Source organism: Aptenodytes patagonicus, chromosome 9 (genome assembly GCF_965638725.1).
Source record: "Aptenodytes patagonicus chromosome 9, bAptPat1.pri.cur, whole genome shotgun sequence".
NCBI lineage: Eukaryota > Metazoa > Chordata > Aves > Sphenisciformes > Spheniscidae > Aptenodytes > Aptenodytes patagonicus.
In genome coordinates, this window is record NC_134957.1 from 12733340 (window position 1) to 12876574 (window position 143235).

The 143235-nt window shown below is 47.1% G+C and overlaps 1 protein-coding gene across 2 annotated transcripts; it reads left to right on the forward strand.

The window, feature by feature from the left end:
• Nucleotides 1–589: 589 nt before the first annotated feature.
• LOC143164525 (gamma-aminobutyric acid receptor subunit beta-4) lies at nt 590–80327 on the forward strand. Of its 2 annotated transcripts, none has more exons than XM_076347209.1 (9): nt 590–1472; nt 5546–5634; nt 28818–28885; nt 55560–55780; nt 69470–69552; nt 73838–73975; nt 75583–75735; nt 78473–78717; nt 79221–80327. In XM_076347209.1, the coding sequence occupies exons 1-9, from the start codon at nt 1393–1395 to the stop codon at nt 79596–79598; spliced, it is 1455 nt and encodes a 484-aa protein (XP_076203324.1). In that variant the 5' UTR covers nt 590–1392; the 3' UTR covers nt 79599–80327. The 2 variants fall into 2 exon arrangements, with proteins under 2 accessions (XP_076203324.1, XP_076203323.1); XM_076347208.1 differs by having other exon boundaries at nt 591–1472; nt 78473–78729.
• The last annotated feature ends 62908 nt before the right edge of the window (nt 80328–143235 follow it).

Sequence of the window (143235 nt, forward strand, 5' to 3'; positions counted from 1 at the left end):
ATAACACAGCACCCTCCAGGGAAAGCTGAGCATCCCTGCTGAGCTGGGCTTCCCTGGCCTGGGAAATTCTCCAGTCTCACCAGAGGCTTCAGATCTTCCCCAGCGCCCCAGGAGGAGGCCACCAGGCCACTCTACCCCGTGGCATGGAGACAGCCTCAGTAAATCATCTTCTTTTTTATCTCTGTGGCTGAAGGAAGAAGCTCAGTGTTTGCTGATCACACTATTTCAGGCAACCACAGCACCCATCAGCTCTTGCAGCTGAGCCAGTCTTGTCCAGGCGCATCCCCCCGCTTGCCAAACTGCCATCATCTTTTCCATCCTTTCCCCTGCTCCCACCTCCCTGGGGAAAAAAAAAAAAAACAAACCCAAAAATACCCTCTGCAAGCCAGCAGGGGTTAATGTTGTCAGCCATGACGTCAGGATCCCAATTTGCCCGGAGAGTACCCCTCCCCATCCACAAACTCCCTCTCTCCTCCCCTCCTCTTGTGACTTTGCAATGAGCAGCAAAACTCCACAGGAGCTGCGGCAACAGCACTAGGGAGACATCCAGTCCTCCCTCGGAGAGCAGCTCTTTCTGCAGACAGGGATTTATTTTTTTTCTACACATGCATATATGTATTTATTTATTTACTGGGTTGCATTTGTTTTTCCTTTTTTTAACCCTTTCAGAAAAGCCCCAAACCATCCAAATGACGAGCCTGAGATTTCCCTAAAATAAAATAACAGCACAGTGGGGTTGGGTTGCTTCCCCTTCCCCCTCAGAAAATAAAGAGGGAGGGGGGAGCAAGTAGGTAAAATCCAGAATAAAATCATATTGCTAGATAACTCACACCTCCCCCCTCACTCTCTCTCTCTCACACACTCTCTCTCTCTCTCTCTCTCTCTTTCTCCTCCTCCTCTTCTCTGAAGGTGGGTAGCAGGAGCCATGCAACATCTGCAGAACCGGATGGCAAAAGAGCAGGAGGAAAAATAATCCAAGTGGAGTGCTCAGGGGACACTGAGTTCTTTTTTTCTTTTTCTTTTTTTGTTTTTTCTTCTTCTCCTTCTTCTGCATACCTGTGAGATTCGATTTCACATTTTGCTGAGCCCATTTTGGGGCATTTTATTTTTCTTTCTCGGGATTTTCTCCATTGCCAGAGGATGTCTCTTGTTGAGAGGATGCTGAAAGGAAGAAGAAACGAATTCTTTGACTGGCACTGAAGGAGGGGGGGGATATTTTTCCCCCACATTTTTTAGTTTTTTTCATTATTCTTTTTCTCTAGGAAATCGTTAACTGTGGGGGGTTGGTTTCTTTTTTCCCTCCCCCCCTTTTTTTGGAGGGGGATTTCAGAAGACCCATCCTTCTTTCCCCTCCCCTCCAAAGATTTTTTTTCATCCTTCGTCTTTGTGGAAATGTGGACATTTCAGGCAGACAGATTGAGTGGAATTGTCTCTGCTTTAGCAGCTCTTTGTCTCGCCTGCTGTGCGCAAAGGTAAGGATTGCGATCCCAGGCTGCAGGGACAGGGGGGCTAATACAGGATTTGTTTGTTTTGTTTGGGGTTTTCTCCATCGATCTGTATGTGGGAAAGGGGAGGGGGTTCTTTCCCCAAATTTCTTCCCCTGCTGCCTGCTGTTATTTCCCAGTCCGTGTCATTTTAGGGGGAGGAGGGATGCTCATACATGAGATGTGGAGCAGGCGCTCTGCAGACGGAGCCCACCTCGCAGCCCACTTGCAGCGCGTCCCCCCTCCCCTGTACGCGACCTGGGGGAAAATGGCAAAATGAAGCATTTTGCTGGGGAACATGGTGTCCATAGGAGCCGACGGAGTGCATAGCACCGAGCTGTGTGCATACGCACCCCGGCACAGGGCTGCCTTGGCCATGCCTGTGTCTGCACACACACAGTACACACTCAGCCACACTCACATCCAAGCGTGCTGCGCCTGTACCAAAGCCCTGGGTCTGCGGTGTATGGGAGGCAATGCCTACGTCTGTGCCTCCACGCAGATTTATGGCATGCAACATAATCATCTGTGGGTGCGATCCATTCAGATACATCCCTGCATGTGCGCATTCACCCATGCCCATCCGGGTGCACACACGTGTATCACAACACACCTACAGAGCACAGCACGCTTTACCTGCTCTGCGTGTAGCCATGTCAATGTTTGCACTAATACCCTGCATACTCAAGCTGCAGCTATTCCTGGTATATGCCTTGAGCACTCAAAGTGATCCAAGCAACCAGAGGTGCAGGCACCCATCCAGCCTGGACAAGGTGTACAGAGCACACCTGTTTGCTCCAACACAGGCATTTATCCACTGCCTTCACACACAGGAGTAGCGCTGCCTACTCCTCCTTGCCCTCCCTTCTCACACATGCGGGCAGGTGGGTTTGTACCTCTGTGCTGACGGTGTGCATAAAGTCTGCTGGGGAGAGAGCTGTGGCATTTCCTTGCTCAGGCATGCACACTGAGCAGTGCGTTCCCGACGCACACATGCAGGTCCCTGCACAGGCTTGCAGATCTGCATATACAAAGATTTATGTTCCCATAGTTATAAACATGCACATACGCAGATTCATGCCCACCTTACCCACACCATTCATGCATGGTTCCACTGTGTATGGACACATACACAGGCATGCTTAGAGGCAGCGTCCAAGCAAATGCATAAAGAGCAATGCCCACATCAAAAGCCTTTTCTTAGATGTGCCCTTGCATGTGTGTTTATATCTGCTTATGTCCAGGACTGATATTCACCTATAGTCTGCATGTATATCTGTGCACACCTTGGCGACAAAACACTCTTCCATGTGCACATGCCTTCAGCTACTCCCACACATCCCAGCCAGCAGCATGGTGCGCATATATGTAGATGTTTGGCTGCAAGTGTACGGGTATATGCAAAACACATGCGCACCCACACAGAGTCAGGGACACAGTATTCAAAAATTCAGTTCACAGGCTGGATGTACGTGCTCCCTAAGCAGATGCAGACCCACATTTGCCAGGAATAACACGTACATGCAGCTGCTCGCCCACAGCTGGGCAAATGCACACATTGCCTGTTCAGCAGGAGGGACGTGGCTTTTTGGATCAATAGGAACACTGAGAGGCAAGAGACCTTGCCTTTAATCATGATGCCAGTTTATGCCCTCACTGGGCCAACTTGTAGCTGATGAGGAGGAAAGAGCCCCTATATCCCTCTTCCCACTCTACCACTTTCTGCAGGGCCCCAGGCACATTGGTTACTGTCTCTGCCTCAATTTCCTTGCCTATATTAAGGACGTAACACTGCTTCCTGAGTTTATGTCCTGTGTGAAGCTAAACAAGAGTGTCTAAATCCCTTGAGAAATACATAGTGTCTCTATTACAAATATGGAAATCTATGAATATGGAAATCTATGTACCTAGGAATGACTGCCTAGAGATGAACAAATGCTGATGCACACTATCAATCCACAGAGAGCATATATACATAAGCATGTTGCAAAACCTCACATACCTGCGTAGAAATTCACAGGTGCAAGTGGACTTTGCAAGCCTAGGCACAGTGTTGTGAAAATGTCCACCTGTGCGCACCTCTCTGGCCTTTTTACAGTGAATAAAGCAATGCAATGAAGAGCTGTACCCTTGTAAGGTGCATGCTCAGGAATGCAGCTCAGACACTTACCCTCGCAGCACAAGTGCTGAACAGTTTGTCCATGCACCAAAGCTGGGCCTGGGAAGTATGCTGTCTCACATTCACACATCCCTGTTCAGTTAAGAAATCCCTGCACATACACAGCCTGTAAATCCAGAGCCTTAACGCATGCCCAGACTCCCCAGTGGTCCCACATGCCCCCACCCACACCTATACAGAGAGTCTGGGCACCTGGGAACCCAGTCTCAGGCACCCACAAATGCCTGTTTCTGTGCTCCTGGATAAAATGTGTCCACAGCCCAGTGTCTTGTCATAACCCGATGGAGCAAGATCTGCACCCACAGTCACCTCCACACAGACTTGGATGTGGTCACACACATGCACACACATGTTTGGGCATGTTTCACAGCTGTACCCTTGAGCTCCAGTGCTTTCATGTGTCTGCATGTCTGTGTGCACAGGCAGGGAGTCCATACATCCCCCATACAGTCAGGACAGCATGCATGTCTCTCTGTGTGTATGTGTGTGTAGACACACGGACATGTCAGCACAAACCCCGGTGTCCAGTGAGGCACGGGGCTGGCTGGCAGAGGTAGTGCTATGGTGCTGCTTTCCAGCTTGACTTGGATGGATGTGGGAGGCAGTGTTGACAGGGAGACATGCTGGTGTGGTGGGTGACTGCAAAGAGCAGCAGTTGTCACCGGCAGGGTGTCTATTCTCATGCAAAGCAGGGTACGAGGGTGGCACAGAGGCTGGGTTTTCAGGCAGAAAACCTATATACCCCGCAGCACTGAATAGGTTCAATATTTTTAGCATCCTCTGCTTTCTGGTTTCCCACCTTCAGTTTTGCTTTGGCTCTTGGGCTGTTATTAGAGGGAATAATTTCAGCCCTTCTTGCTGAAATGGCTGGAGGAGCTGGATCAGTGTTAGGGAGGATGGCTGTCCCCGCTGCATGCAAGTCAGAGGGTTGAGAGGGAAAGGATTGCTGCCCTGGCACAGAGAGCAAAAGATGGACTCTCCTTCCCTGTCTCTGTCTCTTGATTTGCGTTGCTAAGAAGTCACGGTGATGCTGAGTGACAGAAAATTAATTTTTACATGCCAAAGATCACCCATATGTTGAGGCCATAGGACAAAAGGAGCCTTGTTTTTTCCTTTACTCAATAATATGAAGAAATACCTGGGTGCACTGAGGAGCAGAGGTTGCACTGGGATGTGTGACAGTGCAGGGCGCCAGCTGGGGGGGGGGCTTGTGTAGGGTGGACCTGAGTGTGTGACAAGTCCGTGCTGTGCGGTGTGAGACTGGGAGCAAGTGCCCAGTGTGGCAGGGGAAGGGGAGCGAGCCCTGCAAGAGAGAGGCTGCAGCCGCCCCGTGCATGCCTTGGTGGAACAGAAAGGATAATTTCTGCCTGTGTGCGTGTGGGTGTGCACCCACCTATGGGCAGGGCACAGCAAGGCACCCTGAGTGTGCACGTCGGTGGCCAGGGAGAGGGTGTGCATGGTGAGCGGTGCCCGTGTTGAGGGGGGGTATCAGCCCGACAGGACCGCTGGGATGGAGGCACGCACCAGGCAGGAGTGTGGGCTGATGGAGTTTTAAGTACCCAGGAGTCAGGGTGAGCTGCAGAAGAGGAGCCAAAATACCCGCTGAGACTCCTGTGCCACCCCCAAGGATGACTTAGGACCCCTGGCAGCCCCGTGGGGCTCATGTGCAGGCTGGGGGCCAAGAGCTGTGCCAGGGACAGAAAATATGAGTGAGAAAGGAAATGGGGAGGCTCTGCCCATGGCTGGAGTGTCTGTAGCACACACAGGCGCTTTGGTGCTGTGGGACATGAGGGATGCTTTGACAGCGCTGCCCAGCTGGGACACCCTACCACGGGGTCGGTGACACACGGGATGACGAGGACTCTCTTCTTTTGTCTTTCAGCCCATCCACTGGGAATATTTCTGTGGTGAAAGAGATTGTGGACAAACTGCTGAAGGGCTATGACGTCCGCCTCAGGCCTGACTTTGGAGGTATGGTGATGGCCGGTTGCGGGGAGCAGAACACGGGGGCCATTGCGTGTCTGTGCTGCCGGCTCGGCTGCTCGCAACACGCACTGACCACGTGAAATGCTCCCATCTGACTTCTCCTCCCCCCACTGTTTGCTAGCCCCAACTCCTTCTTCCCTTCTCCCTCACGCTTCTTTCTTGCCTCCTGGTTTCCTCCTCCTCTCACCAGCTCCTCTCCTCCTGCCATAACCAATTTCTGCAGACAGCTGGGGGTTGTCCATGGTGTGATGTTTCTGGGGACATTTTGCTGGGGCAGACACACTCTGCTTTTCCTCTACTCCAAACTTTCCTCCATCGCAGACAACAGGTCACCCTCCTCCACTTCTGTTCCCAATGCCAGATTTTTTAGCTCTTTTCCCTGCAGAGGGTTGGGGTGTCTGTTGGCAGGGCTGTTGGTTGGTCTGCCAGGCTGCCCTCTCAGCAACAATATGGGATAAAATATTCCGTGGGGAGCTGGTGGCCTCATTGCTTATTGAGTAGGAGATGCAAGGATCTGCAATTCCTCTCTTGTGTCCTGTGAGCAAAAAGGAGAACAGGAAGAGCCTTCTCTTTGTCATCCTGGTGGAGATGAAACATGAAACAATCCTTGGGTACTGTTGTACTCCAGGGTACAGTTGAGATCCATTTGTTGGAGAGGAGCAGGCAGTGGAGAACCACAGCTGACCACACGGGGGGGGGCGGAATTTGGAGGACTTCTGGCTTCAGCCTGCCGAGCATGGCTGGTTTTGGTCTTTTCTGGGCAATGCTATTTCCTCCTCACAAGATGTGTGGGATTGAGGGATCTTCAGCCTGCAGGAGGATGGGAACCGCATTGAGATGTCCTCCTCCAGCTGGGAAGGCAGATTCATGCTTGTGCTCTTGAGGGCGAGAGATGCCAGGGCCAAGTCCATGGTAATACAAGGGAGGAGTTTTCTCCCAAAGGGCCTGATCCAGAGTTCCTTGAAGCTGGGGGTGATGGAATATCTCCACTGGTTTCATCAGGTTTTGAAGTTGTCTCAGTGTATTTCAGTTTCCCATGACCCCATGAACAAACCCATCTCTCCCTGAAACCCCTGGTTTCCCTGCACCTCACCCAAACCTGCCCCCATCCACTCACTGTCCCTTACCCTTTGGCAGAGACTGCCTTCCCTCCCCACGCACACCGTCCCCACTGCCCTCACCACCATGTTCTCCCCCAGGGTGGAGCAGGGGCTTTCAGGCAGCAGCACCAAGTGCCTCATGGAGGACTGTGGGGTGGGGGAGATGCTCATCCCTCCATAGTGCACAGGGGGCATCTGGGAGGTCACTTCAGTGCAGTGGGGAATGCTTTGGGGAGGCTTGCAGCGCTCTGCAAGGGAATAGGGGTTCCTCCTCTCCCTTCTCTACTTTGGACATGGGATTTGATTTAAAGGCTCTGTCTGGAAAACATAAGATGTCCCTATTAGCTGACCAGCCACAATCACAGGAATTGGTGCAGTCACATTTTATGAGGAGGAGAACTGCAGATATGACATAAAAACTGCAAGAAAACCATCTTGTAAGCCATTGAGATGATTATGATACAGTAAAACAGTAGGTGATCTGGCTCCACGGAGGCACAGAGCAGAGGGGTGCAGGGGGAAGCTGTGGGGCTGGAGGTCCAGCAGTCCAGGTCCATTTCACAGCCTGTGTACTCTAATGCCAGGTCCGCAGGGCATCCTACCTGCACCCTCCCAGGACACAGACCACCCCTTCCTTCAGCCTGGGCAAGGCAGCATGGGGTTTGGTGCAGGCGGTGCTGCTGACCCTGCCAGGTCTGTATGGTGCACAGGCTGGGCTCAGCAGGCACTGAATCCTTCCTGGCTGTAAAATGGATGTTTTTGGGCAACCATTGCATTGCATTTGATTTTACTCTGAATTCCCAAAGTACAAACTGCATTTTCCCTCACTTAAGCAGAGAAATAGAAAGACGACGGTAACTCTCTTTCCTGCAATCTCACTGTTGCCTTTCACCCTTTCTTGTCCTTCCCTCTGCTCGTGAGTGCAATGTCCTGGCTGGCAGCACCAGTGATGGTGCCTTTGGTGCTCAGTGTGCAGGGATGCCCTAACTCTCAGCATGTCTGGCCCCCTCCCCCTGAGGATAAGCTTATCTGGACAAAATTTCCCCTGCAGCATTTACAGATGAGGGAAGGGTAGGCTGAGAGGTGAGTCTGAAAGCTGGAGATCATTAGCATTACAAGCCCAGGGGAAAGGGGTGGAAATTTCCTCGCACCACTGCTGTCCCCAGAGCTCACCAGTTCTCTGAGATTTTGGGCCAAATCCATTCCTAGGAGAAATCCAGTGGGATCACACCAGGATGCATCTATCCCTTTGTGGCTTCTAGTTCATTCACAGCCCTGCTGTGGAAAGGGCGAAGTTCCCCCCAATAAATTGTGTACAGCTGGAAAAGGCACACTTTGGGCAAAGTCCTGGAAGCTGTGTGTATGCAGACCTGCTATCTCTCAGGAATGCGTGGGACTGGACTGAACCCCAGTCCCAGCACCCTGAGGACTGGGCTGTTCTCCAGGAGACTGCCCCACAACCCCCCTCATGCTCTACTTGGACCATCCTGCCACTCCTCGGCTGCCTTCCAGCTGGGCAAGATGGGTGTAAGCCATCTCTGCTGCAGAAGGCGATCACCCTTCTCCCACTTGTGCTCTTGCCCCGGGAAGACCAGTCAGGGTGCGTTGCAAATGGCTGAGACAGCATCTCGGAGGGGTGGCAGGTCCTGTTTAGAGCCATCTGCCCTGGAGAAACAGCATGGGGCTGTCTCAGGGCTAGCCCAGCAGTGACCGAGCGGCCTGGCTGTACAGACAGCTGCCTGCAGGAGGAGTGGACAGGACTGGAGCAAAGCAGCCACCACTCAGTTTCCTGTGAGCCAGGCTGAGCTGCTCCAGAGAGCACCTCTACAAGCCAGAGCCCTCAGTCCTCTGCAGCTCAAAGATGAGGGCATTGGGGGCAGGAAGATCAGAGCAGCAGGTGCTGAGCACCCTGGAGGTGCAGACAGAGAAAGACCCTACCTAGACAGATTCCCATGTGAGAAATGCAATGCACAAAAGTGATAAACCAGGCTGCCCTCCCTTTCTCCCTTCTCTGCTCTTTCCCTGCTCACTTTCCCCATCTCTTCCTCCTACAGGACCGTCGTTTTCTTGCCATCCTCCCCCCACATCAGTGCCTGCTGGCAATCACCCCTGCACTGTCCCCCACCCGCTCAGCCCTGTGGGCATGGTACCACCTCTGCATCCTGGGATTCCTCTGTGCACCCACAGTTGCTGTCCACAGAACAGGAGGGAACTGGGGACCTTTGGGTGTAGAGGCACTGGAAGACTGTGTTCCTATGTACCATTTGCGCTCCTTGCCATCATGAGGCAGATCTTGCACTTCTCAACCTTTCTAAGAAAGCCAGTGCTTCCATGGCACAGCAGCCCCAGGCTGCCCTCTTCATCCCAGCACCCCCACCGTCCCCGGGATGTGGTGCTTCAATGGCTCCAAACGCAACTCACGGCTCCCTAGTCCTCTTTTTTGAGAGAGAAAGAGAACTCCGACTAATGCCAAAAGGAGGACAGGCCTGCTGGGGATTGCAGTTCACTTTTTAATTTTGAGATGCCTCGTTAGCTCTGGGCCAAGCTGAGTGGCTGAGAAGCGTCAGCCACTCACTCTCCTCCCGTCTCCCCCACCCCCTTGGAAACCCATTAGGCTGATGAGCAGGTCGGCTCTCAGGGGTGGTGCTGTAGCAATGAGTGTGATGTGCTGATCTGGGGAGCTGGGCTGAACGGGGGGACACACGGGAGAAAGGTAGAAAGTTGGAGCCATGTAGGAATGATGGAAAAATGTGGGAGCAGCTCCTCCAGAAAGCCATTCTGGCTCAGTGGGGGCAGCCCAAGGGGGTCAGGCACCAGGTGAGGTAGAGTGGAGGGGGTGGCGTTGAAGGGCCAGCAGGTACATCAGTCCTTGGGGCGCAGGTGATAAAACCTTCCAGCCTGGGGAGCCCTGGACAGTCCCTTCTTACTTCTCAGCCACAGTCCCCCAAGCCCCAGCATAGCATACCAGGTTGGAGAGATGTGGGACAGTGGAGGGTGGGACATGTAGGGACCATAAACCCAATTTTCATGGGCTGAGCAAGGAGATGGCCTGGGACTGAAAGGGCAGGGGGTCACTGCAAAGCAGGTCTAAGGGGTTTGGCCAGGATTGTGGCAGGGAACTGGAACAGCCTTGGAGGAGGGATCTGCAGGGTAGGAGGAAAATCCAGCCAGGGCTCTTGGTCTGCTGAAGAGAAAGATCTCTGTCCTGGTACTGGAAGATCAGCAACGATGCAGAGTGGAGTCTTTTGGCAGGGTGTGCTGGGGAGCCTGCTCAGCTTTTGGGGAGGAGGGCAGCGTATCTCACAGGGAGATCAAATCGCAGGTGGGTATCATCCAGCTGGCCCTGGCCTGGGGGATGGACAGTATGGGGGGCAATATTCGGTGGGTATGTTGCAAGCCAGACCACAGTAAGGCAAGCAGGATGCTCATGATTTAGGACTGGATGAGCAGGGGATGCTGCAGATCAGGTTTGGGAAGCATTGCAGGGCCACGGGTGGGGGAGAGAGGGAGCTTTCAGAGCAGCACCCTGGTTCTTGTAAGTGCTCGTAGGCACTCACTTTCAGAAGCATTAGTTCTATAGGAGAAAAAAAAAAGAAAGAAAAAAAAGAAAGCAAAGGAAGACTGTATCGCCCCAGGGTAGAGAAGGCAATGAAGGAATGGCAGGAGGATCCCACTTGTGCTCAGTGACTCAGCTTCTCTCTGTTGGTGCAACATTTCCAGCCCAAAACTTTGCAAGAGTTTCAAGCACATGGCTCTGCTTCCCAGGAGCAGGTGGAAAGGGGACCCTTTATGGTTTCCCAGTGTCATTTACAGATCTTGTTAGCCAAAAGCAAGGTGAGGGCATTCTCTGCTCCTTGCCCCCAGCCCACCTAGAGTGCAGGGTTCCTAGTGTTTCTCCTGGGTGGTATGTACAGTGTCTGAAAATGCCTGGTGAAAAAGGAATGACTGGGAAACCCTCAGGATTACACAGTAAATCCTATGTTTCCATGCCTGTGGATCCAGCAGCTTTCTCTGCCCCATTTTTAATTCAAATTTCCCTAAGGAGAATTAGCACTTAGGGGGTCTTGGATCGAAACAAGCAGCTCCTCATCTGCTCTGTGGCATGGACCTGGCTTTCCAGCTCTTGTCACCCTCGACCCCTCTCCTTTGACATCCAAACCCCTCCTTAGCTGCAATATCTTGGCCTCCCTCCTTTCTCTCCCCTGCCCCTCCTGCCTTGAGCCCCTCTCTGCTCCGTCACACCTGCACCCCCTTGGGGACTCAGCCTGCCCCCATGTCTTGCTTGTTCCCTAGCGTTTCTTCTTCAAAGGCCACTCCAAATTCAGTGGACCTGGGGATGAAATCCTCAGCCCTTCCCTGTGTAACAGCATCACTTGAAACCCAGAATTGTAAAAATAAATGATTGCTGATGCATAAAGTGTTGCAGTGAAGCATCGTCAGTAGTTCAGGGCTCTGAAACTGGAGGGGCTGGCAGGCTGAGCGGCTGCGTTGGCTGGCACGAATGCGGCAGGAGGCGGAGGGGGGGCCAAGCCCTGGCCCACCGGCCCTGTGTGGCTGGGAAACAGATGGTCTTAGTGGTCCTGTACTGGAAGGAATGGGAATTTTGTTTCTTACATAGTCAAGGCTGGTGGTATTGCACATTGTTAAGACTTCCTGAAAATGTTCCTGTTTTCCACTGCGTATAAGATTCAGCCACAGTGGATTTGTTTTTTCCATGCAGCTAGCTTGCTTTGACTTTTCGAAAAGGAGGGGGGAAATTTTAGGCGAAATCATTTAGACATTTCTGAGAACAAGCAGAGGCATATACGTGCTGGGTTTTTTTCTTCTCCTAAAATGTTGGGGGGTAAAGCTGGCAGCACCTCCAGCAGGGATGGCCCAGGTGCATGTGTAGCAGGCGGGTGCCCGGGGCCGCCAGCAACCTGGCTGGCACAAGCACCGTGGCCCCACCACCTCCTGTGCCGGTGCAGCATCCCAGAGTGGTGGTGCTGCTGCAGGAGGGCCAGGGTATGGGGCTAGGAAGGGGGCAGCCCAGCAGGGGGGCGGGCGCTGGTCCTGGGCTGCCTGTCCCAGGGGCAGTAGGAGCTGCAAACCTGCCTTTCTAGGGTTCAGTCCTCAGCTCTCCAGCTCTCTTCCCCTCCACATCTGTAGCAAAAATGTTTAAATCTCAGAGCAGCCAGATTCAATTTTCCCTACGCTTCTGAGATGCCTTGAGCCAACTCTTTTGCACACTTTGGGGCAGGGAATTGAGACTTAGCAGGAAGGCACTCCTCCCACCAGGGCCATCTCCTTCACTGTCTGCAGGAGAAATTGCCCAAAGCTGGACACAGGGTTAATCTGAAATACTGCACTTCACAGAGCCTTACTACAGCAGGAAATATCACTCTTCCTTCCCTATACCCCAGCAGGACAGAGGAGCAGCTCTGGATTTGAAAGCAGAGGGGTGAATATGGATCAGATTGGAGAAAGGAGTAAATTGAGGAAGGAGAGGCAGGAGCTGTCTGGAGGTCTGCAAACCCCAGTGTCACCCGGGGCCAAAGAAAAGGTGGATAGGCCACCGGGACTGCCAGTAGTCCCACTTTCCTTCCTGAGAAAAGGGTGTTAAGAAAAGGATGTTCTTGGTCAGTAAAACTGGCTGCAGCTGTGCAGCCCTCACTTCCTCCCCCATTTAAGTGACTTCTGGCTCCAGACCATGGGTCACATCCTCTCTAGGGCTAATCCAGAAGGAGGATGACAACCTCCTGCTGTTGTGTCTTATTTCATTAACTGAAGTGGCAGGAAATGAAAGGATCCAGTCCTTCTTGGGACATATGTGGATGTTAACACATTGCCACATGATGGAATTTCTATTTTTTTTACTTTGCTCTTTTTATAGGAAATACATGTTGTGAAAAGGACTTTGAGGCTGAAAAGTCAGACACTCAGAACTTCAGAAAAGCCAGAACTGGGCTTTCTCCCTGGATCTATATTTGGTCCCCTTGTGAGGGTGCATCAGGAGGCAAGGTTCAACAGTTGCTTTCTCCTGAACACCTCTACAGAGCACACAAGAGATGCCATTTACACATGGAGCTGATCTTTCTTGTTCCCTTCATTCAAGAGGGGGACAGGCTTGGAGCATGACAGTGGGGACTAGCTGAGGTGGTCACAGCAGGTGATTAGGACAGGTTGAGCCAGACTGGAGTGAGGTGCATGTCTGATGCAAAGCCTGGGACTGAGCAGGCAAAGACTGTCTTGGACTCATGCTTTCTTGGCTGCTCTGTATTCAGACCTGCTCACAACACAGAATTAGTTGTTTTTATAACTGTTGTTAAGCACACCAGTACAGCATGAACCTGCTCACACCTGCCCTCCGAGGAGTCAAAGGTATCCCCTGCTGTGGGGTGCCCAGCCAAAACACCTGATTTTCCAGAATACTTAGCAGCATTGTAGTCAGCACACTGAATGTTCGAAGCACAGCTCCTATTGATTTCAGCCACAGCTGTGAGTGCTCAGCCCCAGTGCCCCAAGAGAGAGACACACAGAGTTCATAAAAACCTGTGAGGTTTAGGTGACTGACTTACATAGGAAGGAGCATGTAGGAACCCCTGTGACACATCCAGTCCTGGACAACAGGACTCAGCTACACAAACATCTTCTTTCCTTTCCTGGAGGCCTCCCCCTCGCTCACTGCATGGCTATCAGCTTCTTCAGCAAATCAGGCAGGGACCCCACTGTCAGCATTATCCTCGGGTATATAATCCTGCGTCATCCTCAGAGCAAATCCATCCTCTATCAAACAAGAAAAAGGAATGAACAAGGATCCTGTGGACTGTTTAATTAAGAACTGGCTCTGTAACATCCATTCAGCAGTGGGCATCCTTCCACCTAACTTTCATCCATTTTGATTTCTCATGCATTTTTTTTGAAAGCAATGATATTTTAGACTATTAGAGACCAGTTCCTTCCTCCAGTGTGATAGAGCTGTGAACTTCTTGCTGCATGTTGAACATACTTGTGCATTCACCTATGGCCCCACAAGATCCTTATTATCTTCCTTCAGAGACAGGAAGCTCTGACACAGAGCGGTGGAGGGAGCTTTGGGTGGTGTGATGAAGACAGCAATGAAGATGAGTTCCGCCCAGTGTCAGCCCAGAGTCAAATTGGATTTGGGTTTCTGAGCAATCTGTGTACCTGCCTTATAGCTGTGCTTGATAGCACTGTTTTCTGGATTTGGTATCCGGTAGAGGACATGAAGTCCTGCTGTCATCCATTAAGCCAGTATACTTTCACAGGAACTGGAGGAGATGTTGATTCTCATGTTTGTGCCAAAGCCCATGTTGGATAATTGCATCCGGTTGCCCTCCTCCTTCCTTTTCACCCTTGGCTGGTGCAGTCTTTCCCTGACACAGCCACTTTCCAACGCTGCTGGAGCTAGTCCACCGTAGTGCACCGTGGCTAGCGAGGGGCTCCGAGATATCTCTCTAAAAGAAAGATATCATCATTTTAACAAAGCATTTATTCCATGAATTCCATTCTATTGATTAGTAGAATAATTCCAATACTTCTTAATTAATTGACTGATTAAAAGCAGATTGTTGTTTATAGCCAGTCTGGAAGATGTTTGCCATCTCACCTGGACCCATCTTCCTCCTTGACTAACATCTACATAACACTCACCATTTCTGAGATTATTCCTGCCGGTAAACTTGCCTTCGAGGGACTGCCACTGAAAGCAAAATGTAAGAAGAGTGTAAAACCCATTAGTAGAAGTCCTTTTGATTACTCAAAACATATTCCCACAGCCCTAGAGCTGTTCATCAGAGCAGCTTTACATATCTGCATTGTTCATCTCCTAAGACTCCCAATATCCCAGTTAGGCAGAAAAACGTTTTTAACCCACATAGCACAAAATATAAAAGCCAAGGAATATGCTGTAGTTTTACTGCTACATGAAAGACAGACTGTGTGTGCATGTCACTTTTCTCACCTCTGTCTGGTTCAAATAAAAAAGTTGGAGGCTACTGAAGTGTCAGGCTGAACTGATGTAAGATGGTTCTTCAGTGGTAGTGACAGCATTTGGTGTGGAAAGTCTGTAAGATCCATTCTTGCAGATAGCCCTTGGTGGGGTTTGTTTAGTGTCTATATATATCTTGATATTTCATGTCAAATATCATGCACTTGTTAAAACATGACTAGAAACATGGACAAGACAAATGATGTACTTAATGATGGCATAAAGCCCAATAAAGGAATTCACATCACATATGTGAGAAAGAAATGTTGGATGGTGGAGCCCTATAGCACAAACAGATCGGTCAAATAAACAGGTATTCTGGAGATCCAGTGATTGATCCTGTTCCCATTAAATGGAAAGAAGCAGAGCTCTTCTCTGTCAGCCCTTCCTCCCAGAGTGTAGGAACGCTGCTGTTTGCTTTGAGCAGGGTATGAATTTCAGGATGGTTTGGGGAACACTGATCATGCAGTTCCTATAGGCTGTTCTGGTTTTGGCATTTATCCTTGGTTCTGTGTCAGAGCTAAAAACTCATTTTCTTCTCTGTTCGTTCCCCCCTCCCCTTCTGGATTCTCCTGCTCTTTGCAGTCCTGCAGGAATAGTGCTGTCAGGGGTGAGCCTCATCCAAACCTACCATGGCTTGAATTTCCCTCCCCAGACCTCAGGACCTCTTAGTTCAAGTCTGGGATGGCTCCGAGTACAGTTATAGTTGGAAAAAAGCCTCTGCAAAAATTACATCTTGTTGTTCCATATTTATTCTCCCTCAGTGGTTTCCATGTCAAATTTGCTCAGTTTACCAGTCAAAACAAGATATTTCTACCTGCCAGCTCTGCCAGCTCAGCCTGGGCTCTGGAAATCAAGCTGTGCTCTCTCTGCTCTGGACATCATCACCAGCCAAAAAGGATTCTCGAATCAGGGCTGAGCTGGATGTGATTTTGATTATGCACGAATGTAATTTGTTCTCAGGTAGTATTACAGGCTCTGTGTGACAGATAGCAGCAAGGTTCCTGTGCCGTACAAACATTTACTAACAAATCTTCCCCACTACCTGTGGGATGATGGGCCACCACCAGGTCCATTTTACATCTAGGGGACACCAAGAGGGGGCAGCTTGTTGGGGATGACACAGAAAACCTGTGGCAGCACAAGGAATAGCACTGGGAAGTTCTGCTTCCTGCTATTGCTCTTTATTCATGAGAACAGACCTGAGCACCTTCAGTGCTCTGGTCCACTGCTTGGTCACCAAACTGTGATCTTTCCTTTGACTGCGGTAGCCTGTGAAATCCCCAAAGGGAACAGGCAGGTGAGTCCACTTGTTGCTGCAGAGAAATGGAAGGGGTATAGCCATAGGAAAGGCTCTCACATGCAATGGGCATTAATTTTGTTCACAAATAGTTCCCCTTCTGGTGGATGGAGCAGGAGGGCATTACCCACCGTCCTTTTCAGAAAAACTGAAATTTTGAAAATTTGATCATTGGCTGAATATTTAAAAAAATTATATGTGGCAGATAATATATTCACTGTGTATGATCATGTCATATAGTAGAAAAAGTGGGAAGGGTGTCCTGGCTATTGCACTAGTTCCAACCTTCAGTCTTTTTGTGCTTCTGTAATGAATCTCACTAAGAAAGGATACCAGAGCCTTCCCTGTCCTAGTGCGAGACTCTGCTCTCTGAGCCTGCAGGGTCATTTCAGCCACTAAAAGCCATGGTAGGGTTTTATCTACTATGCAAACCAACCCCTACCAAGAGCAATGACCCAGAAGTAGTATGCCTTACTTGGTTCCTATGACAGTTTATCATCCTGTGCTTGCATTTGGGACCAAGGGTCATCAGTCAGCTGAGAAATGAGAACACCAAACTGCCCCTTCCTCTTCCACAGGTTGTAACAGCAGCTGTGCCGCAGAACCAGGACAGGTTTTCTGATCAGGAGATCTTTCCAAACACATCTTCTCAGCTACCAGGCAGCTTCCTGGTGTTCTTCTTGCTCTTTTCTTACACATTGCCCACAGCAAGACAATCCACCTGCAGCCTTCTTTAAGGAGCTTTGTGTTAGTGACACCACAGCAGGTGACTCCTCCAGGTTGGGGAAAATGTGTGTCATGGGAAAGGCCAGGTTTGGGGGCTGCACCAGGCAGTTCAACAAGGAATGCATAAAGAAGGGGGCTCCTCATTGCAGGTAGCAAAGTTCTGGGTGTAACATCAGAGGCTGTCACACCAGGAGAGGAGGCCACCCAGGTTACGGGTGGGAGCTTACTGGTTGGACATTGTCACCTGAAGAAGGAAACCTCCCCCAGCTGGGGAGAAGGTCTGCAGGAAAGCCCAGTCTGCTGGCCTCTGGGGAAGGGTCTCAGCTTGGTAGGAAATTTTTGGAAGTGAGGGAGAGGGTAGGTTATGAGCTGAATTTTTCTTCTTATCCTCCTTTCACAGCAAAAATAGAACATTCATCACAAGTTCCCCTACATGTTTTTCTTCCCTATTGCACACTAGCTCCTTGCTAGTATTTGAAGCTAGAGAAAAAAAATTGATGAGTACTCAAGTTAATAATGCGTGATTATTATGTTGATGAATTGCTGGAGATGAATATATATGTAAAAGCTCTGCAAGATTCGCTCATCCATGCATCCTGAGTGAAAGCAATTATTTTGGTGAACAAATGGCAGTTAGTACTATTTCTTAATAAGAGGTGCTGGGGTAAAAGATAACTTGGTAACTTTTGTCCTGCTGAATTTCCAGGACACTTTTGCAAATCTATCATTACTGAAATGATGGAAACCCCAGCACAGGGGTCAGTCTTTCAAAAGTGACCAACTTACAAAACTTGAATTCTTCTTCCTACAAAACTCTTGCAATTCTCAGTCACCACTGAATTTTGTAAGATTTTATCTGTCTTGTGACTGTGGAGAAAAAGCAGAACAACCTGAACAAGGCACATCCAAGAGACTCAGAAACTGGGAGATGAAAACGTATAATCCCGTGTATAACATTTGGAAAGGGGGAGGCTTGTCTGTGTGTGCTTTGCTTCTCATGATTTCTAACTCAGACTCATGATTTTAATGTGAATATCATGATATTTTCAGGCCTGATTCACTCCCTTTTTTCAATACTTGCACTGTAAATTGTCCTGACTGTCGCTGAGCGTAAGCCTTGGGCACCATGAGACTCTGTCATTGTTTAACCCCAGCCGGCAACTAAGCCCCACACAGCTGCTCATTCACTCCCCCCTGGTGGGATGGGGGAGAGAATCAGAAGGGTAAAAGTGAGAAAACTCGTGGGTTGAGATAAAGACAGTTTCATAAGTAAAGCAAAAGCCGCGCACGCAAGCAAAACAAAACAAGGAATTTGTTCGCTACTTCCCATGGGCAGGCAGGTGTTCAGCCATCTCCAGGAAAGCAGGGCTCCATCACACGTAATGGTGACTTGGGAAGACAAACATCATCACTCCGAACATCCCCCCCTTCCTTCTTCTTCCCCCAGCTTTATATGCTGAGCATGACATCACATGGTGTGGGATATCCCTTTGGTCAGTTGGGGTCAGCTGTCCTGGCTGTGTCCCCTCCCAACTTCTCATGCACCCCCAGCCTGCTCGCTGGTGGGACGATGTGAGGAGCAGAAAAGGCCTTGACTCTGTGTAAGCACTGCTCAGCAGTAATTAAAACACCCCTGTATTATCAACACTGTTTCCAGCACAAATGCAAAACACAGCCCCATAGTAGCTACTATGAAGAAAATTAACTCTGTCCCAGCCAAAACCAGCACAGACTCCAAACCTCTGCCTCCAAGCTGAGCCAAAGGGCCACATGCCCTTCGTAGGGTAAGGAAAGGACTGGGTGTGTGGTATGGGGAGGTGGTGGTGGTAGGCATCTGAACTCAGCATTAACAAAAGCCCTAATAGCAGGCTCTATCGGGAAGGATAAGGTGGGCACCGGGAAAGGGCTATATCTCCATAAAGGACTTGACAGATGTAACAAGAAAGGAGTGACCTTCTCTCCCTTGAAGACCCCAGCCATTGACTTTGCACTGTGTTGGGGGATGAAGGACCATTCCAGCACCGTCAAAAAATCATCTCATGGAGGTATGGCAAGGGGGCCACAGCAGGGCTGTCCCCTGCTGCTCCTGGATGTCCCAGCCCTGATTTCTCTATCTGTGCAAGTTTAGCATGTCCTAACCTGGCCATCTGGTTTCTTTTCTTTTTTCCCCGCATGCTGCGCATATTTGACCGGATTCAATCCAGGAGTTAGATGCTGTGGTATCCTTTAAAGACAAGAGTACTTAAACAGTGATGAGGAGGTGTGGCTAACTCATTAAAAATTGAAAACGGGGACAAAAAGGAAAACACCTTCTTGTTGTCACTTTGATAAAAATGACAAGTCCAGATATTTCGTTGTTGTTACAAATACTTCCAAGACGAAGTAATGGATTTGATATGAACAGAGAAGCTTGTGTTAACCCATTTAAATTAATTTGGTTTGGCTCATTTTCAGCTAAGGGGATTAGATGGCTCAGGATTTGGTAATGTGTGAGAGTGTTTTCCCAGACGGGTCACATACCCAAGTACAGGCCAGGTCTGCAGTTGTTTGGGGGTGATATTTCCAGTGCACTTAAGAGAGAGGCTTCTCCTTGTAGCAGATGTTTATTGGTAATATGCCAGAAAAGCCCAGCACTGAAAAGGTGGGTCAGGACCTTTGTGCCCTGAGTGGGCAGATGAGAAGGGAGACAGGCTGATGGGCAACATGGGAGAAATTTCCACAGCTGCCAGCTGGTATGCAGGAAAAATTGCTAAATGGCCTCAGCTGTGTGCCACCCTGGCAGCCCCACCTAAGGTGGGTGGAGGGTCCTGTGGAGGGAGGGAGCTGGGTGGTTGGATCCTGTGTCAGTCCCCAGCAAGTGCTGGGATGGGATGAGGTGGGATGGGATGTCCCAAATATAGCTCCACCTCTGCTACTGAGAGGTGTTTGTCTGTGGGTAGGGGGATGGTGCTGTGGTTTCCATGAGTAGTTTGTTGCACTCCTACCTGCTGGGCTGCTGCAGGAGGGTCATGGTGCTGTGGGGGTCCTGGCACGAGGGTTTCAGCCCTAATCCTGCTTAAAAATTGGTGTGTGTTTGTGGACCTTGTGGCACCAGAGTTTGTGCAGGAATCCAGCATTTTGTGTTGTAAAGAGTGTTTTCCAGGCTGTAAGGGAACCCTGGGTGTGGGTCTGCTCTGAGACTAACCTGGTGAGCTGGAGATGAGGCAGGAGGGGGCAGCTGTCTGTGCTGAGGCTTGTGGTGAGTCTGCTCTGGTGGAAAGCTGTAAATACCCTGCTCCCTTTTGCACATTCACCTATGGGGTTCAAAATACTCAGTGTCTGTGTGCAATCCTTTTTGAAGATCTGCCCTCTTCTGTGTGCCTTAAAAAGCAGGGTAACAGGCAGTGGGCTAGGAAATGAGAAGCAGCAGGATGCTAAAAGCTTCTGAGCCTGCCTGAGCTGGGGGAGTGGTGGCTCTGGGACCAGGAGGGTGCTGATGGCTCTGGGAGAGCAGAGAAGTGCCCAGGATGGCTGTGAGGACATGGAGCAAATGTGAGCTCTGAGGGCCTGAGTAAAATCAAAAGGGCTGGACTCCTCCTGAGTTTCATAGACGTGCCCCCCTCTGCAGGGAGGGATGTAAAAGGAAACACAAAGTGTGCGCCCTGAAGACTGCAAAGCCAGGGAGCTGATCTGTGTGGGTGCCCTAAAGAACATGGGGAGGAATGTCCCTGGAAGGGGAGGACAGGTGACCAATCATTGCTCTAGCAGCACAGTGCACCAGGAGGTCAGGGCATTACCTTCATCTCCTGATGGCCAGATCTGGATCTGCCTTCTGCAACCACCCTGCTCTGACAACCGATGGCTGTGGCAGCCCTGCAAAGTAAACTGTCTGTGGTCTGAGCTGGGTGTTGCATACTTCAAGGGATGGATGGTAGTGGGGAATTGGTGTTCCTGGTGAAGTCACTCTTAAAGGGTTGATTGGTTGGGACCCACTGGTGGTGCCAGGTTGGTGATGATCAGGTGTGGTAAGGTGATGCAGTTGAGTATGTCTGCAAATGAAAGCAAATATGCAGTTTGACAAACCTGGGAACTTATTTTCCTCTCATTTTGCTGTAACCTTACCAAGTGTGCATCATCCAGGAAAGAGAGATGCATACGGAAGACTTTGGAAGACTATCTTCATCACTGAGGATGAAACAGATTTAAAAATATGTCTCCTGAATATTGACCTAGGCCTCTCCCAAGAACAGATGGTATTCTGAGTAGTTAGTGATTTTTCTTAATGCTGAAAGCCCTGTGTGTGTGTAAAGGTGCTTTGCTGAACTGAGTCTACCAGTAGTACAGGTGCTGTAAGGGTTGGTGTCTACTCTCTTGTTCCATTTTTAAGCTTGTACATTTGAGACCTTGTTTTTATTCAGCTTGGGTAGCTGTCTACCAACATCTTTTAAAATCAACCTTGATTTAGCTTCCTCTGTAATCCTTCAATACCTCTGGGACAACCTTTACACTGTTTTTGCAGCCAGTTGATTGCTCTCTCTCACTTCCAAATTTCCATGGGATATTTGCAATAACCCACTCTAATACCTACTAATCCATTAAAAATACCCATGAGATAGATTAGGTAATCCACTGTGCCTCACAGATTGTGCTTCTTAGCGTTCTGCTTTCCCTAAAACAGTCACAGAATGAGTGCTACATCTGCATTGGGAAAGCATTGTTCCTCCAAAAGGATCCCTCAGCACTGGCTCACAAGCAGGCACAGCTTGCTTGAGAAAATCCTCTTTATCTGTTCAGATCTACAGGGACAGCTTCATTTGACAACATGCTGGAAACGTGGCTGCCATTATCGAGGTTAACCTGTGTGTTTGCAAAGAGCATCACAGGATAGCAGTACTTGAGTGGTCAGTTCTGCCTGCTCTGCAAGTGCTGTGTCTCTTGGCTCCTTGCTGAAGAATTGACCTCATCGCTTGCTTGGAGGAAAAGCTGTCTCTTACTGAAGCTCTTCACTTGTTCAGTGTTTGGATATTCCAAAGGGCTGTTCAAGAGCTATGTTATGGTTGTACCCTCCCTTAGATGTTCCATCAAACCTGTGTGCTGTCCTTGATATCACCATCTTGGTGAGACCTTGCTCTAACTTTCCATTTCTGTTGGGAAGTCACTAGTATTCCCCCTTCTTAAATGAATAGTGCAAACTCAGTCGTCTGGATGAGGTGAAAAGCCAGGCTGCCAGGAGAGCAGAATGGTACAGGCTGGAAATCCTCATTAGCCTCCTTGTACAGGGTATTGCTGTGTCTGGTCTGATGTGGATGGATGGGAAGCCTAGCAAGGTTAGGCACAATCTTGTTCTGTGCACAGGTTCAGTGGCTTGAAAAGTGCCAAGCACTCCCTAAAGAAGTATGGCAAAATGCAGGAAACCTGTCAGGCAAAAGAGACTGTTTTCTGCCAGGCCTACTTGGAGACTAGCTTCAATCTCCATGAGAATCAATGGTGGTAAATATCCCTCCTGCCCCTGCAGAACAATGAATCTGTGGGGAAGTAGTAGCCATTGACAGCCCTAGATGCTCTGGAGACCAGGGCCTTGTCTTTCAGCTCAAAAATACCATGCTTGCTTCATGTGGAGGAGATTCCTTAGCAAGTCTCTCATACTCCCTGTTCCCCCACAGACAAGAAGGCAATGTTGTATTTGCTGACTTGCCATGAGACCATCTCTCTTTCTCGTAACGTATGACAGTGGCCAAAAGTGAAAGGTCATGGTATGCTTTGGTCTTTTAAATCGCGATGTCATGGAGTGACCTGCTAAGAGTAGGGGGAAAGCTTTGATAACAGCCTCTGAATGTGTTTGTTCCTGGCTGTTGTGCCGAGCCTGGCAAGCTTAGTGCACAGCATTGGCTGTGGGTGGGGGAGAGGTCATGGAAATAAGTGTAAAAAAAAAAAAGTGGAAAAAGGGTTGGAGGGTGTTTAATGCATATTTAAACCTAGATTTTGTTGGAAAAGTTTAAGTAGGTTCTTAAGAGACCCTGCTGAACTCGGCAATTCTAGATGTCACTGCAAATCAGAGATGCTGGGTGAAAGCAGTTCCCAAAACATTTTTGCTTTCATGATACACCGTCAACTTTTCTTGCTCCTGAAGCAATGTTAACACTTACTGAGTTTGAACTAAGCTAAAAAAAGGAAAGGAATGGGAAAATTAGTGTTGGGAAACTTCTTTGTTATTTGGCTTGTGTAGCCTGCTGGGATGGCATCTTTTAGACGTTATCCTATTAACTGCTGTAGCAGAGTCTCAGTCTTGATCTGTGAGCACAGCTATTATGCAGATAGCAATTTGTGAACTCCTCTTACAATCCTCCTATATGGTGAAAACCCAGAAGCATTTCCATTCTCCCTGTCCTGGGGGTTAGGTATAGACTCCACAGTGAATTTGAGTGTCCTGATAGTAAGCTGGCCTCTGAGTTATCTTTTGGGTGGGTTTAAAAAACTATGGCCCAGGACTAATTAGTCCATCAGCTGAAAATTATTCAAGCATATCTGTTTTGGGAGGGACAGAGTGGGATTTCTTGAGATTGTATGTTTGCATCCAGGCAGCAGCTCCTCAGCTAGTGACAGGCCTTGTGCTGAATGTGCTGCCTTCTGCACCTGTGATTACCTGGGAGCTCTTGCCTCCTAACTAACCATGTCTGTCAGCCCTTGTATAACCAACTCGTTGTACGTAGCAGTGGCGTGGGTCGTGGTTTTAAGTTGTAAACATAAAGCCAGGGTGCCCTGAGGTTCAGTGCTGTGAACAAAGCAGAGGCAGGCAGCTTAGGCAAACCATTTTCTGCAGAAAGAGCAGGTAGATACTAAACAGTTTTCCCTTGTTCAGGAAAGCGGGGATAAGACTGAGGGAAAAAGTCCTGGGAGTAAAATTATAGTCTGTGTGCTGGTCATGCCTTTGGCAAGCCTGAGAATATCCTAACTGCTGATCCTGTTTGGTGTGGGGGTCATTGAACATGCAAATAAGGCAGTGCAGTCCTGTAGCTACACATACCAGCAAACCTTGCCCTCTTCATGCCTGCCTGTATTGCCCTGTGTTTGCAGAGACAGTTCTGCCAGCCAGTGCAGGGCAACCTTGTCTGGGACTTGCTGTTTCTGGGCTCTAGTGCCATTGCTGTCCTCTGGCTTCTGGAGAGCTGGGGGTGAGGAGCAGGGTTTTGCATGGACAGAGTATTATGCTTGTGGGTATTTACCATTGCAGGGTAAGACACAGACCTATATGTAGGTTTAGTGGCTGAAACCTCTAATTTTCTCTGGTTGGCTTTGTTTACTCAGCAGAAGACCTTAAAGCAGCTTTCCTGCTGCTGCAGGGATCTCAGACTGGTGATGCCACAGGCAGGGTGCAAGCAGGGAACACTGGGGCTCTTGCACAAAGATGTCTTGAGTAATCTTCCCTCTTGTCCAAAAGAGACAGTGCTGCACTCCCTCTTCCTGCATGCGTGATGCACTCTAATGGCAAGCGCTAGGCTGCCCCTTTAACATCTCTAACCTCCTACACAAAGTGAGCAACTCCCAGGATGGGTGCAGTGGGTTTGGAGAGGCTTCTGTGGTTTTATGAGAATGCTGTACATGGGAGGTTGCTTTTTCTTTTCTCTGTACTGGTGACATGTCATCTTTACTTCAGTGGCTGGTTTCTTGATAACATGCTTTAAAATAGAGATGTAGACAAATTGGCAAAAGGCCAGAGGAGAGCAGCACTAATTGTCAGAGCTTTAGAAAACATGACCTCTGAGGAGAGGTTGAAGAAGTCAGGTGCCTTTAATCTAGGCAAGACAGTATTGGTGGGGGAGGGACAAGGGTGTAATGGTTTCTCAGTACATAAAAGCTGTTGTTAAGGAAGGATGATTTATTCTTTCACTATCATTGGGGGGGAAACAATGAGACAAAACTACATTTACACTGCAGAGAATGTTTAGTTTGAATATTTAGAAAAAGCCTTCAGTGCAGTGAAATGCAGGAAGAGACTGTCCAGGGGAGCCGTGGAACTTCTAACACTGGTGGTTTAAAGAAACTGTGGTCTGCTTCCATGAAAGATATGGGCTGTGGAACCTCTCAAGATCCCTGTTAGTGCCTTTGTTCCTGTAGTTTAGGCTAAAGGGTAGGTTTGAGGCTGATGCCTGTCCCTTAGCAACCGCAAGCCTTGGCTCTGCCAGCATTGTCAAGTTCACGTGGTCAGAAATGCGTGAACCAGACTCCTCAAAGCATTGGCTGTAGTTCATAAAAATGGTGTGGCTTCAGTGGATGATAATATTACGTAAGCTCTGTTTATCTGCCTACTGTTTTTGAGTCTCTTTGGCTGTGTCTGTATTGCAGTTGGAGATCTGATAGCAGAGAAACCCAAGCTTGCTCTAGTCCAACTTTCTTGGGTAGGAGTGAAGAGAGGGCAGCTTGGACCTTAGTACAGGGCAGTTGCCCAAGTAAGCATCCACTGTCTGAAGACCTATTACACTGAATTTTGTGCTATTGTCTTCCCTGCTCTCTGCAACTGAGGTGCTAGGCTGAGATCTGGAAGAGATGTCCTGATCCAGGCTACCATCACCTCTGGCTTGTAGTGCAGGCAGACACAGGCTTGGAAACATGACCTTTCCTCTGCAGTTGTGCCATAGGAATTACTTCTGTAGCAACATGACTCTAGGTTCTGGGGCTTTTAAGCATTATAAAATAAAATGTGAAAGTAATAACTGGTTGCTGGGAAAATATTGCAATTAGCACAACTTGTTCTCTACCTTGACTGTTTTTATATTTGACAAGTATCACTTGCAGAAAAAGGACAGGTTTTATTATAACTCTTTTGTCTGCTTCCCTTCCAACTTCCTGAGTACATTTTTCACAGGCACCAAACTACTTTCAGGACAAAATGTTGGTGATTTCTCCAGTGCTGGTGAGAAACAGGGACGTGTGAGAGTGCCATTCACTGGTGAAAGTGGCAGAATTTCTCACACTCCCTCACTCGTGATCTTACTTACAAACCTTTTCTAGGCATAAGCTTTTTCTTTAAGGGGAGAAGGTTTGGTTTTTTGCACCCATTGGCAAGGCACAGATAAACATGTGGACTTTTAATATCAGGTTTTCTTCTTTTGCCTTGTCTCAGATCCACAAATGCAGAGTTCTGCCTTTTTGGACAAATTTACAGATGACGTTATCCCATATTTTAAATACCCTACTTTTGTATCCCTCTTGCCTGAAGCTATTAACATTGGCAGAATTGATGTCCTTTGTTTATTTTGTGTACTACTTACAGCCTGAATGTTGGACACCAGCCGGTCTAGTTTTTTGTTTGGCTGCAGTAAGAGGTAGGGCATGCTTTTCCTGTCAGCTGTGTACATGCTCTTGCATCCCTGTCCTGAGGAGACTGTGAGCCAGTCTTCACAACAGGGATGGAGAAGGTGAAATGGCTTCCCTGTGATCAAGCTAAGAGTAGGTCCGGTAAAGGCAGGACTTTGCATACTTTCGTCTTTGGAGTGTTTGTATGACAATCGTGCTTCTGCCTGTGGGTTGATGGGCACACACCCCAGGGGTTGCAAGTGGGCAGTGGAGCCTCCCACTTGCCATGATAGATGGGGTGTAGAGGTCTTGGCAAGTGCTCAGAGTGGTCAAGAGAAACATTGCTGAGTGCACATGGGAGCTGGGTGCAGCTGAGCCCAGGCTGATGGGGAGTAGTGTGGCTGATCACTCCAGCCCTGGTCTTGGACCTGGGAGTCGGGAGGTCTGGATCTTATCCACGGCTCTGACACTGAGTCAATGCATGACCTTAGGTGCTCAGATACCATGGTGATGAACACAGCACAAATGTCTAGACAGATAGATTAGATTGGATAGACCCTGTATTTGACAAATATTTGTATATCACCACTGTCAGTGCTCCCCTGCTATAACCACCCAGCCTGGTGATTTCAGTGGGTCTTCTACACAGCAGTGGGGGGAAGAACCACTTGTTGCACTGAGGCAGGAGGGGACACATAACCACAGTGACACAAGTACTGGTGGTGACAGACTGGAAGCCAAGCAGGCAGTAGGGCAATTCTTGGAGGAAACAACACTGCCTGGCAGAAAGGCTCAGGAGTTGGGAGCTGGCTTCTCCCCAACCCTGCTGCAGCCCTGCGCATGGCCCTATCTTTCCTTCTGTAACCAATTAGTCTGCAAGATCCTCAGGGCAGTGGTGACTTCCTCCTGCTGTGGCTTCTATTATAAGGCGCTGATTTCAGAAAAAAAGACAAACTACCAAAGTGAGACTTCCTTAAAAGCTTTCCTGTGCCACTGTCAGCCTCTGGCACAAGGGAGGATGCAGGAGAATCAACTCTCCCCAGAATGATTCTTGGTTATTTTCCCACCTGGTTCCCTTGTGAAAGATGCATGTAGCAGTACAGCAAAGATGTAGCTAGGAGTGTGCCCATGTAGGGATTTTCAGAGGCTCTGCAAGGTCTCCTGAACACCCCTGCCTCCAGCACCCCTGACAGTGAGCCAGGAATGCTGGAGAAGAGCACTGCCTCTTTAAGGAGATTTACATAGCAGGGCCTAATTACAGTTGTTGATTCTGATGTTTTCAGTGTTGTTCATATTCCATTAAAGGATAATGCCGCTTAATTTGCAGCAGAGGGTCTCGGTTAACAGTACACCCAATCACAAGGCAGCCCTAATGACACTACTTCCCTACTTCTGGTAACACATAATTAAAAAATCACTTCATTTCCAGTTGTGTGGTTATCCCCTCTCCCCCAATTGCCTAATTACTTTCTAAGCCATTTCATGATTATCTGTAAATATTTCAGCACTTAGATCTACTAATGAGTCCATGGAAGAGTTAACAACTTGAGTGGCATAACTGCTTGCCATTCCCTTGCAATGCAGTACTAGAAAGGAATCATTTTCCACCTTGCATGTGAGAGAAGAGGGGCTTTGCTTGTGGTGGGATTGAGTTTTTGCTCTGGCTTTGGGGATGACAGGAGAGGGGTAGCATTCAGAACCTCCATCTTAAGCTACAGGAGGTTTTTTGCTGGTTTTGGTAGTGGATGTGTATCTCTGCAAACTGCTTTGTGGCTTAAACCCCACTGAAAGGGCTGTCCTGTTGCCTGGCTGTGGGAGCTGCTAGTCAGAGGGGCTTAGGCAGAGCTGGGTATGAATCTGGATCTAGCTGGGATGCCCACACATCTGGAAGATTTGGCTGAAATGGCTGGTTTCTGCCCTTACTCTACAGGTTTGTGGGAAGTAGTAATACAGCTCTTGCTGCGCTTGGGCAAGAGAGGGCAATAGGTCTGGCTGTGGCTGCCCTTGTGTGGTGTTTCTTCACAAGCTCATCTTGCATGCCGCAGTCAGTGGCACTTACTGCAGCATGAGGGTAGCTTGGTCACTGGGTAAGGGAATATCTGAATTTCCCAGCAAACCTGTGCACAGATGTCTACCACAGCTCTGTGGCTGCAGGCAAGAGGATGTGGAGTGATGTGTGCCCTGATGCCCATGGTAAAACGGAGAATCTGTTCTCTAATCCAAGCGCTGCTCTGCTCTGAAAAGCCACTATACAAATACTGCTTTCTCACTTCATGGATCTGGTCCCTCTACTTGTCTGGTATCTTGGGTATTAAAATTCACTTGGGGTTTTCAGACTGAGCATTCAGAGCTGACAGAGTGATGGAGGAGTGAGCTGGAATATCTTTCCTGCCCATGTGTTACATGGGCTTGATTGCTATGTTCTTTGTATGGTCAATCAGTAACACCTTATGCAAGCCCACTGGGAGCCTACTGATGGTCTCTGAAGGCATTATTTGGAATAACCAGAGATAATTGTATAACGAGGGGGTAATTAACTTCCAGGAATTAAAGAATCAAGCTTAGGCTGCACTACTCCTAGGGGTGAGTCTGTAAGGCTGGGAGTTAGAGAAATCTAGTCTTCTTTAATCATTTGAGCACATGTGACTTCGAAATCCTTGATACTTGGGGAATATGAGGCTGCTTCAAATCATATCCATGCATTTCTAGGCGATTCTTTAATAGCAGATAAGGGAGGAGGGCTTGAATGTGGTCCTAACCCAGTCCATTTGTGTTTCAGGTAACCCTGTCACAGTGGGAATGAGCATCCATATCTCCAGCATTGACCAGATCTCTGAAGTCAACATGGTAAGTTTGGAAAGGAAAAAAAAAAAGCCTAATAAACTGTTCTTCCATCTTCTGGTTGAGATGTGCTTCCAAGACAAGGGCTTCTTGGAGCCACCTGAGATCTCAGGGTGCACTTCTGAAAAGCAGGGTAGTCACATCGCTGCTTCCTTCACCTCCTACTACAGATCTTCCTTGCAGCTGGGAAGTTGTTGGAGGAAGAGTGACATTTGTCTGGTACTGAAAAAGTATTTTTTTTTCTGCTTTGGACACAGAATTTTGAGGGGTGATGGGAACTCTGATTTAAGACAGAATTCTTCCTCACTAAAGCATAAGGAATTCAAAGGTGATTTCTCCACATGTAGTGTGATGAAAAAGAAAATCAAACACTTAACTGGGCAATAAGAAATGAGTTGTTTTTTTTCCAGATGTCTTTTCTCAGCATACTGGTTTCAGTCCAAGCCTTACTCCTTCCACCCATTGAGTGGCCTGTGTCACTGGGACTGCCTGTTAGTTGTCTCCACAGCCTCAGCCCAGCCCTAGGCTGAAACAATACTGAACTCACTGAACTGGCATGTGGGATCTCTGTGGTGTACACCTACCCCTGCTGGTGGTACTTGTGATGTAGTTGGACATGCTGAAAGACTTCAGTGAAGTAGTTCACTTCCTAATGTGGGGTAAATTCTAGTAGGGTTAGTGTCTATACTGGCACACTGAAGTTTCCATGGTGTTATGTGTGAACATGTGGACGGAGGATCTCTGCTGGCGTCTCTGGAGCTAGTGGCATCTTATCCAGAGCAGATCCTCATCCCTTATCCTTCTGTGCTGGTTGCACAGCCACCTCTCCAAGCCGTTAATGCTTATGCCTTAAAAGAGTAGATGCAAGTTGTATTTTTCGGTTGACACAAAGGCAGCGGTGGCTTTACAGTCAGCCTGTGCCTGCCAAGTTGAAAAGCAGTGGGTTTTCGTGCTTGCTGGTGGTAATTTGGCATTTCTTTGGAGAACTGTACGGGAAAGGGAGGCATCTAATAGAGGTCTGTTTTTGGGTGGCATTCATAGACTGGAGCTTTTCATACCACTGAGAAGAAAAAATTTATCTGCTCAGATAGCAATGGTTTGGGGTGAAATTTGTTAATTATTTTGGTCATGGTTTGGGTACACATCCAGGCCTGTGCTATCTCTCTCTCAGAAGCCCTTAGCACCCAGCAGAGGACATGGATTGTGCTGATCATTGCCTAACCTTGCCTTCCTCCCTCCTGCCCAGAGGCTTTTCCTCCAAACTCCTCTCCTTACCAAGAGGCTGAGTGGAGTGGAAGGCTGGTGGGGACCTCCTGGCAGCAGCTGTCCTATTCCTCAGTTCCTGACCCATGCAGAAGAATCCTAGGCCAGTTTAGAGCTCTTGCTGTTCAAGTCAATTAAAACCTTGGTCTCCCAGTGCTCCTGTCCTATTTATCTGCTTCTGGACTCTCCTGCCCTGTTTCTGTGGCCCACCAGCTATTCTGCTGTTGCATGGTGGGAGGAGGGGAAATGAGACAATCTGACTAGTCGCTTTGGTTTCTAAACTGCTTGAAAATCCTGAATGCATATGTTGATATGACCCAGGATGAAGGGCCAACCATGAACCTTCAGGTTCTCATATGGAACAGTTTCTCTTGCAGACTTTCTGTTATCATCCCACCATTACTGTAATTATCTGCATGGCATGTTACACCTCAGTCTAGTAACATTGACACTGGACAGTGCGTACAATCAGAAATTCAGGTACAGACATATGTCCCCATTGCACTGGGTAGCTGTGCTTGAGATTAGGCTCAACTTAGAAGAGCCAGATGGCTTAACCTACCTTGATCTATATTGCCTGTCAGGGCAGAGCTCAACTTTGAGTCATCTCCTTTTCCGGTCTCAACTTGGATCTGAATTTTCCTATGTGGTGAACCAGCTGTCACCCTCCTTGCTAGAGCCAGCATGAAAAATCTGGGGTCTGGGCCTGTAGCTTAAGACCCCAGCTTGCACACACATAACTGGGAGGGAGTGAGGGTTTTGGTTCTCAGCTGACCTGTAACAACTGCCCTGATTTTCCTCTGTAGACTTGAGAAGGTAGCTGAGCACTGCAGAGGCTGGTTCAGGATGAATCTTCTGATGGAGATGTGTCCATGGACTGTAAAGGCTGATCAAGTGCTTTGTCATACACTTGCTGTGAGCAGCTGTGGCCAGGCATGCTGTGTCCTAGGCTAGTAGCCATTCTCCTAGCAACACTTTTCAACCCTTGCCATGTGAATGTGATGCTCTCCCCTCTCCGGTGAACACCTGTTTCCCTCTGCTGCAGGATGGCTGGGGCAAATGTGTATGCTCGGGGCTGGGGAGAAACAGCAACAATAATATCTCTGTGGGGTGCATGGGAGAGCAGGTTTCCTGGCATGGACCTTCATCCACATGCTGGTGTGGATCTTGCAGAAATTGGGCAGCACTATTGATGGACATTGAGTGTTTTGATGGTTGTGGTATGGCTGTAATCAGGCTGGGCACCAGGCACTGTCCATGCCATGCTCCTGTTTATATTGCAAAGGCATGTCACTTCTGGGCTTTTGATTATCCCTCCTGGCCCTGTTTGATGTGACAAGCATAATCTCCTGCCCATCCTTCCTACATATGTGGGGGTGGAGGAATAGGGACAAAGTGGCTATATGTGAGAACCTACTCAAGATCAAGATCTATAAGCACCACAGTGAAGCAGCTGCAAAAAGGGCTTAAAAAATCAGAACCATCTTAAAGAACAAACATTTAGGGAGCAGAAGAGTTCTCATGTGGTGTAAGTTTCCAGACTGAAGGGATTTTACGTGCATCATTCTTCTGTGTAACAGATGCCCCGGGGAAAGGGCTGTGTCTTACCCCTGCTCTGGACATAGATACTGGTAAGAAAAGCAAGGCATTTTTTGGCATCATGTGTGATTGGGAAAGGGACTGTGCAATGAATAAAAGGCACACAAGTGAAGCTGGGTTGTCATGGCAACCAGATAGCTTCTATTGTTCCACAAGGAGTGCTATTACTTACCGCCCCTTGTAGGATAATTAATCCTCAGACATCCTTTCGGGAACAGTGGCCCTGGTGCTGGGGCTGGGCAGGTTGAGGGAGCCCCCAGCTCTCCCATGCCTTTCCCTGGGACTCTTGGCATCTGCTGGCTGTGTGATGGTGGGGAACAAGTTCTGTCAGTGACTAGCCATTGCATGATTCAAAAAGTTGTTTTCCACAGGAGTCCAGCTGGATGCAGTGCTGTGGAGGAATACAGCTCCACCCACGATCTAAGGAGCACTCCTTTCCTTCACTCCCCTGGGAGTTGTATTCTCAAAATGATGTGGTGACATTTCAGTCCTGGAGGACACAGGGCTCTCTGCAAAGGCAACACAGTTATGTCTTTATGCTGGAAGTTCCCAGACACTGATATACAGAATGCTTTGCAGCTCCCTGCACATGTTATGTGTTTCCTGGTGCCTTACTATACAAAGGCGATGCATCTCCACCTCCTTGGGGGCCATGCCCAGATACTGTGCCATGGTACAGCTCTGAAGATGGAGTCATGCCAGGGTGCAGGATGTTCATAGGTACAGTGCTGGCTTTGTAATGATCTCCCAATGATGAGGGACCAAAACAACAGTCCTTATTTAAAAAAAAATGGCACCTTCTTGTTCATTGCAGCTGTTGCCTGTGTGTGGTCAGTGGTATTTTCAAGCTCACTTGCTAGAGTAATGCTTTATTACTGTGTACTCCTCTTAGCCCTGCTAAGCAACGCTGAGCTGCAGCCTCTGTTCTTGTCAGTGATTAGAAGGATTATTTGCTGAGCCGAGATCAGTGACATCAATTGAAATGCCTGTGAAAGGATGCTAGGGGCCAGGCCAAATATGTGTTGGGGAGGGCACATTTGACTGGCAAACCTTCTGGGAAGTGCTGATCCATGAAGATAAAAGGCCTAGCAGGAGTCTTTTCACACCCTGTATAAATTTGCAAGTTGGGGATTTAAAGGCAGGCTGAAAGGAGGAACGTCTTCATAATGATGTTCAGTAGCTCAGATGATCTGCAAAGAATGGAAGGATGATATCTCCTAGTTTTCCTTAACTTATCCAGCCCGTTTCCTTTATCTGGTAAATGCAATTTTGCTACAGGTGGTTGAATTGCAGTAAGCATGGAACAACATGCAGGTATTTATAGATGCTTGTTGGTGTATAGTGGTACTCGGACAGTGCTATGTTCAGACATCTTATTATGGTACCCAAGTTACTGAGGAGTCTAGCAGTACTTCTGACCCAGGAGAATGAAGAGCATTGGCAGCGTGGAGCTCGGTCACTCTGCAGCTGAAGCAGCATGCAGGTTTCTGTCCTTGTGGTACGTGGCCTGAATGCTGCCCAAAGTCGCTATCAGCTTAATGGTCTAGTTCAACCAACCTGCTTTGGTAGATCCAATTCGACGGTATCCAGTACCAATGGCTTCCGAAGGAGCTGAGTCTTCCCCCACTCCTGCATGTCCTTTCAGCTAAGGACTGGCTCATTCAGGGTATATTGTAGTTGCTGCATGGTGGGACTAGAGGCTAATACTTCCAACTGTAGCCTTCTCTCTCTCTCTAGGTAATCTTTGGGGACATATTTTTCTAGTACCAGACAGTTCAGACTCCCTTCAAGCATTAATGAACTATTTCAATAAGGAAAACAACCAGAAGTTTTGTATGCATTTGAAATAAGAGACGGTTACTCTTCATAACGCTTCAATTTTCCTGCCCTGTGATCTGTGCAGTCCTAAACCTGCTCCCTCCTGTGTATCTGCACACCGTAGACAGCTCGGAGCATCCAGCCGTTATAGTTGTGATTTCTTTGTGGCTCCTATAATTTATTCATCCCAAGATGCTCTTCTACATCTGCAATAACATTGTTTCAGTTTGTTATAGCACTAGCTTTAAAGTTTTATAAACCTGGTGACAAGTTGAAAAGTTACAAGAGGATTGTTGTAGAGGGCTAGTGTAAGAAACAAGGCTTCCAAATAGAAACGTTTGCAGGAATATAGATGTTAAAAGAATGATGCCTGTGCAATTGGCAATACCTTTTGCTGGGGGACAGTCTGCAGTGCAGATAGGTTACAGGTTGGTGCAGGATGCTTGGCAAAGCTGACCTTGATGCTTTGCTTCATTGCCTCCTGCTCCCTACTCCTGTATCACCTGTTGCTACACTGCTGTCTTGTCAGAGTGGTTGCACTTGCACTGGCATACTGCACTGGATCTCTTGGGGGTTATGGAAGGAAGCATCATGTCTGCTATTTCCCAACTTCCTGAAGCTTGCTTGAAAAGCAAGCTGTCTAGTTTGGCAAAGAAGTTTTCCCTGTTCATGAGAGATGTAAAGCGTGTCCCAAGACAGCAATGAGCTGCAAGGGTTTTAAATTGGCTTTTAACCCAAAAGAGAGTGGATCAGGTTGTGTGTAAGGATGTTCTTGACCAGGACGGTTCATCTTACAACCTGTTATGCCATCATCAGTGGGGCATCACTCTTCTCACTACGTCAAATATTCCATCTATTAGGCATGCTTGAAATAGCCTTTGTAGTGGAATCTGTCCTGATCAGGCTTTGCAGTTCTGTTTTCACTGGAGTATGAATATACACTGACTAGCTGAATCTCAGTTTCAGTGTAACCCATGCACAGTAATATATGTGCTTGACTCTGCTGTATGCTGGGTGTAGCTGATGAAAGAAGGCAGTGTGGATGGCTAGGCTCCATACAAGGGGCTTTTTTTGGTACACAGCACAGCAGCTTCTTAGGCTGTACGTTCTCCTGGTCAGAACTCTTGACCTTTGGGCCCTTTCAGGAAAGGGGAAGGGAAAGGCAGGAAAATGTATATCCATGTGGGATCGCTGATCTGGATGCATGATGTCCAATCCATTCTCAAACTGTTCCGACAGTCAAATTATGTATGCAAAACCCTGGTTTCCTTGGGGCCGATGCAGCTTTGGCAGTAGCCTTTGAGGACTGTTAGCAGACCCTCAGCCTGCAATAATGGACAGAAACAACTTTGCTGCAATATGCCCCTGAAAAGGATTTTCCATTGGTATAGATGTCTTGAGCTTTAAAAAACAAGATTTTTAAGAGGAGGTTTCTACTATTATACTGTACCTTATACTACCATATAGTCTCTTCAAATATATCAGTGTTTTTCTTATTCTTAACTGAAAGTGTCCTGTTTTGTTGCCATCTCTTTTCAATGGATAAATGACATACAGATATTTCCCAGTCAGTCTATTTTATGTCCCTGGATATCCAAAGGTTTTAAAAAAGCAAAGGTTAAAGCATTTAAATCCTACAGTCAGAGGTTTCTGGAGTTATATGCTATGAGATACAAGTATGACATGACACTCCAGTGCTGTACATGTTTCCCTGTAGCCTAGGGTACCTCCAGCCCTGTGACACTGTGGTATCTAAACTGAGAGTGTGTGTGTACATTACATCTTGGTATTTAAGGCTGCTGAATATTGAAGACTGCCAAAATATGGTAAAACTAAGAGGCAGCTTTGGTGCTGGGCTAATGATGGTGTGCTGTAATAGTACTGCGGGGGCTGTAGTCCTGTTGGATTGCTGTGGGCTCCTGGGATGGTAATGTTGCAGGTAGCAGAAGATGCTGTGGGGCCTCAGTGCTGGAGAAGGGCCACATCCTACCAGCATGGCATGGTAAGAATGGTGCAGCTCTGACTTAGGGTGAGATATCCCTAGGCTCTGTGCTGGCATGGTCAGGTAGGGATTATGTGCTTTTTTCACATGCTAGGGGCTTCTGTGTGCTGTGATTTAAACTAAGGTATTGCAAATATGCATCTGAGATGGAAGGTTTCTTCAGAGCTGGCAAGTGTCTGTGCCTTCCTCTGCCGATGATTGCTTCAGTACAACTTAGGTCATGCAGCTATTGTCACTTCAAGTCCTGGTGTGCAGGGCTGCAATGCATTGGATGGCTGTTTGCTTAGGAAATCAAACAGTGGCAGTTCTGTACATGGGAAACAGCATTTTCATGAAGGGGAGAGTTACCAGGGGATGCAAAGGGCAGTCCTGCACAATGATTGTGTGCAGTGTCCTGTGCACACTGCCATCAGTTACGTATAGTCACCTTGGTGGCCTTCTCACGTCTCTGCTTCTCCAGCAATAGGAAGTAGCTTGTGCATAAACACAACCACTTCACTAGCTGAAGGAAAGCAACAGCATCTTGATGCTTTTTCCTTCTGCTAGAGAGATGTTTGGAGAAATAAAAGATGGTTGTAGTGGGGTGGAGAGTAACCTCCAAACCACTCTAGACATAGCAGCTTTGAGCTGGTCTCTTTTGCAGGCAGGAGGTACAACTGCCTGCTCTGTGGCTCATCTAGATAGATAGTAAGAGTAGAAATCTACTGAACTCCTAGAAACATCTTTGCAACAAAGCAGATGTCAGGGACCCATCTTATCTGCCATTGCTAGATTTGAGGTTACTTTTGTCTGTCCTTGCAGTGGTGACATCCTGTGACTGCTGAGGCTCAGGGTGACTTTCATCAGCACTGATACAGTCTAAAAAGTCAAGAATCAGATGTGGATATCTGCTCACACCACATTATGCTTTTCTTTAACAGAAATCCCACTAATTGTGCTTAAAGATCCCTTCGACTAAGGTAGTGTGTGAGGACAAGTAAAGCATCTGGCCTCAAGGGTGCTCTGCAGTGTTATGGTATGGGGGAGTGGATGCTCAAGTTTAAACAGGCAGTGTTCCCCTTTCTGCCCAAAAGACAGGGATGGTCCTTCCACAAGAGGGTGGGGTTCTTGTACAAAATAGTTGAGAATAAAGCAAACTTGTGAAGGGACCTGAAGTACTCCCCATTCATTGGTTCTGAAATTGGTTGCAAAGAGATTGTCCCGGCTTAAGAACTAGAAAATAGGTCAGTGTGACTCATATGTCAATATTTACTGCATTTATGGCAACTTGTAGAAGGGAAAAATCTTATTTGTCTTCCATAATATTTCATAGATTATCCCATTCCCATGACAAATTTCTCCCTATGCCCTTGGTCCTGGTGTTGCTTGACTGCAGAGTCAGCCCAGTAAATTCACTACATCTTAGAGTCAAGTTGCTAAGTAACAACCCAAAGATCACCATACAGTCTCTTCAAATGCTGTGGCCAGCTGAAAGCTAGGATATGCACAAAGCACCAGCAATTCCTTCTGAGACAGAAGTCTCAAGGACTCTGTGCATGTGTAGCAGAGAGCAGCCTGGTAAAGCAGCAGTCCTTCCAGGTCCCTGCCACTGTATTGCCTGGGGGTGTCCTGAAAGGGGACAGCTTTATTGCTTGCCCTATAAAGGGGTCTCCTATGCTTGTGCTGAAGGGCTCTGATGTTTTGAACATTAATGATGTCCTTGAATGAAATACTTTTGTTGGCTGAATTGCATGGTTTTGCCATGTACATAGATCAGTAAATGGTGAACTGTGGAAACCTGGCTGAAACAAGCTCTCAGTGGAAGAAAGACTGTGAACTGCTGGACTAGAGAATGACTCTCTGCCCCTGAGGCTTTCTATTCTACCCTGCTGGTTTCTTCCTAGGGGTCTTGTAGCATTCACATATCTCAATGGGAGAGTTTGCAGAAAGCTCTTTGCATAACTGGAAATTCTTGGTTATGGGAAAGCTGTTGGGTAGATTGGCTGATTCCTAGCCTAGACTTTGGGTTTTGCAGCACGAATAAAATGTGGTGGCAAAGCTTGTTAAAAATTATTCCCCCCATGCATCTTTCCATGATGCTGTTATCCCTAAGGAGCAGCTCTGCAAGTCCTCCAGTATGACAAGTTCAAGCCTCAGGAGGGCTGAGTCAACCCTGCTCCAGTACTGAGAAACAGAGTTCACGTTTTGCTCACTAGGCGATTTCCCAAATGAGAACATTTCTGTGCTCTCACTGAAGAGGCTAAGTTCACTCTGCATTTTGTAGGTGACTCCATGCCATGGCAAGAGAGAAGTCATATTGGAGAGGATGAGAGTCCATGGCTATATAGTTTGCAGCATGCTTTCAGCTGAACAGTGCAATGTATTGCAGTGCTCCATCTGTTCCTGTATCAGCCAAGTTATCTTTAGATCTGAACATGTCAGTGTTGTATGGTGGTGGTATGAACCACTTCAGCTTGCACCCCAGCATTCCTGTAGTAGTTAGAATTGCTACTGCGGAAAACTTTGCCCAGGATAAAAATGTCTTTTTTTCTGCTTAGTTTTTATTCAGGTTTTTACACAGGCAGAACTCCCACAGCCTTTTTATATATTTTTATATATATATTAAAAAGCCGTCTGTGTTTGAGAGCAATGTTCCAAACTGCCACCTGTTTCAACAGCAATGCTGCAGCATTGGAGAGGATTACTGCAGAATGCTGAAGTATCTTCCCACAAGTGAAAGCTTCATCTGGTTTGATTGAAAACCAGATTAGATCTTGAGAATCTGACCTTCTGACATCCTGTCATATATATGTTTAAAGCATCTAGCAATAGAGAGTGTATGTGCGCAAGAATGCCAGCACCTCAATATAGAACCTAGCTCCAACTACAAGTGCGTGCGTGTCGTGTTGCTATTTGAATATGTAAATAAATGGGGCTATATATAGCTCTATGTTATGTACATGTTAAGTGAAGGTGGCAGATAGGACAGCTGAATAGCTTTGCTGTTTCTGAATGCTGGTAGAGGCTCCCTGCATGCTCCCTACATCTCTCGTGCTTGCTCCTACACTTCTCAGCCTTTCTGCTATTGCATTTTTCAGGTCTCTGGAGAAGATCGTGTGTGGGGACAGGAGTTGTTAGTATTCTGAGTCTGTGCTGAGTTGCTAGGCTACAGAGAAAAATGAACATTCAAGGAAAAGGGATGGTAAAAGGAAGAGGATCTGCTGAGCTGTTTGGAGATCCAGAAAGGTCCTCTAGTCAGATGAAAGGGATCACTTTAGGGAAGGAGGGTGTGCATGCATGTGGGATGAAATGTGGGCAGTCCCCGCTGCCCTGACACAAGCGGAGTCTCAGGCCAACTCCAGCCAGAAAAATGGCAGAGGAGGGAGTAAAAGGCAAGATCCACTGGCCCCTTCCATGTCACTGCTTGCAAGGTGAGCACAGCTGGCCTCCTACTGTCTGTGCCAGGGTGCAGTGGGACACCAGGCTGGAGTATGCCCTCTTATACATCCTTTGCCCCTCTTTACAAGGTGCACTGAGCTCCCATCTGAGGCTCTAGTGAAGAGGGAAGCAAACCCAAAACATACTCACTGCTTACAGATTGGACCTCATCTCCCTTTTCCACTGCAGCAACCTGCTACCACAGTATCTCCTTTAACTTCACTGTGACTGCAGGGCAAGGCAGCCTGTGACTTGTATCTCCCTGTCCATCCCCTTTGATGCATTCCTAGGTCATGGATATGCTAAGTATTGACCCTTTTATCCATCAAGAGTTTGCAACTAAGGTTCAAGGGGACTTGAGGTTTTACAGGAGCTCACAAGCTCCTGTCCGAGCCTAGTTTTCCTGAGTCCCAGTCTAGTTCCTGAACACAAACCCTCTTCCTTTTCAGCTGTTCCCCCAATAAATGAGTGTCAGGTATTTAGCTGTACGGGTTGTGAGCCATCAGAACTACCAGGTGCCTTGTGTTCCACTCTTCTGGAAGGATGGCTTTTTCCTGTGCTTCTGTTCCTGTCTGCAAGATTTCTGTTCCCTCTCAATATTACTGGTTGTATCAGAACCCTCAGAAAAATTAAACAGTGCCTTTGGGTATTTTTATTATCTGGATACTTTATTTACTGAGCTCACATGGGCTCCCTGCCAATAACTTTCAGCCAGCTCTGCAAACAGAGCTCCTTGGCTCCAGGACTGTTGGTCCTGGTACTGCAGAGAGCACTCACTCAGCATGGACAGAGACTGCAGCTTGTTCCCCGCCATCCAGTTGGCTGTGAAGTCGAAGTCTGCTTGCTTGTGGACCTCCACAGCCTGCTGAAATCTCCTTTATCTTCATGCACCCTGTAATAAGCTTGACTTGTTCAGCAGAATCAGGAGTGTTTCATACAGCTGCATTTTGAATGCTATTGTCATTTAACTACACTGCACCCGTCCATCAGGTTTATGATCCTGCAGACAAGACTTGGATTGCTAAAGTTGAAGAACGATAGCATGGGCCATATTGTGTGCACTGCTGCTGGTGTCAGCCTGGACTGGTTCCCTTGGCTTTACTCTGGCACGACCAAGGGCAGACTAACCCATGGATGGAGGCAGAGGTAGACTAAATCCATGATGATACACTGTCTGGTCAGTACCCTTGACAGTAGAAATTGTTTCCTAGAACCAGATCAGTTGATACTCCTGTACTTTTTGGTGGTCCCAGCATGACTACACAGTGCTCTGTTCACACCACAGTTGAGACAGTTGATTGCTAGCCCTTTTCTCTAACAATAACTCAATCTTACTGAGTTTGTCAACTTAGGGGCCACAGATATGGCTATGCAGAATATTCATATGTAGAAGCAGTCACCCCAGATATAGAAGTGGGTTTCTGTGTGCAGGAGTCTTGGGGTTTTCAAGTGCAATAGTTTGCATCCAGTTTGCTTGGCCTTGTTGAAAAGTAGGCCTTGTTTTTCAAATCACAGAGCTACCATCCTCTACCCTTAGGAGACCACTTTTGACCTAACTGAACCCTATTGCCAGAAATACGTTCTGCTCTTCTGCATTTCACCATCTTATCTGCTTACTCCCAGCTATGCTACCTACGTGATAAAGCTTTGCTTTCTACAGTAAATCTAACCTTTTGGTCAAGCCAATCTGTGCTAGCCTAGTTGAGGTGATTGTTCCACCCAGGACATGTTAGTCGTCTTATATCATTTAAAGGATTTGTTTGCCTCTGGCTGCCTCCTGGGAAATGACATTTTTGTGGCAGATTGCGGAACCTGGAATATCAAACCTTCCTTCTCTAAGTTAAAACAGCGTCTTTAAAGCACTGTGTGCCTTGATATTGTTGCAGAGAGCCGGATGGTTTCAGTGCTCAGAGCTGTATATACAGCATTTTATTCTGCCATGCAGAGTAGTAATATTGTTTCATTCGTAATGTGATTCCCTACTTATATGCAGCCCCAAACTGCATTGGTGGTCTTGGCTGCCACAAGCTCTATTTAATTTCTTTTCCCCAGGGAGAAAAAGTCATTTCTGTTCATTACACACTTAACACTTTCCTAGAGTTGTGGGGATCCCAAGCTGCAGCATGGAGGCAAGTTAGCATCAGTGTCTTATTTTTACAGATAAGAGAAAATGAGGCATAGGTGAAAGTGCTCAAAGTCTCCTACAGAATTATCATTGACTGAGCCAAAATTGATACCCAGGGGTGTTTTCTAGAGTACCTAATTCCAAGGGGCTACTAAGCCCCTTAACATCTTTAATTCTGCATTCCTCCAGCCTTTCTTCCCTGTGATCTCTACTAGTCAGTGTCTATGTGGAGGGCTGCAGAACCTCTCCTGTTTGGGGTAGAGTCTGACTGGATTGGTGTCCAGTAAAACTCTTGCAAGGTGAAGAGGATGTTTCATTTAAATATAAAAAAGGTACAAAGGAGTGAAGAGTTCTGGGAATGTTTTGGAGAAATTACATTTTTCCGTTACCAGGTTGCTCCTGCTAGAAAGCCTATTGAGTTTTAACCACTTGAAGTGAGTATCTCAGCAAGCAAGAGGTAAAAAGTCACTACAGGGTGAAAATTCTCTGAGGATACATGCAGAGGCTGTGAAGCCCCTTTGAAAAGGTCTGGTCTTCCAGCATCACCTTTCCTGTGGTGTAATCCAGTTTTCCCCCATCCTTCTGAGGGCTTTAGAAACTGATATCTTCACTAGTCACTGTTCAAATGTCTGACTCTAATTTAATTTACTTTAAGAGGCTAGTTGTTGCATGTTTAATTAAATACAAAGTGATTATTAAAAACATTTTTGAGCTTTAATGGTTGTATATTAGATATGCCCATATGAGTATGCATGGCACTGGCAACGCATGCTGTAAGGCAGTAGGGTAGTGCTGGGAAAGTATGAAAAGATGAGTTGGGAGAAGCTAGGTGGGAGAGGGGAGGAGAAGAGATGGGATACAGGCACCAGCACTGTCCCGTGGCTTGTAGGTGTGCAGAAGGCAGTTGTGTAGCATACCAGATTAGTGCCTGCAAACAGTGGAAGGTAGAGTTGGCCTTTCTGAAAGCACCCTGTTTTCCTGTCATGGGTCAGCAGAAACCTATGGCAGCATAATCTGTTTTAAATTACCAAGTACTTCAAACCAGAAAGCTTGTTGTAATGTAAGCATGCCCTCGGACTCCCTTTCCCAGCTGTGCAATGCATGATCATAACACTTCTCTGAGACTCCACAGAGAGTGCATTAATTCTTGTGTGTCTCACACTGTGGTAATGGGTGACCTTGTGCATACCTAGAGAGAGGTTAAGAGAATCAACAAAAGGGGCTAGGTTAAGATTTTGTCTTAAATAAATATGGTAAGAGAGAAGGGATTTGGGAAGACTTGATGAAGCATTTGGAGACATCTGATGCACTAGCAGAACATAGATGTAAGCAATAAGCCTTTAAGGATCCCCAGGAGGGGGAAGAACCCGTTATCTGCACTGTCTGAGACCCATGTCATTCCTGAGACAGACTTCACTTGGGAAAACATACATCATACTTCTTGTGGAGGGGGGGCGGGTCAGCTTGCTGCCCTCCCTGCACTATCTCAAGCCAGTCACCCCTCTAACTTGCCATCTTCCTGGAAGAAATTACTCAGTTGGGGACTTGCTGCCTGAGCTCCCTCCTTGTTTAAGTGAGCATCTTACCTGGTTTTAGCTCTCCTGGTACTACAATGAGTCCTTACCGGTTCCCAGCCCATCTATCAGTGAGAAGATAGTGTAAGCACCACCCCTTTGACTTTCTGCCTGAAAACTGGTCAAATTCATGCATCACCTTTTTCTGAACTTAATGTGTGGCCTTGCTTCTCTGGCCTTAGTTGGCTGTCTGGACAAAGCATGCCCTTCTGTGCTGGTTTGGCATGGGAAGGTATAGGAACCAAAAATTAGTTTGACTGTTTCTCATTAAGTGGTTCCTCTCTGGGAAAGACAATTTCTCAAGTTATGATAAGGTTTGGAGTGAAAGCTAGCTGGTGATGCAGAAATGGGAACGTATAACAACCCTGCTTTTGTGGGTAGAATGCGCTCCGGGTTTTGCCCAGCTACTAGTTTATGGGGAGTGAAGAGACTAGACCAGCAGAAATGGTATGCAGTAGCTCACAGATTTTATGGCTTAAGAATAGAAACTGCCTGGCATTGTTTTCTAAGAGCTTGCCTAAGGAAGATGTCATGCTGCAGGTGGTGATTTTGGGATTGCTGCCTGTAATACTGAGCAAGGTTGCTGTTTTGCATGTGCTCATAGAGCAGGTGATACTCATTCCTGTGCCCATCAGTTCTGGCTTTCTCCTCTTGACTTCTGCTTCCAGCATGACTGGGGCTGTTAAGCAGATGACATGTGGTGCTGCCTCCTGCTTAGATAGGGCATTGATATACAGGCTCAGAAGTCTGAAAAGCCTTGTCATGGGCAGATCCCTTTTGGCTTAGGACCCAGCTATCTTACAGCTGCAGGACCAGCACCAGTCCAGGTGCTGCAGGGATAGGGCATGACAGGAAAGAAATAGGGCAACAAAGTGACACTTTACTTGCACACCCCTAGTTGTTGAGGATATAGCTGATATCTGTCCCAGTTTCTGGACATGCATTCAGCAATTAAACACATGCAAATTACTACAAAAGTAGATCAGATTAGTGAGGGGAACATCTCCATGCAAAGTACTTCTCAGGTCCTAGAGAAAATGAGTTCAAGAGCACAAAGACCTCCAGCACAGAAGGGCATAGAGCATATCCTAGAAGCCAACACATTCCTGTCCCCTTGCATTACTGGCAGAGAGATTGCAGGTGGAAGGTGCTCTTCCTGATCTCCAAGTCAGTGCTGACATCTGGTTATTCAGAAACAGGGGAGGTGGAAAGAGATTGTGGCTTTCTCACCTGCTAAGCTGAAATGCAGGGAGAAGAGCAGTATCTAAAATAGTTGTCACTTTATGTAGAACAGTTGTCATGCAGAACTTCGGACTTGTAAACTGGGCACTGGCTTGCACCAAAAGAGAAATTAAAAGCAGCATTTTGGCAAAGTACTCTCCCCATGAAAAGTACAGTAAGTACAAGAGCTGCTGCCTCCTGCCCTAAGCAAAGGTGAGAGTCTGAACAGACTTTGTGCTGTCTTAGAGCTGGAAGGACTGCTTTCAGGTATTTACTTATGTCATATTAACTGGTGCTCATTAAGGTCTGGGACCCATTGATTTATCTCTGTGGAAATGGACAATCCTTTATGAGGGCAAAGTAATTTTCTTAAACAAGCTTGCTAAGGAAGAACCATGGCCGTCTTGCTCTGTCCTTCATGTATTCTCCTGTATGTTTTACACTGCTCCAATTCTTTGCAACTGATTGCAGGCATATCCTGTCTCCTCCCCTTAAAAATAATTCCTCTTATTTCCCCTACCCCCTCCTTAAAATGAAACATACTTGAGGACTACTTTGTCCTTTAATTTCTCTCCCAAGAATGATGGGAACAGGAGCCGGTGTTTAATCATCAAAGAAGTTGAAGCCAACAGACTGTTCATTAGTCTCTGGCAGTGGCAGCTTGGTTTTTACTAAGTCAGATGTTCCATTTTTCTCCCTCTTTCTGGAGCATCTTGGCTTTCCTAGTGTTCTTTTGTGATCTTGGACAAGGACACCATATGTCATTTCCTTATATGGGGAAGGACTTTTATTTGGTCACTTCTCCAAAAGGAGGTGCTTTATCAAAGTCAGGGTGGAGCGGAAATGGGGGAAAAGTCAAGTGGCACAGCTAGTGCTAGAGGCAAGTTGCAAAACCTCCTTTATCCCTCATGCCCAAAGTCATGAAGCAGCAGAAGAGCAGTGTGCACTCTCCCCTGCAGAAATGTTACTGCTTCTAGTACCTTACAAGTGCTTGGTGAAACACAACCTCCACTAGCAGCCTGGAATAGTCACCTTACCTTTCGGAGGGGCTTTGAAAGTGATCTGAGTCATTTGTCATCCACAAAAATTGACTAGGCACAGGAGACATCCATGTTGCCAGAAATACTGTATTCCGAGCAAAGATTTGACCTTTTCACATACATTATTCCCTCCATTTCTAATCCCGGCTTCTGAGTCTAGTGTAGCTCCCAATGAGCATGCACAATTCTGCCTCTGGACAAGTTTAGTACTGGGGACTCTATAGGTCACAGCACAAAGAAAAATGATCTGACCCAACCTGCCAATGATCTGCATCTTCCAGGAGCTGTGCTAAGGGTTTATGAAGCAGCCTGCCTGGGAGGGATGCTTCTGGTGACTTTCTGTTGGAAGATGGATCTTCTGCCTTGCAGCACGGAGGCTCTGTGTCCTTGGGCTATTCTTTCCTGTTAGTCCCTTCCTTTTATGACTTGGACTGTATTTTCCACATTAATGCCTAGACCTTCCAAAATACTGTTAAGCACCTGACTTCATGCTTTTGTAACAGCAAATTCCACAGGCTCTGTGGAAAGTTATTTCCATTACCTTGCCTTCAGTCTGTTCTTGTGCAACAACCCATTGCAGAATGTCAGATATTATCATCATACGGCTCTGTTTTGTGTTTAACCTGTGCAACAGTTCCCCCCACCCCCCCACCCCGTGCTGCTTCCTGCTTCTATCAGAGCCTTTCTACTACTTTTGAGGGTGCATGTAGTTATTCGTGTTCTGATCTGTAAACCTTAAGTATCTAAAAGGGGGTGGGACCCTGTAAGGTTGAGTAGCATAGGGTTATGATTATTTACTGAAAATGCAAGCACTACAGGGAGTCAGAAAAGAGTAAGACTGATTTGTACTTGTTTTAAAATTATGTAAATACAGTGGAGAGCTAAACTGTGGAACTCACTACCACAAGACTGCAGATGCCAAAGGCTGAATATTCTGAGAGATAAGACAAGCTCTCAGAAGAGAAACTGAGTATCTTCAATTAAGAAGGTACCAGCTGTGGCTCAGGAGATCCTTGAGCCTCAAATAGCTGGAGAATTAAGTGTCACAACAGAGACCCTGTTTTGCTTATATTCCTCCCCGCTATTCTCTTTACTGTTACTGGAGACAGGATGCTAATGTAGAAAGACTTTTGGTCTGACACAGTACAACTGTCTCTCCAAAATCAGCACAAGCACACTTGTAAGAATACCACTTGGGACATATACCACGCTTGTGTTCTGCATGCTGACATGAAACTGTGCAGGGTCAGTTTCATGGGGAAACTGTGCAGGGCAGCTCTTTCTGGGGAAGAGGGGCTCCTTAGTTTTGGACCTCTTCTCTCACTGCAGTAAGCAGAAAGGGACACATGATGCTATCCTCCAAAGGGGCATCCTTGAGCCTAGGGACTCTAACAGTGTGTCGCTGCATGCAAAGGAAGAGTGCCTTAGGCGGCTTTCCAGTTAAAGACTGAAGCTGCTCTCTGCAGAGTGCTGCCCTTGTTGCTGAGGTGCCTTAACTGGTCCTGTTCTACCCCTCGCTGTTCTTTGATCTTCAGGCAAGGAAGTTCAGGTTCCCACCCTGAACTGACTCCCTGAAGTGTTGTCCCCCTTAGTGGTCTGGGCGCATCGCTGCACGTTGCTCAATGTGCATGGCTGGCCCACAAGCCACTGGCCATATGCTTGTGTCCTCACCTGGGCTGTGGTGGCTTCAAATAGTATCTGCTGCCCCCAAGCGCTCCAGCTTTCTCCCGCCCTCCGGTTTGTCAGTGCTTCAGTGGCAACCAACCTGTGCTCACAGCACCAGGAGTGACCCACTCTCCTGTATTAGTCCCCTTTCCTGGACCGACATGTCCTCTCACTGACTTGGCCTCCTTAAACTTTGCCTTTCTCTGCACAAGTGGGTTTGTTCCCATTAGGCTCAGATCTGGCATCCTTCTCCTGGGACGCTTCTGCTCCAAGAGGCAGCTTTGATCTCCTGTGACAGTGGGCTCCTTTCTTCTCCCAGACCACACAGAGCCAGCACAAGTGGGGAAGGGTCCAGGGAGAGTTCAGGTTTGCTTTCTAAGGATAGGTGAGCATCTATTGCACTCCCAAAGGGGCTCTGTGAGATGGAGGGGCTTGTATGGTAGATGCTAGTAAAGGTGTTTGGAATATGAGCCAATGGAAATTCATTCTTGAATTCATACTAATGGTGCCAGCTTATTCCCCCTCTTGCTGTGCCCCAGCTGGTGTTCCCGTAGACTTATCTATCCTGTCCTCTGAGGAACTGGGGAATCCCTGTGCATGCTTGACTGAATTTGTTGCCTCTGGGGTTCTGCAGGAAATACCTTCCTCCATCCATGCCCCTCTCATGTCAACATTTCAGCCTTTCACTGTTCAGTCCTCTTACATCATCTTTGGTTTGGGGTCGCTACTGAGTTTCAGGAAAGGCTGTAATTATCAGTCTCCTTCTCTTGTCTGGAGATGGATGCTAGCAACCCTGTCCTCAGTATCTGGTGGGATGCACTGTAGGGTGCAGCATGTGGGATGCATTATATGCCGACCGGACCCATCCCACAGGGAAGTCTGCTGCCTCCCTGGGGCCCGGGTCAGAGACATTATGAGGAAGCTCCCTGGTCTGGTACGGTCTTCTGATTACTACCCACTGTTGGTTATACAGGCTGGCAGTGATGAGGTTGCAGAGAGAAGTCCTGCAATGATCAAAAGGGACTTCAGGGCACTGGGGCGACTGGTTGAAGGATCAGGAGCACAGGTAGTGTTTTCCTCAATCCCTACAGTGGCAGGGAAGGATACTGAAAGGAACAGGAAAACACACCTGATCAACACGTGGCTCAGGGGCTGGTGCCTTTTGTGGAATTTTGGCTTTTTTGATCACGGGGAGGTTTACATGGCACTGGGCCTGCTGGTGGCAGATGGAGTCCAGCTGTCTCACAGGGGGAAAAGGATCATTGCTCATGAATTGGCGGGGCTCATTGAGAGGGCTTTAAACTAGGTTTGAAGGGGGAAGGAGATAAAACTAGGCTCACTAGAGATGAGCCTAGGGGTGGCGTGCCGATGCCGGGGGCGAAATCGATAGCCCAGCTCAAGTGCGTATACACCAATGCACGCAGCATGGGCAGCAAACAAGAGGAGCTGGAAGCCATTGTGCAATGGGATAGCTATGACTTAGTCGCCATCACAGAAACATGGTGGGGTGACTCTCATGTTTGGAGTGCTGCAATGGATGGTTATAGACTCTTCAGAAGGGACAGGCGAGGAAGGAGAGGCGGTGGGGTGGCTCTGTATGTTAGGGAGTGTTTTGATCGTCTAGAGCTCAACGATTGTGATGATGATACGCTTGAGTGTTTATGGGTAAGGATGAGGGGGAAGGCCAACAAGGCAGATATCCTGCTGGGAGTCTGTTATAGACCACCCAACCAGGATGAAGGGGCGGATGAAGCATTCTACAAGCGGCTGGCAGAAGTCTCTCTAGCCCTTGTTCTCGTGGGGGACTTCAACTTCCCGGACGTCTGCTGGAAATACAACACGGCAGAGAGGAAGCAGTCTAGGAGGTTCCTGGAGTGTGTGGAAGACAACTTCCTGACACAGCTGGTAAGTGAGCCTACCAGAGGAGGTGCCTCGCTTGACCCGCTGTTTACTAACAGAGAAGGACTGGTGGGAGATGTGGTGGTCGGAGGCCGTCTTGGGCTTAGCGACCATGAAATGGTAGAATTCTCCATTCTTGGTGAAGTAAGGAGGGGGGCCAGCAAAACCGCAACCATGGACTTCTGGAGGGCGGACTTTGGCCTGTTCAGGACGCTGGTTGAGAGAGTCCCTTGGGAGACGGTCCTGAAGGGCAAAGGGGTCCAGGAAGGCTGGATGTTCTTCAAGAAGGAAGTCTTAAAGGCGCAGGAGCAGGCTGTCCCCATATGCCGTAAGAAGAACGGGTGGGGAAGACGACCGGCCTGGCTGAAGGGGGAGCTCTTGCTGGGACTCAGGAAAAAAAGGGGAGTTTACCACTTGTGGAAGAAGGGGCAGGCGACTCAAGAAGAGTACAGGGATCTCGTTAGGTCATGCAGAGAAGAAATGAGAAAGGCAAAAGCCCAGCTAGAACGCAATCTGGCCACTGTTGTTAAAGACAACAAAAAAAGTTTTTACAAATATATTAATGACAAGACGAGAGCCAAGGAGAATCTCCATCCTTTATTGGATGGGGGGGGTAACATTGTCACCGAGGATGAGGAAAAGGCTGAGGTACTCAATGCCTTCTTTGCCTCAGTCTTTAACAGGCAGACCAGTTATCCTCACGGTACTCGGCCCCCCGAGCTGGAAGACAGGGACGGCGAGGAGGATGAACCCCCCATGATCCAAGAGGAAGCAGTCAATGACCTGCTACACCACCTGGATGCTCACAAGTCTATGGGGCCGGATGGGATCCACCCGAGAGTGCTGAGGGAGCTGGTGGAGGAGCTCGCCAAGCCACTCTCCATCATTTATCAGCAGTCCTGGTTAACGGGGGAGGTCCCGGATGACTGGAGGCTTGCCAATGTGACGCCCATCTACAAGAAGGGCCGGAAGGAGGATCCGGGGAACGACAGGCCTGTCAGCCTGACCTCGGTGCCGGGGAAGATTATGGAGTGGTTCATCTTGAGGCCGCTCACAAGGCATGTGCGGGACAACCAGGGGATCCGGCCTAGCCAGCACGGGTTCATGAGAGGCAGGTCCTGCTTGACCAACCTGATCTCCTTCTATGACCAGGTGACCCGCCTAGTGGATGAGGGAAAGGCTGTGGATGTGGTCTACCTGGACTTCAGTAAGGCCTTTGACACCGTCTCCCACAGCATTCTCCTAGAGAAGCTGGCTGCTCACGGCATAGACAAGTGTACTCTGCGCTGGGTCAAAAACTGTCTGGACGGCCAGGCCCAGAGAGTTGTGGTGAATGGAGTTAAATCCAGTTGGCGGCCGGTCACGAGCGGTGTTCCCCAGGGCTCAGTTTTGGGGCCGGTCTTGTTCAATATCTTTATCAATGATCTGGATGAGGGGATCGAGTGCACCCTCAGTAAGTTTGCAGACGACACCAAGTTGGGCGGGAGTGTTGATCTGCTCGAGGGTAGGAAGGCTCTGCAGAGGGATCTGGACAAGCTGGATCGATGGGCCCAGGCCAATTGTATGAGGTTCAACAAGGCCAAGTGCCGGGTCCTGCACTTCGGCCACAACAACCCCATGCAGCGCTACAGGCTTGGGGAAGAGTGGCTGGAAAGCTGCCTGTTGGAATAGGACCTGGGGGTGTTGGTCGACAGCCGGCTGAACATGAGCCGGCAGTGTGCCCAGGCGGCCAAGAAGGCCAATGGCATCCTGGCCTGTATCAGAAATAGTGTGGCCAGCAGGAGTAGGGAAGTGATCGTGCCCCTGTACTCGGCACTGGGGAGGCCGCACCTCCAATACTGTGTTCAGTTTTGGGCCCCTCACTACAAGAAGGACATCGAGGTGCTGGAGCGTGTCCAGAGAAGGGCAACGAGGCTGGTGAGGGGTCTGGAGAACAAGTCTTATGAGGAGCGGCTGAGGGAACTGGGGTTGTTCAGCCTGGAGAAAAGGAGGCTGAGGGGAGACCTCATCGCTCTCTACAACTACCTGAAAGGAGGTTGTAGCGAGGTGGGTGTCGGTCTCTTCTCCCAAGTAACAAGCGATAGGACGAGAGGAAATGGCCTCAAGTTGCACCAGGGGAGGTTTAGATTGGATGTAAGGAAAAACTTCTTTACTGAGTGGTTAAACATTGGACCAGGCTTCCCAGGGAAGTGGTTGAGTCCCCATCCCTGGTGGTATTTAAAAGATGAGTAGATGAGGTGCTTAGGGACATGGTTTAGTGGACATGGTGGTGTTGGGTCGACGGTTGGACTCGATGATCTTAGAGGTCTTTTCCAACCTCAGTGATTCTATGATTCTATGTGAGGCCCTCAAGTAAGCTGCTTTTCCTCCTCTGGGGCTTTTGTGGGCCTCTAAGTGAGCTGTCCTCTTTCCTTGCAGGGAGGCACCTCTGCAACACGAGTTTCTGCTGGCTCCATGTGTTGCTCTCACCTCTGTTTTGTGTGTGTCACATGCAGTAAGGAGGAGAGAAAAAGAGAGCAAAGCCTTTGCAAAACTGGGAGCGAGTGAGGCAAGGGGGCCTGAGACTGACAGATTGCAAGGAGCTGCTCGGCAGAGCAGACTGAATGGAGGCATGTGGAGGGGGGGATCCCATGGGGATGGTCACACTAGGCAGCTTTCCAGCAGGCTCAGGTGCCATCTCAGCTTCGTGAGGGGCTGAAGGGGAGCTGTGGTGCTGAGTGCGGTCCTGCACACAGCTGGGCCATGAGGTCTGCCTTGCAAGGCAGGGAGGGCAGCATAGGAGTACTGCGGTAAATAAAAGGGCTGGAAGCTGCACTGGAGCTGTGCAGCTTGTGAGCTACTGGGTACTGGACTTCTGGGACAAACCAAGGGATCTGGCCACCCCTGGGCTAGCAGAGATGGAGGAGAGAGGAACAGCTTGTTTCAAAACATACAAGCTCTTTTGGCATAAGGGGTATATGGTTTGTAGATTAGTGAGACTCGGCAGGGCTCATCTGGGTCTGAAACAGGCTTTCCCCTTGCCAGCGCTGTTGACTACAGCGTTTCAGCTTCCCACAGTGGGATGCTGGTCAGGGTAGGTACAGGCTGACATAGCCAATTAAGCTACAGTAGCAAAGCCTAGCTAGAGAAAGTTTGTAGGTATCTTTGGAAAGTTTGCTTTTCCAGGGGGTGGAAAACAGAGGACCAGGTGGAGGTACATAACTTCTGGTCATGTCCACCTTTCAGAAGCCCCCTTTCCCTTGTCCCAGCCTGTGTTTTTTAAAAACTGAAATCTAAGTTCACACTGAACAACTTCCAAAGGTCTTTGCAGTGCAACCTGCACGGAGCTTCTGATGAGGTGTGATATCTCCCTTCCTCTCACGCTTGCCTCTCCTCCCCCAGTAGCCACCAAATGAAGCAGGAGGTTACACAGGGTGGCCTGGCACATGCATGCTCCCTCCAGTGTGGGTCCTACCTTTTCTCCCCAATGCAGTAGGTGTATCTGGCAGAGTAAGATGGGAGCTCGCTGCAAAGCTCTCCCATCCTTGCCACACCAGTGACTGGCCTTGGCCAGACTCTGGCCCTGGATGAGCATTTTATGGTCCTCCAGAAAGACCCAGTGGAATCTATAACAGGAAATTTGGAAACATTTTTGTTGCTACTGGAGCTGCACTGGTGCGGTGCAGAGAGGGTCTAGGCTGCTAGTTTAGAGGCAAGTGGAAAGTCATATTTCCCTGCACCACCTGCTTGCTCCTCCAGCAGCAGCAGCAGTGTAGAAAGCTGCTTACTGGGTACGCATGCACAGAGAAAGCCCCTTTGCTTATCCCTAACACAGGTGGCAGGGAAATTCAGCTGTGTTGTCCCACTAAAGTGCTTCAGTGGTGAGCTGGAAGGAAAAGCTGGAGGGGTGCATGGGCTCCAGGTGTGTTTGGTTTTGAAGGTCTTCATTGAGCCTGGTAAATGGGCCAACTTTCTATCTGCTGGTGATGCTGGGAAACCCAGCTTGTATATCTGTGGCAGTAGGCTTGTGAATGTCACTGGTTACTGGGTGGTTTGGGAAAGCCTCATGTTAGCGCAATGACAGATAAAACCCTACAACAAAGGGATTGTCGTTCAAGACTTGGAGGAAAATCAGGCTTATTACTTCGGATTCCTGAACTTAGGAACCACTGCATGCATTGGCTCCATCTGGCCATTCTGCTTCTGCAGAACGATGTCACCCTTGGTCATTATTTTATCTGCCTCTGAAAGGAAGGCTATGATTAAGATCTCATCAGCTCTGGAGCCTGGCCAGGTGGTGATGCTAGGGTGTCATGCAGGTACTTCATAATTGTCTGACCAGACTATGGGGTATAAAGGGGAAGGCAAACTCACTGCTTTCTCCCCTGAGTACTGGTCCCTCTCACTTGCTGTAGTGGGCCATATCAGTGCTTCCTCCAGCCCCCTGGTCTGTGCCCTGCCTTCTCCCAGGGGCCTGAAGGCAGAGCATCTCTCTTCCCCATAGCTCAGTGCTGTGCCCATCAGTATGTCAGCACCACCTGTCCTCCTGGGGAGGACCAACCTCTGTGGGGTGGACACTTGTCCTGCTCTTTTCCTTCTGCCCAGAAATCCTGCCCACTGTTCAACAATGTGATGGGGTAGGGAAAGCAGGAGAATGAGAAGTGGAGCACAGGAATCAGCAGAGAGAGGGGCTGAGGGAAACCTCAGGCACTAGATGAACCATGTTTATCAAGTGCTCTAGACTTCCATGATGCTGCCCAAAGAAATCTATTGTGCCAAGAAACCCAGGAAGATTGGAGAACAGAGCTCAGCCCAGGGCTGGGCTGGCTGTTCTTCCCCAGAAAGGTCTCTGCACTTGAAGAACATCATCAGCCTGATGGCTAGGGTGTAGGCTTTTATTTCTGCACCCTTCTGAGTTTGTTCCTATCAATCCTGGAAATACAGAAGATGTGTTTAGAAGGTCTATCTCTTCAGTGCTAACAACTGTTCACTTTGTAAGCAGCTTGCCCTTTTTAACTTCTGGAAATCAGTGCCACCTCTTGTCTGCTGCTTGAAGGCTGGCAGGAGCTTGCAATGACAGCAGAGTGGCCTGGTTAGGGGTGAGGTGTTGCAGGACTCTGTCAAGGTTTAGGAAAATGCAGGTCAGTGAAACAGCTTGCCCAGATGTGTGGGTGGAATTCTCAAAGGGGGGAGAATGGAAATGATGCCTCTGTAGCCATTTCCCATAGGCAAGGCAAGAGTCTGTTACCAAGGAGGGTAAGAGGCTCCAGGAACTCGGGCACTGTGCTCCTCTATGCTCTCACTGCAATGCAGGTCCAAACACCCTGGGAGGGGTACTGGGGAGAACGTTTTCCTTTGCAAGGTCTTGACCAAAATGAAAATGTTTGTGCCCCTGAGAGATGGACTGTGAGGTTTCTGAGGCAGGAGTTTAGCAGTCCTTTAAAAAGCAAAGCAAAACAGTTTCTTGGCCAGAAAGCTGTCACTGTGTTTTTGTTCTTTTCAATATAACACAGAAAGTGACAGATATAGCTTTTGTATCCAGTCTACACCACAGATTTACTCTGTGACCTTTCAGATATGAATGTGGATCTAGATTTCTGAATCATAGTTAGATACCCGAAAGCTGGCATACCCATAATGTGGGATTATTTGAGCTTGTTTTCAGAGGTGCTAATCAAACCTGACTTCGAGTGAAGTCAGTGGGAGAAGACAGGCAGGCAAGCAGGATGCCTCTGTGCTCAGCCCAGATGTTAGTGCATTAGCAAGGTCCTCACCAGCCCCTTGCACAGCGCTGAAATTTGCAGAGCAGAAATGCAGATCTGTGTGGTCAGGAGGATTCCTGTGGCACTGTAGGTATCTACTTGGGAAAAGAAAATGCGTCTCTGGCTCCACCTGTTCTAGATCATCTGCATGCACTTGCAGAAATGCTTTTTATTTAAGGACTTCTGAAAAATCACTGACTTCTGTAAGGCCACTGTCAGCAAGACTTGTGCCCACTTCCTAATCAACGTCCTGTTATTTTAATGCTAGCTGTTTTACCCCCAAAAAATCTTAGCTCCTAGCCTATTTAAGACCTGTTGTGAGAATGTTTTCTGTCATTTGTGTGTACAAGACCCCTTCCTGTACTATTCCCTTTCCTGAGAAGAAATAACTGTTCTTCTAATATGGCACCACAAAATTGTGTCTCTGAACAAGCTTATCTGGAGCCTCTGGATCTCCCCTGGATGTGCTGTTACTGTCCAGCAACTGGTATGGTTTCTGCAGAGCTACAGCTGTGGGCCACCAAACAGCTCTCCCTGCCCTCTATAACATTCTTGTCTTTAGCAGCAGTTTTGTCAACTTTTTACTATTGAACAGGAGAGGAGCAGGAGATATGTATGGCACTGTGCTAGCTGGGGATGGTTAGGGAACTGCCTCTTTACTAGTGGATTGTGCTCCACTGGTGACAGATTTCCTCCACATATGTTCCTTCCTGAGAATCGCAACGAACTCCCAACTTAGCTCCTATAACAAGGCAAGTGCTAATAGCTTGTCACAGCTGGCCTGGGTTGACTTTGAAACCTTGGCCTCGAGGTGAGATTCTCCATGTGCCCTTGGGAATCTCCTGAGTTTCTGCTCAAAATAAAATTGGCTTTTAGCAACTGCGTGGTAACAAGCAGTGGCTGAGCGTGACTGTATTGTGTCCAGACACCTTTATGTGACTTTATTGGGAGATCAATCCTTGAAGTCTTTGGTGTGGTGTAGCCCACTGTTGGTTGACATCCTTTAGTGCTATCGTAGTCCTAACTACCACTAGTTTTGCAGCCAAACTCTAAGCAGGCTGGGACAACATGAGTGAGGATGCAGTTTTGTTTGATTGGAGTCATGTAATGTCATTTTGTCCCCTACAAAGCTCAGAATTTTTTCCATTTTCCCAGAACAAAGCACAGTCCCCCCAGCTGGTGGAGGTGCAGAAACAAACATTTGGGTGCCAAGGAATTTGGAGACCCACCAGAGGTCTTGGCAGTGACAGTAGTGAAGGGACTGAATTATGTCCCTACCCTGGAGCCAGGCTGACGTTTGCATGTTTCTCTCCCAGGACTATACCATCACCATGTACTTCCAGCAGAGCTGGCGGGACAAACGCCTGGCATATAACGACCTTCCTCTCAACCTGACCCTGGACAACCGGGTGGCTGACCAGTTGTGGCTGCCTGACACTTATTTCCTGAATGACAAGAAGTCCTTTCTGCATGGGGTGACGGTGAAGAATCGCATGATTCGGCTCCATCCTGATGGGACTGTCCTGTATGGCCTGAGGTAAGTCTAAGGGGAATCTTTGTTGGTTGCAGTCGAGAATGACATCTCATCTAAACTTCCCCCATTTCCAAAGATATTCTGGTAAGGCAAAGACCCAAAAGATACTCAAGTGTTGCACAGTTTTAAGTATTTTTTCTTTCTCCAAGCTGGAAATGATTGTTTCCTTCAGTGCTCCAAAGTTTCCTGCGCTGCTATAGACAAATGTTGGAGATAGGAAAAGTCTGCTCTGAGCGTTTCAGGTCACTGTCATTCATGTTGCATAACTTCCATTTGAAACACCCATTTTCAGTTGCTTATAATCTTCTGCAAGTTTGGCCTATGGATATGAGACTTCATTACTCTTGTATCTAAGGCTGAATTTCTGTAGCATTTGAGTCAGATCACTTTAGTAATTTTTGAGTATGAGATAGGAGACATGTTTTAGTGCTGTTAAAAAATCTCTTTACCAGAGCAATTCTGAAGATTGAGGCTTGAAAGTTGATATCTAGTAGGGGAATGGTCCTGAGTGAGGAGGCTTTTTGTGGTGTCTGGAATAAGTTAACATAGGCAAGTCCACAGCCTTTGAAAGTGCTGTGCTTGTGTGCAGTGGAGGTGGCAAAGGTTGGCCTTACTGTATTATCTGGATATGTGGAGATGCTAGGGTAGGTAAGAAAGTTAAATGGAGGGGGCAGAGGGCTAAAAGGGGAGTTTGCAGCTATTGGTAAGACTGCAGGTTTTGGATGCTGTAGCTGAAATCTAGGCAATGATTTTCCCAACCCTGTATTTGTCTGCTTTGAGCTTTTCTCCTAGGGTGTTTTTTTTTTTTTTCCTTCTTGACTACCAAAATTCACAGCTGGCTTTTTAGACCTGCCTCCACATTCACAAATGATTGTGATAGCAGCTCTGGGCTTACGTCCCAGTGCAGCAAAGGGGGAGGAAAGACCTTTCTCCTTCAAAGAGGGTACACCCACACTTCCCATTTACAGTATCAGTTCCTCTGCTGTTTCATGTTTTGTGGCAAAGTCTGACTTTTTATGATTTTTTTCCCTCCTCTTTAAGTAGCAGGGGTGTTTTGGGGAGGGTAAGGCTGGGTGTAGGCATAGCAAAGTAGGAGGCTGCCAGGGGCATCATCCTGCCATGGCAGCAAGGTGGCTGTTCCCAGTGCTTTGCCTATGGCAGAGCCCTGGGAAGCCAAAAGAGCAGCAGTCACTGCTGGTGCTGAGGGACAGGCTGTGGTACATGGGGTGATGTATGTACTACTTTTTCCTTCCAGTTAGTGGGTGTCTCTTGCTCCAGGCCCAGAGACAGCAAAAGGTGCAACAAGCCCAACTGTGTGACTCTCTTCCAGTTATGCCTCTCCCTTCCCGGGACAGGTACATCCATCTCTCTACCTTGGGCCAGTGATGTTGTTTGGCTGATACTGCCAGGAAGCCCTGAGCCAGCTTTACTGACAGAAAGATTGCAGCTTTCCCACAGCTGACTACCCCAATTTTCCTCATTGTGTTAAAACAAGAGTGAAAGCTAGGCAAGAAGATGCTTTGACTTGGGGTAGGTAGGAGCATAAATTCAGCCTGTTGGAAAGGAGGGGGCAAAGCGTGTTGTTAAGCTCAGGCTGCTCTTTGCTGCTGAGCCAGCCCACCTGAGCATAGAGCTGCCTCCCCCAGGCTGGTGAGAAATCTTTGCACACACCTGCACAGCAAAAGAAGCAGAAATGCTGGTATATTTTTATGAGCTGCCATTTAGCTCAAATAATGAGCAGTGTGAACCCTGCAGCACAGGTGACAGGCAGTGGAAGTCCTTGGAGGGTTTGCACTCGAGCTGGCTCAGGCTGGGACACTGCACAAGCACCTCCTGCACTGCCCCTTCCCTTCCCCTCCTGTGGGGCCCAGAAGCTTGGGAAACGAGCTCTGCTCCCTCATGTGACCTGTGTAAATGGTGAGATGAGGAAAATTGCATCCAGGCCAAAAGAAAGAAAACGGCAGCTGTTTGCCCCTGTTATTTCCAGGGCCATAGTAAGAGCTGCCTGTGTTGTTTTAACTTTTGGCTGGTTTTCCTGGAAGCTGCTCTCTTGTCCCTGGAGAAAAAGGCAATTGCAAAAACAAAGCACTGAGCAGCTGTGGCTCCTGTTCCCGAACTGTACCTCAGGTCAGGATGGCTGGCTTTTACTATCCTGAAAACACAGGAGTTTTGGGGGACAAGCCAGGTGCCCTGAATGCTTGAAGTCCCTCTAGCTTTATTCATAGTGATATGGGCAATGTTTTCTTTAGGGCTGCTTTCTGTACTGACTCCTGCACCTGCAATTTTGCTGACAACAGAAGTGCTAGGTGCAGTTTTGCAGGTGCAAATAACTGTGATCCTATTCAAAAATACATAGCCACGTGCACAGCAGGTGTAAGCAGGTAAGAAAACAGTCATTGAATATTCACCTATGTTCCCTTTATCTTTGTAAAAATGCACCCATGCTTGTCCTGCAAACAAGAAGAAAAGTGCAGGTCCTCCCTGTGTTTTGAAGCCTGTTCTTGTCTTTTCCTGCATTTTTTGGAATGGTTCATAAAATGGAGTTGCCCTGATGGAAGAAGGCCAAAGGAGGCAATTTCTGTTTCTTTTCCTTTGTTTGCCTGTTTGTTTTTCCCCGAGCGAGATACCACAGCTCTGCTCTGTCTCCTGCTACCTTTTCACCAGTCACTTCCCCCTCCTTTGAGCTGATCCTGTAGCAAAGTGACTCAATCATGCTATTTGTAGCATAACAGTCATTTTTCTTTCCAGCAGTCTCTGATGTCAGAGACCAGGGAGGATGACACCCTGGCAGGCCCCTGCCTTCAGCAAGTGTTCAAGTGACTGGCAGAATCAGGCTCAAGTGCTGGATCAGACCCCAAGGTCCAAGATAGCTCACACAGAAGTCAATGCATATTTTGTTTCTGACTTCAGTGAGAACAAGATCAGGCTTCAGATAACTTGTTTGCATGAGTAAATGAAGCCCTTTATTCCTCTGCTCCACTCCATTGTGAAAGTTGTGTGTCAGAAAAGCATATGCTTGTTTTTGGTAGAATTAGCAAATTAGTGGATGAAGGGAGTGCAGCAGATGTAATATAGCTACATCTTAGGAAAGCATTTGATACAAAAGCTTAGTCCAAAATTAATTCACACTGGGCTCAGATTAAAAGCTGGTTGCCAGGTCTCCAACAAAAGGAATGCATAAACAGCAGCGGGCTGCGCCGGGGTGGCGATGCTGGGCTGCTGCGGGGCTTGAGTCAGGACTGGTGTTCCCTACCCCCTTCCCCAACGAGTAAGCAGATGGCATAAATCCCAGAAGGCCAAATGGGGGCCTGGAGCCCAGATGCAGCCCAGAGGGCACTCTTATCTCTGCAAACATGATGCGGGATGTGTGGTCCGGAGTGGGAGGATGCAAACCTGCAGAGCTGACAGGGTTTTTAGGAGGTGTAACCTGGCATGATGGTGCTTGAACTTGCCTGGCCCGCAAACACCCTGCAGGAATTAAAAGTGCCTGTGAAGCATAGGAGAGCTGGTTACCTGTGGCATGCAGCAGGAAAGTGCTAAAATGATGTGGAAAGTCTGCAATATGAAGGGAGGCTTGAAGGAGCTACCCACAAAGCAATCAGCTATTGGATAGTGGAGGGAGGTAGATAAAATAGTGAGGAAGAGCTGGATAGCACTGGCTGAATTCAATATATTTTTCCTCCTAATGGCTTTTTGTCAGAAATTGCATGGGTTTCATCAAATTTTAAACAAAAAATTAGGGAGAAATTTTTCATTTAAGAAAAAGCATTTCAGAGAATGTTGATGTTTCGCTCCTAATTTTATGTAGAAAATTTTTCACTTATGTCAATATTTCCCTCCCTATTTCAAGATGCTTTACTGCCACTACTGACATTTGAGAGCAACATAGAGAATCATCAAAGGCTTTCTCTGGACCTCCAGAGACTATCTAGTCCACCCCTGCCACAATATTCAATAAGCTTTACATTATCATATACAAGCTATACATTATAGTCTGAGATTTTTATTTCCTTTTCTAGACCATGTAGCATCCATTTGGTAGTGAAACAAGTTGACACCTGTCAAATGCTGATGTCATCAGTATTTTGCTATCTGTTTTCAGAGACCTAAAAATAGAAACAACTGTAACAATGCTGAAATTCTCATATGGTAATTTGAAATCATATTTGAAACCAGCTTGAAAACATCCTTCAGGGAAATCTTGAAGCTATTCGATTTCATTCCAATTAGGGACAAAACCGGATTCCAGCCAAACAGGTGCTTTGAGAAGCCCAGACTGCATCTCTGAGCTCACAGGGGGAGCGGGTGGGCTAGGATGCTGGGAAGCAGGCGTGAAGCTGGGTGGACAGCAAGCGAGATGCAGTGCCTGGCTGGCGAGGAGCCCAGGCAATGTAAACTGAGCAACTGAAAAACTGCAGAGGAATTTGATGACGGAGACTAAATCCTGTGCAGAGAGAATGAGGGATCTCCTCCTGCGAAGGTGGTAGTGGTGGTGGGGAGCATGTGCATGTGTTTTGTGGGTTTTTTATTTCTGTCCCTGATAGTCACTGCAATGAGGTGTGTTTTAGAGATGAGGCAGTTTGGATGCATGCAAAGGTGTCAAGGTGTAGCGGGGCTCTGAGCCCAGCGAGTGCTCTCCTGGGGAAGCAGACCCCTGCTCTCCTTATTATTGTAAATACCTGTTCAGTGCTTAAAGCAAGAGGGAAAGAATTTTCATACTTCAAACAACTCAAAATTTGCAGTTTTAAACTGAGAGAAGCTGGGCATATCTGCTTTGGCAGCAGTTAATTTCTGCTTTTCATGGGGGTAAGTTCCCATCAGTCAGCTGCTCCCTGCAAGGTAGCGGCTCCTGGGGGACATCAGCGCTCGCATTGCAGCAAGCTACTGCTGACCCGCTTGTAGACCAGACCTTGTTCCTGGGCAAGGCAGCAGCTAGAGCACCACTTCTAGTTCACCTTACATAGGGAAGCAACGCAGGTTAACAGACGTATGTCAAGCATCCCACCTGCTCACTCATCCAACACCAGGTATGCTGTCAGACCTCCCCATGCCATCCTGCTGTGCAGTGCCTCCAGGGCTGCCCTGCCTGCTCCCCATGGCTAGGGCTCTGCTGGAGCTCATCTTGGGGACTTCTTCATAGCTCCCATCTCCAACCTGCCTCTTGATCAGGACCCAGCCCTGTCTGTATTACATTTCCCAGGTCCCAGCCTGGGGTTATTGGGTTCTCCAGCTGGTAGAAAGGTTTCTCCTGCTCCTGTCTCACTTGAAGCCTGCTGTTTGCAGCCATGTCTTTGTTCTGTCCATGGGTGCTACTTGATTTCCTGCAGAGAAGATGGCCTGATGGGTTCAGACCGAGGAAGTTTTTTCTGTACTGAGACCACTGAGCAATTTTCTTCTCCCATCTCACAGGCCAGAAGGGAAGAAATCTGTGATTTTTGCTTCTCCTTCCCTCCCTGAAAGAGGAGGGAATTTCCAACGTTTCTCTGGAAATGTTAGAAATGATTCGAGCTCTACCCTGTCTCTAGTAGCTCTGCCTGCTCCCTCTGCAGGTTAGGCAAAGGCAACAGAAACCTCTCCTTTGGTAGCTTGGATGTAAAGAATTGGTCTTATGTCCATCCAGCTGGCCCCTTGGAGCTAGTCCTGCAGCCTTGTACTGCTCCCACCACGGAGCTCTGCTTTGGGCCAGCTCCTTAGCACAAAGATGTGGGGGTGGGAGAAGAGTTCGTTAGGTGGGTGATGGGAAATGAGAATTTAATTAGGAGTTCAGCTCCTCAGTTGAGGTTAAGGACAGATCCCCTTCTGCATTTTTGCCTCATAGGGTTGGGATGAGGGACTTAGCTGGAAACACTGGAAGGAATTTTAGTAATATGGAATTTCAGAATAATCTTAGAAGCTGTGGAAGAAATTTGAGCTCACTAAAACAGGATAAAGCAGCAAGCCAGAGCTGCTTCTCCATCCTTAATGTTCCAAGAACAGAGGCAAGCATCATCAGGGCCTGGCTGGAATTGCTGCCTGTGCTACATCTCCTATAAGTCTGACCTGTTTATTAGCAAAAATAGAGGTCAAGAAGTATCCACAAACAGGTGATTCCCACTGTCTCCTCACAGATCACTGAAACAGCTTGCATACCCTGAACCCCCGGCTCACCCTGGCAGCACCTCTTAGTCTTCCTGCTTATCCTATCCCAGCCACCAGTCTGAGCCCATCCCTGGTCCCTGTCTATTCTTTGCCAAATCCCACAGGTTTAAGTCATGGGTTACTGTTTTATTAATTCAACTTCATCCCAGCCTGATGCTGTTGAAGGAAGAGGCCTCCTGCTCCATTAAGTGCAGGTCACTGTTGTCTGAAGCAACTGTAACAAATTAATCTCTTTTTAAACATGTTCCACTTGGGTCTCTCTTGTCCCCCAATCCAGTTGACAACTTGCCAGATGCTCAGTGCACTTGGAATAGAATAAAGAGGCAGAAAAACAAAACCTTGCAGCCAAGGCAACTCTGCTTTGTACTCTCCCAGGGTGGAAAAATGGTTGATTTAGATGGCTGGTACCCCGACTACTGGTTTAGACAAGCTTTTCTTTTCTCCCCCATCTGAGTGCAGTGCACACTGTTATTTATCAAAGGATGCCTATGCAAGCACAGATACTTTTGGAAACAGAGTGACCTTAGCAGGATTGTGCCAAGGCTTATGGAGTCAGTTTTAGGCAAACAGACACAAGGGGAACATATTCCATATCCTTGCCTTGCTCTTGGTTCTAACATGACCTCCAGGAGTTTGCAAAGATCAGGCTGTGTTAAAAGAATGGCAAAATTCACCACGGGTTTATAAATCCCTCCAGGCCCTTCGAAGTTTGTGCTTACTGCCAGGCAGAAGGTGACATTTGCCAGCATGTTTTTATGACTGACTTTGAGAATGTACAGAGTAAAAATTCAATTTTGTTTTTTTCCCATGTTCAGCAAAACAGCAATTTTGCCTGCCTCTCTACTCTTAGTCACCAGAATTCTCTTACAAGTCTAGCTTGCCCTGTGGGGTGAGCCTGCACAAGTCCTGCGAAACCCAAGTTGCTTCCGTCCATTCTCCTTATTGTTTCAAACTGCTCTGAGCTTTGGGAGTCTGTATCCCGGGGGGACAGAAGCATCTTCAGCTTCTCGGGAGACCTGAAATCCAAAAAGTTGCAATCAGCAACTTAAAAAAATGTTTATCTTTTGCTGTGAGAATGTTTGTGTTAGTCCCTGCATAATGACACTTAATCCATACCTGCAAAATAGGGTAAGCGCCTGAACTGCTGGTTCTGTTTCCCCTTGAATTAGGAAGGCAATGGTGGGGGCATTTGTGTTATACGCCTCCTATACTCATCCATACTGAATTTTAGGCATCATCCTTTCAAAGCCAAAGGTATCAGGGAACATTCCTGGGCACTGGACATCAGTGGTCTACATAGTCAATTTGTTTCCTGATTTTGATCTGTGTCCATGAACAGTCTCTTGGGCATTTCCCAGTTAGAGCACAGCAGAGGCTGGTGACCATTCTCAATAGGTATTTTGCATGCAGCCAGACCCTTTTTCTGGAGGGTAAGAATTCAAGTATAGACAAAGGCTGTTCCATACCAATTCACATTGGCCCCAGAAACCAGTGCCAGGCATGTTTAGTTTGCTGGTATAGACACAGTTATGATGCAGACAGTGCAGCAGTTTATTTTGTAAGGATGAACTTAAGGGGAAAGGGACCCCCACTTGCTTTAGGAACCCCTGAAAGGTAATAGCCTTCCCATCTCTCCCACCCAGTCCTCCTTAGAGAGTCTGGACCTGCTCCTTTTGAAATCAGATGGTATTTTGGGGAAGTAATTTTTTGTCCCTTACACTTGTAGCTGGTGAATTTGGTTTTCCCAACACACTGGAGATGATCTAGAGGATGAATGGATAGCTAACGGCATTCAGAGCTGAAGTTTGGCAGAGGGAGATCTGACTGAAGCAAGAGCTGAAAGGGCAGCTACCTTGGAGGCAGCCAGCAACAGGATAAGGAGGAGGTGGAAAGAAGACATTAAACTGCGGCAGGTTTTAATAGCAGGTCAGAGCTCTGTGCTGCTCTGTGTCTGTGTACTTATATAATCATTCTAAATAAGACAGAAGAAGCCATTAATAAGTAAACAGCGATGAGGAGGATCAGAGAGGGAATGAAATGGCCGGTGGCGTTCATGTCAGAGAACTGAAATATTTGTGGAGGGCTGATGGTTTGCAGAAAATTGAGCATTCCCTTTTGAGCTGCAGCTGTGGTGGGACAGTCCTCTGCTGCTGCTAGGTTCAGCTTGCAGAGCAGGCAGCGGTGGAGAGACAGCAGGGTGTGGTCGCATTACCCTTTCTGTGCCAGCATCTGCTTTGTCAATGCAAACTTCAGGTGGGCAGAGCTTTCCTCATTGTAACAAATAGAGAGCTAGCACCTACCCTGTGTGACTTAGAGCTTCATGGCTGCTTTTCTAGAGATAGTCTCTACCTCTCCTGGGGTTGAAAGATGCTGTCCAGAGCGAGGTATCCATGCTACTTTGGATTCTGCTTGGATCCACTGGGTGCTGGCAGAGAAGGGGTATTTCCATCAGCCCACAGCCTGCCAGAGCTGCTCGACATCCTGTAAATGCATATCCCTTTTTTCCCTTTTTTTTTTTGAGATGTATGGTGGTTTCTCCACAGCCCTGTCTCCCCCCAGATGAACTGTGTCCGCCTGCCAGCTGTGCAGTGGAGTAGCAGGGCAGTGAGGGCTTGGCTGCTTGATAGCATGACTGCCTACAAACCTCAGGAGAAACGATTAGGACAAGGGCATGAATTTTTTTTTGTGGGGAAGGAGGTGTAAAGGTTGTGACATGTGAGGGGGCTGACCTGGAGGCCCACGGGGTGGGCAGAGATTGAGGGAGGAAAGGGGAGCTGGAGATGGAGGGTGGTGGTGGTGGCCGGGCTTGGCGGCTGGAGGGAGTGGGACTGCTTCATTGAGCGCATTGTGCAAAGCGCAGGCAAGCCTCTCTCCTCTGATGGGCAGTGTCTTTGTGAATCGCCGTCAAAGCAGATGAAATTTCACACCACACAAATTTTTGAATTTAAAAGGGGAGGGAGGTGGGTAGAGAAGCAGGACAGGAGGAGGGGGAGGGAGAAGATGCAGCCTGGCTGGGTGCCAGAGCCTCTTGCTAATGCCATGGGGAAGGTGGCATCCTTCCCCGGTGTTCCCTCCGGCCCCCGTGCTCCCTGCTCCCTTTCACTTTGATCGCATCTCCTGGAGGAAGCGCACTCTGTCTAGAGCTGTTTACAGGGTGATGGTTTGTTCTCTGTCTCCTCATCTCCTTTCTTACAGAGTGAGTAGCCACTCCTCCTCTGCTTTCTGTCTTTTAACCTCTCGTTCTTCTCCAGCTCTCCTTCCCCAGGCTGCTTTACCCCTTGCTTCCTCTGATCCCCCTCCTCTGTTCCCTTACCGCAGTGGCCTCCTGTCCTGCACTATTTGCTCTCCTGTCTCTCATCTGCACTCCTGCCTCCCCCATCAGTGCTCATGCCGTCATCAGTCTTTGATCCTCTCCTCATTTTTCCACCTCTTTCCTTCCACCTTTATTGCCTCTTAACCCTGTTGAGACACCCAGGAGCTCCTTAGTGTCAATCCCCCCATCTATCTCTCCACCCAGTCCTCCCCATGCTGTCTTCTATGTGCCAAGGAAACACATCTCTTCACACAACAGCTCAGAGCACATCAAAGTAATACGTTTATACCCATCAAAGCATGGCCATCTGGACCACAGATGGCATGTGCTGTGACCCCACAAGGTTGCTGGGGTGCCTGAGTTTTGCTCCTGTTCCCCTTTGGCTGCGAGAGGTGAGTGGAGCCTCTCATCCCTTTATGAGTCCCACCGCCCATAGTACACAGCCACCAAAGGAGCTAGAGAAATCTCTTGTTGGCCTCTCTAGGATCAAGTGGATGTTGAGTCAGTCACAGAGGCCACAGGTGGACATTTCACCAACCATGGCAGGTGCTGTATAAAGCAATGACAAGGTTGTGATGCTGTGGGTCACCCGTGGACTTCAAGCAGGGTATGGCTGTTGTGGTTTAACCCTAGCCAGCAACTAAGCACCACACAGCTGCTCGCTCATTTCCCCTCAGTGGGATGGGGGAGAGAATCAGAAAAAATGTAAAACTCGTGGGTTGAGATAAAGACAATTTAATAGGACAGAAAAGGAAGAAAATAACACTAGTAATGGTAAAAGAATATACAAAACAAGTGATGTACAATGCAATTGCTCACCACCTGCTGACCGATGCCCAGCCAGTTCCTGAGCAGTGTCCGTGCCCCCTGGCCAACTCCCCCCAGTTGGTTTTTTTTCAGCATGATGTCATATGGTATGGAATATCCCTTTGGCCAGTTTGGGTCAGCTGTCCTGGCTGTGCCCCCTCCCAGCTTCTTGTGCACCTCCAGCCGCCTCGCTGGCAGGGGAGTATGAGAAGCTGAAAAGTCCTTGACTAGTGTAAGCACTGCTCAGCAACAACTAAACCATCAGTGTGCTATCAACATTATTCTCATCCTAAATCCAAAACACAGCACTATACCAGCTACTAGGAAGAAAATTAACTCCATCCCAGGCAAAACCAGGACAATGGCAAAGGGTGTCCAGGATGCTTTTTGAGATCTGAAGTCTAAAGAATTAAACAGCCCCTTCCTTTCTGGGATACCACTTGCTTTATCCCAAGTAGGGCTGGTTTATTAGATTTTAGGAAGCCCAGAGGCAGGACCTGAGCTGAACCTGGTGCCCCAGGCCAGCTACCCCTCACATCTTGTCATGGTGCAGGAGCCCCACATGCAGGTGGTCCTGTGGTGCTGGTGTCCCTGGGCTTGCTGGGTGCACCTCACTGTGAGTACGGCACCACAACTGAAATGCTCCAGACGAGCAAGTGGTTACAGCCCAGGATAGCCATGTGTGGCTGTGCTACCTCTGCTCTGAAAGCAGAACAAAACCTTCGCCCTACATGGTCCAAATTCTCACCTGCCTGAGCAGCGTTACATGGGCAGATCACCAGGAGATTGGGACCTGCAGCCAACTGGGGTATCTGGAGGTTGCTGAACTATACAGTGTGGATACTGTATAATCCCTTTAATCAGAAGGAAAGAGAAATTATCTGACTTTTGAGGACAGATACCCTCTTAATCTTGTTTTTCTCCTTTCTGTCCTACCTGCCCTGAGGTGCTCTTCTTTTTGAATCAACAGGGCTAAATTCTGCCCTGATGTAAATCTCTGCTGATATAAATTGGTGCGATCTTGCAAAAAACATTGGAGTGGCTCTGGATTTATTCCGGCTGTTAGTGTGAGCAGGATTTGGCACATGGAGTGTGGTAGCCATAGCTCACTGTGTCGTGCTCTGCATTTCCAACTAGCACTGCAGGTGATAAGCAAATCCTGTTGAGAAGTGAGAGGGTCCCTCTCAAACCAGAAAAGGCTTCCCCTGGATGTCCTTTGTGTGACCAAGTTAGCCAGCCAGGCTGCAATTTTGGGATGGACACTGTGGAAAGGTTTTAGCCCCCAGGGTCCCACAAATGGAGTGGAAAATTTTCATTTAATACATTTTTGTATCTCACACTTTAGGGAAAACAGGAGAATGCATTTGTAACTGCTATTTCCCACGGGTGCAGTATAATATATACAGTATATGCCGTGTGCGGCATAGGGGGATGAGTCATACCCGTTCGTGACTCTTTGGTCTCAGTGCCTGGCCAGGATGGACTCTGCACCTGCCACTTTGGGCTTTCCTGGCAAGGTGTAGCTCCCCCTGGGCGTGCTTCAGATCTGCTCCTCCACAGTGGTCTCCTGTGCCCAGCTACCCTGGTCCAGAAGGATTAGGGTGGGAGAGGCATTGAGTTTCCAGCAGCCCTCCTAGAGATGCCAAACTGGGAGGCAGTAAAAGCAATACATGCAATCCCAAAGCCATGGTGATAATTTTTAAGTGGCGCCTGTCCTGTTATCCTTCTTCCCCTCTGAGCTTTCTCCTCCATCCCAACCGCATTACAGATAAAAGGGTTAAGAGCTCACTTGGGCCCCCTGCTCAGAGAGAGGGCAGTTGCAATGTTGTATCTAGACCCAGTGAGGATATATATAAATTCCCTCTGTCTCTTCAGAGCTATTTATAGCACAGCAGGCAGTGGCAAAGGCTCTCCTCAAGGCTTCATCTCCTACAAACAGTCTTCACAGACAGCAGAGAGATAAATTTAGCACACGAGATTTCTTAAAGAGCCAGCAGCTCTGCGGGGCTGCTCGCCTGCCCTGCTACAGCCCCCACCCTGATACCCCCACCGGGGCAGCCCTCTCCTGCAGGTACTTACCCCCTCCTTCCCCCCCCCCCCTTTCCAATTTTCTGTCCAGCATCTCCCATTCTCTCCCTGTTTCTTTTTCTTTCATTGGTGTTTTTTCTTGTTTTTTCTCCTCCTTTTTTGCTGGCTCGCTATCTCAACCTTTCTGCTTTCTTGTTTTTCTTTTTTTCCTCTCTTTTCTCTCTTTTTTCTCTCTCCCAGGCCACAGGGCTCAGAACATAAAGCTTTCTCGTTAACAGTTCACTGGTTATGCCTACATAGTAAAAAATGTGTAGCTTGATTAACGCCTTCCAGATGGTTAATTAAAAAAAGAGGGGGGAATGCACCAATCTCTTACCCCTCTTCAGAACCCTGCACACATACATTGCACAGGAAGAAAACTTCATTAAAGGGTGAGGGGAGCAATATATTTGAGAAATAGGGGCAGCCTGTTAACTCCAGGGTGGCGTTGCCAGGCTGGGGAGTTAGCTGTTGATTTGCTCTGTCCCTGCTTCACGCCCTCTTCCCTCATCTATCCCAGCCCAAAAATCCCCATCCCAGAGAGCGATGCTCCTTCGTGTACAACATGTAACGCACACAAAGCCTCCTCGTACCCTCATGTGAACCCCACTGTGGGCACCATGCCGCTCTGCCCCCACTCCGTGCTCTGACACCCCCAAAGCAACACTGACCTTCATTCTCTCCCCATATTTATTTTTCAGGGGGATGCACGCACACCCCCATGTGTCTTTCATGAATCTTGATCATGCAATCGGTTGCGCAAGAGTGACTCTGTTACCAGAGCCGTGAGCCCATAGGAGCGGAAGGGCCCCGTTGGGTGGGGTCTGGGCTTTTGGACTCGGCAGTGCCAAAGTGGGTGCAATGGAGTGGGGGGTTGCAAGTAGGGTCATTGGGGCAACTCAGGAGGAAAGGGGGGTGATAATGTGGTCAGCTATTCTTCTCCATAGGTCATTGCTGGGCAATTTAATCAATGCATCTTCTGTTTGTATTACAGACACATCAGCTGTCTCCTTCTTACAAACTGACATGCTTCTCCTCTTCCCCCCCTGCCCGTAGCTCTGCCTACTCCTGGTTTCTTTGTCTCTCTCTCAAGGGAGAGACAGGAGGAACACAAATCCTTCCCCACCCCGTTAATAGAGATACTGCCTTCCTGACGTGAGTCACGAAGGGTTTAAGCCATGCAGTTGAGGGTGAGCCGCATCCAGCCCCCCACCCTGCACACCTCCCACCACGGATCTCCCTGGTTTCCAGGGAAACAGCAGCCCCAAATGCTGCCTGACTTTCATGTCTGCCTTTCATTTCTCCTTTTTTTTTTTTTTTGTAAGAAAAACCACACAACTGATTTTTTTTCTCCCCTCCCCTTTCAGGATCACCACCACAGCTGCTTGCATGATGGACCTGCGGAGGTATCCCCTGGACCAGCAGAACTGCACGCTGGAGATCGAGAGCTGTGCGTATGCCTCGTGCCTGCCCGCTGCCACGCGGTGCCACCAGATGCCACCCGCCCCAGCCGCAGCTTCCCACTCACGGGATGCCTCCCAGGGGTGTTACGGGCCACCCCTCCTAGAGGATGTCCCCTGGGGCAGGAGCAGGCTCCCTCATCCAAACTCCATCCTGAGGGGACCTCGTGGGTGAAATGCCCAGGAAAATGGAGCTCTAGCAGCAGGCTAGGCATTAAAATCACTCTCACCCTCAGACGGGTGGTGGAAGGCTCCCTCAGCCCTAGGAAAGTCCTGGGAGTCTGCCCTCACTCGTGGCTGGCCCCGCTCTGCGTGGGAAGTGGGACCTGAGCCCCCTCGCAGTCCCTCCCCACCTGGATCTTCCCTTGACTCATATGGAAAGCCGCTCCTGACCGTGCTGGTGGAGGAGTTCTGGCTCTCCCTTGTAAAAATGCACCGCAGTATCCCTTCAGGAGTGGTCCAGAGCAGCAGATCTCACAGTAATGATGATGCAGCTTCAGTGGTGACTATCAGAGAACTGCTTTTTTCATAAAAGAGGTCCTACAGCGTCCATAGTTGGAAGGTGCTGTGCCACCTTCCCAGCCCTGCCTGTGCCTGGGAGCCCCCTTCCCACTCGCCACTCGGGTTGCTTGGGATGCGCAGCCATCGCAGCGCTTGGCGTGGCGGGTAATGGGATGTAAATTAGGTTCTGCTGGAGACACTAATGACATGTCATTTCTGGCAGTCCTTAGCATTTTTAGAATAGAGTACAACCAAGAAAACAGAAGGCAGAGAACTACCCACAGTTCCCGATGTTGCAATTTTGTTCTTAATGGGACATGTCAAGCCAATTTGTTTGTCGAAGCTACGTTTCCTTACAATATTTCTAAGAAAGATCCACACAGAGATGAAGAGATTCAATCATTTCCTTCCTCAGAGCTTTTGTCTTTCAAATACTCGTACATTTGAAATCCACAGGGCTCCATTTTGTTTGCTTCCAAGTCCACACAACTCTGGAATAACAGTCCTTTCATGGGTGGCTTAAAAAACAAAGTATATAAAAAACCCCCTAAAACAAACTACCAAAATAGCCCTTTTGTGGTGCAGGGCTGCTGGGGTTGTAAAGCAGCAGTGGGCGGCTGGGATCTCCTTCCCCACTGCTGCTCAGGGCACTTACCTGCAGGACATAAGCCAGTGCTGGCACTGCCTGTTGATCCCATCCCTCTATCCCAAAAATAACGCTCACTGCGCATACCCCTGCCTAGCTATGTGTGAGGATTCAGCAAAAAGCTGATGAGGCAGGCAGCAAACAGGCTGTTAATCTGACATTTTAAGACGTCGTATCAATACTTTATGATATTTCAGGTTGAAATGACTTGTCTTTGTGAAAGTTCTTTTACTTTTTAAAAGAAAAATGGAAATTTGGTTTTCTTTTTAAAGCTAGAAATCAAAGTGAAGCATTTATTTTTAGATTGAACAACCTTCCCCTTTAGAATCACTTTAAAAAATGGCTTCCCAAAAAACATGTTTGATTTCATATTGCATAATGCCATAATAAAAAAAAGTACAAAAATTGGTGCCCAATACCAGCAGGTCGTAGAATAAATGGAATAGAGCTAGTTAACTGCGAGATCTCCTAAAATTAGTTACTGTAATTTGACATTTTCATTGCTGATCAGGAAGTAAATTTCAAGTCACTGCTGTTAAATTTGTGGATGATGAAGATAGCAGTCTGCGTGGCTTGCTTGCTGTACATTTGAATACCTCCCAATCTGAATATATTCAGAATACATTTGAATACAGCTAAATGTGGAGGTCTGTGCCTGGGTGCGGGAGCGCAGGCAAGGCTGCCAGACTGAGGGACTTGTACCTGCACGGGTATCAACTGGGGGAAATGATGAAGGGATGGCAGCCCTGAGCACTGCTGCTGGAGGTTTCACAGCAGGGCTCTGACAGAAAGGGCTGGAGTGAGCCTTGGTTATGTAAACCAGGGGAGCCATGAGTCAGAGCAGGGAATCGATCGGCCTCTGAATGTGTCACTGGTGAGACGGGGAAAGGGCCTCTGTCTATATTTGGTTTCCAAAATTTAGAAAGGAAGTTGAGAAATCAGAAGAGGTTGGGAAAAGATGCTAAAAAGCGGTTCAAGGGCTAGAGCAGATGTTTTGCAGTAAGAAACCTAAATAGCTCAGTCTGGTTTGTTTGCTGCAAAGGAGGTGGAGAGGTGACTTGTTTACAGGCTGGGTGCACCTCTGCAGAGGGTGCTGGGTGGAAAGGGCTTGGTAACCTCCTCAAAAAATTCAGAACAACCACCAGAGTCTGAAAGTCTGAGCCAGATGAATTCAAATGTAAAACTGCACACGATGTTTTTAGCTGTGAGAGTGTTTGAGCCGCTGGAATCAACCACCAGGAGGAGTGGTTGTTTCTTGCTGCTTTCCACACTTGGTCTCAGTGCTCTGGGAGAGACGCTGCAGCCAGATGCAAATACCAGTTGTGCACAAAGCTGGAGTACTTGAGTCAGTGTAACAGCCTGTGACACCCCAGTGTCTGCAGCAGATGAGATGATAACCTAAGGGTCCTGAATCTCTGTGGGCTCGTGGGTGTGAGTGCTTTACCAGTTACTGCCATGGGAGCAGGAGCATACCACGGGGGAGGAGGTGGAGCCCTGGCTTAGGTGATTTACACCAGAACCAGATCTGGCATGGCATTTGGAAGATTTTTATTATTTTTTAGCACCCATGAATAAACATAGTAATGACTGAGAGTGCAGGATGTGGGCTTGGAGACTACACAGTCATCTAATAATGCAGTTTGGGAAGAGACCTCAGGGTGTCTCTAGTCCAGCCCCCAGCTCAAAGCAGGGTCAGCTACGAGATCAGACCAGGTTGCTCAGCTCTTTGTCCACTCGGGAGCTGCAGGATGACACCATCCTCAAAGGTTCAGCTCTGATCTGGGGTAACCCTTAGCCCCTAAGGCTAAGTAGAAGAATTTCTCCTCCATGGTACATTCAACAGCTCTTCATTCCCCCAATCCTACTAATACACTGGTGCTTGTTTTGGTGGCAGTTTTCCCTAGTGGATGTAAGCCTTGCTGGGTATTGCTAGCCAACTGCCTCTGCTGTGAGGACTTGTGGACAAGGCAGGCTGCCGTGCTGCAGTGCAGGTTGTGAATAAAAGCTCTCTGTGGGCATAGTTGAAGTTCATGCTCTAAAAGAAGCCTTGCACCATGCTGTACCAAAGCCTGTACATATCTTACTGCTTCTTTGCACACAAAGGTGCTCCCATGCAGCTCTGCACTTTGCTTAGAATAAGAGGCTACCCCTTGTGCAGCAGCAGCCACAGTGGTTCAAAACTCAGCTTGCCACAAGCGGCATTAATTTTCAGGTGGAGATGAAACCTTGCCCACAAGGGCAGTGGGCAGGGCTGTGAACATCACACTGATGGGAGGGGAGCTGCATGATTTCGCCCCCTGGGCCTCATTCCCCATGAGTCGAGCATCTGGGGAGTCTTTCTCCTGGGGCTGTGGCTTTGGGCTTCTCAGCACTTCCAGCCTGTGCAATCCTGTCTGGCATGTATAGTTTGGGGTTGAAGTAAGAGGCGGTACCCTCGGCTGAGTTAACAAATCCATTACCCTGAAATATAAGGGATGAGTATTTGTTACCAGCCTGACTCCCCCTCCTCTCTTCTCCCATTACTGCTCTTTTCAGCCAGCCCTTCGCAAAAGCAGCCCCTGATCTCAGAGACACTGTCCACTTCCTGGCTCCAAATTTTGATTGAGTGTACTTAGAAGAGGGAGGTGCTCTGATGCTCAATTTTCTTTTCAACTGCTGTTGTAAATCTTTTTCTCTCTGGGAATTTTTAATACTTAGGTGCTCTGTTTACCTAGTCCCCACGAGAATGTATTGTGTGGTCTCCCCCTTGTGGTAAAGGGAGGCAGTTTTTGAAAAGCAAAATGCTGTGTTTGGTGCATTTGACAGAGCCTTCTGATGCACAAATCCCTGTCATGTCAGCCATGGAAATTATGTAGCACAAGTCAAGGCTTGATGGACCACTTCTTACCTTTTTCTCCTGAATTCTAGCCAGAAGTGGGAGTTCTGACCAATTTTTTCCTCTTCTGAGGACTGTACTGCCAAGCTCAGCTGAAGAAGAAAAGTACGTCAGCAGGGAGGGGCTATGCTTGCTATCTGATGGTGTGGGCTTTCCTTTGGATCCTCTTCCAGATCACCTTAGTGAAAATGAGGGTGTCATCTGCTCCAGCTTGTCAGCTTAGTTCTCTCTCTGTGCTTCTTCATCTCTGCAGATGGTTACACGGTTGATGACATTGTCTTCTTCTGGCAAGGAAATGATTCTGCTGTCACGGGGATGGAGGTACTAGAACTGCCCCAGTTCACCATTATCGAGCAGAGGCTTGTCAGCAGGGAAGTGGTCTTCACCACCGGTGAGTCTCTGCTGAAGGAATGCGATGGAATGTGCAAACCTTCTGCTGATCAACGTCAATGTGGTTGTTCCTCTGAATCAGATGCTGAGGCACTAACTTAGGAGACAGGCTTCAACTTGGGGTCTTGTTCCTCTGGAAAAGAGGCATCTTCTGTGCCCACTAAGTTTTCTTTTTTTTTGGCTGCTTCTCTTCAGAGACTTATGGGATCATTTTTTCGTTGCAATTGTTTTCATTTCTTAGTCAAAACACCAACTGAGCTCAAAACAGAACCTCTTTAGAAGGTTCTCAGCCTTTACCTTATTTTTATGCGGTTTGCAACTGGCTTTCGAAGCTAATGTAGGTGCAATAGTAAGCAGAAGAATGTATCAGTTGAAAAGCAAGTGGTCTATGAAATGACACAAACCCATCTGTACACAGCAATAAAAAGATCTGGAGAAAATACCTTGGACGATTCAGATACTGCTGGTTGGAAAGTTGGAGGGGTTTGGATTTTGATTGCTGTCATCACTTTGATCTGGCATGGAGTTCACTGCCAAAACAGCGTGCCGCACACCTGTTATATAGGACAATTTTTGAAATGCCATGAAATCACAGCCTGAGTCTATCAGTGGTGGTGGCAGATGGTGATGTTGTTACAGTAGTGCCTCAGGGGCATGCTGGGAGCAGGGTCCCATTGCAATGGTAATCTAGAGACCCACAACAGTCAGTATTCCCACAAAAGAAGTCTAAATAGGTAAGAGCTTCAAAAAAAGACTGGTGAAGTACTGTGTTCAAGCTACGCAAATGGCACATAATGGTGAGAGAACATAACCTCCTTTTTCCCAGTCTACCTCCTTGATCATTGAAAACTGTTGTTCTCTTGTTACTTTAGCTGCCATCCCACGATTACACCCATATTTCAGGCTGCTGTTTGCCTAAGGGATGGAGGTGGGAAGGAGGAATTGTACTTTGTTTCACAGCAATGAGAGAGACCCTGCTTTGTTCCTGTCAAAATGACCCTGCTCCAGTGGAAGGACTGTAAAAGTACTTATTGTTGTCATTATTCCCATTAGGTTTGCTAAAAGATTAGGAGGAAGTTGCAACAACTTGAAAAAAAAAAAGACCTACAGATTAACTGACAGTACTCCATTTGCATATGAATTTGCCCAGTCTGACCATAACTCATTTTTAGAACAGCATGGGGAAAATACAATTCAGATCTTCATTGCTGTTTGGTGGAAAAGCTAACACATGAAACATTGGAAAATCATCTCACTGCATCCAGATATAGGGTTAAAGTCTCCTGTGTAAGCCTGTATCAAATTGGCATGTACTATAATAGCAATTTCAGCACTGAACAGACATTCTCCCATAATGTCTGATATAATAACGTAACTTATGTAGAGTTTCCTTTCTTCTTAATATTCTGAGCCAACTGAGCAGACTCTGAAGAGCACCCTTCCAAAAACTGATGAGTCTGCAAAACCAAATGAAGAAAAAAAGATAGATTTCTCATTATCCCTGCCTCTTGAGAACATTTTCCAAGTAAGCTCTTACCTAAGCTCTTACCATAAATACAGCCTTGCCCTCCTCTCAGATGATATCTCCCTTTAATATCTCATTGACAGGTTCATATCTGCGCTTATCCTTGAGTTTCCGGATTAAGAGGAACATTGGTTACTTCATCCTGCAGACTTACATGCCATCTATTCTCATCACCATCCTGTCCTGGGTCTCCTTCTGGATCAATTATGATGCTTCTGCTGCACGAGTGGCACTGGGTATGTACCTTTTCATTATATGTTGAAGAAGGTGGGTTTTTTGAGGGAGATCAGCTAGGACAGCTCTAAGAAAGAAAATACCTTTTTCTTTATGAGGTAGCAGCTAAGCAAGCCACATAGGTCTGTCAAGCTTGTTGTCCCAAATGAAGGACATTTCAAATTTGCAACCAGAAGAGCCACTTTTTTTGTTCAGAAGTATCAGTACTTCCCACGCTTGAGTCTGTAGTATTTGAATCAGTAAAAGTTCTACCATAAATTTCTGTGGGTGCAAGTTTAAACTCTATAACAAAAGCATAAATGGTCACAGCTTCTCAGACGTGTGAGACTGATATGCCATGAGCCCACCAGTTCCTTCACCCTGGTTTGTACTTGTTTTCTTAAGAAGAGAAGTCGGGGCACCTCTTGGTCAACAGGTGTGCCAGGATTGGTTAGTTGGATACTGAGGGTGGGTGGCCAAAGAGTAGTAAGAATGGTGAGTGAATGGCTAAAAGATGAAAAAAATAAAGGAAGTTGCATTACACATTTTCATGATAGTTTAGGGCCCATACAGACACTTTTTGTAGCTGAAGACCTTCATAATCAAGTCAAATGTGGGACAGTAGTTAAAGTCCAAGTTCTTCTTAAGCACATGCTCCCTTAAATAGGAATGTTTTCCTATAAGAGGAAAAAAATGAGGTCTTTTAAGCAACAGAAGGGAAGTGGGGGTGGATTGCAGATGAGGATTTTGAAGAAGGAACAGGAGAAAGGGGGGATGGCTGGCATATGAGAACGGGGATGTGCAACATGATAGAAAGTTCAGAGGAAATAGGAGAGCCAAGGAGGGAGAAGGATTTCATCTGTGAGTGGGAAAAGTCTCAGAGAGGCAATGGAGCACAGGTAGATGCTAGGTCTTACAGAAAAGGTTTGGGGCTTAAATTAGCTCTAGGAGAAGACAGAGTTTGAGAAGAGTCAGAGGAGGGATGGTTTGTACAAAGATATAAAATAGATTATTTGGCTGTGTTTGCTTGGAGATGCTGGGGCAGGGAGACAGGGAGGGAACAAGAAGAACATGGTAAATTAAAAAGGTAAGTTACATTGACAAGAGTATAATCAGTGACAGAAGAAAAAGAGACCATGGCAGACATGGCTGGCACAGTGAAAGTACAAGCAGAAGGGTGGACATGAGCACAGCTGTTGAATTTCTGCTGACATCTGGATTCAAAGGAGAAGACAGAAGAAAAACATTGTAGATCAAAACAGGAACACCTCTCCCTAAACTGTTCCTGACAGCATTCTATCTAACTTGTCCTTAAAAAGCTCCAAAGAAGGAGACTCCACAGCCTCCTCTGGGCACTTTATATCCAGATTTACCTGCTCGTACAGTCAAAAAGCTCTTCTTTGCCTCTGTCCTAAGTCTCCATTGCAATTTGTCCAGTTCTTAATGGAGATGTGGAGAACATTCTATTCCCCCTTTCTTTGTCCCAGATTTCTGGATATTTAGACTACTGTTTAAACATAGACAATATAATATATTGTATGTATATAAATATATCTCACTTCCGTTTACTCTTCTGTGAACTGAAGACTATTAGTTCTTTAAATCTTTTATCAGGAATGACACTAAAGACACGAGAGGGTGAAGGGGAAACAGGACAAGCAGAGGTCCAGGACGCACAGAGAGGTTTGAGAGTCATCACTGTAGAGGAAGGCCTGAAACCAGAAGAGCAAATTAGGGTCATGGAGACTAAGAAAGCTGCCAACAGAGAGATGAGGAGGGACACTAGAAAAAAAGATCAGCAAGGTAGTAAGAAAAGCAGCACAGCTGAGCTAGAGAAGTAGGAAAAGAAGACTAGGTTGAAGAAGAAGAGTTAACTGCCCCCAAAAGAAGCATGAAGGCTTGTTGCCATCTTTTTGAAGCTGGCAGAAGACTGTCAAAGAGACAGATCTGAGGCCGCTCTGACAGTCCAGAGAAGGGAAGAGGCTGAGAAGAAAGCAAAGAAGAGGGCTGAAGCTGTGAGAGTAATCATGGTGCACCAGGCTCTAGGAAACTGAGTAGATGGGGAAAAAAGTGTTCAATGAGGCCAAAAAATGTTTATTTAAGATGCAGAAAATATGAGTAGGCCTAAAAAGGGAGTGTTAGAACCATGGCAGGAGTGCGTACAGATGATAATTGAAGTAGTGAGTGGTAAAGCTGGTGAGAGGAAGGTGGAAATTGATGGGGGTCAAGGATGTAGACAGAAGCCTATGAGGCATGCAAAAAAAGAGCATGCCATGAAAAGGGAATCTCTTCACTCTTTCTCCTATTCATGGCACTGGAAAGACACAGCAGATTATAAATTCATGTCAAGGATACTGAGGCATTCAGTAGTGCCCAGGGAAGCCTGATGAGTTCATGAAGTGGAAAAAAGGAGGAGAAGAGGTTGAGAGACTGAGATCAAAACTGAATGTTTCCTACCACACTGAGGGAAAGAAGGAGGATCAGGGAGGACTTAAAGAACCAAGGTCCAGAGGATGTTGATCCCCATCGTCCTGATGATACTCAGCTTTGACATTTTCTCCCACTGTTGGTGGCTGGTTTATTTTCTGCAGCGATTTGTACTGGGCAGCTGGGCTTAGAATAATGACAGTTTTCTTCCCAGTTGCACTGCTCCCATCCCTTTTGAGGTTGTTCAGCTGGGAGGAGGGATGGGGAAGCTGAGAGTGGCATTTCAGGAAACCATCCCACCTTGGTAACAGAGCACCTACCCTCTCCTTACAGGGGTCACCACGGTACTTACAATGACTACCATCAACACCCATCTGCGGGAGACTCTCCCCAAGATCCCTTACGTCAAGGCTATTGATGTTTATCTCATGGGCTGCTTTGTCTTCGTGTTCCTTGCACTCCTGGAGTATGCTTTTGTCAACTACATATTCTTCGGGCGAGGCCCCCGGCAGCAAAAGAAACAGAGTGAACGGATCAGCAAGGCCAACAATGAGCGCCACCGTTATGAGGAGAAGAGGGTGAGAGAGCAGGTTTGTCCCCTTCTTTCATTGTGGCAGGAGAATTCAGACTATCCATTGTTCATTCAGTCCTGGGTGAGCTGTGGACCAGCCTTTCTCCTCATCATGAGAGATGAACTCCAGTTCCCCTGTCTGGTGATTACTGGGAATTTTTTCTCCTTGATCATTTTGTCATCATCCTCAAGTCAGTCTCATCAGGACCATCCTCTTGCATGGGGCAGGTGTACCCAAAAGTACTGCTGTGGCTTTTGGTCCTACGATGTTGTCAGAATCACACTACCCCGGTCAAAAGTTTGCTGCGAGCACATGTGGCTAGTCCTTCAACTCCGGCATCAGTGGACAACATTTTCAAATGCAGAAGTCCAGGTTCAGAGCTCACAAATGACCCAATCAGTGGTATTGTTACACAGAAAAGAGTTCAAAATCATCCCTGATTGTGTGTCCCTGTATGCATTTTGCACATGACATCCCCGCTACCTTTCTCTCTGTCTTCTCTGTTCTAGGTTGACCCTTATGGTAACATCCTCCTCAGCACTCTGGAGATGAACAATGAGCTGCTGGCCACGGACATGATGAGCAGCGTTGGTGACTCTCGAAACTCTGTCATGTCCTTTGAAGGCTCAGGAATCCAGTTCCGCAAGCAGCTGGCCTCTCGGGATGGATTTGGTCACCACCCAACCCTGGACCGCCATGTCCCGCTGACCCACCACGCCGCGGCCCGCAACCGTGCCAACTGCCGTCTCCGCCGACGGTCATCTAAGCTGAAGCTCAAAATCCCAGACCTGACAGACGTCAGCACCATTGACAAGTGGTCACGAATCATTTTTCCAATCACCTTTGGATTCTTCAACCTTGTTTACTGGTTGTACTATGTAAATTGATGCCTGCAGCCTCTGAGACAGATAGGGACAGACACTCAGACAATGACAACACAGGAGTGTTGTGGTCTTTTGGGTTTGGGTTTTACTCTTTACTATCATTATCATTTATTCCTTTGATTCATTAGAGTTATTCTAAGCTTACTCTTCTCTTTTCAGCACATGTAGAACCACGGAGTGTGTGGAGGGGTAAGGGAGAGAAGGGTATATGGGAGGGGGTTTCATTTCAGGGAGGGATGTGTTTGTCTCGATTTTGGTTTCCTGCTGAAGGACTTAAACCATTGTAAAAAAAACAAAAACCACCAAAAACAAAAAAAAAGAAAAAAAAAAAGAAAAAAATAACAGAAAAAAAAACACAAAAAAAAACCATCAAAAAAAGAAAAGTTTAAAAAAACGGGGGGAGGGAGATTTAAAGAAATTGAGTCAAAAACTGATGGGGGGATAGGTTATCTTTGGCTGTGCTCACAAATGCGCTATCCTTACTTCCATTTCACTACCAAATTTCATCTTTCTCTTCTCAGTATTATTATATTTTTTTAATCTTTCTTCTGTCACTGCTCTTAACTCCTTCATGTTTAGTCTTTCATGGATTCATGAGGTGGTGGGGTTTCATTCTCATGTTATGAGATTTCTCTTTTCTTTTTCTCTCTCCCTCTCTCTTGCTTACAAGCCTAAAAGAATCTTTTAAACCAACAAATAAAAAGAATATTTATTTTGGAAGAGCTGGGAAGGGGGGAGGACAAGGCAATTATTTGGGAGGGAAGGGGCAATGTGGGGTTATGGGAGGGGGGGAAGAGGGAGCTTATCAAAAACAAAGGCACATTTGCAAGTTGCCTTTTTCCACCTTCAGGAGTTTGCAAGCTGTTTTTCCTGTATGAATGTGTGTGTGTGTGGCGCATCTGTGTGTGTATGTGCGCATGTATGTAGATACGGATGTGTGTGTGTGCAAGCATGTTTTCTGGGGAGGGGACCTGGGGAGGGGGGGTTTTGTAATGTCTTTTGTAGAAAGAGAACACAGATGACATTTAACTGGCAGTGTTTTGGGGGGAATAGCAGGGTTTTGTTTGCTCATTGCAACTTTGTGAGGTTGGAGGTCTGAGTCCCAGCTTGTATTAGAGAGACAGAGCTGGGGGAGGTAGATTGTGCAAATACATATACTTGCTGAGGAAAGAAAGGGCTTTGGGGATCAGCAATGGGGCAGTGCTGCTGTTCCGTGCTGGCATCTGATCTCTAGTAGACTAAGCTGATTCAGTCCTGAAAGGAGGGGTTGTTCCTAATCATTCCCACCCTGCATCTTTCTTACTGAGTTTGGGGAGAAAAGCAGTTGCAGGACTCTGAAAACTCAACCCTTCCCCCCTCTACCTGTTCCTTGTGCCAAGCAAGGGACTTCACACTCCAGCCCACTGAGTGACCGTAGCCTATGGCAAGGTGCAGGAAAGGGTGGATGTTGTTTAACTTTGTTGTGCTTCAGGATGAAAAAACTCAGAAATGACAACTATCCCCTCTCCTAAGAAGTTCAGAAGCAAATGGTGGGCTGGCACCCTCTGATCTGTACGGCTTCTATCAGGCCTTGCTTTATGTCTGTTAATATATGTAGAGTGTAGAGAAGAGCACCCTGTGTCCCTTCTTGCAGAAGATGTAACTAAGGATGCAGTAGGGTTCCATGGAGCATCATCCTGCTGGAAGACGATGGTCTTCAAAGACTGGGCAGGGTGAAGGTTGCAGTGAAAATGCTGAGCTTGTCAGTGCTTGTGGAAGCCCCTAAGTCTGTAGCAGCTTCCATCCACAGGCGCTCATTATAAAGGTACAGAAGGGTAACTTGGCCTTGGACAGCAAGGTCAACTTTTTTCCAAAGGAGCCAGTGACTTTCAGGAAAATCACTGAATTATTGGCCTCTTTGGCAATCACTGATGATTGATAATCTCCCTTATAATATTAATAAAAGCCATGAAAATAATAAATTCACAAGTGCAAAACTTTAACCCTAGGGTCATTCTGCCATTCCTGGAGTAATGATGAGAACCTTGTTCTTACCTGATGGAGGTTTTTACATGCCAGACACACACACTGTCTTGAACCCAACCATCCCTTTATTCTCCTGCTAGCATTCTCTTCCTTTTTCCTTGACTCCCATTGCTTGGGAGAGCAGAGTGATCCTCTGAGACCAGGGAAACTCCTGTTTCTCAGATGACAGATGCATCTAATGCACATCTTTTCATTCACTAATTTATGTCTGTACAGTGCTATGAAAATGTGAATCACTATAGGCCTGACCTAGTAACACTGAAGTCATGGAAAGTTTTGCCTTGACTTGGATGAAGCAGGATCAGGGCTCATCAGAGTAATAAGTATTGTTATTTTTATATCAGTAATGTGTCTTATGCATTTTCCACTAATAGAATCCTAAGCATAAAAGTAGAGCATCCATCCTTCTCAATCGCCCCCAATCTCTGTCTCCCTCTCTTATGTTCATTCATGCACACATTCAGTCCAGGCCTCCCTGGACTCACCAAGGTTTTAGCACAATTGTTATATCAGACTTAGATTCCCAGCTGCCATGCAGAACTCTCTTGCTGGTTTCCACATTCAAGAGCGATGCTGTTAAAAATGGTTTTTCCCAATGTTATTGTACTTTACAGTCTAGGCGGGTCTGTATAGGAATAAGAGTCTGAAGAGCGAATGGAGCTGGATGATGGGCTAGGGTTGGATCGGGTAGTTTTGTCTACCTGATATGCAGGAAGTTAACGCTTAGCCAATGGAGAAGGTTACACTTTCTAGTTGGATTCTATTTGCAAATGGCTTTTAAATGTTTTAATGGAAGTCATAAAGTTGTGTTTTATGACTTCAGCAGTATAATGTAGGTGGATATATGCATGTCAGATGACTGCAGTTCCCAGACGGAGGCTGCCTATCAGCAGGTTCAGTTTTTAAGGGCAGTCTAACCAGCTGATTGATGTTTAAATAAAATATCGAGGTCTTTTCCAACCTCAATGATTCTATGATTCTATGATTCTATCTAAACACTTACCCTTTATAAATGTGATTGCAATGTAAAGGGTGGTCAGAATGATAGAAGGGAAAAAAAGAGGCAGTTATAAGAAGCCTATTAAGACTGGAGGGAAAACAAATGGCCATGTAGTAAGAAATTATGAAGCTGAGGGAGATGACTCAGGAACTCCAGTAATTTCATAGTTGTAGTAAAAGCCTGACAAATGTGTGGTAGGAGTTAGGCACCTGAGAACTCTCTCAGCTCGTCCCAAAGACCAGCAGTAGCACACAAATGATGCAAAACCCACCTATACTCTTTGCTGCTCGGGTGCTGAGCCCCAGACGGAGTGGGGTCCTGACCAACCCCATCCAGCGCCCTACAGGTACAGCCCAGGGCCTCCAGCAGCTGGAGACCAGGCACAGGGGGGCTGTGTTTAATATTTGAGGCTTCAATCAGAGATTGAGCCCAGAATTTTATAGTGACAATCCAAAAGCTTTCCAGGGAAAAAGCACTGCTCAGCTGATTTCTTCACCTGCTGGGACTGGGAGCCAGACTCCTTTGCTATTGCCTCGGTTCTCTGTTGGCTGGGTTCTCTTTCTTATCAGGAGTCATCCTAGTTTCTCTCTTTGAATGTTTCTGACCTGGTATTACCAGATCAGTTTTACTTCATAGAGTCAGTCTTAGTATATCCAGACATCTGGACTATTTGGTCCTACACAATAATCTTTGCCAAAGAGTGTGCGGTCAGGACTTTTCATAGTTCAGGAACTGCCTTACAATTTCTGGTGACAGGGCAGAATGCTGGAGAACAACTGAGTGTCCTGTGAGTCGGATGAGTAATAGAAAATGTGTTCTCATACAAGGCTGAGGGAAGAATGCTGAAGGCCTTTAGAAATGCCCTCCTCCAGAACCAAGGTGGCACCTCCATTTTCCCCCTCCATAGCCATCTGTGTCCACCCCTAAGAAAGGCAACAAACCCATGTCTCGTTTTGAGGTCCAGTAATCCAGAAAGGAGATAGTGGAGAAAAAAGGCGTTTTAATCATACTCAAGGCTCAGAGGTTTCAAGCCATCACAAGCATGAGGAAAGGAAAGGCATGAACCTCTCATGCAGTGGGTACAAAGCTCGTGTTATTAGAAAGGTGGAGGGGATTTCCATGCTGCAGCTTGTGTGCCTGCTGCTGTCCACCTTTTCTTCACGAAGTGAGAGCAGTGGGGAAAGGGGGAGGAAAGAGTGTGAGTGCTGTTCCAAAGTGGAGCTTCTTCTGACTTCCGCTGCAGTGGTGCAGGAGGCAATTCTGATCGGGGCTTGGTTTGTTTGCAGCTTGGGGCAGGATTGCTGCTTGCTGGGTCGTGTTTTTTAGCAGAGACTGTAACACGAGCATAAGGGACGGTCCAGGCTGCCTGAGGGAGCTGGGCTGGGGGAGAACGTTTTGCACCTTTCCCATGCATAATAGCCTAAGACAGGCATGTGGAGGAGGAGAAGGAGGAGGAGAAATAGAAATGAAAATCTCTCTCAGGATATACATGGCCAACGCAACTCTATCGCTTCATTTTCTGATACTGTATAGTGCTGTCACTCAGGGACCTTTAGGAACTAGGACCTTGGGACTGTAATCCTACCTGCCCCCCTCCTATCTCCCCTTCACCTTGAGTATTAAGAACTGAAGAGAGAATGAGAGAAAGAGCAAAAGAGGAAAATAAGAGCCCTGGTAGCAAACCCCTGCTATTCCATGGGTGAAAGTAAAGCTTTGGTTGCTAAGGTAAAAGGAAAATGTATACCTTTATGTTCATGTCTTCAAGCATAAACCAGCCCGTAGTGTATATAGGATAAGTTCACAGTGCATGAAACAAAGAAGACTGTAGGTCTTAACTGGCATCCAGCTTTCTTGCATGCACATCTGACACCACGCCAGCAGCTTATGTCTTGCAAATAAGTAGGGAACCTGCCAAGGCTTGGCACTTCCTCTGTCCAGTGGACAGCACATCCACTTCCCAGAAACAGAGCCATGCGGGGAACTGATCTGGCCAGTCTGTTTGACCAGATCTGCTCCAGAGGCTCTGGCAGGAGGAGATAAGGGGTGCGGGAGGGAGTTGGTTTTGTTTTCTTTTTTGAGGAAGGGGTTTTAAATCTCTGAGCTGTTATCAGGCAGAAGAGAAACCTCTGCAGACCAAAGGACAGTGGCTTTAGGGAAGGTGGTTACTGGAATTCTAATGGAGAGGGTGGGATGAAGAAGAGGTTGTTGTTGGGAGAGAGCTGTAACTTCAGAAGCAGAGCAAATAGGAGAGAGGTAGTGAAAATATATGTGCAATACAATAGGTTTGAAGGGACTAGAGCACTGAAAACCAGGGACCTCCCCTGAGTCGGGCAGGCTGGGTGCAGCTGCAGGCAGCACTCAAAGAAACCCAGCCATGGCAGCAGTCCCCAGCAGGCAGAGACTGCAGTCTCTGGGAGATGGTGAGGTCAGGAATGGGGAAAATACAGGGAGACTCACAGTGCTCTGCCATCAATATGAACTCAGTCCCTTTAGGCAGGGACAATCATTTGCATCTGGACAATGTTGCAGGAGCTGGGCTGGGATGCGCAGGGGAGCAACCGCCATGCAAAGCTGGGGCAATGGCTGAGCTCTACTTGGTGTCAGAGATCAGAGCCAACTGGGCAAGAAATGCCATGCGGGTTACCAAATGCTTTCTTGGAGATAAGACTGGGCTTACCGAGCAGGGTGGGATGTCTTTACAGTAGACATAGAAATTGGGTTGGGGGCATGGGTCGGGTGAGAGATGTGAAACCTATGTGTTGGAAGCAGGACCTAACGCAGATGCTGGGAGGGAGGAAGGGTGGGAGGGAGGGAGGGGAGCGGAGACTGGGGACGAGAAGATGTATATAGTGTTGGGGCTTGGGATTTATTTTTCATTTGGTTTTTGTTTGGTTTTGTTCTTTTTTTTGAAAAAAAAAAAAAGATGTTTGATTTCTAATGTCTTGATGTAAACCAAATAAAAATGGTTCTGTACATTCAGAAGTAAAGAACAGCTGAAAGGTAACAAGTGTAATAAAGAAGCACTGTCCTCCAGGCTGATACTATAACATATTTCCCCAGACTTTTCCCACAGGGGTTGGAGGGCAAACCTGTGCCTGTGCCTGCACAGAGGCACAGCCCACCAGGATGACCTTAGGGCTGGCTCCCTGATCCACCTCCAAGTGCAATAGAGACGAGGTGGGCAGTAGAGGTGGAAATGATGGTATGTAAGTAACTTTTCAGTGTTTGATCCCACCATCCCTGAGGCCAATGGGAGGAGGCTGTGAATTAGACCCTCATCTCTTGCGCACATGGTCTCTTCCTGGAGAGCTAACCTGCACTCTGCCTTACCTGTATCTTGGGATGTAGTGAAGGGGGTGAAGATGATATCAGGTATCACTTGCATAAATGAAGTAATGCAGATGGAGTAAAGGCAATATAAGCCTGAACTTTCTTTGAGAAGTTGTTGTTGTCGCTGCTGCTTTCTGCCCTAAGACTTAGTCTAGGGTGACAAGTGCTAGGAAATGTCCAGCTGCTCAGAATAGGTACAAAGAAAGCCCTCCGTGTGAAAAGATTTATCTTAAGACCCTTTGCAATTCAATAGAACCTTGCCTGTGCATTTCTGGCTGTTTGTGAAGGATGGATTTGAAGAGTGCAAAGCAGGGACCTTGTGTTAAGCTTAGTTATCTGTTTTAGTGGCCATTGGCCTTGCAGAGACAAATTCTTCAGCAGAAGTACAGAAGGTCAGAAGTACAAATGAGTGGGCTCAAGTGTAGGATGTTGATTGAATTTGGACTGAGGGACACCTGGTTTCCATGCAGCTTCCAGTTAGCAGAAATGAGTGATGGGGAATGCCAAGGATGATGATGGTAGTAGGTCTGAGACATACGGGTAACCCTTTGTGTTCCAATCCATCTTTGTCTGGACTGGGAGGAGTGTCAAGGGTAAAAAGCAATATGAGAAATTGCCTGTCTGTCTTATCTTATGTTTAGTGCTTTGGAGAAGCAGAGGACAGTCTTGCCTCCATGGGGCAGAAGTGTGGTTTCTTTCTGCAGCTGGGCCAATGAATGTTATATTTTTTGTGTTACTGCTGTGAGAAAAAAAACTTTACGTGGAAGGCAGACCAGAGGGAAGTCTCAATCCTCTTAGGAAAGTCCATTCTTCAGCAGTAAGGCTTCTCTCCACTGCAGCTGCCACTCCAACTGGAGCGTATTGGTATGGTGCAGCCACACAGCCCTGACTCAGCCATTTCTGCTGATGAGTAGGCCAAGCAGGACTGGTGGGTAAACAAGGACAGGTGTTTTGTAGAGACAAAACAAGGAGGAGTTGTGTGAGCATAAGCTCTTGCACCCCATTGTGCTCTAGACTAGAAAACCCTGGAACAAAATACGGTCCCTTGCTCCAAGAAGCTTATGCTGTCATCATCCCACTCTAGAGACAATGGACCCAAATCATCCGAAACCTCCTGTTCTCAGCTTCATGCTGTGGGCTGCCTGCTCCCATCTAAGATAGCCAGAACTTGCCAGTGCCACAGGCAGAAAGCGCTTGCAGAGTAATATTGAATACGTGTATGACAAAGTGGGGAGATGAGAGGTGGTAGACCCGTTTATGATATAGGGATGCACACTTTATAATTTGCACAGGCTGAGCTTGGCATTTATACCTGATGACTTTTCCCCCAGAAAGGATGAGATAACACAGTGGTAACATTATTTTTTTGAAGAGGGTGATAATTTCTCCTCCAGTATGTTTTAAACAGTAGATCAGTATTGGTTTGCCTTCTGTAAAGGCTAATGCCTCCCAGCTCTCAGTGCTATGCCAGCTGGATGACGTGGGGCAGCTCCAGGGTTAATTGTCATATTCAGTCAGATGCTGGGTCCAGGTCTTATTTGGGGACCTTACTGGGCATCCAGTGGACAGAGTGTCCAGACAGGAGGGTCAAAGATCTTTTCCCTGACTTTCCCACCCCTTTGGAGATGTCTTTGACCACAGTGTGCTTTGCTGGGTATGCCGTCATGTGGCTCACGCTGCCCAGCTGCACAGATAGCCCTGGTGCTGCTGAGCCTGGTGGAGAGGGCTTGAGGACCAACAGGCTGGGAGAAGCCAGGCCAGCAAGGAAGGAAAATGTAATTGCCTTTGTTGTGATGCTGATGCCACTTGGGGACTGAGACAAAGGGCAATGGCCTGTTTTTCAGCATCAGGAACGCCCTGTCTCAGGTTAGCAGATGCATTTGTCTCTGTGGCTGATCTCAACTCTCCTCTGCAGACAAAGGAACCAGTACTGCCTCTTCGCTGACAGATGCTCTGCCCCACACTGGGATGGACTCACTCGGCCCAGTCCTTGAGCAGGTCCTCTTTATTTTTACCTGTAGGGGATGGTGCATTTGGTTGGTCTCTTCTTTCTCATCACCATCCCCTGACTGAGCCCAGGGCCATGGAGCCTGTGCTGCTGCAGCACCAAGCCTTGCCAAGGCAATGGCCATTCCCAACGAGACCAGGTCTCAGTGGTGAGTGCAGGAGGCGAGCAGGTGACTCCTCACTGCAATGGTGGCTGTTGCACAATATCATGACATGTCAGGAGGGAGGCCAAAGAGGAAGCGCACCTTGTGAGAGAGCTCGCACTGGCATAGCTGGCAATGCTTAACCTTGTTTCTCCAGAGACAGTGGCCCACAGGACCTGAAATTCTGGGGACCGCTGTGCCACCTGCCTCAAGGACATCTGGGGACCCATCGGGGTGTTTTGAACAGGAATATGTCTTTTGCTAGTGCGGCTTCCAGGCTGTTGCTAGAGATCTCACCAGCCTCGTGCCCCATGAATTTGGAAGCAGAGCGAAGGAAGACATGTCCCAGAGCCTCTCACAGACAGAGACTAGGCAGATATCCCTGAGTTTCAGCCCCCGCCAAGGCTAGGTGATGATGAAGGAAGAGGTTAGCAAGGGAGGTGAGGTTGCCCCAACCTTCCCCTCTCCCATTTCAATCGCACTGAAGCAAGAAGGGGATGGGCAAAGCAGAGAAACACGGTGGGATTAAACCCACACAGTGCCCCAGTCCAGCAAAGCTCCATCCCTTGCTCAACTCTGAGCAGCACAGGAGCAGTCCTGATGACTGTGCATCTGCTTAAAATCATGCCTGGATCTGACAGCTTCACTGGGTTGGGGGCCAATGTGCTTGGCAGACCAAAACAGAAGATTCTTAGTGAGCAAATCCCTAGAAAGGCTCAGCAGTTATCACAGAGAAGAGTTTCTAACCTCTGGAAAGATGAATAGCTAGGTGCTGGAGAAGAAAATGGAAAAACTGAGAATAAAGGAGAGCCTCAAGAGTTATCCAGAAAAATCCCATCCATTGGCAAGTACATATGACCCTGGTGGCAGGACCATTGTCCAGTCTGCAGTACTTTTTCTTTCCGTTGCCTGACATGTCATAATATTGTGTCTTTGTGTGAAATCACATCCCCTTTCAGAAGAGAAACTGGTTTCTGAAGGACAAATGCCCATGTTCTCACCACAGGGGTGTTATGCCAAGAGGTGTGAAAGCAAACAAGATCAGACCTCTAAGGCCAGGGCATCCTTCCCAGGAAAATCTAGACCATTTATGCCAATGTATCATCCTCTCAAACTGCACCCATCCATCCATCCTCTGAAAGATGAAGAAGCGGCAACGTCTTCTCTAACTGGAGACATCTTATGTGACCTGAAGTTCAGACAAAGAACTAACTGAACAACAATGACAGCAGGACAGGGAGATCAATGGCAATGGCAATGTATACTATCAAAGGGACCGCTGTGAACCATCTTAAAATACTCTGAGTGGCTGCATTGCATCCTGTACAGTGTTACAAAAAAAAAAAACCAACAAAAAACAGAACAAAATACCCATTTTTATGATCTTTAATTTGCATTTTCTGCATGAAATAAGACCTTGATCCTTGTCTTTTTTCACAAAAGCAGATTCTGCTTTAACTAATGTTAAAAAAAAAGGGAAAGAAAAATAATGTTTCTAGCAAAGTGATTTAGATGTAGAAATTTTTGTAAAAAAAAAAAGGGAAAAAGAAAAAAAAAGGGAAAAACAACAAAGAAATAAAATAAAATGACCTAAAGAGCCATCTTTGTCTACTCCAGAGGTGGGAAGACGTGATTGGTGGGTGGCACTTTCTGCTCTCAGAGCCGTCCTGTGTTAGTCGGAGAGGTGCCGGAGCCCACGCTGTGCTGCGGGAGGGCTCCCAGGAAGGGTGTGCTCACCAATTACTGCCGGGTGCTTTCAAAAACTGTCTCCTTCATCTTCTTTTAGGGCGAATGGGCAGGAGGGCAGGGGGAAAGGTGGGAAGGGGCAAGGAGAGTTGCCTTGATTTTATTTAGGGGTTTTGTTTGGGGTATTTTTGTTCCTGCAGTGACAGTTTTTGAAAGGTGATGATGAACAAAAGTAAAAACAAACAAACTTGAAAATAGTTTACAATTTTGTACAAACCATTATAAATACTAACAACAAATGTTTTTAAAAATGGTCCATACCAGTGCCAAAATAATGTAATGTGTACATTAATTTCTTCTCTTTTTTTTTTTTTTTTGAAAAAAGGTGTTAAAACACAAAAAAAAATTTCTTTTTTAACAAATGCTGTATGTGGACATAAATGTACTTGAACGCTGTTAATTATTAATTGGTTAGGAATCTTTCTTGGGCTTTTGGGTTTGCTTTTTTTTCCTATCCAGAACAAAAGTAGCACTTATAAAGTATGGCCTTTAAAGGAGAAACAGTCAACTTTTTCTCTGCTGGTACATGTTTCCATTTTCAAGGCACTGTCTTTAGGCCAAATCTGTATTACTGGCCTCTGAAAAGCAAATCAACCTTATCATCCGGAGGACTCAAACTTGTCTTAACTTTAAACATAACTGCAGTTATGCCATTTGAAATGTGTGTCCAAAGGACTTTGCTAAGACTTAAGCAAAGTTTTCTGCAAGTCCAAGCGTTGTGCTGGGTTGAACCAAGAGCTGGGATACACACAAGCTCTATGACACTGCCTAGAGCAGAGGGGAAAATTAGAATAAATCCCCAGTCTTATTTTTCCACCATAAGGTAAGTAACTTACTTACCCTAACTTTGAGGAACAAAGATCAGAGATTACATTTTCAAAGGCTCTTGAGTCCCACTTCCACAAGCAAATAAAGTATTCAAGCACTTCTAGACTTTGCCACGCTAACCAAAAGTGGATTAGACAGGACCATTTTCAGAAATGACTGATGCACTTAGAGTAAAGCATTGAGGTATTTCATGTTGATAGGCTCCCAAATTTCTTTTTAAAAGTTTAAAAGGCTTGGCCTTTTGAGGTCATCTAGAAGTTTTTTGAATATGCAGATAAAGCTGTCCGGACAGCTGTTGCAGAGTGGGCAAGTGTGTTGAGCAGCCAGGGTGCTGCAGCATGTCAGTATCACTCAGCGTGGGGGGCTGTGGGGACACGGGGGGATGCTGTTAGGGAGGTGGGACACACGGTCAGCTGTGACTGCAGGTAAAAGGAGGGAGCTGGCTTTGAATCCCCACTTCCCTGTGGTGCAAAGAGATGTCACCACCCCAAAGTCCCTCACCACAACTTCACTGGGTGTCCATGCTCCATCCAGGCTGCGTTCCTCACAGCTTGGTTTGCTCCACACCTCTGTGGCTTTATGCTGTAAGTATACATCTGAGCATTAAAAATACAGGGAAAGTGAGTAGTGCAGGGATGCTGGTGAGATGCTGGAAGTCTGCTTGCAGGACCATCCTTGCATCCCTGAAGCAGAGAGATGCTGTCTCCCCCACGCTCAGGCAGGAAAATAGGAAAATTTACACTGCCTGATGTGCTCCAGCTGGGCATTCAGGTATCTGTATCTCTTCTCAGCTGGGACCTACTGTGAGTGGGATCAGTGTGGGTGCTAGGATGAAAAGGCAGGGAAAAAAATCATGCTAGGAGAACTGCATTCAGCTGAGTTTCACATGTGAAATCCCCTCCTTGTTCCCCTCTCCAACACCGAGTGAAGCCACCGCCCGTTCAGCAAACCGACTGTATGATATTTGGCAGGTGATAGGGAGGAAGGTTTCTTTTTTGCCTTTGGATTTTCTTTCACTGAAGTCTATATATAATATAAAACCATTACCTTGCTTTCTTCAAATATGATGATTCAACTTCTAGCTCTCCTCACCAGCCATTAGGACAGTTCTTGTCTTTAAAAGCCCCAAAACCCTGCTGAGCTGAGAGGCTGCCCTTTCCTGACACAGCCGCAGTGGTGGGGAGACCCTGGGAGCATTGTTGCCCTCTCCTCTTGGACTTCCTTCCCACTGACCCCATATTTGCTTAAAGCTGAAGCTTTTCAAAACCTAACATGTGAGCTAGACATCCGGTCCTCAGTCTTGGATGTCCAAACTCTTGAGGATCTCAGCCTCATCAAAATCATAGATGAAAGCTAAAGAGGCTTTGCCCCCCAATAGAAACAGTAAAAGCCAATTATTTGGTAGCTTTAAAAAGAGAAATAGCAAGTGGATAGTGTCTGCCATGTTTATGCTTAAATAATGCGAGAATAGGGCAGAGGAGAGCAGCACAACGGAAATCTTTTCAAGCTGTGATGGTGAGTTACAGTTCCTCCTAACCTGCCACTCCGGAGAGCTTCTGTGATGCTCTTTTTCCTCCTGCCTTCATTTCATTAGAGAGGTAACTGTGTGTACGTTTAGCTGCTGGAAAAACTCCTTGCCACCTCATTTAATTTAAAGTGAGATTTTACCCCTGTTAATCTCACCTTGCCTTCCTGTTCTCTTCTGTTTAATCTATTGTCCCCTGGGTTTCCATGGCAAGATCTCATACTGCAACAGGGAAAAAGCTTTAATGATTTCTTCTAGTTGTATTTCAGGACAAGGTGCTAATAATCGCTTCACATCCATAGACAATCTTCAGGGTTAACACCTGCCCAAGATAACTACCCTCTGTCCTTTTATGAAGAATATTTTGTCTAGATTAGAATTTCAGCAATTTTGCTATATTAATCCATATCCTTAGTAAGTGGCACCAGCACATAACCAAACGTCCTGGAAGCCCAGATAGGGTAGGTCTACACTCTTTGCAGCCACAAACACCCTGTTAAATTCAATACCTGCCCACCTCTGTTATGGGGTACTGAAAGGATTTTTTGTTAATAACAGCAGGGATATTGTTATCATTAATGGTGCTAGTAAACTTATTGAATATTCAAATAATGATAGAGCTCCACATTTTCAAAAGCCCTTAAGTGATTAAAGCATCCAAGTTTCTCTGACTTTTCAATGGCTTGGGCATTTAAGTTGCATAATAGTAATATCCAAAGTGATATGCAAAGTTTGTAAAAACATTAATAACATGTTCAGATTGGTTTATTCTGGAAATTCTCCTGCTGTTGGAAAGAAGAAATCCTCAAGATTAGTCTGTATAACAGCATGCAAGAATATCAATACACTCCCTCCTAACTCTATTTGCAGGAAATACCACTGCAGATCAACCTCCAAAAGTTTGGAAGGTAGCAACAAGGCAAAGTTTAGTGCATTGCTCTGCCAAACATCATGCATTAAAGTGAATAAATAGCCTCTTAAATTTGAAAAAGAACAGAGATTATAATAAAAGAGTTGTTTTGGAAATTTCAAACTAATGTCTTTAATGCATGTGAAATCTTCAGTGTCAAAAAGGTTTCTTTTTTTGTTGATATATCTTCAGAGCATTTTGTGTCCAAGAATAAATTATGTTTTGACCTGTATCAACACAATATTCATTGACTAATTTCAGGCAGGCAGAGGCAGAAGGAGGGAAATTCAGAAAAAGAAAAATTGAGAGCAAAATGGATACTAAAACTTAAATGAAATAAAGTATTTTATTTCAAGGCAGCTGAAAAGCATTTCATTCAAATCACCATGATTTCTTTTTTTTTTTTTACAGTTTTTGAAAAAATGCAGATTTTTGAAGGAAAAAATAAGAACAACAAACATTTTCCAGCCAGTTGTCTTGTGAAGTCTAATCTAATAGACCCTGTGCTGAAAAGCCCTTGTAAGTCGCTCTCTGCTTGGAGAGTAGAAGGATCTGAGCCGACTCAGCTGCAACGCAAACACGTGGTTTGAGGGAGCCTAGACATTTTGTGCTTGCTGTTTAAATCATGCAGCTTTCCCCCAGACGATACACTTCTCCAAATGAGGGTGATGCTGAAGCAGCTGTCTAAATCGGGCACTGTGTCAACAGTTTAAATATTAACTGTTCCATGTGTTCTCACCAGCCCATGGGAAATGCAGTATCAGCCAGAGGATTCAACCTTGAATCCTTCTCATGGACTTTTTCCCCCAAACAGAGCTGTTCAGTCATGAACAGCCTGGAGATAGCCCACATTCCCTTCCAACAGCCAGCTGTGTCACTCTGTTTCTTACACAAAAAGGGCTATGTAGGAAGAGAGGGCTTTTCCATGATTGCAGGGTCTGTTTGGGCAGGTGGCTGCAAACACAAGGCAAAAGTAATTCAGCATCCCAGGACATTGCTGAAGGGATGAAGGCTCCTTCTCCATGAAACTGAGGACCTATTACTTCTGAAACAGGTAGGTTTGAGGCCTTTGGCTACTTGGCCAAAAAAACCCAACCCGTAAAACCTGCTTCCTACAAACCACCAGGAAGCTAGCGTGCTTGAGGTCAAACAACCCAGCAACGCATATTGCTGACAAGCATCATGTCAGGGTCTGCACCAGCTTTGGTTAATGGGTCCGCTTAAGTTTTGACATCGTATTAAGCACAGTGCAGGAGCTGGCCTTGCAATAACGAAGGCACAAATTATGATAGCAAGTTCTGTAGCTGGAAAAATAGTCTCCAGAGGAGTTCCTGGTTAAAAATGAGATTTATATAAGCTGCTATGGACAGTGATTTTGTACGATCATCTCAGTCTTAGGACTGAAAATTCACTTCTGATAGCCTGAATGTTGAATATCACTCTCATTTGTGTTGTGTATTTACAGGTCAGGTCCTAAATCAAGATTTAGAAGAGCTCCCTAAAGCTTATTATACTGAGTCGAGGAAGGGTCTGACTTCAGCCTGTATCCACTATATGGAAAGAAGATCTACCCATCCCTTTCCCCTGTACTTGCACTCGTGTGACAACAGAAGAGTTCAGCTTTAGCACTCACACCACTCTCTTAGGAGATGTTGTCAGGTAAACATGCAAGACCAATTAGAAAGTATAAGTCATTGAAATAAGAAGCAGTATCAGCAGATATGGCAGATATGAGGCTGTGTTCTTCATGCTCCATGTCTAAAATCTCTGCTGTATAAACCCTCAGGAAAGAACTCTCCCCATGCAGAAAAAGCCAACATTTTGGTGGCATGATACAGAGCTCACAGCAGTACTGTTTTGAGATGGCCCATCTACCATGTACCCGATCCCACAGGGTAGATCCATCCTCACCCACCCACATCCTCACACTGTATATTCTTTCAGTCTGTGGGTTTATTGGTGAATGATGAGTACATTTTCAACTGGATTCATGTTTCAGTTGCTATGCAGAGACGCACCCTCCTCAGGGAGCTGTGAAGATCACAACAGGAGCTGCTGCCCAGTTTGTTAAAATACTGAGTTCAAAGGCGGATGCGGCAGGTACAGAAGGAGCCACTTTTTAGGAAAGGGGCAGAAAGTCTGCACTCTGCTGAGCACCGCCAGTCACACTCCTGCTGGAGCAGGAACTGCTGCGGTATCTTGGTTCTGCACCTGGACGTCATCATCATCTGACAAAGACATCCTTCCCCTGCCGTGCACCTGCAGGCAGAGCCACTGGCAAGCCAGTTCTTCTGTTTAACACTGGATGACCAAGGATGATACACAAATACTATTACTATTTCATATTTCTATTTCTGGTCTCTCTTCCTTTTCCCGAAGGCAAGCTCTTTTTTTTTTTCCTAAAGTTTGAGCAAAATCCATTCTGCCATTTTGAAGTCAGATGGGTGAAAATGAGTCAACTTTAAATCAGAGTTGTCAGCTGGTTTAATTTAATTTGGTGAATTAATCATGAGTCTAGTTCTAAGTCCTTCTTCAAAAAACAACAACATGTTCTTCGATTCATGGGAATACATCCAGGGCTGCGTTTGCATTTAAAAACAAAAAATAAGTTTCTGTCATGGAGACAAGCTCTCATAAATGTGACTGCTGGAGCCTGTTATCAGAAGATTAATTAAAGGAATCTGCCATTAAAAGTTTATTAATCAGGTAATAGGTTTCAAGTCAAAATCAAGAATTTGAAGAAGTGAAAAGGCAAATAACTAATGATTATTGAATATTTGTGTCTAATGGTACTTCTGTACCCAGTCCAAAATCCCCTGAGCTCCCTTCCCCTGCAACATACATATATGTGTACACCCCACACGCCCCCACAGAAGAATTTAACTGTCTCATCTGGGACTCTCTTGCAACAGTGCTTCTGATCAGCTTTGCTGGACAAAGAAATAACCATAATTTATGCAGTGGAAGCAAGGGTGGCATAGAAGTACATGACTGCTCATTTTTACATTTTTGCTGGATAAAGTTTCCACCTGGCTTCATGTTATGAAACACCGATGGTGATTCACACTACAGGAGCACATGAATGCCCCAGGAGGTAAGTAAGCAGAGCAAGAGGGAGCACCCAAGAATGGTATAAACAAGAAAAACAGAAACGTAGAGTTCAGGTCTCCAGATCCTCTGGTTCAGTACCCTATCCACTGGAGCATAGCAGATCAGAAAGCATTTGTGGTCTTGATGGGGAATTTACAAGGATTTCTGCTGCAGAGAAGAGCTTGCTCCCCCTCCAGTGATGGTTCAGAAAGAGGAGATAGGATTGTCATCCCAATCAGCTGACATTATTTAGTGGTAGAGCTGTCCAGCTGGAGTGGGGGGAAGCATTGCACTGTCCTTGGCAGCAGGATAAGGTATCTGCTGTGCAACTTAGGGAGAAACTCCTACAACCTATTATGACAATGTGAGTGCTGCATTGGTGGAAGCTGTTGTGCACCCTGGGTCACCCTAACTGTATGAAAAGGTTGTCCACAGAAGGGTGTCAAGAAGGATAAAACAGAAGAGGATGTTTTACCCATCTTCTCACTGCCCTACATATTTGCACACATATTGACCTACTTGCCACTATGTAAATTTCCTAGACAAAGTCATGTTGAGGTATTGGGATAGTGAAAAGCATCTTCTTCACAGATGTTAGAGGTGAGTGGACAGTGCTTTACAGAAGAGGATCCTTTCCCTGGAAGCATCTTCAGATCACCACCTTGTTATCATTCCTTATGGCAGGGAGGGGGTTGATGTGTAGACAGGCAAAAGGAAGATGAAACTGCTCACCACTGTGGGAGTCTTTTGCAATTTCCCCTCAAACATGTGCCTAGTACCTTTTCTTAAAGAAGGTCATTCACAGGAAAATCCCCTTCCATATGCAGCTCTCCGGAGCTTGCTAGATGTTCCTATATGGCTCATAAATCAGGCAGCTGTTACCATCAGCATTTTTCTTCTCCCTTGAAGTACTAGCAGCCACAGCAGCTACTGAGTCTGAACTTAATTTCACAAATTAACCTGAGAGTACCCCACAGTCCCAGGACAGCAACCCTAGCCGCTCCATGCATCTTCCTGGAAGGGGCAAAGCTTGCAACCTTAGCACTTCTGTAAACTTTCCAGGAGGAGGGGAAAATCTTAGGAGGAGGAAATCTCAGCTGGTTAAGTGTTTCAGCCAGAAGGCAAATGGAGAAGACAGGATGCATTATACAATGGCAAAATACAGAGCAGAAATAAAAATGAGAGGAGAAAGGCTCCTAAGAGTATGAATGAAACAAAGAAGGAGATGCATAGTTATCAGTTATACTTAGAAAAGAAAGAAATAAGGAGTAAGATTGGGGCTGGAAGAATTTGGTCCCAGTAACAGCTAACCAGGTCACAGGGGCCAAAGTCCCTTAGCAGGTTGAATACCTTTGTTTTGTTTAATGTGCTGTGAATTTTTCAATACCATGGTGGACTCACACACACACCAAGTTTGCCCATGGAGATTTGTCTTCGCTCTCTTTTTTGTCTCTGGGATGTGGAAGCTTCTTGTGAACCCAGCCCTACACCTCCCCATTTTGGCTGTAGGGACTAAGCCATGCAGCTCATTATCGTGCTCTGCCTTTTCTCCACTCCTTTTACCAACACACCTTCATTCCCACCAGACCTTAGCATAGGGGACATTAAAGCCAAAGAGAGAAAGGAAGAAGGGTGGCTTTTCTCTCTTTCCTTCACAGGTATTTGAAGTTGCTGTGCTAACCCAGTGAGCTGCAGAAGGTGCAGGGCCTCCTTCCTGCAGCAAGCTGTGTGCTGGGGTCCGGCAGGCAAACCCACTAAAGCAAACCAGGTACCTGCAAGGGATGCACACCTGTGTCATGCTGTTTGCTATCCTGTGTCAGGGCCCTGCCTGCACTAACAGGCTTTAATTAGCCTGAAGAGCCTCACCTGGGACCTAGTCCTGGTATGAACTGTGCTGCTGGTGGCTCTGTGCTCAGCTCTGTCCTGGCTTGCTGGTGGGATTGGCATTGGATTTGTCTCTTCACCTCACGTTTGTCTCACAGTTACTGGGCTGTCAGTTGATCTCATTGCCAGCCCTGCTCTGCTTGGGTACTGTGGGACTATGATTGCCCTTGTCACAACTCATGGAGCAGCTCTGCTCTTGCTGCTTCCCATCATTGCAGAAGATCTAGTGGCATTTGGTAGCAGGACTGCTGGGACAACTCCTCACTTTAAAAAGGTAAAATCTGAGACAGCCAAAACACATCTGATGAAAGCCCTGCCCTCTGAGGCTGGGATGCAAGAGGTCCTGAGCTCTAGGAGAAAGGAGCGTGTGGCAGAAGTTCTCTAAGGAAGTCTTGAAGTGTGCAACAGACTTCCTGAGGCATGTTAAATATCCTCCATGGTGTCTAGTACTTCAGAGCTTGGGTTTGCACAGGGTGTTTCTTAATATTGAAACTGTTGAGATCTGTTGTCTCATGACAAGTGGTGGAAAATGTGAAGGCAGTGGGCATTGTTAAATGCCATGCATAAGTCCTGCAGGCACTGCACCTGGGTGGTCAGTGCCTGGAATGGCAGGCAAATGCACTTGCTAACGTAGATGAACCAATGGTGAGATCCAGTAATTGATTTGGGTTTCTGTCCCTAGAAACACAGCTAGCGTTAAAATCTATTAGCTACATGGGGTTTGTATTTCTCCTTTAAGGCTGACTAATTAAATTATTTATTTTTGTAAATACATAGCAAGAGGCAAGGAAGGTGGCTGAGAGAGACTGGAGCAAACAGAGTGGGCTCCCTTCAATTGCTGAAGGATGCCCAATTTCCTTGCCCCAGTCATGCTCACAGGGGAGTCCTGTCCTCCTGCCTAATCAGGAGGTGAGGGATCAATATTGCCAAGTGTCTGGGCTGCTCCTCAGTTCTTCGTAGACCAAATAGCTCTTTTTGGGGACCTTAGCAGACAGGCTTGAGGAGTTGTCTCCTTGATGAGGTTACTTTGTAGTGAGCGTGGTGGAAATCTGCATGACTTGCTGGTCTGGCTCCAGCAGGTCTGTGGAGTGAGAAATCTGGGCTGTAAATGTGGCCTTTTCCTGAGCATCTTGGATTTTACCCTGCTAAGTCCCTCACTCCACTTAGTGGGGAGGAGGGGAGGTGTGTGCAGGTGCTTTGCTTTTCTCCTTGGTCAGCAAGCTAATTTGGTCAGGGCCTTTTCTATATGGTGCATGGGGTGACCTCATGATATTCCCACAGGTGAGGAATTTCCCTGAACACACAGCAAAAAAGGCCTTAAAGGCAGGCAATGGAATAGCAGAGGGGGTACTGAGCCTGCCTGCTTCCTACCATTTCCCGATCCTTTCCTAGGTGCAAGGTCAAACCCACTCTTTACCTGCTGCTGGAGAACACGCTCTGGGGATGCAGTCCATGGCCTCTACCTCCTGTGACAGTGAACATCTTGTTACTCATGTAAACTGGAAAGCCATCAAAATGGGAAGGGTGGAGCAGCCTGGTATGCCCTCCCCACCCCAGAGATGTGGGACCTGCTGCTTCAAACCCCTTCAGGCAGAGGAGGGAGCTGAGTCTGCCCACATCCTGACTGTAACTACTGAGCCTGTGTTGGGATCAGAATTTTTCCTCCTGCCCCAGTTCTGTGACACTACTTAGCTTCTTCATTTCTTTTCTTCCTATGAGGCTAAAAAAAGAATTAAGCCTTTTGTATTAAATGTCTGATTCAGTGTAAAGCCATACACTCTTCATCTTCCACCCTTCTGTGAGAATTGTTTCTTTACTTTGACTAACAAAAAATAGTGTGTTTGTGTGAGCACAGCCCTACTTACAGGAGGACATGGAAGTTCAGCATTGCCCACAGTTTTGGGCTTTGATATTCTTGAACACAATGTACTAAACATAAAGGGTCCAAGCCATCCTTTCTACAGAAAGGGGATATGTCTGAAGTGCATGTTTGACTATGCAAGACCTAATCCTGAGTGCGGTTGAGCACCTGCAGAACTGGAAGTGGCAGAGCCAAAGTAACATGGTATGACTTATCCTACGGTGATGACCAGGAACCTGCTTCTCCCTTGCTCGTTGGTGTGAGCCGTGCTGCACCAGCCCCTCTGCACCCAGCTGCAGGACCTGAGAGGGATGTGTGCTAGAGGAGAGCTGAGCCCTCACATCTACTTACACTTTTGCTTCCAAGAATTGCTCTTAGGTAAAGAACACTTTGATTAAAAGAACTAGTTTACAAAGCAACAATAAGCAAAGAAAACCATTCTGTGAGCTCTGTACAACAGTTGCAGCACCTCATTGCTTCTAAGCTCAAAAGACCAACTTGATATTTCATGCTGGCTCCTGTGCTGGGGACCAGAGAGGTCATGCAAACTTTCAGTCCTCTGGGTCCTGCAACAACAGCTCCTCCTGAGCAGGGCCATGCTTACCCCAGAACAACATCTTTTAATGAAGCAGTGGGGTCCCAGTCATTCTGCCCTTCAGATTCCACTTCAGAGGGATTTTCCTATGTAATGTCACATTAGATTTACACCTCCTATCTGCTTCTCTTCTGTCTTCTTTAATAAATGTGTTACAGGGCTCTGTACTAGTCTCACAGTTGTCCTAACTCTTTTTCTTCTCGATGTCTGTCCCAGCTTTCTCAGGCAGGACCTTCAAAAAGAATTGCCAGTCTCACAACTGAAGGTCCACACCTTGATCCTGCTCTTACACTGACATCCCTGGCATCTTTAGGACGTGATGTAGGGGCAACAATGCAAAGAGTCTTGGGTTCTTCTTCACACATCCCTTTCTGCACTGTTCTGGTATATACGCAATTCCCTGCTGCATGTCCTTCCACACACAGTGTTGCTTTGGTGATGTTGATTCAACTGGTGACAAACATCACCGCTTTTGGTCTCCATCCTAATTTTACCTTAGATGTCTGGCTGGAAGGAGAGCACATCAGGTTCAAATAGAGTGTCCCTGTGGTTAAAGGGGTAACTGGTGGCACTATGTTGTGTAGGGGCTGGGAAGAATGGACTGACCATCTTAGAAGATCCAACACTGTATCTATGCTGAGTACTGGAAAGAGGAGCCCCTTTTGGGGAAGACTGTGGAGAGGCTGTTTCTTGAGAGTCATATCTATTGGTGTACGTAGCTACGCACATCTTGATCTGGAGCTAAACCACGAGGAAGTCTGAAACAGAATTATAGAATACCAGGTTGGAAGGGACCTCAAGAATCATCTGGTCCAAACTTTCTTGGCAAAAGCACGGTCTAGACAAGATGGCTCAGCACCCTGTCCAGCTGAATCTTAAAAGTGTCCAATGTTGGGGAATCCACCACTCTCCTGGGGGGATTATTCCAATGGCTGATTGTTCTCATTGTGAAAAATTTTCCTCTTGTGTCCAATTGGAATCTCCCCAGGAGTAACTTGTACCCATTACCCCTCATCTTTTCCATGTGACTCTTTGTAAAAAGGGAGTCTCCATCTTCCGTGTAGCCACCCTTTAAATATTGGAACATGGTGATAAGGTCTCCCCTAAGCCTTCTTTTCTCAAGGCTGAACAAACCCAGTTCTCTCAGCCTTTCCTCATATGGCAGGCTTCCCAGTCCTTTGATGATCTTTGTGGCCCTTCTCTGGACCCTCTCCAGCCTGTCCACATCTTTTTTGTATAGCGGGGACCAAAACTGAACACAGTATTCCAGGTGTGACCTGACAAGCGCTGAGTAGAGTGGGACAATGACTTCTTTATCTCTGTTGGTGATGCCCTTGTTGATGTAACCCAGCATCCTGTTGGCTTTCTTTGCCGCAGCAGCACACTGTTCACTCATATTGAACTTGTTGTCCACCAGGACCCCCAGGTCCCTTTCCACAGGGCTGCTCCCCAGCCAGGTAGATGCCAGCCTGTGCTGCATTCCTGGATTATGTTTTCCCAGGTGCAAGACCTAACATTTGTCTTTGTTGAACTTCATAAGGTTCTTGCTAGCCCACTCTTCCAGCCTATCGAGGTCTTCCTGCAGGGTTGCTCTCCCTTCCGAAGTGTCCACTTCCCCACTCAGTTTGGTACCATTGGCAAACTTCATCAGGGTACACTTGATCCCATCATCCAGATTGCTTATGAAGATATTAAACAGTGTTGGGCCCAATATCGATCCCTGAGGGACCCCACTTGTGACAGGTTGCCAATTTGAAAAGAAGATATTTACCACCACCCTGTGGGTGCGGCCTGTCAGCCAGTTCCCCACCCACCACACAGACAACTTGTCTAGACTGTAACACATCAGTTTCTCTAGGAGGAGGCTGTGGGAAACCGTATTGAAAGCCTTGGAGAAATCCAGGTAGACAACATCCACCACTCGCCCGACATCAACCGAGCACGTTACTTTGTCATAGAAGGTGATCAGGTTTGTCAAGGATGATTTGTCCTTGGTGAATCCATGCTGGCTTTTCCCAATCACTTGCTTCATTTGATTTGTAATAGCCCCCAGGAGGATTCATTCCATAACTTTCCCAGGGACTGAAGTAAGACCGATGGGCCTATAATTTCCTGGATCCTCCTTTAAGCCCTTCTTGTAGATGGGGCTGACATTAGCCTTCTTCCAGTCTTCTGGGACGTCCCCTGATCTCCATGACTTCTCAAAAATTATGGAGAGTGGCCTCGCAACGACATCAGCCAGCTCTCTTAACACCCTCGGGTGGATATCGTCAGGGCCTATAAATTTGTACGGGTCAGGCTCCTGTAATAGTTCACATGCCAACTCTTCCTTCACTGACAGTGGGTCTGTGTTTACATCAACTTGGATTTTTGTTCCCAAGGCCTGGGGCCCAACAGTGCTGGTAAAGACAGAGGTGAAGAAAGTGTTGAGAACCTCTGCCTTTTCAGTGCTGCTGGTGACTAATTCACTGCTCCTGTTTAACAGCAGGCCAATGTTTTCCTTCTGTTTTTCCTTGTTGTTTACATACCTGAAGAACCCTTTCTTGTAGTTTTTGGCATCTTTGGCCAATTTCAATTTGAGCTCAGCTTTTGCTTTTCTAATTGCATCTCTGCACACCCTGGCAATGCTTTGTAGTTCTCAACAGGTATTCATCCACTTTTCCATGTCTGGTACGCTTCTCTTTAGGTTTTGAGCAGACTCAGAAGCTCGCAGTTAAGCCAAGGGGGTGTCTTGCTCCACCTACTTCCCTTACCTTTAAAGGGGATGAACTGTTTTTGTGTTTCTAGGAGAGCATTCTTGAAAAACTCCCAGCACTCAGTGGCTCCTTTATCGTCCATGGAAGCTTCCCGCAGAATCCCTCCCAAGTGAGCTCTGAGCAAGCTGAAGTTTGCTCTTCTAAAATCTAAAACCTTTGTCTTAATACTAACCTTCAGCATGCTCAGCAGGATCCCAAATGCCACAGCAGCCAAGGCTATCACTAACCAAGATATTACAAAGCAGGTTTTCTTGGTTTGTGGGTAGCAAGTCCAGCAGTGCCTCATTCCTGGTTGGCACATCTAATGTTTGTATGAGGAAGCAGTCCTCTACGCATTCCAGGAACTTGATGGATGACATGTGAGCTGCTGTATTGTTCTTCCAACAAATGTCTGGGTAGTTGAAGTCACCCATAAGAATCAGGTTCTGTTGACCCAGAGCTTGCTTAAGTGACCCAATATTGCTTCGTTGGCCTTATCATGGTTTGGAGTTCAGTCACAGATGCCTACTGAATCAGCGGCTTGGTTTGAGTCTGCTGTGCTCAAAGCTGAGGCTGTGCTGTGCACCCTGCTTTTCACAGAGGATAGAGAGCTTTTCTTGGCTCTGTGTACTCCCTTTCTGATTTAATTTGGTCCTAATTAATTTTCACAGTAATAGGATGAGAGGCAGAATTGCAACAGAGGAAATTCTATTAGATAAAAGGAAAAAATTTCCATGGGAAAGGCAGTTAGTTATCAAAACACAGGCCCAGGTAAACTGTGGGATCTCTGTATTTGGAGATACTCATTATTTGAATGGACAGACCTGAGGACCTAAGTTAACTTCAAAGGTGGTTCTGCTTTGGTCAGGGGTTAGACCAGACCTGCAGAGCTCCCTTCCCACCTGAGTTATTCTGGGATGTTGTGAACTCTGTGTTGGCTCTTGCCTTGCTTTCACCTGCTCCTCACCCCACACCGCCAGCCTTCAGTGCTGGGGATGTCCCTGGCACCACAAGACCCAAGGGCATGGTCCAGACCAGGAGAAAGATCTTGGGTGTGCAGACATGACTCTGGAATAGGATTCAGTGAAGCAAACTGATTTGGGTGGAGGAGAGTAAAAATAAAGCACCGCCTTTATCAGCGGGCTGTGTCCAGAGGCCAAGGAATTAAACCAGTAAACGGGTGGGGTGGGGGGGGTCTGTGAGGGGAGGGGGGGTGACTTAATCAGCCGGAATTAGCTGTGGGGTTTGTTGCTTCAGCTTTTTGTGTTTGGAGTGATTACAATTAAAATGCAAAGATCTGACTGCTTAAGTGCTCCGTGCTAATTGGGGGATCAGTGTGCTTTCTTTTCCCTTTCTCCTCTAATTTATTTTAAGGCTTTGTTTCCAGTGCAGAAGGTGTGGCAGGCCCAAGAATTTGAAATGAGGGAGACAGGTGGGAAATACCAAATCAAAACTGTGGGCAATTCCTCCAAAGCTGAGGAGGGAGGGAAGCACGGGGCTTTCCTTGCATAGGGAACAAATCTTTCCAAAGGGATGGAATAATCCTGCTTTCCTTTCCCCTAGTTACTTTTTAAGCTGTGGTCCAACAGCTCTGGGATTTAATTAAATGAGATGGGTTGATCAAGAGTTTGTATGTTTTTGCAGCTAGCGTGTGGGCTGGGGCAAAGCACTGTTCCTCAGAGCAGCCAGGGGCCTTTTCTTCACCAATGGGTGCTTTTCAAGGGTGAGGTCCGTGGTTTTTGGAGAGGGCAGCTGAAGAGCTATCACACCGGTCTTTTCATATACCCTCAAACAAGTGACTAGCAGCCCATGGTTTGAGTTCATGAGGTAGATGTGGGCAGCAATTAGCACACCAACATAGCTGGCCCAAATCAGCATGATGCTTCTTGTGCCTGGAAAGGGGAAATCCCGCTTGGGAGTGAACAGTGAAAGGGAAAAATCTAAGGTCTCTGACATGCAAGAGAGCACGCAGTGGAGACTTCTTCATGCACAAGTGGTGTCTGGGGAAGAGTCTTGAATGTAGTGTCACTGCAGTTAGTGATGGGGTGTCCTGGTTTCAGCAGGGATAGAGTTAATTTCCTTCCCAGTAGCTGGTACAGTGTTTTGGATTTAGGAGGAGAACAATGTTGATAACACACTGATGTTCTGGTTGTTGCTAGGTAGTGCTTACACTAGTCAAGGACTTTTCAGCTTCCCATGCTCTACCGACTGAGAAGGCTGGAGGTGCACGGGGGGCTGGGAGGGGGCACAGCCAGGACAGCTGACCCAAACTGGCCAAAGGGATATTCCACACCATGTGACGTCATGCTCAGCATATAAAGCTGGGGGAAGAAGAAGGAAGGGGGGGACGTTCAGAGTGATGGCGTTTGTCTTCTCAAGTCACCGTTACGCGTGATGGAGCCCTGCTTTCCTGGAGATGGCTGAACACCTGCCTGCCGATGGGAAGTGGTGAATGAATTCCTTGTTTTGCTTTGCTTGCATGCACAGCTTTTGCTTTACCTATTAAACTGTCTTTATCTCAACCCATGAGTTTTCTCACTTTTACCCTTCTGATTCTCTCCCCCATTCCACTGGGGGAGGGGGGGGAGGAGTGAGCGAGTGGCTGTGTGGTACTCAGTTGCCGACTGAAGTTAAACCACAACATGGGGCCAGTCCACAAGTCCAGCCAGTGCACTACTTCTCATGATACCAGCTCTACTTTGGGCCACACCTAGGCACCCAGCAAGGACCAGCTCTGTGGTGGCATCAAGTTTCAGGGGCACTGAGGCAGTGGCATCACAAAAAGAATAGCATCAAGTGCCATTATGGGCAAATGCTATTCCCACCCAAAATTTGTATTGTCAGCTCTGCTTTGCAGAGAGCTGTGGACAGCAGTGATGGGAAGCTGGGCAAAATCACTGCCATCTGCTGAATTCATCTTTTAGGCAGCTGAATGCTCCTTGGTAGCCTTCTGCTTGTGCCCATCACAGCCCCTTGACATGGTGATATGTTACCCCCTGCTTTTTGATGGAAAGCTGAGGCCCAGAGCACACCTGAAATCCAACAAGGTGACTCCAGCACATCAGGGAGCAGAGCTAGCAAGAGCCTTGATAACCATCATGTCAGTGGCAAGGGGTTTGCAGAGTGCAGCGAGGATTGGCAGAGCGAGAGCCAGGGATGCAGCGAGTTGCAGGCTGCTCCACCAGCTGCTTGGGAGGGCACACGGTCCTGGAGAGCCCCTCCTCAGAGGAGGATTATAGTGATCCTCTACAACTTCATGACAGGCTCTAGAGGAGGGCAGGCATTTCACATGCTCAGTGTCTCCTTACTGGGAAATAGCTGCAGCACTTAACAAATTAAATAAAAACCCAAGCTCCCCATCTTAAATTCTCCTTCCCTGGACAGGCTGCCTGCCTGCTGCAGAGCTAGGGTGGATGACTGGGAAGTGTCTGTTTCCAGCTGGAGACCAGGGGTGGCTCTGAAAGGGTTGAGAGGAGGTGGATCCTGCTCAGAGGTGTGCAGAGGAGAGCGAGCGAGGGGTGCACTGGGGCTGCACTGCCTGCGCCATGGCCAGGGCCCGCGGGAGTCCTCCGTCCCTAACGAGCCCTTCTCACGCCCAGCCAAGCACGTCAGCAGAGCAGCCCCATCCCTGGGGAAAGGGAGGACGGGTCCCAGGGGCTCTGCCGCAGAGTACCCAGCGATGCAGCCCCTGCTCTCGCTCCAGTGGTCTCCGGAGATGGGCAGCTGTGTGTGAAACGTGTTCATCTTTTTTTCATGAATTCAGCAAGAACTACCACTGGGAAGGGAGGGAGGAAGGAGAAAGGAAAATATCTTCTGATCCAGAGGTTGGGCGGGGCGGGGAAGCAGAGTTGTGGAGGGAGAGGAGAGAGGGGGGCAATTGAGGAAGCCTGTAGCTGTTAGAGCAGAGGTATTGTGAACCCACTGGCTGTTGTCTATGATGGTTTTTCCTCCTCCATTGCCCACGTTTCTCCCTGTTTCCCCACAGGGAGAGCTTGCCTCACACATGGGATACAGGAGCTTACCACCCCAAATCCCAAGATGAGCGTCAGCTGTGGCAGGGGATGGCTGTGTGCATGAAGCTCCCCTGGGTGGGCTGTGGTGTGTGTGCGTGGCCTGGCTGAGCCACACATGGACCCTGTTCAGAATCAGGTCCAGCCATGTCTCTACCCATTACTCCTCCTTGGCTGGGTTTCTGCCTGTCAGCATATCCCTGTCCTGCCCACGTGCTGTGAGCTGGAGGCAGCCACCGCTGAACACAGGGCGTTAATGTACCTCATACTGAAAGAAGGAGCAGTTGCCTCTGAGTCACGTCATCATGTTCCTGTTATTTTCCTTGCTTGGGGATGGTGGGAACAAGTACTTTCAGGTTCAGGAAGCAAGATGGTGAGCGCTGGCATCAGCCTTTCTGTATTTTTCTGTTGTCTAGCAGCTGGCACTCTGGGGTCTGAGGTACCCAAGGAAGGGGCCATGTCACTCCAGCAAGGAGGGCAGGACCAGCATCAAGTCTTTTCCCATTGGTGGGGAGGATGGCCAAAACCCAGCTGCAGAAACTGGCTCTGGCACGTGCACACTGAGGACTGGTAGTTCGTTTCAGATCTGGAAGCATTCTCCATCCCTCGTGGTACCTGAGCACTCAGGGAGCAGTGCAACAATGAATCGGGTCCTAGCTCCTTCCTTGCTGCTGCTACTACTCAGCAGATCGGGTCCTAGCTTCTTCCTTGCTGCTGCTACTACTCAGCAGATCCTATCCTACTTCAGACTTGGAGGCAGGCTGTGTGAGGCCAGGGAGAGGTTTTCTTCTGTTCCTATGTAAGCTTCCCAAAGAGCTGGGAATTTGGCTTGAAACAAGAGGCAAAGTTTGAGATCCAGGTCCTGGGAGCAGGTTGCCCTCATTGAGAAGTCCACAAGCCACCTCCTGTGCTTTCTCCTGCACTGAAGGTGTGACCTGAGCTGCAGGGTTGGCTGGTGGAGCCCCGATCCTTCTGGGAACAGCTGCCCTGCAATTCTGTCACTGCTTTCCTCCCAGGACCTGCCAGGCCCCTGCTGGCAGGCCCATAGTCAAACAGGCATGCAGCAACTGCAAGCAGCATCTGTATTTCCACTTGGTGGGTGTCTCAGCTGGCTGTGCCCAGGACTGGCTCCCTTTCAGGTGCAGGTGTGTTTGGGGCGATGCTGCCAAACAGCCAGGCAGAGCAAGTGGGGAGGACTGGAGCAAGAACCACATGCAATGTGGTGTGGGGGAGAGATGACTTACATGCAGCTCTCGCTTTCCTATGGCCTCCAAAGCAGGAGGGAGATATTAAATGGAAATGTGCTGGACTGGCAGGGAAGGAATTTTTTTTAACGTTCCAAGTCAAACCGCTGCAAAACCAGGTGTTGCTGAGGCAAACTCTAAATGAAAGGGCATGAGGGCTTTCAACCTGTCCTCCTGAAGGGAAACTCAGAGGCAGAGAGAAGCCAAACCCTTTTTGCCTAGAAGCCCTGGATTTTTCTTTTTCAAACACCTAAATGGAAGCACAGAAGGACATGTCAGCAGCATTACCAAGTCACCTGCTTAAGAGCAGCCTTGGGTGGTGAAGGGACTTTCCAGAAACCACAGGGAGAGTAGGCAGCCAACCCAGTGCTAGGATCTCACTGGGCTTTGTAGAGATGTCTTCCCTTCAGAAGGAGCAAGAAAAATTCAACCACTTCCTCAGAGTCTTGTTTGTATTGAGGCTGCCCGTACTAATGCTAGTCCCATTTTTTTGAGCGGCAAGGGAAGGGAGGGAGATAGTCTCCCTGCAGTAATATTATGTGGGAAGGCAGGAGGGCAGAGCTGGGATAAGGAGGAGACACTGGGGCCACTCTCATGGGCTAGACCAATGTACAACTGGGATGTTCTACTGGATGTCCCCAAACTCTGGAGCACCAAGTACCTAAATGTTCTTGTAAGGGAAACCTAATGTGTCAGCTCCTAAAGACCAATATGAGAACATCCCAGGCTGTGCAAATGCAGAGAGAATTGCATTCAGAATGGACACTTTTTTGCAAAGTGGAAAATGCCGTTAATGGCTGTTTTCCTAATTGCAACATAGCAGAAGAGAGAGGGAGCCACTTGCCCCAAAATGAAGGTGAAACTGGAACTCCAGTTCCTGGCTCAGAGAGTATCTTCTGACCATAGCAGGCCCATGGGACTTCTTGTGTGGGCTGGTTTCTTACCTCAGAAGTAATTGGGGCAGTAGGACGGGGCTGGCCTCTTATATCTCATTGCTGTCCAGTGGGACATGCAACTTGAGCCGCCAACACTTGGTTGTGTTTGGAAAGAATTTGGGATCATCCCCGGGAGCCAAATGGTGCCTCTGTCACGAGGCCTTGGACTTTGCTGTTTCTGGCACTGAGATGCCTCTGGAGCCAGGAGGGAGAACAGACGCTCAAAGAAAAAGTCAGTTTTCTTGTTCTCCTGACAAATGAATTTAAACTGAACCAGAATTTTGAGTGAAGCTGATAATAGCTGTGCTATTTTAATCCATCTGTGTCTCCCTTGTCTCAGCATCAGCGCCGACGTCAAAGGCTCCTCAGCCAGGAAAGACCCTGGTCAGATCTCCTGGAAGCTGGCGCTCTCAGCAGTGGCACAGGAGGATTACAATGCGCAGACAGCTGCAGCCCTGTCTCTGCTAATTGGCTCTGTTCCTCTGGATGTAGCACTGAATCCTCTGCAACTGAGCATAAAAATGTGGGGAAGTTTCCTTGTGCAACAACAAATCTCAAACCCATATAGCCTTAATAAATAAATAAGGTTCCATGTTCTGCTCCCAGATGCCACTGTGGAAATCCAGAATAAGTTCAGTGGATGTATTCCAAAGATACCAGTGTCAGGGAAAGCCGAATTTAGCCTGAATGGCAGAGGAGGGAAATGGAATGCTTTTGCTCACTGCATTGAAGCATAAACATAATTTCCCTTGTGAAGTTTTATAGCGATTCTCTGAAATATAACAAAAGGAAGCTGTGGCTCCTCAGCATCATTTCTTTCTTTAGCTGCCCTTTGCTGATTGTACCAAAAGCAATATGTTACCTGCGTGGCTGAGGCACAGTGCCACAGAGGAGCACGTCTTTGGGATTGTTAAAGCCAAGCATGTTCCAGGTGGGCTCCATGATGTCAGTGATGCCTGTCACGGCACAGGGAACAGAAGCTGAAAGGCCCACCATGACCCTGGCTGCAGTCCCTTCAGCCTAAATTTGAACCCCACCTCTGGTGATACTTGAGAAAAATCTCTTTTTTGCCATGAATTAGGGCAAAGCCTTCCTTGATCTTTGCATGAGACAGATCAGCTGAGCACATGAAAATTGTAAGAAAGGCAGAAGTAATGTGGTTTTACTTCTTCAGCCTTTTTTTTTTCTTGTAACTTGCCTCATTCCAGTTCCAAGTTGATTTTTTGAGCTCAATTATCTTTTCCCTTGTCCACCCCAAAATTTAGCAGAAGGTTGTGTAAAAAAATATAAATAAAATTAAGTGAAAGCCTGCAAACAACAACAAAAAAACAAAAAAAAAACCCAATGCAAAAGAGTTTCTTTGTAACCAACTTGATGTCAGCCTCTGTGGAAATGAAATATTTAGCCTAGGATTCAGTGTTTATCCTTCTGGTGTTAGCTCTAATCTGAGCTGCTACTTAATGAACAAACAAAAAATAGTCTAACCTTTTCCCTTACGATGATAGTTTCAAAGATATAAATTCAGGACTTAGAATTCATCATAATGAGTTTCTCTGCGTATACCAGATTGTTTGGGGGAACTTGTGATGTCCCACCGTGGCTTCTGTGGCTCATCTGCACCACTGTGTCTCTTCCCTCCCTACCCCCAGCTCCCTCTCCATGTGCTCACCTCATTCCCAAATGCCAGTGCTGACACGCCCCGGGGGAGCAGCAGCTTCAGGCCCTGTGGGGCACCAAGATTTTTGACTTAGTTACTTTGTTATTTGCTATCACTGCTGCTCTAGCCCAGTGATGGATGGGTATTGGCTCTGGTGGGCACCAGGGCAAGGGAGCATGCCTGCAGAGAGGAGGGGGCTTGCGCCTCTCAAGACCCATGCCAAGCTCCCAGACCAGGTTGCCCTAACACAAACTTAATAATCCATCTTGTAGGGACTCTTTAAATTGACATTTAAACAACCCCTAATAAGATTCTGTTTGGGGATTTGGTTTTGATTTATTTTTGGCAGCAGTAACTACCAAAACCCAAATAATATTTTTAGCTTTGGACACCCCAGGAGCCTTAACAAATCCAAAAATATTCCTGAAAAGCAAGACAGCGGTCGTCTGCTTTTCCCATACATGTCACAAAAATACTAACCCCAGGAGAAACTTTTTTTAATGCTAAAAGCGAATACATTTTCAGCCAAAATAGAAGTTGATGTAATAGATTTGACCTTTCTTGCTTGATCTTGCACGGTCCTGGTGCTTTTTGCTAACACACTGCTAATTTGGGGTCTTACCATGCCACAATTCAACCTTGCTGTATCTCAGACATAACATATCCTCTGCCACAAGGTTGCAAGCCAAGTTGGGGGTGCAGAAGAGCCCACCAGCTCCAGGGTTTGCCCAGCTTGGAGGAACCCTCTGTCTCTCTGCTGTTAGCAATGCTGAGGATGCCTGGCCAGTCTTGCTGGGGTCTGGTGAGGGGTCCCCTTCAGGTGGCCCCCAGATTTCCATGCCTTAGGTACTGGTGGTGAGGGCCATCCAGGCTAACCTCAACATAGGGCTGCCACCATCACTAGACCAGGTCAGTGTGGCTTTGTCTTGTGAAAAACTGATGAAACTGCAGTGGTGGTGGGAAGCCAAGGGAATAACATGCTTTTATTCCAGCTGAGGATCTTGCACCGATTATTTATGTATTGGGTATAGATGGTTTGGTCTTTCCCCCATTCTCCAGGTCATGGCTGGGCTCCTTATCTGGAGGCTGGTCTGGAGAGTGTCTTCACCTTGGTCAAATAGGCCAGTTGTCCCCACCTCAGAAAAGTCATGGCCTCCCTGGAGGGCTGCCGGCTCTCACCTTGTCCCTCTGAGGTGGTGTTGATGCTGGGTGTCAGCGTGCTCTGTTTGCTTTTAATGACCACAGCAATGTTCTAATTGCAGATGAGCCTGCATGTGTTTAAAGCAGCAAAATGAAATTCCCCCTGACCCCCCTCCCCAGCCAAAAATGAAAAGTACAGCAAGGTTGGAGGGGAAATGATACAGCTGTGTGTCCTGCATGCTCACCCTCACTGGAGGTGTGAGCCATCTGTCTCTTGTGGAGTTTCTCTGAAAAGCGTTCCTCCTGAGTCAGCCAAGCCCCATCCCCCAGGGCTGCGGAGGGAAGGGGTGCTGGTGGGCAGGGGGCGACTGGCAGCAGGGTGGTGGCAAGGACACAGAGGAGAGAGTAGAAGAGGGCTGAGAGGCTGCATGAGGGCGATAGTGAGGAAAGGCACCAGAGCAATGGCCGTATAGCATCTCCGTAAACATACAGCAAACAGCTCTCAGTCTCCCAGCTTCCCAGAGGCACCTAGTGCTAAGGCTGGGGGCACTGCTCTGCAAAGCAGAAAAGGCCTTTTCTCCCCAAACACCACTGTGGCACAGCTCATGGTGCCTGCCCTGCTCCTGCTGTCCCCACCAGGAGTGGGAGATGACTGCTACCATGTTGGGGTTGGACCAGGGGGATGCAGTGTCCCGGAGAGGGCAGCCCAGCACAGCGGTGGCTGCTGCAGAGTGGGTGACGTGCAGCTGCAAGCCTTTCGGAGCAAGGCAGTCTCTCTCCTTCACATTTGTGCAACACCGAGCATGTTTTGGATTTGTTTCATGGTTTCTTGGTGCTGCCCTAATGCTTCTCATGGAGCTTCAGGTGGACAATAAGGCAAAAGTAGACAGGTTCCCTGTAGCAAATGTGCTGTCTGGTCTTCCACCAGCTTTCTCCTCTGCTATTATAAGCCAAATCCAGGCTTTCCTGGATTTGGGAGTTTTGCTTTTAACCCACTCATGGCTTTCTTTTTCCCTTTGATCCCTGCCTGCTAAAGGTAAAACCCACAGAGCAAATGATGTCTGCCCTCCTTCACTTTTTATTATGAAGCTGAAATTTAGCCGTAGTTCACCAAGCGCTTTTGAACTAATCGAGGACGAGCCTCAGGTCACAGGCCTCCGACTTTTTCGTTTCCTCTGGGAGGCTAGATATGGGGTCCCTTGGGTATATGAATGTAGTCATGGCCTTGCATTTCATAGTCCTTGCAGGAAGCCAGAGAGGGGTTGTGAGTGTCTTGGTGAATTCTTTTCTTTTTTAGTAATCAAAGAACAATTCTGTAAAGCCAAAAGTAGATGTGGGACAGGGAAGGTCTCAATAAATTATACATTTTCAAAAAAATTCCAAAAACCCGTATATAAATATATATGCTCTAAACAAAAAGATCAATCTTTTTTCCATAAATTCACTCATAGCTCAAAATACATGGCATTTAAAAGTTCAATAGGGAAATGAAACACAAAAACTGCCAGGACAATGTTTCAGCAGCTCTAATGTGCTTATTTTGTTCATTTTAGAACTTATTTTTCCTTTAGAAATTTCCATCCTCATTTAGGCTGAAAAAATGCAGATGAAACATCAAAACCACACCTGAACTGGAAAAATTATTTCCCTCTGATTTTGAATGGCTCCTTTCCCAGGCTGTCAGCCACCCACCCAGCAATTTGCAAAGTCCCTTCGGGCACAAGCAGTCTGCCAGCAGCTCATTTCTGCAGTCCCAGGCCTGCAAAATGTTGCTGTTCCCACAAAGGCCTGATCTCTCAGTGGGATGCCCCAAGAAGCATCTTGATGATAAGCCACCGTTGGCTGCTCCATGCACACTGCTCCCCGTGCCCCTGGTCTGCCTGCACCTGCCCACGCTGCTGAGCTCCTGTCAGCCACAGGCATGTGGTGCCGGCATGTGGCTTTGTTGCCTTGCTCTCTGCATCCCTCTCTAGCTATTAACGTAGTGTCACAGTTGTGGCCATGATGGAAGCTTGCACAGCCCCTTGCAAGGCCAGCAGCGCTGCTTTAGCCACCCAGCAGAGGACACTGGGAGATGCTCCTGGCACTCTTCTCTTGAGTCTGAAAGGAAATGGGGCCAGTTGGTACCTGAGTCTTGCTGACCAAAGGAGGTAGGAGTGCAAAGGAGAGGTATAGAGCGGCCGTTCCCTTTCTTGGGGCTAGCTATGAAGCCTTGAGACTAGCAATGCTGTCGCTGAGGAGCAGGAGGAGATGCTTTTGGCACTGAAAGCTTGCACAAGGGATGCCAAGAAGGGGGTTTGTGAAGGTGTCTGTCTTGGCTTCAACTCCATGTTACGTAAAACTGATGCAACTTTCCTGTGCAGACAAAGCCTCTCCTGGGTAGAAAGGGTATATGAGAGATGCAGATTTGGGACAGCACGAGGAACAGAAAGGGGGTGGGGATCTCTGATTCAGCCCTCATCACTGGGAATTTCAGTTGCTGCAAAAAAGCTCCTGCATCTTAGGGAAAAGTGGCTTGTAATCCCCCACAAGACCTGACTATGACAAAGCCCAGCTGTAGTTGTAGCACAAATGTGCAATTCTGAGCCTTGGACCTCTCTCCCCCTTGAGATATGTTACTCTTAATGCAAACGTCAGCTGCTCCTTCCCAGCCTCCTTGAGGAAAGCAAACCTTTTTCTCATCCCCAGCTTTACTTACAGAGCAGAAGGGGAAGCCCATGTTACATTGAGTGCTGTTTAAACTGGACACCAGGAAAACAGTCCAGGATAAGCCCTATCCCTGTATTTCTGCTTCCTGTAAGCAGCTGACAACCTGGACCGTTGCAAGAATATGGGGCAGATGAAATAGCTGAATGGGTCGTTGCTCTCTGTGTGGAAAGCAAACCGTCTCCACATAGCTCAGGTTCTGCCTGCACCAGTTATCTGAACTGGTAGCTGATTCAAGTGAACAATGCGTGTCTGGGTGCTCTCAGTTTGGGTTAAAAAGTGTTCGTTTGGGAGGCAGGGTAGTTAATTGTAATGTTTTCCTCATGGGCTCAGACTAAATTGCAATAGGAAATTAGGGCATCCTTACTGCATTTGCATAGGTCTAATGAAATGCACTTAAAAGCCTAGGTTTAAAGCTCACCTAGGCAGTTCTTGATTTTCATTTTGGAGCTGGTTAATTATATTGGTTTAGAAAACAAGGTCTCCAGCATGTTGGATTCTCCTGTGAAAAAGTTACTCTTTGTCTAGTTGTTTCACTAGAATTACGCTGGTACAAACACTTTACTGAGAATATAGAAAAAAGAACTGGAAAGGACCAAGAGAAGTAATCTAGACCCAACCAAGCAGTCGTCTATCCAAATCCCTCCACAAGGTTTACATGAATGTACTTGTCCTGCTGGGCTCAGCCTATTGCAGTCAGCCCAAAACAGCACAGAGACAAGATGTCTCCAAGCTTCATTGGGTAGGTGACTGCAGTGTGTTACTCATGTGAGCTTGCCGGGGGCTTCCCAGCTTGGGTGCAGCCTACAGGGAACACCACGGGCAAGTCGCACTGGTCCTTGCCTCTCCTGAGATTTTTGGACTCTGGTTTCAGCACTGACCAAAGCTCAGAAGCAGACATCCATGAACATATTAAGTAAGTAGTGGGCATGTGAAGAGAGTAAGTTAATTCAGCTGTATTACAGCTGAGGTAGGTTTAGATCTCTACAAAGTCTGGCACTGGTTCCTATTTTTCACCCAAAAGTGTTCTCTTCAATCTTAAAAATGGCTTTGATATGTGCTGAGTACCGGAGAGGCTGTGATCAATTTGTTAGAATGAGTTTATTAAAGAAGAGAATTCCTGGAAGAAGAAATTGGGAATGTGGCACTTGTAATTATCTCCATCAATTGAGATGGATTCTGAAAACCTGAGCTTCCCCTCTCTGGCTTTGCTGTAGCTCTGGTGCTTCGCACACAAACTGCATCTCTGAGCCATGCTGGTTGATCTGCTTTTCTTCACTGAGCACTGGGTGATTCCTTCCTCTCCCCTCCCCACCGTGCCATGAATAATCAAAACAAATATGCCAAATTGCTGAAAAATATCCTTTTTGAGGTAGACCCAACCTGTGTGCAAATTTGGGTCAAATTCCACAAACAGTTTCAGCCAAAAGCAGGCAGGACATGTTGAAACATTTTTGTTTTGACATCAAACTGAAATGTTTTGAAATGGCCTTTTTTTAAATTTCAAAACTGATCCAAATTTTGTTTAGCCTAACATTAAAAACCAGATTAGACAATAAAAGAATTTTTTCTCTTCCTGTTGAAGGAACCACTTAGGCTTGACTTTAATGATCTTTAGGGTCTTGTTTTGTTTTGCCAAAATGGTTGACCCAAATTTCCTCTGATTGCTTTAGGTTCAGCCACTCACATGAAAAATAGTCTGTTCAACCAGCTGTATTTCATGTGTTTCTTCCAGTTTCTTGCCTTCTGCCCTGGCTTTCCTCCTGCACAGTCTGTTTGCCTCCTTCCCCCATCCAGTTTGATGCCAGTCCTCACTAAACCCCCTGTTTGTGATACACACCCTCTTCTCAAGGCTGTTTCTCAGCGGAGGGCCATTTAATTGTTTAGCATAATTCCCTTATTATGCAGCGCCACACATGTATGTACACATAATAGGAATGAATAATGGGTGCTAATAATGCATAATTAATTCATGATAAGTGTCTGTTACAAAGTCAGCATCAGAAGTGGGATCACCGCAGGGAAATTCCCCATCCCCCGCTCGGGCTCCCAATGAGGGGTCTGAAAAGACCTGAGCTCAGTGTGCACCACAGTGCCTCTCTGAATTATGGAGCGGGGCTCTGGGGGGAGGAGAAGAGCCCGTCCCCATGCGCTCAGAGCAGAGAGAAGGGCTGAAAACTGCAGTGCCAGGAGCTGAGTTACTCCCACATAGGACTGTGTAAAACTGAGCTGGGGACCAGTTCCTCCCCTACCTGCTCCTCACCCTTCCTGACCCAGGACAAGACATCAGATCAACACCAGCTGCTCTCCAAACTCCCACCACTGTCAGGGAAGACCTGGGCAGAGCCTTATCCCTCCTGCTTAATCGTATTTGTTCCCCCATGTCACCATCAGTCAGGTTGGCGCTCATGCATGGCAGCTTTGATCTTCCCAACTGTGCTGCAGGAAGCCTGGCAGAGCCAAGGTTGCCTGCTGAAGACCATTAAAGCCTACTTGTTAATGTACCTGATGTCTGAGGCTCTTTGCACTGGGTCCAAGAGCCAGCATTAGGCTTGGAAATGAGCACAAGTGAGTTCCTACAGGCCCCAATGCCTGCGCTGCTGTCAGGGAGCATCCACGCCTCCTCCACCTCTTCTGTTTTCCACTGAGCATTAGCAAGGCCACAGATTGTCTCTGGCTGGGACCAACCAGGAGGATGTGTATGTGATGGGGAAGGAGTCTCCAGCACAAAGCTATTCCATCTTCCTGAGTGCCACTGCCTGTCCCCAGTTAACAGTTCCTGTCCATGTGAACACAGGCAATATCTCTCTGTAGTTCACAGGGTCTGCCTGTGTGGTAAGTATGGATGCCACGTGTGTTCAGAAGAGTCCTCATTTGTTCCCTGACAAGAAGGCAGAGCACTGTTTTGTCCAAGTGGACTGTAGGCATGGCTGAGACCATAATTTCATGCCCCATCAGCCTATACAGCCTTGTCACATCTGTGAGGACAAGAGATACAATGCAACATAGATGGTCTTAGTTATGGCCTGTAAAGGAGCTCCGGTCAGGCACTGGGGACCCCAGCACCACCCACCACCAACTTCTGAAGGCAGCAGTCAGAGGCTCTGACTCATACCTTGGAGAAACCCTGCTCCCACCCCATTTCCAGGCTTGCAAGGACCAGGGACTAATAACAGCTTGAAATACCCTCACAACAGCACTAGTGGTGCTAGGGCTGAGCAACCATACAAAGTCTTGGCTGAGATGTTCAGCAGCTTCTCTGCTGTTCACTTTCCCCTGACCCTGCTTCCCACATGTCCCCGTTTCCAGTTTGGCTGATGCCAAAACTAACAAGCCACTGCAATGCTGCTGCTCTCCATTACTGTTCCATCTGCTCCTCCTTCATGTTCAGCTCCATACTCCTCTCCACTTGTCATCACTGACAGTGGAGCAGCTGCTGTCAGTCAAAGCCTTACTTAAGGGAAAAAAAGTTTAAATTGCTCCAAGAGGGACTCTTCTGAAGATTGGCTGAAGGAAAGTGAGTTACTTCAACCAAGCCATCTAATACAGCAGTAACCAGGGAGCCCTTGCATACTGCAAAGGGAGAGGCAGAAAGCTCAAGAAATCCCCTACAAGAGGGATCTGACCCTGAGTTATACTGAGGACCTGCTCTGTGCAGGGCCACCCTTGCCAGCAGGGACAGGGAGGGCTAGGGACAGAGCTGGGCTGTGAAAAGCCCTAACTAATGGACTCAGGGGACTAGCATCTCACCTATGGAACTCCAAATACATCTCCTCCTGACCCAGCACGCATCCGACTTCGCAGGAGCATTTATATCTTGCAGAGCATGGCTGCTCTCCCTTCCCTCGCCCATGGGACAATTAGCAAGATCTGACACTTCCCTCCCCATATCTTTTGGGACACTTACCCTCTCTTCAGCTCCCGAGGCCACACCACCTGGCAGAGCAAGACACATTTATCCCTTACAGTGTGCAGGCAGCCATCTCCTTGCCATGGTCTGCCCCCACCACCCAAGAGTCCTCTCCTCCCTGATGCCCTTTGCACAGGCCCCGTGCCATCTGCCAAGGGATGGGAACACTTTTCCTGTGCCATCCTGCAAACCCAATGCAAGGGAGCCTCTGCTGATCCCAGGGACACGCTCCCATCCTCCCAAAGCCAGCAATAACACCAGTATAGCTCGCCTCCCACTTTCCCAAGTCAAGACTCATACACATAGTACAGTCCCACCATGGCAAACTGCTCTCTTCTTAACCTTGGCACATGCTGCCTCCAAACTCCCTGCCTCAACATGATGTGGTACGGCACCAGCACTCAAAAGGTCAGCTTTCCATCATAAGCAATTCAAGGCATTTAAGTTGTATCGAATGCAGAAAAAGCTTGTGATTCTGCACCACATAAAAACATGGTAAAATTGCAAAATGTGTTTGACAAATCCATCAAGTTACATCAACAAAGCGCCTGGTGTTTCTGGATTTCTCCATGCATGCTATTGAAAGCAGTAGGAGTTTGCCAGAGGCTTTCACCAGAGCTGAGCTGCACCCTGGAAATGCAGCTTTCCACAAGATAATTTTATGCTCACAGTCAAGCACATGAGCTGTCTGGTCTTATCCCCTCCATCTTTCTGAGGTCAGTAAAAGGGCCGTGTATGGAACAGTAGCAAGTGTGGTTCATTGTATTCCCCACCCACCAGGTCACTTATTTCTTTAATTTCTAGATTTGCCGGCTGCAAACAACCATCACATCCTGGCTCAGCCTTTGCAGTTTATCCAGTGACAGTCTGAGCACGGAGGCAGGTTTTTCTCCTTCCATCCTCCCTTTCCCATCTCATCTACTCATGAAATCTAGCAGAAAAGGAAAACCAAGGAAAGGAAAACCAAGCTGGGGGCAGAGGCTGACCACACTGCCAGCAGTACCCTTGCCAGCCAGGATGCAATCTCACCACATTGAACAAGGCAGACTGGTGACAGTAAGAGGCTTTGGTGAGCCTGTGGTCACCATCAGGCAAGGGAAGATATTGCCCATGCAGCAGTTCAGTCAGGAGTAGTTGAAGACAAAGCTAGAAACTGCACCAGAGCTTAAGTATAGCTCTTAGACCCATGGGTGATGGGTGGGGGTCCCAGATGAGACTGCTCCAGGCAACTAAAGCCTATTAGGGCACACAGAGGCCTGAAAAAAATCTTTCATTTCCCTTTCTGGTGTAATATGTGTAATTTTTCCTTTATCAGACTGTTTGATCATCATGTACACTAGTTGTTTTCCCAAGAGAGATAAGTGCTACAAAAAAGATGCAGTACCAAGGGAAGAGCAAGGATGCTGACAGTGCCCCAGGTGGGGAAAGCCACACAGGCATGTGGGTGAAGCAAGTCCTACCCCTCCCCACAAAACACTCCAGGAACCACTCAGTAAGGGGAAGGCTTGGTGAAATAGCTGGGAAGGAGGTAAATTGAGGTGTCAGTGTCATTCCTCAGCCAGAACATGACCCTTATGCCAGAAAGAAACAGACCAAAGTCTTCAGTGGTCACGTGGCTACCACCATGCCATCATTCCCCTTTGCACGGAGGTTACACCTCCCCCAGCCCTAGCAACTGTGACTACTGCAGTTTCTGCAGTGGCTTTTCTTGCTCTGACAGTGAAATGAAACTGAGTACAAAGGGTGAAAGACTGGCGTCCAAGAACAAGACACATGAGCTGGACATTAGATGTCACAGTATGACAGCTCTTCAAAAGCCTGCCTGGGGAGAAAGATGCTGCCTTCAGACAAAGCTGGGCTGGGGTAGCACAGGCAGCTTTGCTGGATACAGAAACCTCAGAGTTTCTCTTTCCAGCTCCCAGGATAAACACAGGAACAGTTTTCAAATAATATTTAGGAAAAAGGTAACCTATTATATGGAGCTGAGTGAGAAGGAGATGTGAAGTTCTGACTTAACATAAAATTAAGCCTCGATGCTTGCTGCTTCTCTTCCCTGCCTGGTGTCCAAATCTCTCCTTGGACAAAACTAGTTGTGCCATCAGTCCTGCACTGGCCTCACTGGAAATGCTCCACTAGAGTCTCCTCTGGAGTCATTGTAATCCAGGGTGTGTGGGAACAAAATTTGCCCTATGATGCTCACTTAGAGAAACACTGAGGGACTTGTGGCCATCTGGCCATGAATGATAGCAGGGCATATTTGTATGGGAAATGTATGCGGGGAGAGCGTTAGCATCAGAACATCTTTATGCTCTTGACAGGAAAACACATTATTTTTCTTTAAGAAGTGCATTGCACGTGGTTCCCTTGCTTGAATCACTTGAGTATCATGTTGGATCATGTTGTACCCAAATTAATGTACTGCATCTATCAATCCATCTGTGTTGAAGAATTCCCAGAATGGGAACATGTCTTCAAATGTTTATTTAAAGTATTTGGCCTGGTAAAAGACTACATATAATCTTCTAGGAAATGAAGTGTTGCCCTTGGTGCAGCTGTGCACCAATGGTCAGATTGGCTGGAGCGACATGGAGGGTGGATTGCTTCTTAAGGATAGGAGATGGCAGATAGATAGCTTTGACATCTCATGAATTAGGAACTGTAAGGAGGAGGATCTTTGTTGCTAGGAGAACTATGTCCCAGTCCCCAAACATTTTTAATCCTGGGAGCAAGCAGCAGTAGAAGCTTTGTTTTATGATACCTGCAGATACTTTGTAGGCGAGCATCAAGCCCTGTCGTGTTGCTATGTGAACAATGCTTTCTAAACAGGAGGTATACTTCTCCCTTACTTCCTGAAATCTTAAATTTGGAGGGGAAAAAGAGGTAATATTTGACTGTCCACCCTCCATGCTTACGGAGTGCCTCATCTCAGAAGAACAGGTTTTCACATACAACAGGGCTGCCTATTACCCTGTTGTTCACCAGCCCTCTTCAGTCAGCCCTGCCTGCCACAGCTGTACTGAGTTAGAGCTAAAAGGGGCAAAGCCCAGTAGGAGAGAGCTGCTTTAGGAGGAGGGTTGGTGGTGGAGTTTGGAGAGTAGTTTTTTTGCTGTAAGCTTTTAGGTAAGCGTTGGGGTGTGCTGTGTTGCATTATTGGCTAGGGGCTGGATGAAGCGGGAGGGTTCACTGTGAAGATGAGGGTCTGAAGATGTGGAGCTGCTGCTAAAGATTTTCCTGAGATGTTGGGTAGGTGGTGAGGAGGAGCAAGAAAAATCAAAGAAAAGGCAAAGTAAGGAGTGGCTCGGGGAACAGAGAAGTTGGCTTTGGCTGCATCTTAGGTTTGGAGCTCAGAGCTGGGGGTGGTTTTAATTTTCCCCACCAGTGCTCAGGGGTGTGTTATTGAGGGGATGCAGGATGGTACCAACAGGTGATCTGCAAGCGGGGCAGTTGGCAGACAGCTTGCTGCGTGCCTGTGTACAGGATTCGACCAGGCAGGTTTTGAGCTCTGCAGGGGAAGGCTAGGCTCAGAGCTATGTTTTGTATGTGCCTGCACCCTCCCAGAGGTGCAAGGACATGATGCAGCCTTATGGGCCCGTAATGCCTCTTTTCACAGAGGAAAACCGGATTTCCATGGTTGTGTGAGGCCAGAACTGGGAGGGCTGTCTGGTTTTTGCTGTGTTCACTGAGTATTAGCTCTGCCTGAGTCTGGCCTGAGAGTGCCTATGGAGCTTGTGGTCTTTTCCCTCCTACAGGGTGATCTCTGCTGGTGGCAGTTTGATTGTCTGATGGTCTGTTGACAGTTAATGATTGTCACAATTTAAAAAAAAAAAAAGTTATTTACCAATTTTCTTTCCTGTGGAGCTGAAAATAATAGCAAAATCAATCTAAACTACATAACACTAAGAAAACAAATAGATCATCCAAGATGACCAAATTAAGCTGCTCACAGAACTCATGGTGGTTCCGTTCAGTTGCAGCCATGGGACTCCAAAATAATTATTGCTAGCTGCCAAATGTGTGATGGGTTGGGACTTTTCTGGGGGAGGGTTGATTCTTCAGTGGGGGTTGGGAGAAGGGAAGTATGGACACTGCACACAGTGGAAAACATGAAGATAACTGCAGGTATCACATAGGTTTAATAGCACTTGGTGTTGGCTTTTTTACTGTTCAAAAGAAGTACACAGGTAATAGCAGTGATATGAATGGTACTTTCCAAGGCGAAATGCAGAAAACAAATTCATGGTGTGAATAAGGTTGTCTAGTAATGATGTGGAGAGTCTGTTTTCTCATAGTAAAAGGCTGTGTGGGGCAGTGGGGAACCTACAGAAATACTAGAACAAAAACATCATCTTTTAGGAATAAAAGCAAAAGAAAAGTGAGAAAAATGAATCAGTTCTTGATTTTTTTTTTTTTTTTTTTTTTTTTTTTTTTTTTTTTCCCCCTGGCTGTGTCACTTGCAAGACCACATTTTAGCTGTGATACAGTCAGGGTGCTTGACAGCATGCTCTTGAATTTTTCTGCCTTTAATGAGGTATTCCTGGAATGCTTTTTTACGGTGTTAAAGATTAAGCTGAGATGCAACAGGAGGGAAGAGCAAGGCCTATAGCATGGTGGGCAGTGGATTAGTAGGAGAGAGGCTTCTAATCATAGAAAAATGTTCCCATTTCTTTGGAGAGTGGCATATCTGGAATAGCTACAGTATTGGACTGTCATCTCTGAAGGAAGGCTCCTAGAAATGAAGCACAGGTAAAGAGAAGGGAGGAGAGAGGCAGTGCAAGGTCTTCTGAGGAGAGAGTTGCAGACGGAGCAAGAAACAAGGGTGCAGTCCCAAGGGGATGCACTTGTGCCAGTGCTGAGATTGGGGAGATGAGTTTTGTAGATGTCAACAGACAAAAGGTTTGGAGCACGGAGTGTACTTTCTTACCCAAAATGCAGCAGCAATCAGCATTTTGACTCTGATTTGCTCAGGTATTTTTTTTTTGCTTTATCCTCACACACACTTGAATGACTTATTGGTGAGGTTAGACCTTCCCTGGTTTGTGTGTTTGGTGCAGGCTTAGAGCAAATGCTGGTTGCCTGTCTCTGCTGTACAGCAGCAGACAGCCTGGGTGCAGCTTTGCAAGATGTGCAAGTACGGTCTCTTGTTTCAGTGGCCTGTCCAGGCATTGATTGCCTTTGCATCGCTTATGATGCAGCTGGCTGAAAGTTCACCCAAGGCTGGGGGATGCTTGGATTTTGTGAGCAGCTGGAGGCCCCCTGTTAGTCTTAAACCAGCCATTGTGGTCCTTCAAGTTGGCAAAGTAGCTGGGAGGGAAGCTGGGAATAGCTGCTACCCCCATTCCACACCTGGGATCACTGGAGGGGTGAATTGTAACGGCATTGACACCACAACTGCTTATGGTAAGAGTAGGAGGTTGAAGCTGATCTCTAAGGAAAAACTACAGGGAAAGCTGCACAAGCTGAAATATGGAGCTTCTATTTGTCCACCAACAATTACTCCTAAACTTCTACACCTTTTCTCCTCCAGTAAAAACTAAGACATGTTTCTCCTCTCACTGTGGCTCTGTCTAAATCTAATGCGGTCACAGCTATGCTTAATTTGGCTTTCTATTACCCATGTCCTTTTTTTTTAAAGAAAGAAAAATTTTCCTAGATTTAGTAACACCAGTGGTTTCTTTTTCTAAAGACACAACTTGAGGAATTGAGGCAAATTATCTTTCCTTTTCTCAGCTGAAGCTAATCGGCAAAAGTTGAAATGCTTCCCTTGGACAACAACAGATCTAAACACCTGAACACTTCAGTGTGAAGTGGCATTTTTCATTTTAAAATTGGCTTTTTTTTTTTAAGTGGTTAAGTAACTCAAAGAAAAATTGAATTATCAGGTGGGAATACTATCTTGAATGAGTGCCGCTACTGCAAACTGCCTGTCCTGATATTGGGAAGATGCCCAGCTTTCTCCCTTTTTGATGAATGCCAGTGGCTCCTGGCTTTTAATTTTATAGCCCTCACAGTGGAGAGCCTCTGCCACTTTCCCTTGACAACTGAGCTCCTATAGTTTGAGGCTGGTTTTAATGTCATTCTGTGTAATTAAGCAGAGCAAGAGAAGGGCTTCTGCAGCCACAGTGACGTTCCCTTGAATGTGGAGTACACTTAAAACAGGATTAGCCAGCAAGTTGATTTAGGGGATGGAGTTAGACAATGCAATCCTCCCAAATCTGGCTTTGCATATGGAAAAGGAGCTTGAGGAAGAAGGGGCTGAGGACAGACCTGCTGCCTGGCTGGTAACATGAGGCCAGCCCTCCGCTGCTATCCTGGGCTCACCTGAAGGAAAAACACACAAGTTGAATGGGGAGGCACAAGCCTAGCAATCTGGGAGGTTGTTTTTGCAAGGAGCAAAAAAAGACAAGGACTTGGTGAGGCCCATGGGATGGGTGAGCAGATGCAGGTGGGGCTGTGTGTTGGGGGCGAGAGGATGTTAGTGGAGGAGGACTTTGGTGTGCTGCATTACAACGTCTGTTCAATGCCTGCTGACCCTGCTGCTGCAACTTGGAGTTACTTGCTGCCTTGCCAAGGGAGAACTGTATGTGCAACATTTTAAAGAGGTGTATCCCATCTCTCTGGATGTGCTGTGGCATTCCCTGGCCAGGGACAGTCATGTTCCCTGGTCTCCGAGACAGCAGACCCCATGTTCCTGAGAGCTTGTCACCTCCTCAACATGACACAGAGATGAAACGAAGCCTTTCCTGGAAAGAAGAGCTTTCAGACAGGTGGGATAAAAGGAAACTGTGTTTATCTACAAATCAGATTATAATTCCAGGAGGCTAGAGGGAGGTGGGAGGGAGGCAGTGCTTGGAATTTGAAATGAGATTTAAAGGAATAGTTAAGGGTTCTGCCACTGAACAATGCCAATGAACTGGCTGGGAATAAATCAGATTGCACTTGAAGGAAGTGACCTGGAAATATATTACTGACTGTCCCTTAGCAAAACCTCATCACCATAGGGCGTCATTGAATGGAGGGTGAAGTAACCCTGGTCAGAGCTGGGGAGGGCTCAGCCGAGGAATGAAACCTGACAGGCAGGGGCTTGGGAGCATCTAAGGTGACCTTTGTTCCAGACCATGGAAATCTCTGCTCCAAGTAGACCAGCCCTTGTTGGTACGATTTTGCCTCTTGAAAATGCACACAAAATCTTTTATTAAAAACCCTGCAGATGAGTTAACAGCTGGGAAAAGCTGGAATATGATTAATGTCTCGTGAATTAGCCCTGGAGGTACTTTATGGAAATAAGATTTACAGCACTATTACACGCAGTCCTGAATGTGTTTTACATTTTTAAATGAGGAGAATGAATGTTTCTCTCTGCTCTGCTCCCTTCCCCCTTGGGGCCTTGCAGAGGTACAGAAAGATGATCCCAGCTGATTTGGGACAGGAGGTTTTGGCACTGGGGGAGGTATGGGACTGTGCTGTTAATTGAATGATCTTACTGGCCCCAGTGCTTTATCAAGCAAGGAATCAAAATGTGTCCTGACATGTAGGACGCAATTACAACTCATTAACAGAGAAATTATAGATGCTAGGATGGAAAGAAGGAATCTATCGGGCTGCTTTGTCCATCTTCTCTCTGCCAAGGAGCAGGATTGCTCCTGACAGCATATGGTTCTGTGCTTCTGGAATAATTTAGCTTCTGACACCTTCCAAGCAGTGCAGTGCTTCGAGCAGTCCCATTTATTTCAGTGTTTTAAATGTTCTACTTAAGATCTTCCTTCCAGACTACTCAAGTCTTGCTAGAGGGAGATGGTAATCTCTGTGGAAGTGGCAGTAGGTGGAGCCCCTGCCTGGGTACGTGTGCCATACTGAGGGGGGTGCTCTGTGGAGACCTTCCTTAAGAAGAAAGGCAAGTGTCCCCTCCTGGGAGCCCTCTGCAGCTGGGACCATGGTACCCTGGGTTTGCCTCGCTACAAGAAACGTAATGAATGACCCTATCTGGCGATAGCAAAACTCTCCCATTCCTTATGCATGTCATCTTGCGTCTGAAGAGAAGCTGGGCTCCTGAAGCTGTGTGACCACCTTGTACAAAAGAGACCAAGTGTGCTCTCTCCTAGTGTATGCAGGAAAGATTAGAAATGAGCAGCTGAAGTTCTCAGTCTGGCGGTTCTGCTAAAGTCAGGCCAAAAGGTATGTGAAGGAAGGAAAAATCCCAGGAATGGGCTACAGGGGATAGCTGAAAAGCAATGAACCCCACGCTCCCATCACCAGAACTGATCACAGGAGATGAGACCAAACTAGTTCCGGTAACCACAGGGTAATAAACCTGATGAAAATATAAAAGATAGTCTTGGGAGGAAGGTGACAAAGCAGGTGCATCCACTTGGATGTCTCTACTAAAGCACTGGTTTTATTGGTGACTAGATGATGGAAGAAGAGCTCTGAACTGGCTTTGAGCTCATACTGGTTTTGAGGCTGGTATAGTACCCAAAATCCCAGTAATTTTCCATGACTACCTAGTGTTTTAAAAAGCTGTGTTTAGGTGGGGACTGTTTTGTTAGAACACCCTGCCATCCATAGGTATCCTCAAGCTTGGCAGTGAGCCTTTCTGCTGAAAGCCTGGCTCTGTACCAAATTATCTCAGATGATCTTGGACCCCAAAATGATGCCACCCTATTAAAGGCTCCAGTCAGACCTGCTTCGATGTCTGGTATGATACCTGCTACAGGCAAGCTGAAGGCTACGATTATTCACTGGTTTACTGAATACTTTTCAGTAGATTAAGCAATCTGTGAGCAGGAAGCGGAGGTGGCGTATCTCCCCTTTACCCTAAATGCAGTGGAGGAGTGGGATATCTGAGCCACAACCAGGCTAGAAGGGACTAACGTGACACAAAGCCTAGCAGTCCCTCCCAGTCATTTCTGTGACATGTCCAGGAAAAACTTGTTTTCCTCTCTGAACTGCAGGTCGGGAAGCCCAGCTCACTTGGGAGCAGCGTGTAAAGCACAGGTAGCTTCTGGGAAAGTGGGTGTCTGTATGAATGTGGAGCAAAGACTTGCCTAAAGCTCCTGCGTGGTGTGTAGCCGCGGCCCTACAGGGGACTATAATGTGGGTTAGCTCTGTCCTGTGCCCGCACCAGCCAGCCCTGCTGGCAGGTACCACTGTGCAATGTGCTTTTCTAGCACAGCTGAGGAGCCCAGCTGCTGCAAGTTGTTGTGGTCAGGAGGTAATGTCAGTCTGCTGGACTTTGAAGGGACAAGTGGCTTTCTTCTGGCCTCACATGCATAGAGGGGCTGTGGTGTAGTGTTGGGAAACTCCTGCGGCTGCAGCTGGCAGAGATGTTAATGCCAAGTCAGTTTTATTATTTTAGCTTTTATTACCATCTAGTGGCAGGCCTTGGGAATGGGAGTCTTAAATCAGACTTAAAACTATCCCAGAAGATTGCATGGTATCATCTCATAGCCCCTTGCTCTCTCTTTATTTTTTTGCCCTCACTAATTTTATCTTTCAGTTGAAATTATGTTGGCTTCCCACAAATTCAGCCCTGAATCTCCATGTGAAAAGGATTACATATACTTGTTTTACAACCCATGGCTCCCTCTGTGTTTTAGTCTCTTGCAAAGCGTAGCTTGAAGGCAGCAAACAAATCCTAGAAGATGAATACACTAAATTAACTGGAAACTAATTTAGGATAGATTGATGAGAGGGAGCTGATCAGGGGCTCTGAATATGCTAAGCCATCAAGGTCTTGACATCAAGTTTTAAGGTCAACTTGCTCAGCACTGGAGGGCTGCTGAGACAAATCAGGAGGACTTGTAATGATGTTGCCATGTCTCGACTAGCAGGTGTTTTGGGTGAACAGGCCCCATGCCTGAAGGGATTCCGTGGTAGAGAGATGAAAACCTGCCAGGGACAAGCAGGAGTTGCACAGGAATGCTCCATCTTTGACCTTACTGCAGGCTCTGTACTGGTTTAAGTGAAAGAGCACTGAATCTACAATTAGCAAAACTAATATTAAAGTGTAACAGATAAGTAAATGTACTGAACTTTGTTTTTTAATTTGACTGCCAATCTAGATATGTATCTAAGCGTTTCTAAGGTGCAAGTCTCCTCTGTTTATTTTCTTTAAAAAAAAACAAAACAAAAAAACCACCCTCTGGATTAAAATAGTTCTGCCCTCATATACCTCAATAGTTGCTGGCTGGGGTTAAACCACAGCATTATTCCAGGCAGAAGGACTGTGTTCTTGCTGCTTGTCCTACGGTGATGGAAAGGAGTGGTTATGACTGTGTTTTCAAAATAATTATAATCCCATTCTTTAATTGTTTGGGATCAAAGACTGTCAGCTTCAGAAATGTTCACTGGAGACCATTCACTCCCCTTGTTCTGGAGATCTTTTTCTCATGACTACGTGGATCCCATTTGGGGATTTCCTGTCTTACGTACAAGGGGGCCTTCTGTGGCTGAACACTCTTCTCATTGGCATGGGACCCCATACAGATAATCGTGCCATAGCTGACTCAGTTGTCCACCAAAAAAAGTGCTGATTGGTGCAATGTAGTTTGATTTATTTGTCAGACTATTTTATTGATGGCTAGTTGCATCATAGCAACTAGAAGCAAGTAACTGTGCAATAGGTGGCTGGTCCATGACTTTGTGCTCTTACAAAAGGCTCCCAAGAAAACAAGGTATCAAAAGAGATACCTTGGCAACCTCAACCATTTAAAAACATTAAAAAAAAAAAAAAAAGGGGGGGTGGGTGGGAATATGATGATCAGATAGTGAAAGACACAGTCTTGTTGCTAAAGATACTGTGGTAGAATAGTAAATCTGTCCTTAACCATAGATATGAAAGGGTGAAGATTCCAACTCAAAAGCAAAAAGAAGCTGGAAATGACTGATACCAGCTGTTCACAAACCAGTCATAAAGAAAAAAAAAATTCCTGTCTTAGATACCAGCCCCACTGCTATTTCTTGTGATGTAGCACAGCTCTCTCAGTCCGTGCTGAAGAAATGTGCTTGCTGCGTGCAGGAGTTTTCCCATGAGGTGCATCAAGGTTTGCTCCTTAGCTCCTTTTTTTTTGCATTTCTGTAACACTCTGCTTGGCTCGGGGTTACCGGGTGTAATGGGTGATCTGGAATTGCATAACCTGAATTTCAGAAAAAGTAAGGAGGTGAATGAAGGGGGGCTGAGGTGGGCAGGGGGAGTCCTTGCACATCTCTTTAAGGAGAAGCATTTAGTAAAGGAATTGGAGGAAGCCTTCTGTCCTGCATAATTTGGGATTTATAAGGCAAACTGCTTTACGTGCAGTCACACATGAAGCAGCAGTCTTCCTGCTTTCGAAAATTCACCATTTAATGGTTTCTTCCTGAGTATTTAAGCAAAGCTGCCGTTTCTGAGCTGGGGAAACAGGAGGTAGCGAATGGGGATAGAAAAGATAAGGTGCTTCACTGGTGGGGTGGGGTGGGGCTGTTTGTCATGTTTCACTCCCCCCCCCCCCCCCCCCAAAAAAAAAAAAAAAAAGTTTTGGCCTTTCTCCTCCACAGGATTTGACACTGCAAAGCAAGCTTTTATCAACTGCCAGAGTATAGGTGATCCCTGGGTGTGCTCACAAGCTCTTTAAGAAGTGGATGCACATGAGTGTATCTGCAGGCGTTGTGTCATTGCATGTTCTTGCTTTGTCGTAAATAACTAGGAAGAAAGAACAGCAAATGCTTCTGGCTTAAATGTACAACATCTCTACCAACCTTTTAGCCAGATTCATGTTGCTGTTTGGACTCTGTGATGTTTTTGATTCACTGGTTTTGGCAGAGATGTTCAATGCTTTGACTGAATAGATGTTTAGAAGTGAGGTGGGTTTTGGTCTGTCTGGGAAGACTAGTGGTCGGTGCCCTGCCAATTGGCACAACCTCAGAAGGTCCCAGAGGGTTTTAGGAGTGAGGGGGGTGGAGTCTGGATTCACCCTGCTGGGCCCCCAGCAGCTTTCAGCTCATGCTGAGAACCCCGGCTGCTGGGGAGTTTCACTAGTGGAGCTGTAGGTACCCACAGGTGGGCAGACTCTAATTCCTTGTTTCACTTCTGATATGTATGGTTCAGATGTCTCCATATGAAGCTTTCACCCAAAGCTGCATTTATAGTCCACTTCTAGGAGGTGATTCCTTCCAGTCACTGCAGGGAGAGATGAATTGTGCTCTGCAAGTGGAGTACAAGTCCCTCTGTCTGTCCCTGCCTTCTCAGCCTTTGACTTTTTTAGGCCAAGCAAAAACATTTATCTACTTGGCACCTTAAGTCTTTCACGGTGATAGATATAAAATATGGTGGAAGAGCTTCCCTGCATTACAATGAAGTATTGTGTGTTTCCATCACATTTTCATGCCTCTCATCATGCCATGAGGTTAAGGCAATAAAAGCCATGTAGGAGATTCTGGCTCCCTCTTAATGATCTTTAACCTCTTCAAATGATTTTGTGAATCTTAGCCTACGTTAACTGCTGCCTTTATTTATAGCTCAGCAACCATGAGCAAGTTATAGCTGATAGATGAGGCAAAAGCTAAAAAGGGAAGTTTTCTGACATCATAACAGATTTAAAAAGAATCATGTGCATCTATTCTGGGAACTCAGCTGCCAGGTTGGCACTACATGGGGTGTCACTGTGGCTTGAAGAGCAGTTGTAACAGTACGTGGAGGATTCAGACAAGTAGGTTCCAGCTGTGTCTCTAATGTCCCATTTCCTGCCAGAAAACACGCCTGAAAATTGGAAAGAAGCAAAGTCCAGCCAGATGTCTGTGATGAGGGAAGTCATTCCAGCAGACAGTTTCACACTGCCACATCCACAACTTAACGCTACTTCTCCATTGCAACATCCACCTCTGATCTACATCCTCACCTCACAGGGCAGCCCAGCTCTGCCAAACAGCAATGCTGGTTGATGGTGCTGATGCGCAAAGAAGCGTAAGAGAATTGTGGCCACCTCCTTTTCAGTTCCTCTGGCAGCAGGACTGGACAGATGGGTCACTTGGAGTCTGCCCTGTGTCTGGGCTGGTTCTGGAGATAGCAGAGAGGGTCACCATCTCACCTCCTGCACACGCAAGTGGAAGATGCCATTCTGGCACCATCAGTGACCAGTGGTGCTGGCAGCCAGCAGTGAAAAATTGTAACATGGTGAGCAAAAAAAAAACACAAAATTGTTTTTTAAAACTGAGACACGAAAAATAATAATGAAGGGTGCTTCATGCTTCTCTTCCAATAGCTTTCTTGCTACAAACATTATGATGAGAAAAACATCTTCCTGCTACCCGGTGCTGTGCAGAAATGTAGCACATAGGCATTTCAGGGCCTGCAGAAGCTTCAGATGCTTACAGTTTGCTGGTTATACTAATGTTTTGCCTTGCCTGACCTATCTCCTCAGGGCAGCGTAAAAATAACCAGCTTTAGTCCACTACTTGGCTGCTAATTGTCCACTTGTAGATCTTAGACCCAGCTGGGCCTGCTTCTGCCCAAAGGCAGTCGTGTTCAGTAAAGTGGCTGTTTGCATTTGCGAGCAGCCTCACAATAGAAGCAGGTGGCTGCCATTTTCCATGCAAGAAAGCTTTTTGGAGAAAAGGAAAAGGGGCAAATGAGGAGAGGAAAAAAGGGGGGGGGAGGGGAATACAGAGAGGGAGGGGGAAAAAAAAAAACAATGCAAAGCATCTATGAGAGGAAAACCTCTGCACTGCTCTGGTTAAAATGGATAGAGACCAAAAGTGTGCATAAATTAAAAGATAAGAGAAGCAATATTTCAGGACATAGGAGGGAGAAGAAGAAATGCTGCTTCTGTCATTTCTCTGCTAACCATTGCATCCAGGGCTGCCCTCTGTTTTCAATTTCGATCAGTATGCAACGTCTAAGTATTTTCCAGTGAAGATGCAGCCCCCTGTACAGCTAATTTAAGCCTCCTGATTATGACTGACTTCAGTGAGTTACCTTGTCTCAACAGCTTACAAGTAGTATGTATTTTCCTTGTGGTGCTGCAGACCAGAGGTGGAAACCTGCAGCTAAGCACAAAGAGAGAAAATGGCAAGAAATCGCTTCACCACTGCAAGCTTCAGAGCTCTCCTTTCTTGAGTAGGTGAAAAAGGAAACTTCTAAACTGCCTGTCACATCCTCTCACTGGTAACAGATGTCACCTGGAAAGCAGAAAGCACAGAGCTTGTCTCTAGAAAGAAACAATAGAGGAAAAGTGCCACAGAGTGTGCTTGTTCAACAGCACTGCTTAGCAGAAGCCAGATTTCTTGTATCAAAGGAAATTCTGCTATTTTTAAATTGTTTTTCATGCAGAAATATTGAAAATGAAGCTTTTGAAATTTCTTGCCTTGTGACAACTTGGGCTGTCAAAGACTATCAGTCTGTCAAAAGACTTTATATCATTATACTGAATTCCAATATCTATTCTGTTATTGCAGTAGATATTAGATAGTATATCTCATCTATATGCCCACAGCATGTATACATATAAGCAGAAAAAAGAGAGTGGTTGGGCACTGACTGTTGACCTCTCTTTCACTACAAGCATTTGGAGGCATCAAATAAAACTGATAGGAGCAGTTTGGAAGCAAGCAAAAGGCTGCGAGTCTCTGCTTAGCCAGTAGCTGAACTGTAGATCTTCCTGCAAAGGGACACCATGGATGGCAAAGGTGTACATGGGATCAAGGGGGAAATGGTCAATTAATGAAAGACATTCTTACTAGGGCTGCTAAAGACAGAGGAATCACATCTGCCTCAGAGTCACAGGAGCTGAGAGGGGTTTAAGGCATTAGAGAGTATTAGTATCTCATGGTCTTGCCTTGCTCTTACCTTTCTTCCCTTTGCTTTCAGCTCCTGTTAGAAGTGACATACTAGGACCGGTGGACAGTCGTGTGATGCTCTCTCAAACTTAGAATTTTATGTCCTCTTATGATTTTTATTCTATACAAACATATTTTTAACTCTAAAAAGTGTTTATATTTGGAAAGTAGAAGATTAATTTTTACAAAATACTTAAACTCATATGTAAGCATTGCTAACTATTTTTCATTCATCTTTTGGAATAAAATGTTGTCAGTTTTGCATGTTGATATTGTTCCATATTTTCACAAGATGTTTTACCTTCAGGCACACATCATTTTTGAACCACAATCAGAATTAAGTTGGGAATTTCCCAGAACAATGTTTAACAATGTTAAAAATGTGAAAAACTATCCTGGATGCAGATAAGGTATGAATGAGTTGTAAGAGCTAGTTGTTCTGATGTGCAGGTCATCTCATTTAAAAAAAAAAAAACAACTCCAAGAAGTGCACTTTTCAGAGGGGTCTGGGCTGGGGGGCTCAGTGCTCGAGCTGCGATAGTAGGGATTTTTCTTTTTAGTTATTAATATCTTGTGACTCTGGTAGCCTGAGGATATAGAGGCTTTCCCCATCTTCAAAGGGCTGAAGCTATGGCTGACATTTGGATATTTTTGCTGTGGATTTCATAGCTGGACAGTGTATTTCAGCTTGTTCGTTGTATCTGGACAGATGTGTTCAATGCCACTGGTTACAGTGCTCACACAACAGATAGCTCCTTGTTTCTTAGCAAGAATTGGCTGGGTTGAATATTGAGGGCTACAATTTACAAACTTATATGTGTACTGAGCAAATGAGGGTCTCTACAAACTCTCCAGTGATTCTATCTTCATGGACAGGTTCACCTTACAAGGAGTCCAAAAATTTATGGAGAAGTCAGAAACTGGCTGGAGAACACGTGAAGCAGTGGGAAAAGAGGCTGAAGACCTCTGGGATCTGATCACTCTCTAAATCATAGATGATAATTTCATAATTATTCATGCAGATTCATCTGTAGATATCCAAGCTGTAGGTTTCTTCTTTACTCCTCTAATTGGGATGAAGAAAGAGGGGATTTTTCTTTGCTTGGTTTCAATGAGGATTGCAGAGATAAGACAGTGGCTGGCCTATTGCTCTAGGTCTGTCATGGTTTAATCTCAGTCGGCAACTAAGCACCACGCAGCCGCTCGCTCACTCCCCCCGACCCGGTGGGATGGGGGAGAGAATTGGAAGAGCACAAGTTAGAAAAAGTCGTGGGCTGAGATAAAAACAGTTTAATAATTGAAATAAAATGATAATAATAATATGATAATAATAATAATACACAAAAGAAGTGATGCACAGTACAATTGCTCACCACCCGCCGACTGATGCCCAGCCGGTCCCCGAGCAGCGGCCCCCCCGGCCAGCTTTCCCCAGTTTATGTACTGCACATGACGTCACATGGTATGGAATGTCTCTTTGGCCAGTTTGGCTGTGCCCCCTCCCAGCTTCTTGTGCACCTCCAGCCTTCTCAGTCGGTAGAGCATGGAAAACTAAAAAGTCCTTGGCTAGTGTAAGCACTACCTAGCAACAACTAAAACATCGGTGCGTTATCAACTTTGTTCTCATCCTAAATCCAAAGGACAGCACTGTACCAGCTACTAGAAAGGAAATTAACTCTATCCCTGCCAAAACCAGGACAATATCCACCCCTTATTCTATACCATCTGCGTCATGCTCAAGTCTCATATTTTCCAGTACATTTTCATTAATCACCACCCCCCTTTTTCAAAAACTTCTCCTGCTGTGTTGCCCCACACAATGATGTCATCAATGTATTGCAGGTGTTCCAGAGCCTCACCCTGCTCCAGTGCAGTCTGGATCCGTCCATGGCTAATGGTGGGGCTGTGTTTCCACCCCTGGGGCAGTCGGTTCCAGGTGTACTGAACGCCCCTCCAAGTGAAAGCAAACTGTGGCCTGCACTCCGCTGCCAAAGGGATTGAGAAAAACGCATTAGCAATATCAACTGTGGCATACCACTTGGCTGCCTTTGACTCCAGTTCGTATTGAAGTTCTAGCATGTCCAGCACAGCAGCACTCAGCGGTGGCGTGACTTCATTTAGGCCATGATAGTCTACTGTTAGTCTCCACTCTCCATTAGACTTCTGCACTGGCCATATGGCACTGTTAAAGGGTGAGCGAGTCTTGCTGATCACTCCTTGGCTCTCCAGTCGATGAATCAGCTCATGAATGGGAATCAAGGAGTCTTGGTTGGTGCGATATTGCCGCCGGTGCACCGTGGTGGTAGCGATTGGCACCTGTTGGTCTTCGACCTTCAGCAACCCCACAACAGAGGGGTCCTCTGAGAGACCAGGCAAGGTGGACAGCTGTTTAATTTCCTCCATCTCCAAGGCAGCTATACCAAAAGCCCACCGGTACCCTTTTGGGTCCTTGAAATACCCTCTCCTGAGGTAGTCTATGCCAAGGATGCACGGAGCACCTAGGCCAGTCACAATGGGGTGCTTCTGCCACCCATTCCCAGTTAGACTCACTTCGGCTTCCAGTACAGTTAGCTGTTGGGATCCCCCCGTCACCCCAGAAATACAGATGGGTTCTGCCCCTATATAGCTTGATGGCATTAGGGTACACTGTGCACCGGTGTCTACTAGAGCCTTATACTCCTGTGGGTCTGATGTGCCAGGCCACCGAATCCACACAGTCCAGTAAACCCGGTTGTCCCTTTCCTCCACCTGGCTGGAGGCAGGGCCCCTCTAATCCTCATCACAGTACTCATTTCTCATTTCTTGTACGTACGGGTCAGAAGTTTCTTCATTAAGATCAGGAGTAAGATCAGCCCTTCCACTCTGTCTGGGGAACTGCCCGCTGGAAACTGGAGCAGCAATTTTCCTGGAAGAACCTCTTTCTGTGATTGTTTTCCCCTTGCAATTCACGTACCCGTGCCCCTAGGGCTGCAGTAGGTTTCCCATCCCACTTCCTCATGTCCTCTCCGTGGTCACGCAGATAAAACCATAGGGTGCCCCGTGGTGTGTATCCTTTATATTCTCTCTCTTGAGCAAAAGGACGCTTACTTCTAATAGCCGAGATACTGGTCCGTACAGGTGAGGAGTAGGACCTATCCTCTCTGAGTTGCTGGATCTCCCGGGACAGTTTTTCGGACAGTTTCTCCACAGCCAAGACGAGGGAGGAAGAAAGACTTTCCTCGTATTGCCGGAGTTGACTAGCCAATTCATCCACTGTTTGTTCCTCTCCCTCTTTCCAGGTTATCACTGCCAATGAATTGGCGTATGACGATGGTGAGCTCCTTATAAACTTCCGCCACATGGGTCGTGTGCACTTGACTTCGTCTGGATCTTTGGATAGTTGTTCATTGTTCAGGTCATCATAAATCACCTCCAGCACAGCTAATTCTCTCAGAAACTGGATACCCTTCTCCATGGTGGCCCATTTGCTTGGGCGACATATGACATCTTCCTTAAAGGGATACCTTTCCTTCACGCTTGACAAGAGTCGCCTCCAAAGGCTGAGGATATGTGTCCCTTTTCCAATTGCTTTGTCAATGCCCCCTTCCCTAGAAAGGGATCCCAGCTGCTTGGCTTCCCTACCCTCTAATTCCAGGGTACTGGCCCCATTATCCCAGCATCGGAGCAGCCAGGTGACAACATGCTTACCTGGACGGCGGCTGAAATCTTTTCGTATATCTCGCAGCTCACTCAGGGATAGAGATTGGGTGGTCACTGCCTCGTTTATGAGTTCTTCCTCTTCCTCCTCCCCAGTCAGCGGCCAGCTCTCCTCCTCCTGTTCTCATGATGGCCCTTCTCTAGGGTCATCTGCCTCGTACATTTCTTCCTCTGGTTCCCTTTTAGAAGAAGCTTCTTCCTCCCTTACTAAACGAGCCAACTTCCACTTCCAAAATTTCTTCTTGTGTACAGGGGCGACTGATACCGGCACAGGCTGGTTCTTTGGTTCAGCCACAGGGCGTGTCGCTGGGGTCGGAGTGGCCGCAGGGCGTGTTGCCCGGGTCTGAGTGGCCGCAGTGCGTGTCGTTTTACTGTCAGATCCAGAGACCTTCTCTTCCCTTTGAGGGTACTGAATGGTGTTGAACAGGGCTCGGTAGGCATGGGCCAGGCCCCAGCACGTTGCAGTGAGCTGCATCTCTCTGGAGTTGCCAGGGTGACAGCATACTTTTTCCAAATATTCTACTAACTTTTCAGGATTCTGCACTTGCTCAGGGGTGAAGTTCCAAAACACTGGGGGTGCTCATTGGCCTAGGTACTTGCCCATCTTGTCCCACACACCCTGCCACTCATAACTATCCAGCCTTGGGGCAGATCTCTGGATGATATTCTTAAATTGCTTACCAACTTTAGACAAAACCGAAACAATATTCCCAAGAAGTATTAATAGAAGTATCTTAACTGCCCAAGGATGTTCAAAATACTGAAAAGTTACTGTAATGAAGGAGGAAACATCATAGAAGAAGGTAGTGACACTGCCATTCTCTATTTCCTCCATAAAAAAACTCTCAGAAAAGTTACTGCAATTGCTAGTTGTCTCTATGAAATGGTCTCCGTGGTACAGTAACGGCTTCATTGCGAAGTTTACATACCACACTAACGTCAAGGTCAATGTTCTAAAAACAAACCTCACAAGCGAGACATCACTATTCACTGCAGACCACAGCAAACTGCAAAACCCAACACCAATCTTTAACATGTACAGCAAAAAAAGGAGCACGATGCAGATTATACAAATCAATATCGAGAACAGAGCAACCAACATTGTGACCCACAACTATTAACAGATATAAGTTCCTTAATACACTCTGGTTAATCTGTTATTATCTCAAACCCTTCGAGCCCGACGTTGGGCGCCAAAAAGGACTGTCGTGGTTTAACTTCAGTCGGCAACTAAGCACCACGCAGCCGCTCGCTCACTCCCCCCGACCCGGTGGGATGGGGGAGAGAATTGGAAGAGCACAAGTTAGAAAAAGTCGTGGGTTGAGATAGAAACAGTTTAATAATTGAAATAAAATGATAATAATAATAATATGATAATAATAATAATAATACACAAAACAAGTGATGCACAGTACAATTGCTCACCACCCGCTGACCGATGCCCAGCCAGTCCCTGAGCAGCGGCCCCCCCCGGCCAGTTTTCCCCAGTTTATGTACTGCACATGACGTCACATGGTATGGAATGTCTCTTTGGCCAGTTTGGCTGTGCCCCCTCCCAGCTTCTTGTGCACCTCCAGCCTTCTCAGTCGGTAGAGCATGGAAAACTAAAAAGTCCTTGGCTAGTGTAAGCACTACCTAGCAACAACTAAAACATCGGTGCGTTATCATCAACTTTGTTCTCATCCTAAATCCAAAACACTGTACCAGCTACTAGAAAGGAAATTAACTCTATCCCTGCTGAAACCAGGACAAGGTCACACCCTAATATGCAGCCTCTTCACTTCTAGGGAGCCATGAGCAACCTCCTGCCTGGGCTGAGCTGAGCTACAGTTAGGGCATATGAAATTCTTCAGGAGCACAGTTTTACTGTGCAGACACCCAAAGCATGTGCACAGGGCAATGACAGGCCCTTCAGACCTTCCCTTCTCAGTAAATGTAAACCAGCTTGATATATGACAGATTGAGACAGCACAGCAAGCAGTCATGGACAATCCCACTTTTTGAGAGCCTGGAGAACAGTGTTTCTGGAACAGCCTGATGAAAGCAACACTAAGCATCATCACTGTCATTCTAGCCATACCCAATTGCTGCTTGCTTACACAGAGAGAAAAGAAATGGTTCCTTGATTCATTAGGTTTTTCTCAGTTTTTTTTTCTCCCAGCTCAGATCTGCTGAAGGCAGTGACAAGTTTCCGTCCTTCAAAAAATTCAGTATAACTTGAAAACGATGAGACTCAGGGATAAGCACTAATTGTATTAATATTTGCTCAGCAGATTAGCTCTGAAGAGCTGATAATTCATGGGCTCTTTGTTCACTGTGGTTTAGTGCCCATGGATTCCCTCTCTGGAAGTGTCTTGCTGCAGCATTTCTGTCTTTTGAGGTCAGTGTGATGAGCTGTGTGGGTGTTTTCAGACATGAATCACATGCAAAAGGCATGTGATTTCTTTTCTTCTTTTTTCCCCTGACATACTAGGCAGCTTTTAAAAAAACAGCCTTCCAAATCCCCAGACTTCTTTTTCAAAACAACACAAATTTTTATACTCATTAGTTGTTCTCTCTCATCCATGGTGGGTTTATGCATCACAACGGTACCATGGTTTATGCAGACTTGTCCCGTATGGCAGGGTTAAGGCCAAATGACTGTAGCTATGGGGGACCTACCATGTTAGGTGCTTTAGCAAATGCACTTTGAAATCCATGCTGCTGCAATTTCTTGAAATCAACTGAGTTTAGAAACAGCCAGACAAGCAGAAGTCAGACCCCTGCAGTACAATTCAGCGGTAACCTGTATGTGAACTGTTCCCTGGAGATCAGTTTTTGTGGCATTGGAGGTGTTGCTCAGTTTCCCCGGGTCTGTGCTCCAGCAGAGTGTGAGGTGTTCCTAATGCCTGCCATGTGGCTGTCCCAGATATGGGCAGGAGCAGCATGTCATCATCCTGGCAGTAATGGTATCATTGCTCTGGCTCTAAACATGCCTGCTGCAATTCAGGTGGCTGCCTCTGGTATCAGCATCTCTTAAGTCAAAATCTGTGTAATTTTTTCTTCGTTACGTAGAGAGGGTTTGTGTTGAGTGGTTTTCGAAGAGAGGTATCCAATTCTTCCAGGAAAGGGAACCTTTTTGAGTTTTGGATTATCTCCCACCTGCCAGCAGTGGTGACTTGGTTAAGAAGTGGACCGGCCTGCCAGAGCCTCTGGGCTCTTCATGCTAAGTTGCACCAGTGTAGATTGTTGTGTTAGTACTGTAATGACTTTATTTTGGATCCAAACTAGCAATTTTTTTTGCTTTTTCTGTGCTGTTTGTGCTTTGATTATTTAAATTTAAGTCCTCTGACTTAAATTTAGGTCTGTTTGCTGAAGTATAGTGACCCTGGGGCCATGAAAGCTAGTACTGAAAGCTACCTGTATTTGTGGGTGAAGGAAACTTAATGATTGCTAAAGTGAAGATAGTGCTAACTGAACATAAACCCTGTCCTAAATTTTATTGCTGCCCTGCCATGGGCACAAACTTCTTCAGACTTACACTACTGGTCTAGCAAGAATTTTGCTTGTGCCAGCGAATATGTGTTAGGAACTGGGAGTAAAGCCAGTAACTCCTGTCGTGAAGAACATGTCTCCAGATAGAAAAGGTGAGAGTCGAGGTGCCACATGAATGTCATTTCTGCTAATTTGTGTCCCACCTTTTAAAATACATAACAGGAACATGGTCCATTTTCAGACTAGTAAAGTATCCTACACATGCTCTGTGACTATACTTGATTAAAAATGCAAAAAATAATCTCAATTGGAAACAATCTGATCCAAACCTACCTGTCCTTGACTTGAACCTACTTGAGCCATTAACTGAAATCGGGGCCAATACCCTGGGAGTGAACTGCTGGGCAAAGTGAAAAAGGGAATGGAGAGCCACCTGCCATCTGAGCACAGTCCCACTGTGGCAGATAAACCCTCTTGCACTTCTGAGGGGCCAGGTCCATGCTCATCAGATGAGGCAGTCATTCACTGTGCAAATTCAAGATACCAAGCAAATGCCTTTGCGTCAGTCACCCCAGCCTGGTGCATTTTCTTTGCAGCGGCAGGAAGCTTTGTGTGTGTGTGTGGCGAGCAATTATGTCTCAGCTGACAAGTGCCAACTCAGTCACTTGATAGTGTGAGCCTGTGCTCCTAGACTAGTGCTTCAATGTAAAAGGAATAGCTGCTAGAAATCAGCTATTCTGATTTTTAAAAAAAACAGAACTGTAAAGTCCTCAGATATCTGCACTTCTCTGTTTCAGCTTCCTGTGCTACTGAGGAGATCTCCACAGGGAGCCCTGGGAAAGGAGACAATAAAAAACTTTGGAAGAGGAGATCAGCAGCAAAGAACACATGGAAAAGTTTTGTCAAGGTTTTCAGACATACTTGATTTGTACTCTTGGCACTGAGCTGAGTAAGTCCAGATCAAAGCTGAGCTTTGTTTTTTCCTTCCAGTTGCATTTACATCCTGTGGTAGGGAGGGAATTGCTGGCAATGTCCTGAGAAACACACCTCCTGCTTTTTGGTGCTCTCAACTCCCCTGCCTGGGTGACTTACCAATGCTGCTGAAGCTTAGTAGCATTTGCATTTGGAGCATAGGTCCCCATTAGGCCACCAGAAGGAGCTTGGGAGTCTCTGGAAGGGTTTTTTTGGTCCAGGCCACTTTCTTTTTCAAGAACTTCAAATCATCCTGCTGAGTGACTGTTAAGAAAGCAGGTGAGAGACACACACACCCCCTTTCATACTTGACTTCAGTGCAGATACCCATCTGTTACGCTGGCTTTGGGAACACAGCATGTTCAGTAGCACTAAGGGCAGTGTGCATTTTGGAAAGAGAAGTTTTGCTTTTCTATTTTTAGCATCCTCTTTAAGGATGTGTTGTTTGATCTGAAGCATTTCAGTGCCTAGTGTCCCCTCCCTATTGATGAGCTGCCAGTCTCATGGCTTGGAGGAATGCTTGGATAAACCTCCACTGTCATATTAGCTGCTTTTACAGCTGGTAACCTTGGGGCCCTTTCGAAATTCATGTCATAAAGTATAATGCATCAGCACAAGGCATCAAATGTGCTGTTGCAGGGCAAGGGGTTCTCCTGGCCGTAAGGCTAGAGGCAGGTATTCAGAAGCAAAGCAGTTACTGATGTCAGCTGAGTTTGGGTAGGAGATGGGGAACTTTCATTTGTGTGTGTCTGCTTGGTTTCCCATTAGAGACAGTGGGCATTTTGGGGACACAGGACCATACAGCAGAGAGGAAAGCTGAAATTGAAGACTCGCAGGGTGCAAATGTCATCTTGAACGATGGCCCTGATGGTTGTACCTTCTGCCCTCCCAAATGGGCAGCCCACCAGAAGCAGAGAATAAAGCCATTGAAGGCAGTTATCACAGAGAGGTGGAAGAGTTCTACTTTCCTTTAGCCAAGCCTGTGACTTTGAGCAGCTGAATTACAACATGCTTTGTGGTGTGTTGTGGGTTGGCTGCTGGGCAACTCAGAGTGAACCCTTAGCTCTGCTCTGTGTCCTTCAGCAAGGCACAGGAGTGGATTATGTCTCATTTTGAGTAGCTGAATTACTGAGCTGACTCCACAAGGATGCTGGGGGGGGCAACATTGCTGGCTTTTGTGCCTTGGGTACCTGAACTTAAGCATGAATATTCAAAGGTTCTCAGTTTAGTTCAAGTTAATACAGCCTTTGGGATTTTATAGTGGGTAAAATGACAATTATAAGAACGGAAAGCATAGGTACTTGAAAAAGAGATATCATCAGGTATCAGATTCTAATTTGAAAGGTATAAATCTTTGGGCAAATAACGTAACTTTTTTATTAAAGGAACACTGTCAAGCATCATCCTGATAC

Excerpts from the sequence above, each read along its gene's own strand:
- LOC143164525 (XM_076347208.1), top strand. The coding sequence starts at position 1,393 with ATGTGGACATTTCAGGCAGACAGATTGAGTGGAATTGTCTCTGCTTTA. Across the intron at positions 69,553-73,837 it reads CACGCTGGAGATCGAGAGCT|ATGGTTACACGGTTGATGAC; the intron begins GTGCGTATGCCT and ends TCATCTCTGCAG. Across the intron at positions 73,976-75,582 it reads GGAAGTGGTCTTCACCACCG|GTTCATATCTGCGCTTATCC; the intron begins GTGAGTCTCTGC and ends TCTCATTGACAG.